At 46.4% G+C, this 106,892-nt stretch overlaps 4 protein-coding genes and 1 non-coding gene across 12 annotated transcripts; 3 read left to right on the top strand and 2 right to left on the bottom strand.

Annotated features, from left to right (window-relative positions):
* Positions 1–292: 292 nt before the first annotated feature.
* On the bottom strand, positions 293–44,165 carry JPH3 (junctophilin 3). 7 transcript variants are annotated; one of them, XR_015750603.1, is made up of 6 exons: positions 34,417–35,445; positions 20,646–21,423; positions 8,396–8,520; positions 5,165–6,072; positions 1,524–1,795; positions 293–775 (listed from the first exon to the last, which is right to left on the bottom strand). XR_015750603.1 is itself a non-coding variant. In XM_087971382.1 (5 exons), the coding sequence occupies exons 1-5, from the start codon at positions 43,360–43,362 to the stop codon at positions 1,715–1,717; spliced, it is 1,938 nt and encodes a 645-aa protein (XP_087827508.1). In that variant the 5' UTR covers positions 43,363–44,165; the 3' UTR covers positions 293–1,714. The 7 variants fall into 7 exon arrangements, 3 of the variants coding, with proteins under 3 accessions (XP_087827508.1, XP_026542074.1, XP_087827507.1); XR_015750602.1 differs by having other exon boundaries at positions 293–778; XR_015750600.1 differs by having other exon boundaries at positions 869–1,795.
* A 673-nt stretch (positions 44,166–44,838) lies between these two features.
* On the top strand, positions 44,839–69,570 carry ZCCHC14 (zinc finger CCHC-type containing 14). The gene is made up of 13 exons (XM_026686290.2): positions 44,839–45,794; positions 49,392–49,518; positions 56,606–56,679; positions 58,502–58,573; positions 58,802–58,911; positions 60,494–60,588; positions 60,679–60,733; positions 61,557–61,842; positions 62,389–62,480; positions 63,191–63,315; positions 63,578–63,721; positions 63,805–65,241; positions 66,540–69,570. The coding sequence occupies exons 1-13, from the start codon at positions 45,216–45,218 to the stop codon at positions 66,593–66,595; spliced, it is 3,252 nt and encodes a 1,083-aa protein (XP_026542075.2). The 5' UTR covers positions 44,839–45,215; the 3' UTR covers positions 66,596–69,570.
* Positions 69,571–70,473: 903 nt separating this feature from the next.
* Positions 70,474–77,738, bottom strand: MAP1LC3B (microtubule associated protein 1 light chain 3 beta). The gene is made up of 4 exons (XM_087971385.1): positions 77,662–77,738; positions 75,950–76,005; positions 72,681–72,787; positions 70,474–71,630 (listed from the first exon to the last, which is right to left on the bottom strand). The coding sequence occupies exons 1-4, from the start codon at positions 77,699–77,701 to the stop codon at positions 71,456–71,458; spliced, it is 378 nt and encodes a 125-aa protein (XP_087827511.1). The 5' UTR covers positions 77,702–77,738; the 3' UTR covers positions 70,474–71,455.
* A 3,930-nt stretch (positions 77,739–81,668) lies between these two features.
* Positions 81,669–81,741, top strand: TRNAM-CAU (transfer RNA methionine (anticodon CAU)). Its single transcript has one exon. It is a non-coding gene; the product is annotated as a tRNA-Met (tRNA).
* Positions 81,742–83,452: 1,711 nt separating this feature from the next.
* FBXO31 (F-box protein 31) lies at positions 83,453–102,467 on the top strand. Of its 2 annotated transcripts, XM_087971386.1 has the most exons (10): positions 83,453–83,871; positions 89,549–89,620; positions 91,268–91,354; positions 92,397–92,473; positions 93,803–93,970; positions 94,976–95,050; positions 95,962–96,071; positions 97,898–98,051; positions 100,360–100,709; positions 102,002–102,467. In XM_087971386.1, exons 1-10 carry the CDS (start codon positions 83,532–83,534, stop codon positions 102,222–102,224), a joined length of 1,656 nt encoding a protein of 551 aa, XP_087827512.1. In that variant the 5' UTR covers positions 83,453–83,531; the 3' UTR covers positions 102,225–102,467. The 2 variants fall into 2 exon arrangements, with proteins under 2 accessions (XP_087827512.1, XP_087827513.1); XM_087971387.1 differs by lacking the exon at positions 91,268–91,354 and having other exon boundaries at positions 83,475–83,871.
* The last annotated feature ends 4,425 nt before the right edge of the window (positions 102,468–106,892 follow it).

Here is a 106,892-nt window from a genome sequence, read left to right on the forward strand (position 1 = left end):
ACCCATTGGATAGGAATGAAGATTTGTCTGGGCTTTTAAGATGCAGTGCACATGAAAAACAGCTAGAACTTTGATTGAGGGTCCCAGCTGTCTTCTTGACCCACCTGACCCACCTGAAGAGAACTCAACCAATATTGTGGCTTTTCCCCCCCCATATGATAGAAATTCAAAGGGCACCGTTGCATCCTTAGTAAGGAAGGTGTATCTTTAGTGAATGAACAAGGCAGAGGAACCCCACCTCACACACACACACCCAAAATAAGAAGGAAAAGAAGAAAGAACAACGCAGGCATCTTATAAAGATGTTTTGAACCATACCAAAATTAAGTGATACATAGAGGAGAGAAAACAAATTATAAAAAGAGCATTACATACTCAGAGGCTGTTGTTGACAATGTTTTCGTTGTTGTTTTCGTTGTTGTTCTCTAGTTTTGGTTTTGGTTTTTTTTTTTTGTTTTCTTTTCCTTTTTTTGTACAGGGATTATGTCGGAAGCTGGAATATACATCCTGCAGACAAAATGCAAAACTATTACATGCTCCGAGGCCAAGCGGGACATCTGGAAATGGCTCATGGCAAGATGGAAGAAGGGATGCCCGTCGTGCCCCGTTCCTCGCGGTGCCACGGTGGCTCTTGGGGGGAGGGGGGGACACATTCAAGCATCGTTCCCCATAGAGTGGGGGGCCGACTCCTTGGCAATCTGGAGGATGCGCTTCCTGGAAAACCTTGGTCATCTTTCACAACAAAAGAAAACCTTTCTGGGTCTATGTTAAACACCTGCTGGAAAGGATGAAAAAACGTGTTGAACGAGATTTAAAAGAAAAAGAAAAGAAAAAGAGATTGTGCACTTTATAGATACAGGTTTTTTACCTGAGCCTCAGCATCCTGCAGGTGACTTTATGCAAAACTTTGGTAAGACGGGTGGCCAATAAAGTTTAGAAATAAATAACATAAATAATTTTCTGTTGTTGCCTGGGGCAACGAATGATTTTAACTCATTGGGTGGAAAAAATATTTTGGAGGAGGAGGAGGAGGAGGGCGAAGGCCTTAAGACTCTTGTGCTGGATATGGCTGTTTAAATGATTCAAGAAATGGTTCTCCACCATCGACATCACCCTTTGAGTGCCACCTGCTCGGGCCGTTCTCTGTTTTGGCCGCTCACACTTTCCCAGCTCAATGCGAACACCGGGATTTTCTCAAAAGACGCCACCGTGCACCTCACCAAGCAATGCCAGGACCGCCACATTTCTCCGAACGTTGCCTTGAATTAAGCGTCTGAAGATGGAGGCAATTCACATGGGACCACTTTCCTGGATCTGGCTAACTCCGCGCGGAGGAACGCTTTTCTCCGTCCTGTCTGGTGCTGGGAGGGGCGGGAATGCTGCTGCTGCTACCATTCTGCCATGCCACACAGCAAAAGGATTGTGCAAGCAAAGAATTTTGGGCTGAAATCCAAAAACGTTACCTAGGAAGGGGACGGGGTGGGGGTGGGGGGGAAAAAGGCAAACTGTGAGTGAGACTCAACCCATGGTGGATCTTCTGTGAAAAGACTGGAAAGTTGTCGCGGGACAGTTCGAAACGACGGCATCGTTCTCCCGTTGGGTCTCTCGCAGCATTATCCCCATTTTCAAACCGCTTGGGGGCGGGTTTTTTGTTGTTGTTTTTAATTAATTAATTATTAACCGGTTGGAGTTTTGCAAACAAGACAGTCTCGGTTTAGATGAAAAAGTTAATAAACAAAATGGCGACTCCAATGTTTAACAAGATCACCATGACGACTAGGATGGGAGCTGAACCCTGAAACAGAGGAAAGAAAAAGAGGGAGAGGATTATAGGCGGACCCCCAGATCATGGTGATCAGATTATTGGGGGGGGGGAGAGGTGGTCAATGTCTGCTGGAATTTCCACATCTCAGGGGGACCCCAGAACCAATGATTCCCAAGTCCCAGGGTTTTTCAACTTTGACTACTTGGTGGTGGACTTCAACTCCCAGACTTCAAGGTTGTGGTCTTCAACTGTGGGCTGGCTGGGGAATTCTGGGAGTTGAAGTCCACATCTTCAAGTGGCCAAGGTTGAAAACACCGTCCAATCCAATGGAAGGGTTTGTTGGGTTCCCTCCTTAGAAGGTCTCTGCCTTTCTTCACCGCCCCCTGCTCAACTATCCCTTAACGTGATCCTTAGAGATTGTCCTGGAGATTGTCCCCCTCAACTTTTTCAGTTGTGACGTAGCCACCCTGTTTCCACTGCGGAAGATGGAACAGAGAAGCTTCATGCATTGCATTAAACCGTGATTGGTTGAAGAAGCCCCGTTGACCCAGAACTTAACATAGACAACTTAAGCCAGGTGCCACAGAGGCCGAGTTGTTATATCATGTTCACCAAAGTCAAATAATCCACATTCAGGGTTTGGGCAGTAGAAGCCAAGAGGCAGGACGAAACGTCTGCGCCTTGCTTTGGTTCAGGAGTTATTTTGCGCCATTTTGCGAGAACGCCCACAAGATACTCTCAAGAGTGCCCAAATTCTCCACCAGAGAGATTCCCTTCCCGAGTTTGGGCGAGCGAAAAGGAGGCTCTGGGAAATCTGCCCCCTCTCCAAATGGGAGGGTTTGGGTTTTACAGCATTGCTCTCTCTCACCATCCAGGAGAAGGAGCAGCTTTGGGTAGCAAAGCACGTAGAACCACGAAATAGCTGCTGCGTCTACCTGCAGAAGCCTTCGAGGAGTTTCCTTACACATATCTGCAGGATTGGTATTTCAAGAGGAAGGGATCTGGCAGAGTGTGTGTGTGTGTGTGAGAGAGAGAGAGAGAGAGAAGAGAAGAGACGTACTCCCCTTTTCCAGCGTAGGAAAACATCCTTGTTGCTGCATAGCAACACACTGCAAGGAAGCTGGCCAACCAGATCAACAGCTCACACGCCTCTTCCCCCGCTCTGCAATACCTGGCTGCCCAAGTTTGGCTTTATCCAGGTAGATGCACATCCCTTTGACCATCTGCCTACCAGCCTTTAAAGAATCCGCCTGTCCCTTCAATCTATACTTGCAGCCTTTCGGTTTAGCATAAATCATCCCTATTTCCTGGTCTCCAAGGCTGGCAAAGGGAGAAGACTTTACACAAACTACAATGGACCTGCTGGAGTTTTCCTTCGCCAACTCCGGAAGTGCTCTAAACATCCGGATCCCACCTGGGAGGCTGGGGCTGAAACCTCCCTCTGCTGCAACACGGGGGCTCGCAAAGGCTCCAGGTGCACCGGCCAGACTGATTGTGAGCAGAACCATGCCAGATTGCACCACGAACTCAGCCGTTGCAAAACAACCCATCAGGATGGAAGCAGGAACAGCCTTTCAGCCAGGTGTAAAAGAGGAGGAGGTGGGAAGTGATGTTTTAGGAGGACGGGTGGGCCACAAGGATGTCCCTGTCCTTGTATAGGGAGTGATGATGCGAAACGCAGTTCTGAAATGGGGGAGCCATACAAGGAGACCACCCCTCATAACTCTCTCCTGTTTCTTGTTCTTCTCTTTCTCTTCTAGGTTCTAAGTTTCCAGACTGGGGAACTTTGAACAAACCAAGGTCAGATTTGAAATTCCCCAGGGCCACCTCCCGAGGGCTAAAAGCCCAACTCACATCGAAGTGGGCACTCTTTCCAAACACTACTAAAAGGACAGGCACTGGGCTAGTGGATTTGGCAGTACGTAAGTGGAATAAATAAATAAGCCACCTGACAAGCTCTGAGGAGTCCAGAGTAAACACAAGGGGTAGTTTATACTTGACACAAACTCAAAGCGAAGTCCGGCAGTCATTCCCCAAAGCTTTCCCTGAAAAGGGGCTCGGAGCTCAGGGCTGGCTCATTGGATAGACCAAATCAAGTTTAGCCTTATTTGACATTCCTATGTATATAGAATATGAGACATAGCCTAGACTTCCAACACATTGCAGCACTTTGCTTGGCCATCCAACTATTGTAGCTGAAAGAACCCCTGGGCACACACAGATCCACGATTTGGCCATTGGCAGAGGAACAAGGGCTACTGGGAGCTCTCATTGCTCCGTAAACCAAGGCAATCCATTCAAAAGCCACTGCTAAGAATACTGCATGGTCCTACCTATTCCAGGGGTCTCCAACCTTGCAACTTTAAGACTTGTGGACTTCAACTCCCAGAATTTCTCAGCCAGCAAATTCTGGGAGTGGAAGTCCACAAGTCTTAAAGTTGCCAAGGTTGGAGACCCCTAACTTATTCTAAGAAAACTGCTTCGTTTATTTATTTTTATTAACAAAATCAAAAAAGGAGGAGGAAGAGGAGGATTCTCAGTTTGCCTACCTTGCACAGTAGGCAAATTCTTTGATTCTTATTTGTAAGAATCATGTCCAACAGCCTTTGTTTTTAAATTAGACACCCCCCCCCCCAATTGGTTGCTACAAATGATGGAAAAAAACAGAGACAAACAAACTAGCCCTGAACAAGGACACCACCGAGGGGAGGGCAAACCTGCTTGCCTCCAATATTCTTTGATGAGAAAGATGATGGGGGATGACTTGAAAGTTATATATTCCACCCCAGACCATCAACAAACCACATTCTACCTTGGTTGCTTGTGGGATGCAAATACAAGCCACCTCACCAGTCTAAGGGCGTCCGCTAAGTTGCTAAGCAGACATCCTGAGGGTGTTTAAGCGGGAAGGGACAGTTTTAAGGCAGCTGATTATTGTCCCCTAATGTGCACATGAAAAGATGAGGCTGCTTTCAGTTTGCCCCTGTGCCCAACCCAAAGGTGGCTGATACCTGTGTTGCCTCCAAAATTCCACACAAGAAGTCTCACTGTGAACCATCGCAGAGGCCATAATAAAGACAGCCAAAACCTCTTATTCTGTGCTCCTTATTTTAGTTAGAGTAGAGAACATCATTTGGTTTGAGTAAAGAATCAGAAGGTAAATTAAAAGTTTAAGATATAAAATTAGTGAGAAAACGAATCAATAATTGCAAGCGTAGCATGCAAGTGGCTGCTCACATACATACAAAGTATGCATGGACACATACTTCGTGTGCATGCAGAGCCCGGCGTCTCTCACGTGGCCTACTCCTCATAGCCAGGGACCTCATCCACCCAAGGGCTTCCGCGTCACTACTTAGGAAGTCTCACAGACAAGCCCATCCAGAGTGCTCCACTTACCGCGCTGGATTTGAGCTCATCTCCATTTTCCTCCTCTGATTCTAGTGCAACGGGTAAGGATTTCTGTGGTGGAGAGCAAGTTAAGTCCCACCTCAACAGCCGGGGTTCACCTTTATCCCCGAACCTCAGGCTCTCTAGTTTCTGCACTGCTGGCTCACCAGAGGATACTGGCCTGAAGTTCTCCTTGTTCTGGGAGGTTGACCTCAGCCTCTGGACACCAAAGCCCCGCTCTTCCCCAGGACGCGGCTCTTCAGCCAGGTTCTTGCTGAGACCCATTTTGCCGTGATGATGCCTTTTTTGGGACTGCATCTCTTGCATGTAAGAGTCCATCCTCATGAGGGGCTTCATCTCCATCTCGTAGTTGCTCAGCTTCTCCTCGTCCAGCTCCGAGAGCTTGTTGCTCCCCGAGCCATGGTGGTGTGGGCGGTGATAAGTCCACGAAACCATGGTTGGAGGGTCTGCCCACCTCTCCCGGGGTTTGTGATTGGCGGTGCCGTGCTTGTGCCCACCACTGCTCCGGCCTCGGTGGTCTTCCACTTGGCCGCTGCGCAAGACCCCACCTCTTATCCCATGAGGCCCGCCCTCCTTGTCTTCGCCCCAGCTGTTAGGCCTCATGAACTCCCTACTGCGTCCCTCCAACAACATCTGGATTTCCCCACCCCTCTCCTCGTCCACGGAGACCTGTCTGGTGAAGTGGGCATTCTTGTTCCGACAGGAAGGACCCAGAGGTGGGGATGAGGAGGGGCTGGCAGGGAAGCTTCGGAGAGGGCTGTCATCAGGCGTGAGGTCCGAAAGCGTGGTTCCTTTCCTGTAGAGTTCTGGGCTTTCCTGCTGCAGGGGAGTCCCTGTAGAAAGGACCTCGATCTCGTCGCTTGAATGCTGGTGCTTTGGCCTCTGACACTCAAGCCCTGGAAGATGGAACAAGGAGCAGAAGGTGAACAAGGAGCAGGAGGTGTCCAGGTCATGGTTGTCCCAAAGGTGCTTTTTCAAGACACAACTGGACTTTCTAGGTTTTCTCCTTTGAAGACGTTTCGCTTCTCATCCAAGCAAAGCGTCTTCAAAGAAAAACCAGAAAGTCCAGTTGCCCCTTGAAAAAGCACCTTTGGACAAGAATCAGAAGATGAGCAACAAGGTCGTCATTCCATAAGGACCCCTTTCCTGTTGTCAGGGCAGGAGGAGGCAGGAGAGCACCTGCCCATGTTCTAGGTCAAGCAGAAATCTTGGTAACTGATGCAAAGAGAGTGTTAGCCTGTTGTACAGACACAACTAAGGGTCTCGAGATAGCTTTGAAACCACCAGTTTAACGGCCTCACTCATTTTCATGAAACGCTTCTCACCAAAAGATTTTCTGAAGATAATATACAATCATCGCTGTATTTCTCCAGGGGAAGGGAGGAATCCAGTCTTAATAGTTGTGCTTTTTTAAAAAAAAAATAGACTCTTCAGTTTAGCTTAAGCCCTCGGTAGCTCCACGCACACTTCCGTGAGCTGTTTTAGGACCAGTAGGAAAATAGTTTGCCACGGCTGTCTTCCGGGATTTGAACATTTGCTTTCTGGCCTGCAGTCACTTCTGAATACCCTCCTGGTTTTCTTTCCAAATATCAACCAGACTCAACCCTGCCTATTTTTTTCCAAAATTACTTAAGGACCTGTAGGGGATACCAGCATTTGCACGGCAATACATTGGTTAGGACCAATCAAAATTTCACAAAAGGATCCGCATGGTTTCTCCAGAACTTTCTCTAGAAAATAAATGAATAAGTAATTAAAGTGACATTTCTGCCACATTCTTCAAATGGTCTTGGCAAATAAATGGGGGAAAATGTCTATTAAAAAGAAAAAGAAAAAGAAATGGAAAAGAAAATGTTGAAGCTGTTAGGCATAGTTGGCACTGGAAAAGTTAGCAGACCGCTAAACTGTGATGAAAACAAGACTCAAAGAAGATGCTTGTACCCATTTTTTTGACTTATTCATCTACAGGTAGGGTAGCATTTGGCACACATTTTCAGTGGAGATCAAAAGAGTTGGGAAATACCTTTTCCAGCTAACAAACTGTATTCAAAGGCATTTTGAGCTATGCTCACTTCACGCGGCGCATCAGACAGCCATCGAAAACAGGCAGAGTTTCAGTCTCGTCAATCACAACCACAGTCTCGACTTTTCTGACCCTTACCTGGTGGTCAAATTCCAGTCCTTTTTTTTTTGTATTTGCAGTTTAAGGAATAAATCCCTTCCATTGGAGAACCAGCCCTGCTTGCAAGTAAAGTCCCAAGGGGGAAGCATTTTCTAGAGGTCGCTTGTTTGGGTAGATTATGTACGTATCTACACTCCGCACCCACAGCTGAGCACAATGCGAAATGACTTGTCAAAGCCTTAATAGCCCAAAGGACAGGGAGATAAAGAACCCTGGCTTAAAACTACTTAAATCTTCCGTTTTTCACTAAGTTAGCACAAGCCTTCAGCTCGGTGCAAAGACTAGCATTGTTTGTTGCGGCAGACGTGTATTAATTAGTGGGTTGCTTAAAGAAGGCGGCTTACATCTTTTCTCCCGTCCTATTTTTGGCCCTGCCCAAGAAGACAGATACACAGGCACGGAGCAAGGCCGGCCTTTATACCAAAAGCCTCTGCAGAACCGTGATCCTGACTCTCCGCAAGGGCTGCTACGACCCGTTTGGATTCGGTCTCTAAACGCTGTTTAATTATGAGAGCTTTGCAGTGACTTGGGCTGCGGTTTCGGATGTGACTTGTTCCACTCCAAAGGAATAAATCTTGCACCGTTATTTCAGGTTCTCTTTTTCATCAGCTTATGTTTTAGTGTTCATGATTCTCAATCTCCCAGAGTCCAGAAAATTAGACTGTACGTAAATGGGCAATTGCTAATGAATCACATCAGATCCACGAGACGCCTTTGTGCTCTGAGCAGTGGTTGGGCTTCAGCCCCACCCACCATGCTGCTCTGATGATTAGCACTGGGGAGACGTACCCCGTTCTTGAAAAAAGGAAAGGAAAGGAAAAGGAAAGGACAGAAAAGAAAAGAAAGGAAAGGAAAAGACAAGACAAGCAACAGGGAATCAAGATGTTCACCATTTCTCCAAATGGAAAAACAAGGAGGAATCCACAAAACAGTGGCTTGCTCCATGCTGTGGGATGATGGCCCTGCCGTGGGGACAAGAGAAAAGGTAACCCTAACCCTGTCCAAGGTTCTGCAGAGGTTCTCCCAGTTGTACTGACCGTTTTCCCGGTGCTGGAAGGAAGGTGAAAAGTCTTTGGCAGTGATCCTAGCAACCCGCGCTTCCTCCTGAGATTTCTGTGCTGCTGTCAAGGCGGCATCGGCCTTCGCCCGCGAATGGGAGGTCCTGTGAGAGACGGAAAGACAAAGGTATGAACGGTTATGGCGTCTGGCTTGGGTCAATGAGCAGGAGGACGCCAACAACTGGAAAGGAAGGCCGTGAGCAGAAAAGAGAACACACAAACTGCTGGAATTTCTTGGCAAAAAATCACAGTGAAGAAATGTACTTAGGCCTGCGTATAGGTAGAGTTACTTTTTCCAGCACACACCTGATCACAATACTTTCCCTGCAAATTTTATCATCAAGAATGTACCTAAATATAGAATCAACAAGAAGACACTTTCCAAATTTCACCCAAAGCACAGAAGAGGAATGGTGGGCTCTGCAGACTAGCATAATTACAGATTTGAAGGAATTGGATCAAAGCCAATCAGGAATCAGGAATTATCATGGGGATGAGGGAGGGGAAAAAAAAGAAACAGACAGGTGACAAGAGCACAGTGCAAATGTCTGAATCACAACAGTTATGAAAACAGTTCAAAATTTAACAAATCAAGGACACTCAAAAGGCTGGACAACATTTGACTTTAAGGCTACGGCTGCTGGATGGAGGAGAGGAGGACAGAGATCTAGCCAGATTTACTCCGTGCACCATCAACTTGCCTGGCTAGTTCAACCCAGAGCCCTAGAGTTCAACGTCTAGCCCCTTTCTTGACCTTCTGGTCAAGTCCCATGGATCAATGCCTGTAACTCAGTTGCAGGGAGGTCTTTACGGGAAAGAAGATCGGTCTAAGAGGTGAAAAAATAAGGTTGCTATCCTTCAACCTGGCATAGACACCTGTTTTTCTACCTGCAGCAGTTTCCATGAGAGCCATGAGAGAACATCCAGGGCTGCAGACTCTCCTTATGCTCTAAAATGCTACTGGCCCAGTCCCACATCAGATCTCGCCCATGTGGGTTTTTTTCCCTGGATGTACAAATCAGTCCCACAGATGAAAATCAGCATCACGTACAATTCATACCAGTTCCATCCTTCCCTTACTACAGCTGAATGATCCTTCCTAAGGCAAATTATATAATGTATGCCTGCAGGCTAAAATTAATTTGTTTTCTCTTGTGATGGATCAGTAGCCATGCGATTCTTTCTCCTTGAGGTAAAGACGCACTGGCACTCGAGCCAAATGATTGGAGGCCATTAGCAAGGGTCTGCTTGATTCTACAGGAAGTCCTCATTGAGCGACTGTTCACTGATATGATGGTGATATAATAACCAGCCGCCGGATATTTGTGGTGGGAAAGGAATAGAGCTGATGATGGGTGGACTGCCCTCACCTAATAATCCTGTTCCTGCTTCATGTAAACGTAGGATCATTTTGCAAAAGGAATACATTAGATCAGTGTTCCTCAACCTTGGCAATTTTAAGATGGGTGGACTTCAACTCCCAGAATTCTCCAGCCAGCGAATTCCAAAGTGGGCCACTGGAATCGATCTTTGCTTTCAATGTCCAAAAGGTGTTTTCCCAAAAGACAACTGGACTGTTTTGTATTTTGCCTTGAAAACGTTTCGCTTCTCATCCAAGAAGCTTCTTCAGTTCAGGATGTAAAATTCCTTCAGCTTTTTGGATGAGAAGCAAAAGGTTTTCAAAGAAAAAGAAAATCAGAACAAAAAAGTCCAGCTGCCTTTTGGAAAAGCACCTTTGGGACAATCATGACCTGGAGGATGGACAATCTCCACAGATGCTTTGCTTGCAATGCAGCTTCAGAGAAAAACCCCCAAGGTGCTTTTTCAAGAGGCAACTGGACTTTCTGGTTTTTCTTTGAAACCAGAATCCGAACCAGGAACGACGGAGAATCTCCATAGACCAGGCGTCCCCAGACTCGGCCTCTTTAAGACTTGTGGACTTCCAACTCCCAGAATTCTGGGAGTAGAAGTCCACTAATCTTAAAGTTGCCAAGTTTGGAGACCTCTGCCATAGACATTCAGAGAAAAAGGCCATCAGGCAGAAGAGCCTTTCACCCACCGGTTGCTCACGGTATCTTTGTGGTCCAACCTTTGGTAGCCCAATCTGGGCAAACTTTCCTCTTTGAAGGGTCTCAGACTGATGGCAGGCGGTTCCCCTAGAGATGGGACAGAAGAGGCCACAGGTGCAGGAACTCCTGCGAGAACCAAATGCACAAAAACCATCTCTTTTTCCTAGAGAGCTCTCTTGGAAACAAAGCCACCGAAGGCAGGAAGGAAGGGAGGAGGAGGAGGAGGAGGAGGAGAGAAGCCCACAGTGGGGGAGGTTTTACCTCCAAATTTAGACTGAGCCACTGTTGACTGTTTAGAGGCACAGAATCTGGATGCTTAGGAGGAGGGATGGGGAGGCAAAGCAGGCTTGAGATCAGAGAGGGAGCCGTGGCGAGGAACAGAAGACAAGAGGAGAGCCCAGGATCCAGGAGTTCTTGTCCAGCTTCAGGGCCATCCTCTCTGGCTCTCTCTGGAAGCCATCCATGGAGAAAGGTAGCTTGATCATCCTGGCCTTTGGTGCAAAAAGACTGGCGGGAGATGAATTATTCATTGCCAATGCAGAGGTTGGCTTCTGCCTGCTGACATAAGGAGCCATCCGTTCAGGAGGAGGAAAAATGCAAGAAGGCTGCCTTGTTTCACTGGGATCCCTGGGGGGGGAGCGGGGGGCAAAGGGAGGAGAAAGCAGCTGTTGGTTCCCACGGCCTTGCTTGGGAAACACCAGAGACCCTTTTTCACACCAATAACCTGTGATTTGGAATTGGTAGTCTCTCCACCCTTAACTCTTGGACCGTACAGTAGGGTCTGGTTCAGAAAGCATCTCAAATCATAGTTCTTTTCACAGCTGATTGCTGAATATGCCACAACTATCTGGATTAACACGATATGAAGCTAGAAAGTAATACATGACCCTTACAAAGAGCTAATTCATGAAGGCTACTACACCATGTATTGTGTCTTTTCTCAACCAACAGTATTTTACCTGGAAGCACATCATATATTCCCTGACCAACAATACTTGGCTGGTTCACGTACAAGACAATGACATGGACCATGATATACAAACCAGGTTGGCTAGGTTTTAAATATCACGTGGAGTCAAAAGTCAACAAGTCATGATCAAGATTAGTGTGCTATGGAACTGCAACCAAGAGTTGAGTTCAGCCATGATTTGTTGACGTTTTGACTATCGTAATATCAGTCAATGCCAAAAGGAAGCAACATTAGAGATACAACATTACTTATGAACCAGGTAAGTGACTCTCACTGGTCACTGTAAATACATGGGCCTATAGACCTCAGAATGCATATCAGGGAAGGGGGAAAAAGAATTGAAATAATATTCCAAAAGTGTAGGCATTGGAACTTCCTGCCCTGCAGGAAGTACTAGCTGCATAATTATGAGGGAGGGGCTTTTGAGAAGTCAGAAGCCGGATATTTCCATCCATGCAGTTCAGTTTCCACCTACTCAAAGACCTCCACTGTCTGGTAAGTCCCGCCCCACCTTTGAAATTCCACCTTTAACTACATTTATGACCTCATCCAATTCTCAGCAGATTGCCATCAGCACCTAATCAATAATTTATTAAACTAGTAATCAAATATCAGGTTTTGGAAGAACACCATTAGCTAGCGCCATTAACTTTCTGTAGACAATTTCCAAATCTCGTATATCATTATCACTGTGCTATTATTCCCTGCTCGCTCCCTGGAACGAGGACCTTAGCTGGATTTCTAATTAGGAAAGGAAAAGCAGCTAATGCAACCTCTGGCATGGCACAAACATCTGCTCTGGCACTCTGAAACCAGACAGGGAAGCCAGTGCCCTGAATTTCAAACAGCCAAGGCTGTTTGGCTTCTTGGTTGACAATTGACTTGTCTTAATTGATGCTGTGGAGGCAGGCTGGAGAGCGTGCAAAGCAGCTCAGATGCCAGGTGGCTTTTTCAGAAAATGATGCTCTCAGACATCCATAGACTTTTCTCTCCCATCTTTACCAGAATCCATCTCCTAGTATACCTGGAACATCAGCTATAGGGATCTACTTATGGAACTCACTGGTACAAGATGGAAGGGTTCTCCTCCAACCTAGGCTAGGCAAATCTATGGAGGATAAAGATAGGAACAGGTGACCTCAGAAATAGCCTCTTTCTCAGTAACAGTTGTTGGGGGATGTGCTGGGTGCCACTGCTTCTCCTGGGCATCTAGTAAGTTACTGTGAAGAACAGAATGGTTCTCAGTGACAGGGACTTTGGCGGGATGGGGTTATCATGTTCCATCATGGAGGCTTCTCACTGCAAGCGTGCTGATGCTGCCATGTTGGCCCAGACTTTTCTGGTCTCTCAGAGCATCTATGCCATTCACAGTAGACTTTCATTAGGACATAACGGGTTCTTCTCAAGATCCCATCAATGGGATTGCAATCTCTCTCTCTCTTTTAAAGTTTAAACCAATGTGTATTTCCTGCTCATTCTTAAAATCAGAATAAATCAAATACATATCTCATCATCCATTTAACGTCAGACCTGTATTGTTAGACACAGTGAAAGAGGGAAATGAAGTTTATGCTTGTTTGATTAGCTTAGACTAGTGTTTCTCAACCTGAACACATTTAAGACGTGCGGACTTCAAAAATTTTAGGAGTTGAAGTTCACACTCCTTGAAAGTTGCCAAGGTTGAGAAACATGGGCTTAGATGATTGTATCTTTGATTGAAGGTGAAATTAAATGTGAATGAAAGAAGACGACCTATGTAACTCAGAGAGAAGGTGTGTTGGCCTATGCTGCAAATTCTTTTGTGACTTTCAGCTCAGGATGAGTCACCTGTATGTGCTCAGCATAAGATGAAGCAACATTCAGGAGACGTGGAGCGATGGGGGAACATCACTCAACCTCCATCTAAAAAGTAACATGGAGTCTTTCTCTCCGTCCCAGTATATGAAAAATATGCGCCCAGGTGCGTTTCCTGTGGGAGCACTTTTAAGCCCAGCATGAAAGCCTTAATAGGGGAATCGGGACGAGTTAAGAAGCAGTCTCCCTAGGTAGCTTTATGCCAAAGTGCACATTGGGTGGTCTCTAGTCACATCCGTTAAGCACAAATGTATGTTCATATCATAGTGACGCTCCTCTGAAGCACATGTTCAGCAGGAGATGTGAGTGGGGTTCAGAACACAAGGAGCTGGTTTGGGGTTATTTCGTGATGACAGCTCTGCCATGCAAAACCTGTGTAACCGAATATGTCTGTATTGGTTATTTACAGATTGCAACTTAATTAACATCTGGAGAGGAACTTGCATTTCCCACCATCTGTCACTTCTAATGAAACACTATCAAGGGCATCAAAGAAATGACTGATTAAGACAAGGCAGGCAGGAAAAATTATACACAGGAAATGTCTGGAGGGACAGGAAATCAAGCCACTGAGGGTGCATCTGCAAGGACAATCTTTTTCATCTGCACTGGCTTTTTACACAATATCAGATGCTAACAAGGAGAAGCTCGTGAATTAAGTCAAGCTGGGTAGATTTCTTCTGGATCTTCTGCTTTCTTTCCCATTGTTACATCCCAAGGTGGAGTGGAGCAACATGTTTTATACAGCTATTGCAGAAAACAGATCTGCAGGGCCAATGTAAATGCTTGGGACCGAGAACAAATGATATGGGAATCCTTAGAAAAATACAGGAATTGCATATGCCACCCCACACTGTGCCAACTTTTATGCAAAAAAACATCCTACTTGGGTTGTATGGTCCAAATTACTTCTAAGATTCCATATACTGTACATTGGAAACTTCTTTCAGTACCAGATCTTTAGCTCCCTAACCCTAGAGCCTTGACCCTAACCCAAGACCACCAACATGCTAAGCCTTACTTCACTTTGGTTCTCTGTGTTATGTGTGGTTGACAAACAATGACTTATAGCTTAGCAAGTCAACTACACCCAGCCAACTGCGGTTTCATTAATAAACTATAGCTAAACAAGGCATAGTCTTGCAAGGGGTGTGGGTGGTCATTCTCTATCAAGACCTTCATGGCACAGGTCTGGATATCTGTGGTCTGCCTCCAAGGATCTCTCCTTATCCAACAATATTTGACAGGTGGGTGATGGAGAAGACTCTGAAATAGGAGGACAGACACCCATCTGCAAAATCATTGCTACCTCTCTTGAAAAGCACCATCATGGCTGTTCTTTATGCCGAATACCTTTCCTCCCCCCATGATGAAGATGATGGTCTGAACCTCTACTTGACTTTATAGACATGTTTTTGTCCTCCTATTTCAGTTTCTTTTCCTAGTGGTAGAAGTAATTTTTGGGACATGGGGCACACACTAACCCTGTCAGATATTGCTGGATGATCTTGGAGACAGATGTCCCATAGACCTGTGCCATGAAGGGATGTATAGATTAGATTAGATTAACAGAGTTGGAAGGGACCTTGTAAGTCATCTAGTCCAACCTCCTGCCCAAGCAGGAGACCCTACACCATTTCTGAAAATTCCCAGTCCAGTCTCTTCTTGAAGCCTCCAGTGATGAAGCTCCCACAACCTCTGAAGGCAACTTCTGTTTCAGTGGTTGATAGTTCTGTCAGGAAATTTCTCCTTATTTCTAGGTTGAATCTTTCCTTGATCATGACCACTAGCCTCTTATAACATTTTAGGAGTCTAGTCTTCATTATCTTTTTTTTCCAACAGGAAATAAATTATGAATTATTGACACCTGCACCTTCTGCTCCTCAGTAACTATTGAATGGCCACAACCTAGCATGAAGTGTGAATTGGGTCATGATTTATTAACCTGAATCACTCATATCCTACGTTACCTTCTATGTTCTAACCGACTAGGCTCCTGCACCTGTAAAGGCAGCGGGTAGCCAATGTTTTCCTTATATGAGCAATTCTGTATTACTGTTTGTTGCATCTGGAGGCCTGCAGTTTGGAGTGTTGGATGATTCTGACATCGGCAGTTTCTGAAATAATTTGATAAAGATTTAGTCATCTCCTGGCTTTTATGCTTTCCAAATGCTCAAATACAGCTTTGGAGTTGCAAAACAGATCATTACAAAAAAAGTTTGAGAGAACATAGAGTGAAAATATGTTTCTAAATCTGAACTTAAATCCATTTTTGCACACCATTCCCCCCCCCCCCCCAAATAACAGATAACAGTAGAAGCAAACTGGGCTGGATCCTCTAATCTGGTGTTTCCTCAACCACAGCAGCTTTAAGATGGGTGGACTTCAAGTCCCAGCTGGTTGGGGAATTCTGCGACATATTCTTGCACCCCTTACAAGAGTAAATAATTATATGCATATAATTATGCATAGACACCATAATTCTGAAACTTCTAAACCTAGGTTTTTGCACCACCTAGAATATCGTCTTGCACCCCTAGTGGGTGCAAGCACTCCTGGTTGGGAACCCTAGAATCTACACCAACACGCACAAGAGCTCACAAACAGGCTGATTTGCCCATCCCTCCAAAGGGTGAAAAAAAACCTTTAAACTTGACCAACTCTTTGGGAACTCTTTGAGTAAGTTGGCTGACTGTGTTTGGAACACACCCAAGAGCTCGGGCGTTGTATCCTCCTCGTCGAATGCATTTCTTGTTGAACCCAGTGGGCTGCCAAGCATCGCATGATGCCACCTTGACAAGCCACAACATTACAAGGGTACTCAAAGGGATTGGCGTTCATTATCTAGCTAAGCTGGGTCTGAGGGCAAAGCCTTTAATTACCTGGATTACCTAAGAATCCCGGGGCCAGCTATCTTTTCCTCCCACTGCAGAGCACGTTCGATGTAACCTAAAGTTGAATTAGACACAACCCGCTTCTAGAAGGCAAACCTCCTTAGGAAGGAGCAAAGCTTATACAGAGGCTCTGTTTCCAGTGATGGTGTCCCTCATTAAGGCAGTTGGTGATCAGAACAAACTCCTTCTGGTTTTTAGACCCTAAAACCAGGTCCAAAAAGTCAACAGCCCAATAGGTCTTTCTGGAAAGCAACTGCCTTTCAGCAACTTCGGAAAAGCCTCCCAAATTCTGTCTTAAAGCAACTTTCCGCAAAGGAATCCCTGAGGTGGATGCACCCCAGAATTTCTGGAAGCCGCCATCCCAACCTATTTGGAAGGTGCCCCCATTTATCATCCTTCCAAAAGGAGGGAGGAGAGGAGAGGAGAGGAGAGAAAAGCAGAAATGCACAGGCTTCTGCCAAGTTGCCTGAAAACAAGCACCTTGACGGGGTGAGCTCTTCTTCTCTTTCAAGTGGCAGGAAAGGCAGTTTACTGTCTCTGGTCTTTGGATAGCAAAAGCTGCGGCAATAGCAGGACAAGGAGGAAGGAGGAAAGAAAAGGAGGAAGGAGAAAAGGATTTACGCAGCCCAAAAGCAGCTCTGGAATCAAAATGCATCTGCACCAGACGGATCTTCACCTGGTTTGACTTGAGCCATCTGCCTTAAGCACTATAGCCGGTCTGGGTTAGCTCTTCCATCTTTCCAAGGTTCCCCCCCCCAAAAAAAATTAATTAATCTCTTTCGGAAATATATCACGGCATTATTAAGAAGTTTGTTAATAGTAGGGTGCACGATGTCCAGCATGATTTAGTTCCTCTCTCTGGGTTTATATGAAATATGCAACCATAAATCAAGCATTTGGATGACTTCGCAGGACACCCTGAGCTAAAAGGGGCTGGTGTGAAGCTCATTGATAGCCCCTATTTTCATATTGTTAGCGTATTTATTTCACCATTTGTATGTATATGCACATAATTTTGGAATTAGATGACAATGATGATGGAGTCAATGCATCTCTACTTATTGTACGGGCATTTGACTACAACTTTCTGAAAATTCCAGAAGAGCAACATGCCCTGCGTTGCAAAAGATTCCAGGTGTTTGCCGTTAAAACATCTGCAGAATGCCAGGTTGGGGGAAATTCCTAGAGTGGCTAGTTGACTCTGGAAGCTCACACTCACAAAACAAATGAAGGCCCCTCTGGATTCAAACCAAGGATAGGATCTGAGCCTGATTCTTGACAGGGGCTGACTCTCCTTCTCCTCGGAGGAAGCCTCTTCCCCCAGGGCCCACCCGGTCTTTCCTCCCTGAAACCCAAGTGGCAGGATTGGCAGCTGAGGGCCCGCCATAAGGGAGGCTGTCTGAGCAGCCTTGTCGTGCCAAGCTGGGCGTGGGGTGGATGAGGGCTGAGACAGCAGGAAAGACGGCCTGGCAGAGAGCGAGGAGGAGGAGGTGAAACAATAGGAGAAGGAAAAGAAGCCATAAGAAAAGGATTGCTGGAGGAGGAAGAGAAGAGGAGGAGCAGGAGGATTGTCCCAGATGTGTGTGTGTGTGTGTGTGTGTTTTGGGGGGGTGTGAAGAACCTCATTTCTCTCTCTTGCACATGGCTGGCCCTTTCCCTTTCCCCGCCTTGACCTCCTTCTCCGGAACAGGAGCGCCTCGCCAAGGATGAATCACCAGAGCCTCTGCCTGCCTCCTTCCTGTCTCGCTACCCCACTGCTCCACTTCTGCTGGTTTCCATCTGGCCTTGTTGTTGAAAAACACCCAGAGAGCGCAGGGACAGAACGTTCTGCGCCAAACGCTCCCTCCTTCGCCCCGCTACCAACCTCTTCAGGGCCGACCCCATACGCTGCACCCCACGCCTCGTTCTGGGGACCGGGAGAGCGAATCCAATCGGCAAAGGCTGCCCAGTCGTCCCCACCCATCAGGTTTTTCTTCCCGATCAGGCGCCGCCACCAAGGATGGGCAAACCCTGCAGCACTATTTTGGTATTCTGTAGCAGCGAACGAACGAGGAGGGGGAGGGGGAGGGAAGGAGAGGAGGAGGGGGAGCTCTGCACGGGAGCAAGCAGAGCAGCTTATTTCACTGGGGTTGGGGGGAAATGGAGCCTTTTCCAACCCACTCCTCTGCTGGGCTAGTATGCATTGAGAAAAGAGCCGCCTGCCCTTCCCGGGGGGGGGGGGTATCGCCTGTCAGGGAACACCTGCCGTCTGGGAAGGTGTCCTTCCGCAGGTGTCCCATCCCCGACCTTCCGGATTGTGGCAGCTTCGGAAAAACAACATTTCTCAGGGTCTGCCGAAAAGCCAAAGCTGCTGTGAGCCTCTTCTTCGCCAGCAATTGCAGGCCTTTGTCTCGCCCTCTTTAGGGTGCCATCGACATTGGTCACCAAACTTGGCATCATTAAGACTTGTGGACTTCAACTCCCAGGATTCCTTCAGGGCTGTCTGAAGAATTCTGGGGGTCGAAGTCCACAAGTCTTAAAGACAGCAAAGGCAGACCGACAGGTGGACCCAGCCTCTTCTGAGGTAACCCAGCCAGAGATGCCCTCTTATCTATGCGCCATTCATACAGTTCTCCGTTGTGTTTGTATCTCCATTCAATTCTCTTGGGGTTGTCTGAATGTCCAGACTGGCACGGGATAATGTCAGAGAGGTCCTTGTGAAGAAGCTGCCAGAAAGAGGGTTAGCAAATGCTAGATGAGCTTCATGTTTCTGAAACGCAACTCATTTGCAATGCTGGGAGATTGACAAACAACACTTTATATGTGCTCATCCCTTCAAGTGTTGGAAGATGGCGACCAAGTCTCCATCCCATTTCAGTGCCTGCCTTAATGGACACTCCCTCCCCCCTCTAAAATAGATCAAGATGGGATACTGTGACTCTTTCTAATCACCTCAATTGAGTCTTGAGCTTCTTCCACACATGCAACCTTAGACAGATATTGCCCAAACCAGAATACGGACTTTATACTTAGTATTGCTCTAGGAGGAAGAAGGTGTATCTACATTTATTCTCTTGTTGAGAGTACTTTTCTCTATTACTGTTAGCTGTAAATGGGTGTCCTTCTCTCTCAATCATTCAGAATGGAAGAACTTCAAATATGCTTCCCGTTAATCCAAGTTCTGTAGTGACCAAGTAAGATTACGTGCTTGCTAGTGGGTGGTGCAAGAGAGAGAGAGAGAGGGAGAGGGAGAGGGAGAGGGAGAGGGAGAGGGAGGGAGGGAGGGAGGGAGGGAGAGAGAGAGAGAGAGAGAGAGAGAGAGAGAGAGCACTTCTTTTCTTACATTACTTATTCACACATCCAAAGGCTTTGACAACTGTCGTGCATGATAATATTGCTATTAATGCCACCACCTGTTAAGTGCTAACAGAAAGAAACTGGGAATATTCAACTGCCCATCTGGAAGCCAGGCATGGCCATTCTGCCTCCTTAAATTAACATCCCTGATTGCATTGCTGAAATGTTGTCGATGGCACAATTTCCCACTGACTTGGGACAAGAAGTTAAATTACTGGTGCTAATTCTGCCGTAGAACCTGCACTCTAAAACACCCTACACACTTTCCCAAAAAACTTAGGATGCAGCGCTGTGTGTCTTTTATATTACTTATCTGCTCCTGGGATTTTCAGGCCCTGAGGGGAGAAGCAGAGCCCCAATTTCTCCAGGCAGGGCAAATGCAAAAGATGGAGCATGGGTGATCTCAATGCAAGGTCCTCTCCTCCATTCTTACAAACCCCAAGCAATCGATTCCTGACCATTACGCTGAGCAAAAGAATTGCCCAAGAAGTAGCTAGCCTGCACACTCCTTGCTCTGTAGAATTTGGTTCATTGCACCATTGAAAAACACCAAGGATAAAACCTGGGTTTTTAGTTGATTGGAATGGATTGAGGCAAAGGATACACCCAGCAGGAAGTTTTAACACAGACAGCGATTGTATCAGGGGGGAAAGAATCCCTCCCAGTAAATTGTTCCCGGACGGTGATGGATTCCGAGCTCTGATTTAGATGATGCCACTCAAGGAACTGCTGCTGTTCCCTTGTTTCTTTTTGTCTCCTAGCTGAGGAGAAGAGATGCTATTACGATATGGCTGCTAGATTCCGTAACTGAGTTCAGGTTGCAGTTGACTGCCACCAGAGGACCAGGAACCTTACAAGGTGCACATTGACCCACTCAGCAAAAAAGCTACATGTAGCCTTCTCCAACTTACTGGAAGCACAACTCCACCGGTTCTCCATCAGCACTATTCACCAGATGTTGCAAACTCAGATTCTCTGGAGGATCTAAAGAGTGGATCCCAAACTCATGCCTTCCAAAAAACTCTAACCGCAAGAACGCATGTCCTCCTCCTCCTCCTCTTTCTCCTTGCTGGTCAACCCCGCCCAGGCCATTGTCAACAGCCTACCTGGAAGCTGCAATCTCCGCCTTCTGCTTGGCGATGGTGGCCGCCCGTTCGGCCGCCTCCACGGCACGGTCCACCTTCTCGCGGATCTTGCTGGCCCTCAAGGGGATGAGGTTCTTCCGTTTGCCACTGACGAGAATGTTCTGCTTATACTTCCCCTCCTCCTTCGTGCCGTCGGGGAAGGTCATGCAGCCGTAGCCGTGACGCTTATTGGTGGCCCACTCCCCTTCGTACTTGAGGCCGTCAGAGCGCTGGCTGATGCCGAAGCCGGACCTCTTGTCGTTCTTCCACTCGCCCACGTAAACCTCCGTGGTGGTGGCATCGATGTCATCCTCGATGACGGAGATCTCGGTCTCGGCTTCGCCCAGGCTGATGGTGGAGTTGATATCGCTGGCGGTGGAGCTGACGGTGCTCATGCCCGCCTCGCTTCGGAAGGAACTCTGCTTGCTCCGCTGGCTGGCTAAAGAGCTCTTGGACTCGGATTTGCGCAACTTGAGGCCGCTCAGCAGGGAACGCCGGAAGAGGCCCTTTTTCTTGCTCTTCAGGATCTCCGCGTCACTGTGGGCCATCAGGACAAATCCCCCCCTTGAGACAGCGGGGCTCCCAGCCACGGCAGGGGACGCATCTGGGTGCAATGCCGTGCCGTTGGTGTGTTCGCTGCGCAAAGAGTTGATCGACGTTCTTAATGGCGACCGGATAACCGCAGCCATGCCGTATGGGACACTCTGCCGAACGCCGTAGCCCTGACGCATCCCTCCGGCCCACTGGCCTTGGTATGTGCCTGCGAGCGAGAGGGGGAAGGAAAGGAAACAGAGTTAGCAGGAGGGTCACAACCAAGCCTTCTCAGCCGCACTGTCTGGCCTGGTGGTGCCGTGGGGCCACGCTTATACTCACCACACAACCTTCGGGACATTCCATTTGAGTTCACAATACTCTTTAAAAGCAGCTTCTTCTTAAAACTAGCACGGATGATGATCCCTAGTTTGAGTAATGAAATGCAAGGATAGCAACTGAGCTTGGAGAGCGCCATGGACCCCTCAGCTGCCTTTCCTAGGGAGAAGGTCTTTGTCCAAACTTCCATTTCTGGAAGGGATTGAGATTCCTTTTGCAGGTTGGGAGTGGGGGAGGGCAACTCAGCAAGCGAAGCCAAAATAATTTGCCACCAGAACGTGGGATGAAGCTTTTGACAGGTGGCTGTGGGTGGGCGAGGCGGCGGCGGGGGGTATTGTGCCAGGGCTCTGTTGCTGAAAACCCACCGCAGAGCAGTTCCTGGCTGGTCCAGCAGGGGTCAGTACTCTGCACCTCCTAGCATCTGCTTACCAACAATCTCTTAGAAGGGCTTCATCCTGTTTACATCCTGTGCGTCTCCAAGGAGCACCTCAGCCCAGCTTACACAGATATTTTTGACAATCTTCCAACAGATTCTGGATCAAGCCATGACTTCTCCCCCCTCCCCCCCATGTGATTTGTCTCATCATCTGTGACTGCAGCCTAGGAGTCTGCTTTTCACCCTGACCTCTCCCTGGGCTGAAGGGTCATGTGAGGGCTTGAATTGAGTGCTGCAAAAGCAGTCGTCCAGCAGCCCAGGAAGGAGGAACCCAAAGGAACACCTGCAAAGTTCTGGAGGGGGACTCGTTCAATCTCTTTGCTCACTGGCCCCTGCTGCTTCATACCCCAACCCATCAGCACAGTTATCCTTGCGGCTGCATTCTCTTCTCTCCCTGAAACCTGAGCTAAGAGTCACCAACACCACCAAAAAGCTCTGATCCAGCTTTTGCTCATCTCACTTGCCCTTCCTCCCTCCCTCCCTTCCTCCTTCCCCCCTTTCCCTGCCTCTCTCCTTCCCTTCCTTCCCTTCCTCCCTCTTCCATCCTTCCTTCCTTCCCTCCCTCTTCCATCCTTCCTTCCTTCCTTCCCTCCCTCTTCCCTCCTTTCCCTTCCTTCCTTCCTCCTTCTCTCCCTTACCCACAATCATCGAAAGGACCGTGACCCATTCTCAACAGAAACCTATTGGACAAACAGAAGGAGTGTGGAATAGAAATCTTTGCCAGCAGGTTCATCTGCATTACGAGGTCAAAACAAAAACGGTGCTGCAGCAGAGTTCAAGAAGCTGCAGGTCCACCCCCAGAAAGAACAGCTTCAAATTAAGTTTACATTTATCATATTTCAACTAGCCATTAGCTATTATTCCCCCTGCAAATAGGTCTAGTTGTGAATAAACTTAAAGGTTCTGCTCTGTCCTTTGGGCACGACAGAAAGACGTACAGATTCAACCATCAAATATCAGATAAAAACAGACAGCTTTTTAAAGGGAGAGACTAAGAGAATAAAAAGTAACGCAGGCTTGATTTTAGGCACAGACCAGGTCAGGCTGCTTTTAGAAAATAAAAATGCAATTCCTCTATTTTTCACACATCTTGGGAGATGCCATGATTTGTTCACTTAGTTATGACAGGGAATGCTCAGACTTTTTTCCTTCATTGTTGCATTTCAGCATTTCTTGTGCTATTCCTTTTTGTGCAGTTTTTAAAATCTGGGATGTGACTATTTTGTGAATGTGCAAAGCATTCATTCCAGCAATGAACAGGCAGTGGTGTGGACAGGCACATTTCTATTGTAACTTGCAGTTACATTTATTTATCAGGGTCGGAACAAGGCAGGTTGTTGGCAAGGGCTCCCCAGTGCATCTGCTCACCTTCATCCAATCAAGCTTTCCAAAGGCGGGAAATCCTAAATTATCTCTTCCTATTCTCTACCAAATAACAAGAGATGAAATAACAACATCTGTTGTGCTTTTATGGACCCCAAAACCTGCGACCTTGTTTGGCCATCTACTTTTCTGGAAGATAAGACCCTGAGACCTGTAGCTCACTTTCTGTAGAAAAAACAACTACAAAGCAGACTTTTGTTTCTGGGTAATGTTGATATAATTTCACTGTAACAGAAAGAAGATCTATGTGCATCCAGTTGAAAAATGTTAATGACACAGTGTCCCTCTTCCCTCCAAGTGGACGTTGAAGAGATAAAAGCTGATTAATGGGTAATTTAGGGATAATCCCCAAATGCTGGTCAGGGAAAGGACAAACCAAGCTGAATCTTAAAACAGGAAACTATCAATAGAAAAGAAGGATCAAGAAGCACCAAGGACTCCACAGGAAACTATCAATTAGCCTTATGAAGGGCCTTTCTCAGGTGGAAATGCATCCTAAGGAAGTCTCCAGAATTGGTTCACTCATCATGGTTGCCTCACCAAGATTTGGACGAATAAGCCACAGTATTCTCATTTAATAAGGGGTCCACAATGGTTAGGTTTACAAGTATGTTAACCCCCCAAACAAGCATTTCTGTGTTGGGCAAATCCATTTGTCAGAGGCACTTGGTTTCCACTCAGGTGGACCTAGGTCGATGTGGAGGAATATGTAGCTTTTCTCAAGATTGTTGACTCAAGTGTCCAACAATTAATTCTCCAGGAAATGGGGAAAATATTGGGCTGACCAACAAAAGGAGCACCAACATGCCATCCCTGAACCAGAGCAAGTGGATCATATAAGAAATCACTGTGTGCCTTTTCCCCAGGAGTTGCCTTTGCCTTTGTTTCTGTTTTGATGGCTGGCATATAAACTGAATAAATAAATAAATAAGAGCCATGGGTGGGTAATTCAAATGGAGCAAGGAAGAGGAGCAACAGATGGGCACCTAATGCAGTCGCTGAGGCATCGCTGAGGCATTGAAGACTAATCAAAAGCTGTGGTCATAAACAGAGTTGAACCCCCAACTGTTGTCCATGGTCACACCATACCCTCGGCCAAAATGTGGCTTGGTGGTGTGTGAGGTTGGATGAGTCCAGCCAGAATGGAATCTCTTCTTGGCCTGAGATCCAGGTTCTTCTCCTGTGACTCAATGGTCCAATACACTACCCTGTAGCCCTTTCTTGGGTCCCCATGTATGAACATAATCATGAATTTTGGCCACCAAATGTCTTGTTTGTCTTCCTACTCTTCCTTTTAGCTGCTTCACTCACCACCTGGCCTGGCATGGAAAGGACAGGGGTGGGGATATCCTTGGCACCTACTCCTTTGAAAGAGGCCAAGGCACTGAACTCTCTTCCCCCAGAGGCTGGCGGGCAGCAGGCGCCAAGGAGACTCACGCCGAAGGCAGAGGTGTTGGCACAGCTCCTCTCTGCTTGGAATAAGTGGGAGAGGATTAAAGAGAGAACCTGAGATGAAAAGGGAAGACATTGTGATAGTAAAGGAATATAGTATTGTATTGTATCTGAAGAACTAGGGAGAATCAATTTCTCTGGGAGCTGAGCAAGCCCTTGTGAACATGAAGAAGAAATGATTGGCACAGGGGAGCTGAGCAAGCCAGCATTCTGGGCCAGGGCGAACCCGGGGTGGGGGGAAGAATGCCAGGAAGAAAATGGCGAGAGACTTTGGCTTGAAATGTGGAGCGTGCAACGGGAAACCACCGCACACCAATCTAGGAGAACTTCCATCTGGATTTCTGGGTGGGAGGGCCGGGAGTCTCCTCCATCGGCCTCCAATGGTGGACGGGGAAGTGGCAGTTGAGAAGCATCATTGCAAACACAGGACACCTTGGCTGAAAAAGGAGAGGGGGGGGGACTTGCTGTAAGCTTTCTAACCATTGAAAAGTAGAAACGGTTAAAATATGCACATGCATGTTCTCCCTCCCTCTCTCTCTCTCTCTCTCTCCCTCCCTCCCTCCCTCTCCCTCCCTCCCTCTCTCCCTCCCTCCCTCTCTCTGTGCATAGCAAGCAGATATGGCAAGAGCCAGGCTTGCTCTCTGTCATAACTCCAATAGCTGTTCTATACCCAAAGCCAGTATCTGTTCTGAGGCACAAAATAGCGTAGCTGACCAGGCGAGGCTGCTCTATTCTCCATCCTGGAGTCGTCACAGTGAGGATTCAGTCTCTACTGAGTATGCTGAGCTCTCCTGAAGCTGAGATATGTGTGTGTGTGTGTATTTTCCCTTAATTATTTTTAAACTTGTTTTTAGTCCCACAAATCTTATTGTTCGTATTTGCTCTTCCCACGCTTAGCTAATATTGTGTGTCAGTGTGAATGTTTGTGTGGTGCCATTTAATTACTACTCAAGGACTGACATTCACTCTCAAGCATTGTTAATGTTGGGACAGATGCACGGAAGGAAGGAAGGAAGGGAGGGAGGGAGGGAGGGAGGGAGGGAGGGAGGGAGAGGTAACTATCTGGGAAGGCCTTTCTGCAACCTTTCTTAATGGCCTTGGAAGCTGGATCAGGGGGAAAACCCTGCTCAATGTAGCCTCTTGCCCTATACTGTTCCTAGAGACGATATTCTTCCAGCATTTTCTTTGTTTGTGAAACAGGTGCAGCTTACTGCTTTGTACCCTCCCGAGAGAACCAAAAGGCTTGTTTTCATCCGTCTCCACAAGGGAGAGTTGGGTAGAATCTCACTAGGTAGAGTCCAAGTTTCAGAACGTAGGATAGGATTTTACGGCCCGGTTGGAGGTGCTTCTGAACTCAGTAATCACAGATTCTATTTTAGTAGCACTAGAAGAATCACCTATTCCCATTTTTTTGCCACAGCCTATGAAGACATGGTCAAATTCATTTGCCAGATAAGAATGTTGAGGCTGAAGACGCTATTCTGCTCATGATTAGCTAGAAAGTTTCTGGCCTGATGGGAGATGGATTTGATAACTGAACGGAACCACCCAGTGCTCTTCATTGTGAAGTTAAGTTGGCCTTTGAATGTGGATTAAGGTTTATTTTCCCTCTTTCTTCCCCCTGAGTCTGTCTGTCTGCCATCTTCCCTTTAGACAAGGTCATCAATTTTTAATTTTATTTCCTGCATGAGGAGACTTGATCTAAAAGATCTGCTTTGAGAAATAGTCTCAAGGTTAAATTGGAAGTTAAGGCTAGGACATTATGAGTTGAAACCTGGGCCTGTGTGGAAGTCTGCTTGGACATCACTGTGCCCATTCTGCCCGGGGATACTGGGAGTTGAAGTCCACACACATTAAGGTCGAGAAACTCAGCTGTACATAAAGGTGAGCAAATACTTGTCCAAACTACAAGCAACTCCCTTCAGTTCCAAGCCAGGAATTGATTTTCTTGAATGGCCATTTATGGAAGGAAGTGAAGGACAGCTGACCAGGCCTTTCATCATCCATCTCCTGATGGAGCTTCAAGGCAAAGAGTGTGGCATCTTTTGCAGATCATGACCTCATGGTACAATCACTAAAAATATGCCATCGTTTGCCCCCCATCCACACCCAGGTGGCCCTGCCTCCAGACTGCTCACAAATTCCTCTTGCTCAATTGAAGCCGAGTCCTCCTGCAGCTTCACAGACAAGCTGCCACAGTGTAACCAAGATTAAGCAACAAGCCATTGTTGAGCACTGGGTGGTCTGGGGAAAAAATGGGCTGGGCTGGAGCAGGGATGGGATTCAAATTTTTTAACAACCAGTTCTGTGCGTGGCTTAGGTGGTAGGCGTGGCTTGGTGGTCATGTGACTGGGTGGACATGGCTTAGTGGTCATGTTATTGGCTGGGTGTGGCCAACTCAATATCACTCACATCGAGGCACGCATCTCCTCACCTGGCCTCTCGTGACTGTGGGGATGCTGCAACAGTCGTAAGTGTGAAAAATGGTCATAAGTCACTTTTTTCAGTGCCATTGTAACTTTGAATGGTGACTCCACACAAGCAAAGTACCAGCAAAGGAGGGGGGAAAAACTCCAGAGAAGTTCCAGAGACAGGAAGTCTAGTCCTGCCAAGAATGTAATAAGGGTTAACGGAGAGGCAGTTTCTGTAAGCAACACCAGAATGTTTCCTTCCTGTCTTCCGTACAGGATTAGGCTGGTAATTTCTTCTAACAACCGGTTCTCCAAACTGCTTAGGATGTTAACAACCGGTTTTAGTGAATAGGTGCGAACTGGTAGAATCCCACCCCTGGGCCGGAGTGCCTTCCAACCCAAGTGATCGTCCTAGGGGTGCTTGCTATGAACCAGTATAATTCTTCCATCCGTACAGGTAGTCCTCGGCTTATGACCGCATAATTGAGCCCAAAATTTCTCTTGCTAAGCGAGCTAGCTGTTAAGTGAGTTTTGCCCCATTTTATGACCTTGCATGCCCCAGCTATTAAGTGAATCACTGCAGTTGTTAAGTTAGTAACTGGGTTGCTAAGGGAACCTGGTTTCCCTGTTGACGCTGCTTGCCGGAAGGTCGCAAAAGGGGATGACATGACCCTGGGACACTGCAACGGTCATAAATATGAGTCAGTGGCTAAGCACCTGAATTTTGATCATGTGACCCTGGGGATGCTGCACCGGTTGTGTGAAAAAAGGTCACAACTCACTTGTTTTTCAGTGCGGTTGTAACTCCAACGGTCGCTAAATGGGCTTGGGCGAGTGGAGGGCTCCCTGTACCCTCCCCTTGACAGGAATGGATCTTCCCTCCGCCACGGCAGCCGTGTGGGCGACCCAGGCAGGCCTCGGCAGGATGATTCAGGAGCAGCTGAGCGAGCGGTATCTATGGCAATACTACAGAAGCAAGTGGCTTGGAGGGCACGAGGCATGGATTCCCAGGAGCTCCGGGGGCCCGAGGGGAACGTCACTGCCACATGGGCCAGCTGTGCCCAAGGACCTCGCAGCCACTCTTGGATGGGGGGGGGGGGGGGGGAGGAGGAAGTTGGGCACCACGCTGCTGGAGCCTAGCCATGTAGAAGCAACCCGGAAACGGAGGAGAACCTTCTTCACGGGGAGGATAATTAACTCACTGGAGGCTTTTAAGAAGAGACTGGGCAGTCACTTGTCTGAAGTGGGATAGGGTCTCCTTCCTGAGCAGGGGGCTGGACTAGAAGACCTCCAGGGCCCCTTCCATCCCTATTCTGATTCTGATTCTTCCATTATTTCTGTAATTCTTTCTGGTAAGAGTAATAAACTTACACGGCAGGTGAGTACAGACAGCCCTCGACTTACCATCACGATTAAGTTTCTGTTACTAAGCGAGACAGTGGTTAAGTGAGTTTTGCCCCATTTTACAACCTTTCTTGCCCCAGCCGCAAAGTGAATCCCTGCAGTTGTTAAGCTAGGAACACAGCTATTAAGCGGATCTGGCTTCCCCGTTGACTTGGCTTGCCGGAAGCTTTGCCAAAGGGGATCGCGTGAGCCCAGGACGCCACAACCATCATAAATACGAGTCAATTGCCAAGCACCTGGATTTTGATCACGGGACTGTGGGGATGCTGCAACCACCGTGTGAAAAATGGTCACAAGCCCCTTTTTTTCAGAGTGCCATTGAAACCTCAAAAGGTCACTAAACGAACTGTTGTAAGCCAAGCACTATCTCCACCTGGGGAAACTCTGATTTCCCCACCAGCTCTGCTTTGTCCAGTGAAACACGCTCGACCCATTCCCAGTTGGGAAACAAACTGGTCCCACTATCTGCTCCACCCTTGAGACCAGGATCAGGATCGGGGCTTCCCATTCGAAGCTGGATCCTCAAGCAGGCAGAATGCTGAAAGCTTCTCAATCCATTGAGCTAATTAATTCTAATATGCTGCCTGTACAAAATACAGGAGAATCTGCCTAATTTTCTCTCGCTCTCCCCCTTTCTCTTTGCTAATCATCAAATTCAGTAATCCTCATCGTAAACTCTCTAATCTTGCCCCATTTCTCAGTTAAACTAAGCTCTTAATCGCTGCAGAAGCCTCGAAATACAGAGAGGCATGGCGAGAGAGACAAATGCTTCCTGCAGAGCAGCCTTTCCCAAAGAGTCCTTGAACTTCCAATATTCTGGGGATTCTGGGAGTTGAAGTCCAGACACCTTAAAGTTGCCAAAGTCGGAAAGCACCAATTTACATTAAAAACTTCCATCGGTTTTATTGTAATGCTGCCCTCCTTAAAAACATAGCTGAGAGATAAGAAGAAGAAAACTGGATGTTGTCTGCAAGAATCTTCCCCAACATGGAGCTATCTCCCCACCAGAAATCCTGGGCTGCAGCATTTGAGCATGATTGGAGGGGAGGGAAAGAGAATTAAATCCAAGGGCAGTCTTCTTATCATTTTAATTAAACTGACTTTAACTTTAATCAAATGTAATTTTTTGGTCAGCCTCGGTCATTGGGACACCATAAGCCATGCCATACCTTCTCCTGAAAGATTCATCTATGGTCTGCAGAACATGGATTCTCCTCCCAAATTCTCACCTTCTGATGCAAAGGAAGGACCCTTGTGGCCTGTGACTTTCAGTGCAGTCATTTATGGGGGCCCATCAAAGATCCCACAAACTGCTCGTTTCACCGCCTACCCCCCAAAAAAAAAGCACTGGAGGAAACCCTTGCAGCTCCTCCACTTCTCTTATGCTTCAGGTTTGTCCCATGCTTGCTGTTCTCTGGACTTTCAGGAGCCAAGGAAGGATGAAACTGACACCATGTGGACTACAAGGGATTAAAGTACACCAGATACACCTCTTGACATAGATTTGCAACTGCGTTCACAGTTGCCATCTGGATGTGCCATAGCTTCGCACGGGATTGAAAAGAGAGCAGCTCCCACATCTTCATGCTGGGCGTTGAGACTATAACTCCCAGGGGATTGGCAGCAAACGTGGATAAAGGCCATGCTGGCTGGGATTCTGGAGAATCATCCTGGCCTTCACCCACCACCCACCATTTCAGAAAGGGAGGTTTTAAGGAGCAGAGAGAGCACAGGTAGTCCTCGACTTGCAACAGTACTTTCAGTGACCATTCAAAGTTACAACGGCACTGAAAAAAGTGACTTTTGATCACTTTTCATACCTAGGACCATTGCAGCATCCCCATGGTCACAAAATCTAAATTTGGGTGTTTGGCAACTCATATTTATGATGATTGTAATACCCTGAGGTCATGTGACTCCCCTTTTAGGACCACCTGAGAAGCAAAGTCAATGGGGAAGTCAGATTAACTTAACATGTGCAGTGATTCACTTAAGAACTGGGGCAAGAAAGGTCATAACATGGAGCAAAACTCACTTAACAACTGCTTTCGCTTAGCCACGGAAATTTTGGGCTCAACTGGGGTTGTAAACCTGTAAGTGCTGTAGGGCAAACAATGCTTAGTTAAGGCACACCCTTTCGGCCTGACTGTGAGTTAGGTGCTCTCCAAGGTCCTGAGACGTGAAAAGCATTTAAGGGAGAAAGAAGGAAATGCTGGATGTAACAAGCCTGTTTTTAAAAGGTCACATTGCTGGACATTCAACTGAAGGTGCTTTGAATATTCTGGGGATCCGGCTCGGTTAATCCGAATCGCTTGCCTCAGCCTGACTCAATTACTACAGCCTTGTGTTATCATTTCCAGGAGTGGGTCCCTTTTGGTATTGTTCTGCCAGCTATGCTTGAACTTCCAAATATAAAGCAGCTAAAATAGAGATTGTGAGGACACATGAACTGCTTGAAGGCTTTTTAAAGCAAAAAAATAAAAATAAAGCAGACTGTAATTCTGAGACCTATAAATGGAGACCTGCTCTCCTTCACTTCCTCTCTTATTGTTTGGGTTGCTCCAGTGATTTGTGTCTTGGAAATGTGAAAAATGACTTTGGGTTGATGTAGACCCACTTTTAAAGGTAGAAATGGTGCTGCCAGAAATGCCTAGAAACAAGGAAGAGGGAGGGAAGGGGGGGGGTGTCACAAAGTCAACTTTTATCTACACACAAGGAAGTGTGTGTAGAAACCATCCTGTTTTCTCCTGAAGAGTCAACGGGATGATGGGATATTATGTACAAACTTCACACAGGATGGGCTTGAGTGAAAATAAATATTATGAGATCCAGGTGTTGGGTGGGTTGTCCTTGGAAAAGAGGAGTGGGGGGGAGGCCTGAGCTGTGTTACATTGATGCCCCTGAAAAAACCTACAGCTGGGACTTCTCTGATGCATTTCAGGGAGAGTCATCCACGTTTTGCTTCTGAAACCCAACTCAAACACAGAGATGAGAGCATCTGTGAATAGGTTGGGTACTGGGGCATATGGCAGCACTGACATAGATAGGGAACTGCTATGTGGGAATTCCAAGACAAACACCTCCTGACTGTGTGCTTTTCCCACGTCCACTGGGAAACAGAGCTGTTTGGAGCATTTATTCCAACAGCAAGTTAAGGGACATGGGCCTTCAGTCCCTCCTGGTTTGACAATGAAGGGAAGGCCTCTGGATGGGGTTTGCCGGTGTGTCAATCTCCTAGACTTTTGAGTTAAGGCACAACAGCTTTTATTTTGATATTACTAAATCCTCAGCACAGGAGGATCTGCTTATTAGACTGAGGTCTGTCTGTAGTTTTTAAAAATGGCATATGGTAGATTATTTTTGACATTTCAGGAAGCAACAAGCTCCCAGCAGATGGGTTGAGGAGCTACAGGAATCTTAATTTCCAGGAGCTGTCTCTGTTTTGAATGGAAGCTGGGGAACCATCCTTTCCCAGGGCAATGCAATTACCCCTCATACCTCTGGAATGCTGTGGCCCAGGGGTAGGAGGTTTGCTAAGTCATGGTCAGGAGGCCTAGAGAAGAAGCTCTGACCAAGAGGAATGGCATGCTCAGTGGGACCTCTCCTGCACTTTTCAACGATTCAAGTGGGTTCTTTTCCCTTGGCACCATCAAGAAAGCAAAGGGACAAAATAGGAGAGATGAGAATTTGAGCGGGACATAAATTTGAGGGCTGTGTGCAGCCCCATTTCCAGGCTGACCACCAGTAGGACCAGGACCACTCCATACCTTCCATGTTCCCCACAAACTAGCTCTCCGTGAGGTCGGATAGAATTTTTCCACATCCCCAGAGTCAATTTTCACCATCAACCTGAGGTTTGTTTCTCTGGTTCTTTCCGTGTCTGAAGCAGGCCGTTGCCTCGTCGAGGTTATGGAGGCTCTGCACATTTATCTCCTCTTTGGTTGAATATATGCATTTTCTCTCTCTCAGGTTTCATTGGGGATTGCAGCACTGCAGTACTTGTACAACCGTGCCTGCATGGCTTCTGCGTAAAGGCATGGGTAGGCCAAGAACACTTCCAGCCCACTTTCCTCAGCCTGGTAGCCCATGGGGAGGAAAGGAATTCCAGTCACTGCACTCCTTCAGGGCAGTTTTTGAGGATTCACTCCAAGATAATAAACACAGATGGAGCTTCCTTCAGCCCTGAGTTCAGAGAAACCTGGGCACTGAGGATGAAGGTTTCTGGGGGAGAGGGGGATGATATAAGCCATGTAAATAAAGCCAAAAAGATGGAGCACTTGGCTTCCCTCCCTTGCTTCATTGCAAGTGCAATTCGCAAAACGAATTCCCAGGCCCAGCCACCTGCCTTTGCAAAAATCAAATAAAGTTTGCTCAGTTCCTGCCTTCCTCCCTTTGCTTCCAATCATCAAATTCTATTTCACAGAAATACATTTTCCCCTTCAGCCTTTCCTTTCCTGAGCTCTTCCCACAGGGCCTTTGAAAAGCGGAGGCTGTATTCTCAGCTGAACACAGCTCCAAAGCAGGCATGTGGAGGGGGGGTGGGGAGGGAGAGAGGGAGCCAGAGAGGAAAAAAGGAAGGGTTGCGTTTATAGAGGCTGCTACGTGACGGTAAGACTCAAGACCTGCTGGCTGCTTTACTCCAGGGATGTGGTAAGTAGGCCTGGGGCCTGCACACTGAAAGGTTAGCAGAGGAAGCAGCCACTTAACCGGGGATGGAGTGATTCAGGCCATTCCAGAGGAAAGCTGCTGGGGGCAAGACCTCAATCTTACATTTCGTCCTCTTCGTTGCTTCTGCTTAGTCAGTCCACATCTCCACCTTCCCTCTGCAATAGCCCCTGAAGCTCCTTCCCAAAGCCAAGAAGCAGCTGCTGTTCCTATCGGCCTCTGGGTGCTCCACATACACCCAGCCAAACATTCGCCACAAGAAGAATCTCCCGTGAATAGCAACCGGTTATCAAATTAACTGTGGAGTGGAGCGCCAGGCTTGGAGGGAAATTAAAAAAAGAGGAAGAATTTGCAATACAGTTTCACCCTGGAGAGAATTGTCTGGCCAAGGCAGGGGTTTTTAAGAGCAAGATTTCAACCCTTCCACCCCATCATATTCTGTAGGGTTAGTTGTCGTGTGAGGAATGGAGGGCCAGACTTTCTTTCAGAAATGGTTGTCTCATGAGGTAGATGCTGAACAGGACGAACAAAACGGCAGGAACCCCGATCTGGTCCAGAAGACCGAATCCACAGAGAGCTTTTTCCTGAGCAAATCTCATCAGTATCGAACAGAAGCCACCTATCCCTTGAAGGAGTTTTATACCAGCCCTTTCCAAGCTGCCCAACTCGCTGCCATACTACTGATTGCAAGTCCTCTCCTCCTTTCCCACAACCCTCCCTGGACCCTGGAGCCTTCAGTACCAGGAAGGGGAACTCTTTGCACAGACGGACACACACACACACACACACACACACACACAAGATCCATTTACTGACCCCCCATCTTGTTTATGCCCAATCAGTCCTGGGCTAGGTGGAGAGACAGAGATTGTCTGAACCAGTCTCCAGCCTGCAAACCCGCCTTGGAAAAAGGGCCTTCCTTTCAGCCAGAAAGATTTAATTCCGTAGCTGGCTGAACGTCAAGGACCGGACTGGGGTTAACACGCAGGGTTGGCCGAAGACGGCTCGCCCTCCTCCTCCTCCTCCTCCTCCTCCTCCTCCTTTTAAAAACATCCCCGTCGGGCAGGTGGGTCTAAAAGGGCGGCGTGCAGCGCTTCAGCCGGCAGGAGAAGGTGGGGAAGTCGCTGCTTACCTCCATCCGAGTAGGTCTCTGTTCCGTAGCCATCCTGCAGTCCGTTGCTCCAGGTGCCTTCGTACTTGGCCCCGTTGCCGGTGCACTCGCGCACCCCGTAGCGTCCCTTAAATCCGTGAGTCCATTCGCCTCGGTACACCCACTTCCCTTTGCTCTCCACGCCGATGCCGTGGCGCTTCCCTTGCGCCCAGGTGCCCTGATAGGTGTTCCCGCTGGGCCAGGTGTAGACGCCCAGCACTTCGAAGCCGTGACTCCAGGAGCCCGCATACTCGCCTTGCCCCTTCGGGCCGGTGCAGATGCCGTGGCCGTGCGCCTTGCCGTCCTCCCAACCTCCACAGTAGGACCCTCCATCGTCAAAATTAAACCTTCCCCCACTGGACATGCATGTAACGCAGTTCGCAAATTCTCAAAAAGGTGGGGCGGGAGGGGGGAGGCGAAAGCCGGGGAAACAAAAAACAACAACAAAAAAACCAAAAACAAACCGCCCCCTTAAACGATGCACCAAACGCCCAGAGCCGCCGAGGGAGCCGGGCTTGGCCGCTGGCACATTCTCTCCAGAGGCGGGAGGGGGGGCGGTTCCGGATCCGTCTCCTCCTGCCTTACTGCCGGGGGGAAGACAGCCCTCCTGGGCCCGCGGAGCAGCAAGGTGGCCGGGGGCCGGGAGGGGCAGAGCGGGCCGGGCCGGGGGCCGCCGACGGGGGTCCTTTCGAGCCGCCCCGGGCAATAGTCAGAGTGGGGAGGGGGCGGCGTGGGCAAAGGCCAACGGCCAACATATAAGGAGGGTGGGGGGGGGGGGAAGCGAGAAAGCAACGCCACAGACCAGACAAAGGGTCTCACAGCCCCCGCGGTGCCTTCCACCTGCTGCTGCAGCCGCCGCCGCCGCCGCCGCCGCCGCTGCTGCTCGGGTGGCCCAGTTGCTCCGCCGTTCCTGGGCAAAGCAGCATTTTGCCCGCGGCGTGTTTGCGGGAGAGCCTCCGGGTCAGCAGCAATGCAGTGTCTGTGACCGTCTCGATCTCACGCACTCTCCCGCCCCCCTCACTCGCACACAGACAAACACACACACACACACCCGCACGCGCTCCGTCCCCCTCGGAGCTCCCCCAGGACTGTTTTCATTCTCTTCCCCGCGCCTCCCCCGGCCGCCCCACCCCGCTGCGACTGGAAGCTCACTCGCTCCGGCTCCGGCGGGCGGGCGGGCGGAGCTCCCCCATGCCGGCCTTCAGAGCTGTCCTTTGGGGAGGGGGCCCTGGCACCAGCCGGGGGGCGGCAGAAGGAAGAGAGGCGGGGGGCGGAAGAGGCGGAAGGCCGGCGGGGGAGAAGGGGGCTCCTTTTCTGGAGCTCCGAGCGGGGAGGGGCAAGGAGCGCCTCGCATCGTTCCGGCCTCCTCCCTCACCCTGGACCCCCGGATTCACTTGGGTCCCCTCGCCCGCTTCTTCTCCCCACTAGATGGACAGCGGCTTATTAAGGGGAAGGGAGCCCAGCATCTCCCCCCCCCACCCCCAGCTCCAGGCATTTAAAGGTACAGCAACTGCACAAGGTAGAGTCCTCCCTCCCATAACACAGATCTCGGCCGCTCTTCCCTTCCCTTGGAGACAGAGGGCTCAAAACCCTCCAAAACAGCCCCATCAGGCCAAAGGGATACAATGCCGGGTGAATCTTTTCTTTAAAAAAAAAAAAATTACTTATTTTTAAGTTTAAAGAACTGGAAAGGGGAGAATCTATCAGCTCGCAGCAGGCTGGCGTTTCTAAGAGGGAAATCCTGTAGATGAATTTTCATGTCTGTGGCTCATCCGGCTTCCTAAGTGACTTTGATTTTAGAGAATGGGAAGCAAGCATGCTTAGGACTGCAGTCTTAACCTAAGTACTGAGGACGGCTTTTCTTTTTTTATTCTTTTTTTGGTCTCCCACCAATTCTGGAAGATGTTTAAGTATTAAGCCTCCACATTATAAAAAAAAGAGAGAAAGAGAAAGCAGCAACCTAGATTTAGTATCAATTAAAACTATAGTCTGGCTATTGCTCCAGCTTTCCACACTGCAGGAGGTTTTAAGACTATGAAAACAACCCACCCTGCAAAATCTGAATATTGTAAAAATTGGTCTACAGCTGAGAAGTCAAAACTGGTTCTCTCCAAGCATCTTGGCGCTACAAGTCTCACTGATCTCTCTCTCTCTCTCTCTCTCTCTCTCTCTCTCTCTCACACACACACACACACACACACACACAACCACCACCAGCAGCAGCAGCAGCAGAAGATCTGGAGATCTGTTTACCCAACAGGATACCCAACCGAAGGGAAGGGTCACCTCTAAGTGATGGGGGTTATCCAGAAAACTGGGTCTACCTTCAGGGTCAAGGCTACCTTTGTTCTCTTCTGGAACAATGTGGGTTAAGGGCAGCACTGCTCTGGAGGAAACCAACCAGCACCTCCAGATATTGCTGGGGAAGATGTCCACTTGGACTTTGGAAGGCCCTCTCTGCTGTAATTTTCATATGGCTTAGAGAGGAACTGAAGCCCAGGTCATCTGAACTGAACTAAGTTTAGAGAGACTCTTTCCTGTCTGTTGATTGATATAACTGCTAAGATAACATCATCTTCTGTAGGGGGAGAGCAGGCAGAGCTGGGGGTGGAATCAAGACAGTGATCAGCTTACGGTTTTTAAGTTCCCACAAATGGTCTAAAACTAAGTCTAAACTCCACTTGAATCCCAGTGACTTTTATCTAGCAACAATTTAGTGCTGACCATGAATTGACTAGATTCTTGTGTACTGGCATGACAATAAACTAGCTTAACTGGAAGTTTAGTTTACTTTATTGTCCTTGCACCTCGTACAACGAAATCAAACACCACCTTCAGTGCACATCATGACCATGAAAATAAACACAAACACACACCCTTCACACTCCACACATTGAACCGAAAACCCGCAACAGCGCACCAACACTGCACTATACAGTAGAATTCAAAGGAGCTACTGCCCTGGGATAGAAGCTGTTTTTCAGCCTATTTGTGCTTGATTTTAATATTCTGTACCGTCTGCCAGGTGGTAATAGTTTAAAAAAAGGGTTCCCAGGATGAGATGGATCTTTGAGAATACTTTGAACTTTCTTAAGGCAGCAGGAGCGATAAAGCTCTTCCAAAGAGGGGAGAGGGTGCTTTCTAGGGTCCACAGCCTTCAGAATGCTCCTCACCTCCTGTTCCTCCACAATGAGGTGGGGGCTACAATTGGCTGGTGGTTGTATTTTAGCTGTCTCCGATGTCTCCACTTCAAAGCGAGCAAAGAAATGATTCAGTTCCTTTGTCAATGAAGCATCCCCTTCAGCAGGGATGACATTGGTCGGTTGATGGTTGGTAATTTGTTGAATCCCTTGCCACACCTGCCTCATGTTATTGCTATAAAAAAATATCCTCAATCTTCCTCTTATAATCAGTCTTGGCCTTCCGAATACCTTTCTTCAGATTAGCTCTGGCAACACTGTATCTTGCCCCATCACCGGACCTAAAGGCCTTGGTCCCGTCATGCAAGAGGCGTTGGATTTCCTTGATCATCCAGGGTTTCTGATTGGGATAGATCCTAATATGTTTATCAATAGTGATAGTTTCAGCACAGTGTTTGATATAGCACAGAACAGTTGCATTGTGCTCCTCTAGGTCAGGGTGATAAAAGATGTCCCAATTTGTGTTCTCAAAACAATCCTGAAGTTGTTGGGAAGCATCTTCTGGCCAAGATTTCACTGTCTTTATTATAGGCAGAGCCCGTCTCCTAAGAGGGATGTATGCTGGTGCTAAAAGCAGTGACATATGGTCTAATTGTCCCAAATGTGACAATTGTATAACCGTATAGCCATGTTTGATGTTGGTATATAAGTTGGAAGGGCAGGTGGTTTTAAGAGCATCTCTGTTTGCTGATGATGGGGTGTACATTTTCTCAGGCTAAGAAAGTCAGCGCACAATGAACTGAAAAGTGAAATTCTGACAGACGTTTGACTCTGAAACCATTTTGCTAAAAGCTTTAGTAAGAGCCCCAAACAGCTTTCTACTTATTCTTGACAACTGCATGCTCTTTACATGCTTTGTGGTGCACAGATAGATAATGTGGAGCCCTCTCACTCAGGCCTGTCATGCAATGGGTGCTGCATGAGATCAAAGCTTTTAATCTTCTTGCTATCTGCATAAGTGCAGCAAATTAGCCAAAGGGGCTTTGCTAGTCACTAGCTGTATCTCAGTACGATCTTGGTAGTGTTTATCCTTCCAATCACTGCAAATCTGATCTTCCTTAGCAAGATAAAATTCCAGCTAGTTTCCAAAGTAAAATCAAGAAATTCAACTGGAGAGAGCTGAGCCTGATCAGAGAAAAGACAAGGGCTGGTAAGCTTTAATCAAGTTCCGGAGAGCTTATCGCTTCCAGGAGAAAAAAGGATGCAAGTCACCCATAGCTCTCAAACCAAGTCCAGATAAAACAAACCGGAGCTGCCAATGCTCCATGCCCTAAAAAGGAATAAACTCATAAAGGGGATTTTCCACAAAAGGAAGCCTGATAGGAACAAAAAAAAACCAATATTCCTTGATAAAAACCATTTGCTCTGGGGCAAACTCTGCTGCTTAGAAAAATCAGCATACTGTTACTGTGGGTTACATGAATTGCCTCATACTGTATACAGAACTTGCCAAATACCAACAGAAGTAATACCATTACTTCTCTCATGGATGCTTCATCATTTGAGATGGTTAACTGCAGGCCCAGCGAGGAGTCAGGAACAATGAAAATAATACATATATTGACTCAGCCTTGCATCCTTCCAAGGTGGGTAAAATGGCGACCCCGATTGTTGGGGGCAAGAGGCTGATTCTGTAAAACTGCTTAGAGAGTGCTGTAAAAGCACTTTGAAGCGGAATATAAGTCTAAGTTCTATTGCTATGTCCAGACAGACTCTTCCCTTATTCTTCCTGCTTTTAAGAGTCACAGCTAAAATAGATGTGTTTCATGCTTGCTACAAGCATGGCGTGAGTCATTCTCACATTGCTGACAGATCACGGGGAGTGTGAGGAAGGAGCAGAGGCAACAGAGGTTGGGTTTCATCCAGATTTATCTTCTTAGCATGAAGAGGAAAAAGTAAAGATTTTCCCATCTTCTTTTATGTCCATAGACATAGGCTTAAACATCTTCTTAGAGCACGGAAGTCCAACTTTGACAACTTTAAGATGTGTGAACTTCAACTCCCAGAATTCTCCATGGCCAGCTGGGGGAATTCTGGGAATCATATCCATATATCTTAAAGTTGCCAAGGTTGAGAAACACTGAACCATTGAAATAAGACTATGAAATCTTTGATATAATACTCTTGTGGGAAGCTGAAATCTGAACTCAGGTATTTTTGAGCTCAAGAATAAAGCTTGAGGTTCTTCACAAAATATATTGTGGTCTGGCCACTGGTTAAGGCCTTGGCTGGGTGCACAGTAAACCCAAGGAGGCTGCCCTCCAACAGAAGCTCAAGCTTCTGGGATGCAGGTAATTATTCCAGATTAAGAGTCTTGCAGGGAAGGAGCCAGGCTCCCCCGCCTGGGAAAAAAGAGCTATTGCAAACCCTTTCAGATTTACCTTCAGGATTTCTGGGCCATGTTTTACCCATCTGCAGAGTAGCCGCTCCCAGATAGGTGGGCAAGTCTATATATTGGGCCCAAGAAAGAAGCAGGTGGGCTATCAGGCATTCCTCCAGGTACCAGACCACTTTCCTGACAGTTTGTAAAACCAGGAAGCCAAAATACACCTGATTGCATTCCTTCACACTACAATTGACCAAACAGAACAGGTACCTTTGAGCAAATAAATATCAGTCTGCAAGTCAGCGCCAACTTACAGATGTCTAGGTTTAAGATCATGGATGGAAAAGGGTTTGTTTTAAACTACTGGCTCTATAGAGCAGTGGACATAAAGTGCTCCTGAAAGTCCTAATGTACAGTTAGCATAGTGAAATAAACATCAACAGTCCATAGTCCCAGGAATCTCTCATACACACACAGAGCTCTGCTTTGCTTTTTAAAGATTATCTTATGCCTGCTTTTAGGCAGTGAACATATCTAATACTCCTTTCTCTTCCTATTTTTTCCACAACCACAACACTGTGAGGTGGGTGGGCTGAGAGAATGAATGACTGACCCAAAGGCACCCAGCTGGCTTTCATGCCCAAGGTGGAACTAGAATTCAATGTCTCCTATTGATTGACCCAAAGTCACGCAGCCAGTTTTCATGCCTAAGAAGGAACTAGAACTTACCATCTCCTGGTTTCTACCCTGGTGCCCTCATCATGAAAACATATGCTCAGTCCCACATGCTGGGGTTACTGCCTTGCTTGTTCTCACCCCTGCTCTAGGCCACAGTTTGGGTGTGATTTGTTTGGTTTGCAGGGGAAAAGCAGAACCTGGTTGGAAAAGGGGACCAAGCTGGCCAGGAAGCCCTTAGAAACGCTTCCAACTGGCTCCCTCCTCTCGATATTCCAGCGATACCAGAGAAAGACGACTCATGTGATGCGCAGAGCGCAGGGAAGCAAGCCAGCACACTCTCTTTAGAAGGGCTGCAACAGCTGCCTTGTTGGCTCCTGAGCACCGGCCAAGAATGCTCCTGAGAATACACACAAATCCTAGGAAGGCATTTATTGCTACTGCTAGTTACAGTTAGCAGAGGTCCTTGTGGGGGAGGAAACCCAGCCTCTTGAACTCAGGACTCTCCTAGGGGGAAGATGACCTGCTGCTTTCAATCTCCCTGAACCAATTGTTGGAATAGTTTTAGCATCCCCATTTCCCTGGCAGCAACCCATTGTGTTAGTCCCAGAGTTATAAATACCTTCTTGGTCTATTGGTGCTATTAGCAATGTGCCCCCACCCCCAAAAAAGACACATGGGGGAAACAAAGAAGGGAATGTGGCATTGCTGGACATAAGGGTGGGAACAACCAGACTGAGTGTTCCTTCTTCCATTTGGTGGCTTGCTGAGACATGCCCTGGTATTTGACAAGATGGTGACCTTACTTATAGTGCTCACCTATAGTAAATGAAGTTTTCACCCATACACAAAATCTGGCTGAAATCTGAAGCCTTCCAGCTCCTGACAAGTGATGGGGGCTAAATCCCAACTTGGAGCTGTCACGTTTATCAGTGGATCTTTTTGAAAGGCTGGTTATGGTTTCTTTTTGAAACCATAACAAGCCGCAACATCTGAGTATCTATTCAAGTCTGTTGCAATCAAAACAAAATTGTGAGTTTGTGCGGCGCATCATCTGATTAGAATATATGTATTATACATAAAACAAATATTGATTCTTTAATTTCCAGCACCAGGTTTGGGAAATAGTTTTTTAAAAAACAACCTCCATAGCACTAAAACACTTCAGGGTAGAACAACACCATTTCATTGCATCATGAAAAAACAAAATACAAGCATCAAAGTTGTTTTTAAGAGTCCTAGATACAGCTCATATTTGTTCCACTAACCGAAAGGAAACAGATTCTTCAAACAAAGTCATGCTATGCAATCACAGTCTTTCTCCCTGGGATTTACCCTCCACGAAACCCACTTACTTTGCAGCCTCCGTTTATCATTGGGAATTGTGCTCGGTTATTTTCAGAAGGCAAGGTTCCAGGTTTTTATAACTGAAATGTTCAGATACTTAATTCACACCTAAGTAATCAGCAATGTCTCATTATTTTTACGCAGTAATCACAGGTTGCCAACCTGAAATAGCAGAGTTTTAAATGAAGATTTGTACAACCGAGTCAGAAAACCGTTTGCAGATGTATGACGGTTTCATTCATCGTATTTTTTTAAAGGCTGCATCTCAATCTCAGCCACGTTCATGCATGTTGATTTTAATGGATATTAGGTCTTTTGCTGTATCTGACAACATTATTATTGTTTGTTTAAGCCTCATTTGCTTCTCTAGCTTTTTCTTCCAAGCATGTAAATATATATTTTTCCTATCACCCTATTCATGGACAAGGAAAGGAAGATTTGTACTGTAGCATAATGTTATCACCGAAATAGCCACTAGAGGACACTCACCATACGTGTATATAGATTTAGATAGCGCCACAACCTTGTTTATTATATTAATGGCATCTCAAATAATAAAATACAAGTGTCTGGCCAAGACTAAACTAAGCCTCTCTTATTCTTATTATCCTGTTTTCCACAGTACTCAAAGGAAGATGGCAAGCAGACATCCCCAGCCAACATCTGATCTGGAATTGCAACTCGCAGATTACCAATCAGCTCTAATCAATTTTTATTACTATTTTTCCTATAAAAGCCCAAAAATGCAAAGCACATGGAAGCAATAGCGTTCTTTGTTTTAATCCACCTACTGAATCGACTTTGGTTCTTTTTAAAGGCCGTTTGTGGAACAAACCCTCAATAGCAGTTTATTCACCACATGGAGATTTAGTGGACAGTGTGAATTTGGTACCAATCTGTGTTAACGGATTTAAAGCATATTTGCCCCTATGCAGTCACCAGGCTGATGGGATTATCTGAAAAGACAAGCGTTCCTGAGAATGGGAGATTCCACGTTACTGTTTAAAAGAAACGGGCCCGTCTTCTTGGTTTATAGAAGAAAACAGTTGCAAAATGTAGCAGGATCAAGCCACATGCCTAAGCACAGGGAAAATTATTCAGCTAAAATAAAGGTTAGATCTCGATTCTTAATCCGTGTTTCTCAACCTTGGCAAATTTAAGGTGTGTGGATTTCATCTCCCAGTCAAGCTGGCTAGGGAATTCTGGGAGTTGAAGTCCCCACATCTTAAATTTGCCAAGATTGAGAAACCCTGCTCTCTCCTATTTGGGTAATTATAGAGAAAAGGAAAGTATTATTTTAAAAGGAAAGCAAGGAATCAAAAATGGGTGAATACCTTGAATATGAAGTCTCGGCTCGCACAGGATAGCTGAATCCTCCATTTAGGTTAAGATTGCCGCTCAGTCCGAATGTTGGTTTGCACAAACCGCTGGATCGTAGCAGGCCTTCCAGATGTTGGTTGCCAGGTGGATTTCTCCAGGGAAGAAATGCAGAATGCTCCAATTCGGAGCAGCCCCTCCTCAAAAGAAAAAGGGGGGGGGCTTCAGGGCTTGGTGGCTGCCCCCACCCCACAACTGCCTCTTCTTTGCAGGATGCCAAGTTCAAAAAACATTGGGGACTTTCTCCTTGGTGGTCGGTCACTGTGGTACCCTTTGGCTTTCTTGGGGGCCTGGGAAGCATTTGTGGCTTCCATTGATTTGTATTTATAGATTGCTTCCATCCTTCATCCTTCATATGGTCAAATATTAAGTGTTGTACCTTATGATGCTTGACTCTTGACCAATGTATCTTTTCTTTTTAATGTATATTGAGAGTATTTGTACCAAGACAAATTCCTTGTGTGTCCAACCACACTTGGCCAATAAAGAATTCTGTTCTATAAAATACATTTCCTGGGATAGATGTAACCCTTTTTTTTCTAGCATCACAACAGCCCTGCCAGGTAGGTCCATCTGGATTGCTGGCTAAAGGAGAGGAGGGGTCTTCAAGGCGATGAAGGCCCTTCCACTCTCGGGCTGTTTACAGGTTTATTTATTTTTATTGGCAGATTAATTTCTATTATTCCTCCTGTCTTCTCTCCACATGGTTGACACACTGTAACTATCTTGGATACAATGTAACATTCTGTTTACGGCTTCACAACGACCCTGCGAGGTAGGCCTGTCTGGACCCAGAGGGTCGCTGGGTGATGAAGGGGGGTCTTCTCCCGCCCTCAGGCCGCTTCACAGGTCCCTCCATGCTGATGACCCGGTTGCTAGGCAACCCCAGCTTTTATCCCCCCCCCTCCTTCCCATCCTTCTTCACTCTCCGGAGCCGTTCCTCTCCCCGTTGCTAGGTTACCCAAGCCCCGCCCCACCCGTCGGCGATTGACCGGTGAGCTCCCGCTCCCCCTCCCCTCCTGTCAGACAGCGCAAGTCAGCACGCGCCCGAAACACGCGCAGGAGCAGCCCTCTCCCGGACACACCTCTTTGGCCTCGCCGGAGCCAATCGCGTGAGGAGAGCGGGGGGAGGGGTTAAGAGCCGTGAATGACAGCGGCGGCCGTCCGGCAGAGTCCCGTTAAGGAGGGTGGTGAGAGGGAGGCCAGCATGAAGGGGCGGGACTCGGAGGAGAAGGCTGCCCAATCGTGACGCGCCCGAGAGGGAGGGGGGGCGTGGGCGAGGCGAACAAGATCCGGCCTCCCGCTCCTCTCTCTGGCCGGCCGGGCCTCTTCACCTTCTCCGCCGGATCGGGATCCCTCCGCCCGCGGAATCCCTCCCACGTATAACGGCGGCGGGGGAAAAGCACCGCCCGGCAGCGTCGCCTCCTGTCGCGGGATTATTTGTCGCGCGCCGGGCGGGCGGGCGGCGGCGGCGGCGGAGGAGGAGAGCGGGGCGTGAGGGTGGGCGCTGCGAGGGCGAGCTGCTGCTTCTTCGGCCGCCTCCTCGCCTTCTTCCCCCTCGGCGGGCAAGGGATGGAGGGAGCCGGGCCGAGGCGGCGGCGGCGGCAAGGAGGAGCCGCCCCCTGAGGAGAGCCGCGAAGCGCGCCAGGAGGCCCGAGAAGGCTTCGGCCCAGCCGCCCCCCCCCCCGCTCCCTGCCTCCCTGAGGGGGCTGCGAGGCCCCGCCCGCCGGGCCCTCCCGGGCAACCCGTGGCGCTGCCCTCCTCCCGCTCCCCCTGCGCCCCGGCCGGCCGGTCTCCCTCGCTCGGTGGGTCGGTGGGTGGGCGGGCGGTGAGGGCCGCGGCGGCGTCGGGCCAGCATGGTGGAGAAGCGCTGCCCGCGGCTGCAACGCGAGAGCGTCTACCGCTGGTTCTCGGAGCTGCCTTCCCCGCAGCGGGTGGAGTTCCTCTGCGGCCTGCTGGACCTCTGCATCCCGCTGGAGCTGCGCTTCCTGGGCGCCTGCCTGGAGGACCTGGCCCGCAAGGACTACCACTCGCTGCGCGACTCCGAGATCAAGGCCAACAACGCGGCCGACCTGGGCGGCCTGACCAACCTGACGGACGAGGTGGTGCGCAGCAAGCTGCTGGTCTCGCTGGCGCTGCTGGGCTCGTCGCACCGCGAGGCGGCCGGCGTGCTCTTCCGCACCCTCACGCACCTCGACTCGGTCATCCACAACTACGGGCTGCAGCTCAACGAGGGCCGCACCGGCGATGAGTTCCTGCTGCTCTTCACCATGGCCTCCAACCACCCGGCCTTCAGCTTCCACCAGAAGCAGGTGCTGCGGCAGGAGCTGACCAAGATCCAGAGCCTGCTGGCCTGCACCGCCAAGGGACCCCCCGCCGCCAACGCCGCCCCGGGCACGGCCGCAGCGGCCGCCACCTGCCCTGGGTGCCACAAGGTGGGTCCCGGTCCCGGTCCCGGGAGGCGGAGTTTGGGGATTAGGCTGCGGTAAAGGGGGATGGAGAGGAGAAGAACCATGGTTTACAGTAGCTGGAGATGATGGAGAGAAGATGGTTTATGGTGGCTGGAGGGGATGGAAAGAAGGCAAACCATGGTTTGGAGGGGATGGAAAGGAAAGATCGCCAGTGTATCCTGGGTTCCACACTGTGCCCTCTTTTGTGTCTACAGTTGTCTCTTTGCCACCACTGTGCCTCTCCCCACGTCCCTTCCCTTCAGTCAAGAGTTGCATCTCCAATCTTTGGAATACAGGTGTCACTAAGCTGTGTATCTTTCCAGCCTGTCGGGCCAGGGATTCCAATGTAAATGTTGGCCCCAGGAGCTGATTTAGGACTCCCCCCCCCCCCAAAGAAAGATGGGGGAGAGGCTTTTGCTTATTTTATAAAAAGCAGCCTGGTCTTGTGAAACAGTAACCAGGAATTGAGACTGGACAAATGTTTTGGCCATCATCAGTGAGAATAGTTTAAAACTATTTCACAACTTGTAATTCGTTGCAACGTGGACCTGCTAAAGTTAATTTCCTTAGTTATTCTTCAGTAGTGTGTGTATATTAAATGATGTCCTTAATGTAAAACTTTCAATACTTTTTTTTTTAATGTTATATGTTTTCGGCTCTCACATATTAGCATTTGGTGTTTCAAAATAATTGGGCTCAGTAAGCAGAGATGAATGCCTTTACATTTGCTGATGCAGAGATGTAATTCAAGAAGGAAGGAACCCATACAGTTGTTTAATTCCTCAGAAGTAGCCTGAGGCAAGCGTTGCTCTTGTTGTGGTCTGAGCGAGTTGGAACAGACCTTGGAGTCATCTAGTCCAAGGGTCTCCAACCTTGGCTACTTTAAGCCTGAAGGGTTTGCTGGCTGGGGAATTCTGGGAGTTGAAGTCCTCCAGGTTTAAAGTAGCCAAGGTTGGAGACCCCTGATCTAGTCCACCCCCCTGCTTAGGCAGGAAACCCTATACCATTTCAGACAAATGGATGTCCAATCTCTTCTTAAAAACCTCCAGTGTTGGAATAAAGAACATTGCAACTAGATCGTGATTAAATTGGGGAGCACTGATCTAGTATGATCTGTGGTATTGTTAATACATTCTATGTCACGTATTTCCTCAAACTGAACCCAGTGTGAGGACATTTTTGTTACCATTTTGTGTTCTAAAGAATAAACCCCAGTGCTTAAACTGTCAAAACTTAATACCCTAGGCATTTTTCATTTCTCAAACAAAAACACAGAATTAAGTATCAATTTACATAAGCAACTGAATCATCCAACAACGCCTCAAATGCTGTTAGATATGACTTGATTGAATACTTGTTTAATGCTATTATTTGTAAGCATCTGCATTTAGCTTCATGTGTTTCTATAACAATCTTATATATGGGGATTAAAAAAGTAAGTCTAATTTATACCTCATGCTTTGCCAAATTCAAGCATTTTGAATAAGAGCTGGGGCTTGCATCGGTAGCCAGGAAATATACTGAGATGAACGTGGGTTTTAAAGGGAATCCCAAAGTGTTGTGTAATATTTTTGAACAAAGAGTACCCTGTAGGTATTGTGTAAAACAATATCTGATGTGTTCACATACCAATTAACTTCTGACTGAACAAATGTGTTCAATGGGACTTTGTGCTACAATGTTTTTAATATTAGTGTTCATTTCTGGTTTTAAAGATCTTTAGGAGAGTCCTCCTGAATCATAATAAACTAAAAAGACGACTGGCAGCTAAAAAGACCAAAGGAGTATCTTTCGACATTGATTTTCCAAGTTGTGTTAACTTTATTAAAGACACACAGAAAGAGATCACCTACCTGTTTAGTGTTTTTTTACGAACTAATTTTAAAGTTTGTCCATATACTCATTGTCAAGAGCTGAATTTAACAGTTTGTGAAAATATCTTTCCTGATAACTTTGACAATTAAAAGTTTGCAATGTTAATAAAAAGAAAAATGCATGTTAGGACTTGAGAAAAAATAGGATAATTCAAAGAAAAGGTTGCATGCAGAACAGGCTTAATTTGGTAATGCTATCACTAACAAATCTGAAACTTGCAACTCTCAAAAGTAAAAAGGGTGAATCAAATCAAGTTTGGGATATTTGGCAAAAGCAGGCTGAGTTGATACATTGATAAGTGTTTTTCCTCACTAATCCTTTGTAGGTTTCTCTCTTTTTCTCTCTCTAGCTTCCTAGGTTTGGTAGTGTTATATCATGGCTAGCTGATACAATGTTGAAATCCACACATCTTAAAAGTTACCAAATTTGTAACTGATTTGTTTAGTTGTAAAACCAGTGTGTAACTCTAAGGTTTATTTACTATTCCGCATACAGGCATTAGTGTACTATATGGAGTTGAAATTAAATGATTGCAGGGTGCATTATTCTGAATAATCCTGGACATGATACGTTTTTGTGCCTAGCATAACAATCCTTACAGCAAATAATCTTGTAGCATAAATTACGTTAACAGCAAATCTCATACTCTCCTTATTTTATTTAATGTTAAAAAAACCTTTGAAGTTCCTACTATTTACCAGATTATAAATTTCAATTTCTGCATGGTTGATGGACACGTACATCATTTAAAATAAAGCTTGTTTTCACTTTCCATTGCAAGTATATTTTGTAGAAAGATAAAAGCTTAGATGGTGTTTTTTTTTTTTTAAAAAAAAAAACCTGTTTAGTGGCAATAGGGTCATGTATGTATTGGAAACAAACAGTTTGCCCTGGGTATTATAGTGTAGAAATAGTGAATGGCCAGATGCAGCTCTGTGCATGTGCTGGGGAATGGGGAGAAACGATGTGCTTTATACTGTATGGAAGGCATTTGATTTTGGCCAGGAGGAGTTGGCAAGAAGGCTTAAATGGTGAACAGCAACCTGGGGCCAATTTTCAAACATAGATTAGGTCACCTAGGATCCTACTTTGGGCGAACTGGCTGTGTTACAGAGTAAGTGGCGTGTAGGGAACCCTTTTTTGCCAGTGGTCTGCTTTTTTAAAAAAACCCATCTACAGGAAGTAAAAAGTGTTTGGAGTATATTAAGTTAAAGAAATGTGTCCTATAAAAAACACTTTTGTTGCATTTCCTGCTGAGAAAATTCACACAATGTATCTGAGCTATTGGCTCAGCAGAAGCCCTTCTTAGATAGCTAAGTAGAACAATAGTTGGTATCTTAAGTGAAGCACTTGGAAGTACTTGGTGCTTTGTGGTCCATGTATTTGCTACAAATCCGTCACCGGAATTACTTGATAAGTGAAGTCTGTGAGACTAGGGCAAGATTTAAGCCTTTTCAAACAAAATGAAATGGGACATTACCTCGGGAGCATTGTCTGAGACACACAGCAGATTCTTTTGCTTTGAGAATTATTTTTAATAGAAAGCAAATTAACATAGGTATAGCAGAAATACGAGCATTCAAGTTCTATAATGAGATTTGGGGGGCTGAAGTTAAGAATGTTGTTTTGGAAATAACTGGACTTTACGGATATTTTTAACTCGAGTTAAGCCAAATTGACGGGTTTGTTTCTTTTTCTCTTGCCTAGGTCACTCCGAGATCTGAGACCCCCATAAACCACGTGGTGGGTAACAGTTTAGAGAATGCACTCCACACATCAGCACATTCCATTGAGGAGTCATTGCCTAAGAGGCCTTCAGGGAAGCACTCCAAAGGTACACCTCAAAGTTTAGCCAAATATTCCTATTTCTGTGGTGGAAAAACAAACAAACAGTCTCACTGCTTAAACATCGCTTATAAACTGATAAAGGAAATTCTTGTTTTTAATATTGCAGAATTATGATAGTAACAGACTAAGGAAGACTAAGGAACAGTTCATTCTCTGTCAGTCATGGTAGCCTTTGAACAGGAAGTTTCTGTTTGATGGATGTTTGTTTCATTCATTTCCCTATTTGCCTTCAGAAGATCATTCTCATGGTCATGTAAGAAACTGCTTTGTTCAAGTAGTGTTAACTGCCAAACTCTACTACCTGCTATAGTTATACCACACTGCAAGAAAGGAAAACGGATAGACTTGTCCCTGTAACTCATGCAATGCAGAGCCCTGTTGGGTTGAATTTTCAGTGCTTAAATGAGATTTCTCTCCTCTGCTGTAGTTCTTTTTTTACGATATTGATTCATCTATTCAGGATTGGCCTGTCCTATTGTGTGGAGATCTGACATTTCATTAAGCAAGCCTTATTACTTGAACTTTAAAAAGGCATTGAGAGGCGTTAGGATTGGATTCAATCTGACATGGCAGTTTACAAATACTCTTTGAAGTCTATACCTCAGAATATTTTGGAACCTCCAGATAATATTGTTTCATATATGCAACTGAATTCAAATAAAAGGATTCATATAGCTGGTAAAACAGTCATTCATAATAGAAAACCAGGCTTGGTTTTACTGTAGAAACAGACAATAAAGTATACTCTTTTTTTCTGTTAGTGAGATATATGGATATAAGGCTCCCTAAATCACATTTTGAAACAAATAATCTGACAGTTTATTACTTATGACCAGGAAGTTTACTGTGTGCTGATGTTCTGAGACTTCTCTGGAACACTGAAGTAACATCCAAAAAATATTGGAAACTATTCAGACATGTTGATCATGTACAAAACACAAAACGCAGTCTTGCTCAAACAACCTAAAGAATTTTCGGTGTTAATGGTTTACTTAAATCTTGCTTCTAGGGTGACATATATAAAATCTAATTCAGTATTTGATAAAGTATGGACATTTCAACTCTTATATTATTTAGTTTCCCTGAAAACAATGCCGCTTAAATGGAAAAGATCACAATTATTTATTCTTAGCTCTTGTACAAACAAGCAGGGATAGAAAGTCATATTTTATTCTCTGTGCAGTATGCCTCTTTAGAACTTTACCAGATGTCTTGACCACTGCATATTTTCCAAAAGCATAGTGTGGGATAAAATACATTAAACCAGATGTTGAAATGAACTCTGCACTCCATAAGCTCTGACAATAGTTTAATGAAATGGCAAATCCATATGGAAGTATCCTTATGACTATCTTGTTGTGTAGAGTTCAAATGGCATTTCCAAGGTGTAACTGTGTTCTTATGAAGAAACTGCAGGCCTTCCAAAATCACAGCCATAAGGAAACCTGAGGTTTTAGCTAAGGCAGCATATATGGTTTTCATTATTTCATATGGTCCATTAAAATTTCATGTGGTCCATTAAAATATTTCACCAGTGTCAACGCTGTGTAGAGAAGAAGCCTCATCTATTTCCCCATTAGCATTTATTCCAAAATATTGAAAACAAAACTTACTGAATTTCACAAGAATAACATACAAGCAGTAATTACAAAATTGATACAGATTAGAACTGCTTATTTATGGTGGGAAAAGGACATTTGTTTCTGCTTTGGAAGTATTGAGATTATTTTATGAATTAGGTCCATATTCCAATGAAGATGTAGATAGTCTATGACTTATGACCACATTTGGGCCCCAAATTTTTGTTGCTAATTTGTTAAAAGAATTTTGTCCCATTTTATGATATTTCTTGTCTCAGTTGTTAATCAGTTGAATCACTGCAGTTAAGTTAGTAACACGGTTGTTAAGGGAATCTGGCTTTCCGATTGGTTTTGCTTGTTGGAAGGTCATAAAAGGTGATCACATGATTGCACTTTTAAATTGTGAACATGAGTGTTGTCATTTCCATTTTTAATAAGATTGGCATTCATTATCACTGTAACTGACTATACAGTAGGAAACACGCTGTAACATTGACAGTTAATATTTTTTAGATTAAGCTATCAACATATTCCAGCAGCTTCTCTCCTCAGGGCAGGCCTTTTGGAGTGAAAGTTATCACAGTGTGTCATTAGTTGAAGAAGGCAGTAAAGAGATTTGTTTAGCTGAATTGGAATTAACTAGCAGCTGTAATCCTATAGCTCCCAACTGGAAAATAGTTTTGATTTTGCAACTGTATCCTGAAACAGTGTTTTGTTTTTTTTCTCAAGAAAAAAGAAAAGCAAGGAAAAAAACAGCTGTTTTTCTCTACAGCCGCTTAGGAAAGACCATTGATTTATTGCATTACCTCATTGCATTGAGCGTATCCATTTCATTAGTGTATCATGCTTGTGCTATTTTTAACAATAAGCTGAAGGGACAGTGCTGATGAAATTACATTATTTTGATACCTAGCTGAAAGAAAAGTGGTATGGTCACAAAGGCTGCTTGCAAAAAGCCCTCTGACTGTTGATTTTCAGGATGTGATTGGATAAGGCTACCAATTAAATAATTCTTGCAAGCTGTTTATTAGCAATGGTTATGTTATATTTTGATGCGGGTGAGTTCCACAAAATACGCATAATCTGTGGAAGGATCAAGCTACTGTGCTCATTGGCCATGACTGCTTTTTCAGGTGAATGGAGAAGGTGCTACCAGTAGAATCCAGTAGCTTTCTTAAAGTAGAGCATCAAAGCTTGATGGGGGACGTGAATTGCCTTGAGACATGGAAGCAGCCAAGGTTTTTGTCTGAAAGAAGTGGTGGCTGATTATTTCAGGCCATTGCTTGCCTACAAACAGCAATATGGACTTTGTTGTAACTGACCTCTAAGAAATATTGGTTGTTTAGTTCTACTTATCAAAGCTCTTTTGAGTATAAATTCTGCCTCCCATCCCCTAATGCATATAATTGGTGGTTTCGGGGGTTGTTGTTGTTAAGATTGGAATTAATGTGTACAGTGTAGAATTGGCTAAAAGAGGAAGAATATTCCGGGGGGGGAGGAGTTTTCAGCAGTAGGTTAAATTCTTAGCAGAGCTGATTTAGGAGTTGAAATCCTTCCTAAGGAAATCCATGTTCATTTGAAATGCATGAAATCCCTGTCTTTTCACGGTTCTAATATTGCGGCACCTACACCATTTGTCTCTGAATGTTGAAAAGATTATCACTCGAGGCACTGTCCTTGTTTCTGCGTAATATTGTGCCGGCCTGTCGTGTGATCTCCCGCATCTTCTTCAAGGATTACCTGTCAATCTTCATTGATCGTCACAGACCAAAGTAACAATGCAGTAATGCCAAAATAAAGAGTTAGCATGCATTACAACTGTGAGCTGTTCAGAGACAGAGGTTTGATGCCCGAGTGAAATAAGAGATTATGACAGGTAACAAAGATGCTAAGTAGGCACTCCTTAGCCTTCCCTAGATTATGAGGAAGTTGCTCTTGACTGCTGGTATTATTCTGCAAACTCCCGTGACGTTGTGAGGAATAATAGGGGTCCAAACCAAGCTTGGGCAATGGAAAGGTGAGGTGACTCTTGCACCTTTTGGAGGGAGATACTTAGCTCAGGGCATATTCAACTCATTCCTTCTTTGCTTCAGCTGACAGAGGAGTTTAGTTGCTCCCAAAAGTGGTACAGGTGCAAGCTGCCCACTTCCACTCTCCTTTGAAGAGGGCTAAAAAAAAATCATATATGTAAAATTCGTAGGAAATGGTCATTGGAGTTTACTGGGGCCCAGTATTCTGTGATGGGTGACTCAGTGCTTAGAGTTGGTGCAACTAATCTGCAGAAGGTTGTCCAGTCACTTGCTCCTACAGCTATTACAACTGTTGCCAAGCTTTTTGGGGGTGGGGTAATGCTTCTTTTCTTTCTGTTACTGTGTGTGGGATGTGTGTGTCTGTAATTATACTACAGTATTGATATTGTCTAGGGCAGGGATGTCAACCATGGGAACTTTAGGACTTGTGGACTTCAACTTCAAGAATTGGCTGGTGAAATCTGGAAGTTGAAGTCTACAAGTCTTAAAATTGCCAAGGTTGAATACCTTGGTCTAGGGCCTTCCGAATCCATATGTATTCATCATGAAACCAATATATACAGTAAATGACTGCTTTGATATGTTCTCTAAGTGTGACCCCCATAGATTGGAATTCTACTGTGGTGAAGATATCGTAGCTAGCTCAAAGTAACTTGATAAGTTATGTCAATCATTATCACAGAAATTCAAGTACTGTATATTGAGATCAAACCATCCTAAGAACAGTATTTGATTGAATGATTGATTTTAAAAAAGAGTGCAGAACATTACCTATTATTGTTTTTATAGTTGATGTAGAAGATGTAAACTTGCAGAATATATCCTATTGTAGACCTAGTTTACAGTGATGTGAATATACACTCATTTTTTTCTCTTGAAGATTGAAAGACATAGTTCTAGGCCAATATATTTTTTGTCAAAAAATATTTGTGATTTTTTATATGTTCACATACATAAAACAGTCTATACAACACAGTTATCTAGAGAACATTCTTAAGAATGTCATTTAACTGAGAGCATAATAAATTGAAGGCCGGCTATTTGTGCAAAAATAATGTTCATCTGAGTTTCGTTTCCTGTCCCAGAGATTATTCATGTTTTTAAAATAGCAGTTATATGTTTTTCTCATAATTCCCAATATACTTAATGGGTATTGTGGTTATCTTAAGATGCTGACTTCGCTACTTGTCTAGTCACTGAATTCATATTTTGTTTTGATTTTAACTTTTTTTAAATATTGAAAGGAAACCAAATATAATAAAAGAAGCCCAAGATCTTTTCATCTTGAACCTGCTTTTGGAAGTACATGAAAAAGTTATTCACAGTCTGAAAATAAAAAGGAATGAAGTTGTGGAATCAGACAGGAAATTAAGTCTATTAGTGCTGTAAATTGGAACCGAATGTTCCATATGTTGTCCACATGAGTGGAGTTTAATGGGTTTCTAATGTGTGCTTCATATCTGTGGCTGCATTTGTAGCAGAAAGGTAGTAACTGGATATGTTGGCGGTGCCATCTTTGTGTAGGTCTCTCTGGCAGTTGTCTCACATGTAGCATCTTCCTGGCATAAGACCAGAGAAAAAGAAGAAAGAAATGGCAAGTGTGAAGAGTTTCTGTTGCTATGATATTTTATTAAAAATTTGTTCTGGCAGATCAAAGCTGGACAAAATATTCCTCCTTTACTGTGGCCATTTTACCATGCTGCTAAATTTCTGTTTCTTACATTTTATGGTGGGATCAATATACAAACTAGGTATAAAACAACTTTAAATATTAGAGAATACTATCCTATTTTCCTATTATAATCTATCCCATAATCCTAAATGTCAATAATGCTGTCTATCCATAAATGTTGGTGTATAATAGATAGCTATTTATGTTTTATAATCTAGTATATGAGAACTCTGAAAGTGTTATTTGCCTGTTCACTAGTTTACCTTGGCTAATAACAATTCTGAGCTATTGAATACTCAAAATTGCCTTGTGTCTAAGTGCTAATAAAACCATATGATTCTTTCAGGGCTAGCAAGTACAAAGTTAGCATGTAATATGGACACACTCCCCTTTTCCTCAATTAAGCAGTTATTTTAAGATATCAGTCAATCAAACAATTCTTCTATATTCTTTTTAAAACTATTCATTCTTTCTTGGCATTCGTGTGTCTGTGATGTGGTTATCTAAATAACAATTGATTTACAGCACTTGCTTACTGAGGGCATGAGCTGTTTTCCTATTAGTTCAATTTCTGATAAAGGTTTAGGTGGAAACTACCTCCTATGAATTAAAAGATGAAAAATAATATTAAGAACATTTAATTATGACACCAATGTAAGCATTAATTCATATGACTTTTCAGTTGATATGACTTTTCTGCAGAAATATAGAATAAATAGGAACTTTAAAGGTTTAAAATATGTTAATTTACCACATAGGGAGAGTTTTGAGACAAGTGAGAAAGAACGTAACGGGAATGTTAGTTAGGAAAAGTGCTTTTAAACGATGTTAGCTTTTCCAAGCGAAATTACTATTCAGTATACACTCATGGGTATTTTTAAGTGTGCTTTTTAGCTGCTGGCATGTTATCCAACAGACGTTAAAAATTCTTGCTCTTGGAGATAATCCGTTAACTCTTGTTTCAAAGATGAACATTTTATGAACATTAAAAACCTTTAAGGCACTGACTATCGTGTGTGCATTGCCTACCTAAAAAAATATTTAGCCTATCAGCTCTGGCAAAAGAGACCTGCTGGGGGTCCCATCTGTTAAGGAATTAAGTTGGCAGCCCCAGGAAGAGAGCCCTGGCCACCTGCCTTGTGGAACAATCTCCCTCCGTCTCTCATTCTCCTGAAGTCCCTCAAGACCTAACTTTTATCATCAGGGCTGGGGCCCTGTGAGATCTTGAGGTGGCCCCCTTGCTAATCTGGTCTGCTGGTTGGGTCTTCTTTCACAAAACAGCAGAAAAGGAGGGCTGGCAGTACAATGAACAGATGTATCGTGTCATGTTTTGCGTGGTATAAGGAGCCATCTTGGTTTTTGAAACTAGAACTCACCATTCCAAGTCAAACACTTGGTGAACCGGTCCCCAAAAGTGCTTCTTCCAAAAGGTACCTGCGCTGTCTAGATTTTTTTTCTTTGAAAACATTTTGCTTGTCACCCAAGAAGCTTTTTTTGTTTTCAAAGGAAAAAACCAAGTTGCCTTTTGGAAAAAATACCTCTGGGACAACCATGACCTGGATGATTGAGAATTTCCATAGCGGTAAACCTGGTTCCATGACTTTGGGTTGCTTGTACTTGATTCCTGTGTGGAATTAAGAAAAAGCATCCAGGCATCGTGGATGGATTTGGCCATTTAGATGTGGGCCAGTTGGAATAACCAGAAGCCTGCAGCCCTCCCTGCTTTTGAAACAAAGAAAATAGGCCTGTGGCCCTTCCATATGTAACCTGTATTTCTTTTTGTTTTAACAGTGAGCGTGGAAAAGGTGGAATTAAAGGGATTGTCACACAAGAAGAATGATAGGATTGCTGAATATTCTTTTGAGGTAAGTATCAAAGATTTACAAGGAAATACAGGTGAGATGAAGGGAACCAGATGTGGAGCATTCAGCATGCTATCTTTAAGGCCTTTGGGGATGCTTTCTTTAAAATAATAGTTTGCCCCCAAAACATATCATATTCAATTTTACATTACCTCTGATTCCAAGATTATGTGTCTCGGGCATTTACCACTTCATGTTGTAGGAAATAGTCTGCTTATATCTTTTTTAAATGAAAGGACTTTAATTATTCATTTACATTCAAGAGGCGCTGAAAAAATACCAAGCATTTGCTCTTAACCCAGTCTAGTTGTGTACATACAAGGAAAAACTTAATGTGTAGCCCTCACGCCATAAGCGGTGATAAAGCAGTGATACAGTCATTGTGCCCTCCTGTTAAATAATATCTCATTAAAGTTGTTGGGTGTCTATCTCGTGCCTTGAGGTTAATCATACAAAATGCAGCGAGAGGAAAAATCGGAAGATTTTGAATATCTAAAACTAAAAATAGTACAGTAGGATAATTCAGCTCCGTTCACAGGATAGGGAAAGCCCCGTAATTCCTGTGATTTTATTTTGATATATTTAGACTGTAAATCTCCATTCCCTGAGAGACTCGCCTGAGGGTATGGCGTGCCCCAACTGGCCTCTCCAGTCTGAGCGCTTAAAGCGAGGAAAGGTGTGCGCTCTGAGCTTTCAGAAGCAGATTTCCGGGGAAGAGTTGCCCCCCCCCCCAACTTCTGTGCAGAACCTCCGTACTTCAGATGGATACATAAATAACATGAATATTATGAAACAGAAACTGGGGGGCTGACGAGGAGGTCAGCATGCCGTTACTTGGGACATTATCCCAACCAGGGAGTTCTGAGTGGATTTTGAGCGCACTTTTCTTCCTTGCAAAATCCAGAAAAACAAGCAGAAAGCCACGTAAATGGAACCACAGTTAAACACATCCAGAAGTGCTATTCTTCCCCCTGCACGCTTTCATGTGTGTGTGTGTGTGTGTGTGTGAGAGAGAGAGAGAGAGAGAGAGAACGAGAACACCAGGGGAAGCAAAAGAAATCAACAAAGCCCCAGGAAGAATCGATGCTGCCTGCCTGTTTCTGTTTCTTAGTTTAAGTCAAGGGCTGGAAAAAGGAAATTCCTGAATTACGTAATGTATTTTGAAACTCTTTCCTCCCATCAGTGCTTTTGGCAGTATCCTCGGGGCTGCAAAAAGGCCTGCATTTTGGTAGTTAATATAGTGGAAACATCCTGCTCATCTCACCCCTGTTTTGTTTTTAAAAAGGGTAGTGGCAGTATTTCCCCACCTGTCCCCAAAGCGTCCAGATACAATGCGTGAAAAACACACTGGGTTTTTCGCCTGTGTCTTGTATTATAAGTAGATGGGAATTCAGTTAATCGCTCCGCTTCTATAGACTTTCAGGATAGTTGGCTCTCAGATAGTTGGTTGAAACCCGCAGGAAGAAAAGGATGCAGATTTAGAGGGTTTGGTACATCCTCCCTTCCATACACACACACACACACACCGCATATGCTGGTGAAATAGTTTAAACCAGGGCTGTCCAACCTTGGCCCCTTGAAGCCTGGCGGACTTCAACTCCCAGAACCCAGCCAGCAAAGCTGGCTGGGGAATTCTGGGAGTTGAAGTCCGCCAGGCTTCAAGGGGCCAAGGTTGGACAGCCCTGGTTTAAATCCACTTTGGGGAAAAGACTGTAACCGTCAGAAATGCAGGCAGAATTGCCCCACTGTACCTAGCGCAGCCCTGTCCATTCTAAAGTGGCTTGATGAAGGCGAAGACCAGAGGGTTTCTTTCTCGCTTCCTTAGGTCTTATGGTCCGATTCCTCAGTGACCGTGGTAACAAAGTCTTCTGCCGAAGTGACCGATTTCATTTCAAAGGTAAAATGATTTTGTACATTTTTTGTTTTTAAGGTACATTTGGAAGCATGTATATACAATGTATCTTCCACAGCTTTAAAAAAAAAAAAAGATTGCTTTTTGCATGCTGTACGTCAGTTTGGTACTGAATATTTTAAGTAATCAATTCACAGGCTGCTGGTTTCTGAGCAGCAGCTGACAGCAATACAGTACAATACCAATAATAACAGCCAACATTTTCTTTCTTAGTTAGGTCAGTTGTGCCCAGAAGAAAATTTGGAGAAATTCATTCCTTTTCTAACTGGTCCAGATTCATTTTACTTAGAAAGAAGCCATATGGACTTGGAATCAGACCTTAGGTATACTTCAAACTTGTTTCTGAAATTTGTCTGCGTGTGGGTGTGTGACTTTCAGTTATTCTTTTATTGTTCAGTTAGTGAATTTAACTATTTCACAAAGTAATATCTCTTATTTAATTGCCATTGCTTCATCCCTTGCTTTGGTTGCAATTACTTAGTCTATTATGAAACCCTGCTTAGATTCTCATATAGCCCAACCACCTTCTGGCTCTCACACCCTGCTTTCATTAGCAGTGCCCAGTTCTGTTATTCTGTACTGCAGAGTCCTCACACAATTCTACTCTGTAGGAATTCATGCGGTCCCTTTGGGGTGTGTGTGAAAGGGTGGGGGGCTGTGTTGGTTCCTTGGTAGTGCATAATTTCAGACCCAGGTCCACCTTCCTAATTAGCGCTGTGCAGGACTGGGTTTAATAGGTCTTCCCTTTGAGAGGCCTACCATTGTTTTAATTGCAGTTGCTTTGGCGAAATGACAAAAATGCATGCACTCTAGGGTTACTTGAGAAGTTTCCCAGATAAAGCTAGCTTTGAAAAGGGAATAAAAGTAAGAAAAACAGCTTGGAGGGACAACTTCAGATGGGAAGAGGGGGAGAAAGGGGGGGGGAGGGAAGTGGGTTATTTCAGGAAACAAGAAGGCTTTGAGATGATGGAACCTGATAAGAGCCAGACAAGTGAGAATCACAGGATCCATCACTGAAGCTTTTATTTATTTATTTAACCTAGCCTGCACTTGTATGTGTAGCTCCCATTTAAAGGGGCCTCTGGCTTTTTTTAGTGGACTTTGAGAAGCTTGCGCTAGATTTGGGAATGGACAGGAAGCTGTTGCAAAGAACTTAAAAAGAGGTATTGTGTGGGTAAAGTAATGAGAAAAATGGATAACTTTGGCAGAAAAAATAAATCTTAAGGGCCAGTTGCATCTAGTAAGCCATATCCCCTTTAAAAATATAATAATAATAATAATAATAATAATAATAATAATAATAATAATAATAATAATAATAATAATAATAATAATAATAGGGTATCAGCAGAAAGCCTGAGTATTGAAACTCCTGTACGGTTGGCGAAAGCAATTAATTAAATTACGTGAGCAATGTTATTTGCTTACAAGAAATATAATGGGCAAGGAGGAGGTTCTAGTCTGACCAGTTATAAGTAGTCCTCAATTTATGACCACAATTGGGGCTGGAACCTCTGTCTCTAAATGATGCTGTTAAGCGAATCACAGATCATTAAGAGATTCCGGCTTCATCTCTTGATACCATGATAGTTCCAAGTGGGAGCACCAGCCAAAGGTCACCTTTTTCAGTGCCCTTATAATGGTCATTGAACAAATGGTCATAAGTGGAAGTCTACCTGTAATTCTAAATTGGTGGTCTTGGCAAGATCGTGACAGTTTCATGAAGATTGTAACAGTTTCATGAATCTGTCCCCAGGTTTTACTTCAGTAACTTCAATACTTCACATATTTGTAATTTTCTAATGAGTTCTGTGCAGAGTTAACTTCACTTTTGACAGCTTTTGCAATCTTAGTTTTGTTTTGCCTGAAATTAGGAAAATGTCATCCTTCACAATAATTTTGCAGGTATTTGGCATCCTTACCATCCCATATCTGGAAAAATGACCACGTCAAGAAATTTTTCAGCACTTCATGTCACTCCCCACAATATCAAAGTTCAAGTGAGTTTAAAGACCAAACGCCACCTCAACCCTCTCCCAAAATATATGTGTATAATAACTCTCTAAATACTGTGATATCCTTGTTTTTAGGTCCCAGCAATTCTTCCCTTTACAAAGTGGGTACGATGCTGGGTGCTTCTGGAAGGTGAGATGAATTTAGGGAGCGGGTAGAATACAGAAAAACGGAAAAGTAGTTCCACTTGCTGTGTATTTAAGGGAAATGGCTTTGGCTAATTCCCAGATGATTTTTTGTGAATTACACACTTTGTATTCATACGAGACCTTCCTACTGCTCACTGTCAACTTATAAAACATGTTCTATACACGTTTTATAGTTGCCAGCAGAAAGAAAGGGTGGGGGGAGTTTCAAAGAGCAGGCAGCAGTGTGGAATCAAAAGTACATTCCATTCATATTTTCCTCAGAGACCGATTAGATGACTGAAGCTTCTGCCCTGCAAAAGTCTAATTGGAGAGCATGATTGATGACTCTTGGCTATGGACGTGTTTCATTGGAGAATATGAATTATGATACACCCAGAGGGGTGGGGGGAAAAGCAGGGTCAGGGTGACAGCGAACTATGTGTCTCAGAGTCAGCTACACCCAGGTCATGCCGACATGTTGACTTCTTGGGAGGTTGGCTCGAGACTCAGGATTTAATTGGGGCCAGAATCCTGACAGACCTGACGCTCACCTTACATCTCTGAGGCATTTTTGTTTTTGCTGGCTTTTATTCCACTTTCCAGCAAAAGCGAGCAATGGGTTCGCTTTAACAACCGCAGCGTTCACTTTATGGCTATTGCAAAAAGGTCATAAAATCAGGTTCGGTCACGTGGCCCGCTTATGACCGTCGTGGCTCATGGCTGTAGTTGTGGGGGCTCAATTACGATCATAACTCGTGGACTATCTGTGGTTCCATTGCTTCTTCGGGGACAATTCCTTCCTACCTGGCTTTCCTCCTCTCTTACAGGCCCGTCTGTGGGGTTGCAGGTGTCCAGGCCGCCCAGAATAGCCTTCAGCATCACCTGCCCCATCCGTCCGCAGCAGCCGTCGCCCTCTCCCACTGCTCTCATTCAGGCGGGGCCGGACCCACGTTAACCTGTAGCCGCGGCCAGATGGAAAACCCTTCCCCTGTTTTGATGGCTCCAAGTCCGCAAAACCCTCAGGCCCAGGAGCAGAATGGGATTTTAGACTGGCTGCGAAAACTGCGCTTGCACAAATACTACCCGGTTTTTAAGCAGCTGACGATGGAGAAGGTATGATGCAGGCCTCACCAGAAGAATAGAGAGTGGGTTTTTTTTTTCTGCTTCTGCTTTTCCCCTTCCCTTTCCTGCCCTTCCTTTCCCAACTCAGTTTAACAATTCACAAATTGTATATCTGGCGAGCAGAATCTTCCGGTACTCTGGGAAAGAGCTGGGCCCCGGTGTAGGCTTTAGTGAGAGGAATATGCCACTTTTAAAATGACTTTCGTAGCACTTCTTTGCAGATGTTTGTAAACATACAACCATCTTATTCTGGTTTAAAAAACGATGCTAGGCTGCCCTCTGGTGGAGTTGAATTATGTCACTTAAACCCAGAGCGCTTCTAACGGGCGTCTTCTAGATCTAGAAGATGTTTAATCCAAGTATGTTGGTGTACCTTTAGCTATAAATTGAATTTAGTGCAAGGCTGAATACTTGAATACTTTCTCTCTCTCTTATTGGAATATATCCCAGTTCATTATGCCTGCTGTAATATCCTCAATTTTGACAAGTGATTTTTATGTGGAGAAAACATGTTGATTACTTGTCTTTCTCCACAAGTTCTTGAGCCTCACCGAAGAAGATCTTAATAAGTTTGAAACACTCACCATGGGAGCAAAGAAGAAACTCAAGACCCAGCTGGAATTGGAAAAGTAAGTATCGGCTGCAGAAACACAAAGCAGTTCCCCCCTTCAGTACTAGATTTGTAACTAGTGCTAAAGAGATTTGGTTTTTTTAAGACATTCCCAACAACTTAGGAATGTACTGTATGTTCTTAAAAAAAATTGGGACATATTTGACCTTGGATTGGGGGGGAGGGGGTTGTTCAATTTCTGTTCCAGAACATTTTGTGGCCACTACAGGTAGTCTTCAACATACAAAGGCAGCGCTGTCACTAAGCAACACAGTTGTAAAGTATTTGTCGATGATGATGCTGGTCGTCCGGCTGCCATCGTCCAGTGAGGACATCATGTGACCGCAACGTCCGACTTTTGCCAGTTTCCCCATTGGCTTAGTGGGAAGCCAGCGGGGAATACTGGCTATCGGGGTCATGTGACTGCAGTGTGGCCCGTAATAGTGAGCCAGGCACCTGGGTTGGGAGTCATGTGACGGCGGGAATGGGGTAATGGCTAGAACTGCCAGGAGCCGTCAGAAGTTCTTTTTGTTCAGGCTCATTGCAACTCTGAACCGCCCTCTGATGGATCTGTGCCTGTACTAGCTCTGAACGATCTCACAGGAAAAGCACCTTTTCCTTGGTGTTGGGAAAGGGGTGACCCATGGATACGTGTCTGGAAAATTGCACTCTGGCTAGAAGACACGACGATCGTATTCAACTGTTTCCTCAACCTTTTCTTAACGGCAGAGAAAAGTCAGAGAAGCGGACCATGAACCCAGCCCCCTCCCCATCCGTCAGCTCTGGGGTGGCCAGAGTTCCTCCCACCACTCACATCAACCCCATACAGAACATTCGTGGGAACCATGCCACAGGTAAAGGAGTCCCCCCTGTGTCAGGTGCGTCTCTCCCATTAATGCTGTCTGGAGCCTTTTCTCAACCTGCCTCTGCCTTTTTTGGGGGGGAGGGCATAAAGCCAGGACCGAGGGATCCCGTTTTCCGGGATCTTGTTTTCTTTTACTCCTTTGCTCAAATCTGTGACTTCCAAGGTTATGCCTCCCTTTAGGAAGCAGTTCGCTTCATTGCAGCCCTCGCCTTCTCGTTTCTGATGAGGGATTTCTGCTTCTCTCCCCCAAGAGCTGCACGTGGACGTGGATCAGGCGGTCTCCACCATGCCCCCCCGTGAAGGCAGTTCCTCGGAGTCCTCCAGCTCGTCCTCCAGCCCCATGGGCATGCAGCCCCGGGAAGAAAGCTCGGACAGCGCCGAGGAGAATGAGAGGCGTAAGGGTGCTCCCTTTCATTCCGTGGCAGCCCCTGGGCCTCCCTCGGTCGGTGTGCTGCAGCTGATCCCGTTTGCCTTGCAGGTGTGGAGATCCACCCGGAGCCCCCGGAGAAGGAGAAGCCGGTCATGATCCTGAATCACTTCGGCTCCAGCTCGGCCCGGCCCACCGCTCAGGTTTTGCCCGTACAGAACGAGGCGGGGTCTAGTCCGACGGCTCACCACCCCTTGCCAGGACAGATGACGGCCGCTCCGATTCGAATATTAAACTCTATGCACAAACCCGAGCGTGGAAATGCCGACCTGAAGCTCCTTTCTTCCCCTATGCACTCGCTTTTACCTTTAGAGGACAGGACAAAGTTCTCAGGCGGGCCCACTCAGAACAGCGTCAAGATGGAGAAGAGCTTTGGAAACGCCCTGGCGGATCGCATTCCGGCGCCTCCGCATCAGCCCCTCCAGGTGCTCTCGGCGGTCCCCGAAAACGGCCCCTCCGCGCCTTCCATTCATTTCGGGCCCCGATCCAAATTGGTCCACGCGCCCACACTGGACCGAATGGTGAAACCGTCCCAGCCCCCGGGCATCCTGGCGGAAACCAGCACCACGGCCCCCGTCACCTCGAGCACGGTCTTCCACATGGCACGCCCCCCCATCAAGCTGCTGGTCTCCTCCTCCGTGCCCACCGATGCCGCCCTGGCGGGGCAGCCGTCCTGCTCCAACAGTATGCAATTCAGCGTCTCCCCAGCAATAATCAGCCCTCGGACGGCTCTGTACACCGCCAACACCAAAGTGGCCTTTTCCGCCATGAGCGGCATGCCGGTGGCCCCCATGCCCAGCAGCACCTTCTGCGCAAACAGCAACCCTGCCGCGTCTTCCAGCAGCCACCTGGCCACCTCCTTCGCCAACGTGGGCAGCCTGCCCAGCTGCCCCCCTCCCAGCTCCAGCCCCACCCTGTCCTCGGCTGCAGAGAACAGCTTCTACGGCGGGGGAGGCTCCACAGGGAACATGCCTGTCCCCAACCCGAGCAACCACCATCACCACCACCACCACCAGCAGCAGCAGCATCAGCAGCAGACGCCCGGCTGCATGGTCTGCAGTTCCTGCGGCTGCAGTGGGAACTGTGGCTCCAGCGGCATGACTGTGAGCTACACGAACTACTTCCAGCACCCCTTTTCAGGGCCGTCCATGTTTACGTTCCCCTTCCTGCCCTTCAGTCCTCTGTGCAGCAACGGCTACGTCAACCCCCAGCAGTACAGCAGCAGCTCGGCCTTCCCCATGGTCCACTCTCCATATGGTGGCGGCCCCACGCCGGACTCCCTCATGAGCGGACAGTCCACCTTTGCGGTGCCCCCCATGCAAAGCTTCATGGCCGGCACCGCAGGGGTGTACCAGGCCCAGGGGATGGTGAACAACAGTGGGAGCTCAGGACACAAGAAGCCCGGGAACCTCTCCTGCTACAACTGTGGAGCCAGTGGCCACCGAGCTCAAGACTGCAAGCAGCCACCGATGGATTTCAATCGACAAGGTGAGGAAGGGGGAAGGGGGCTTGTCCGAGGTGGATCGCCTCCCCCCAAAGGCAGTCGGGGACTGTGGTTCTGGGCACCGGGAGGGACAAAGAACCCTGTTGAAAATGCAAGTGTGGATTTGCCCTCCTTTGCCAGGTTTGACCCTGTCCCCGAATGGCTCTCGTAGAAGCACTGATCTGTGGTTGTGAAGGACACAGCCTGGGGACCGCAGAAGGCCTGGGTGCAAGTGCCCCCCCCCGCACCCTCTGCCTTGTCTGCTTTAGAAAGTCATCCTGAGGACCAGGTCTCCTGAAGTCTGAGAAGGCAGAATGTTTTTTTTTTAAATGGTTTTTTTTTAGCATACAGAATGCTAAATACAGGAGAAGCTGAAGGGGTAAATGCTTATACCGGACCGAGGAAGCTGAGATGGGAAGGCAGCCAGTGTAGCCTCCAAGACAGCAGTAGCCCTTAGACTTCTATACCGCTTCAGGGTGCTTTCCAGCCCCCAACAATCTGGGTCCTTATTTACTGACCCTAGAGCCAACGTTGAGCCGGTCGGGATCGAACCGCTGAACTAATGGCAGTCAGCGGTCAGCAGAAGTAGCCTGCAGTACTGCATTCTAACCACTGTGCCGCCACCACGGCTCTTAAGGATGTCTCGACTTCCTTCAGAAAACGCGGTCTATCACGGGGCTCCCCAACCTTGGCCACTTGAAGCCCGGAGGCGTTGGAAGTTCTCCAGGCTTCAAGGGGCCAAGGTTGGAGACCGCTGGTCTAGAAGACGAAAAAGGACAGGGAGTCCTTCACTTATAACCCATTGATTAGCGGCTGTTTGAAGTTACGGCAACCCTGGGAGAGCAGTCCTCACACGTACGATCCACGTAGCACACCCCCCCACAGGCTCCCATGATCAAAATTGGGACACTTGGCAACCAGCACGTATTTACAGTGGGGGGGGGGGAGGGGCGGCTTCGTCACACGGTCCCCATTTGCGACTTCCCCAGCTGGGCTTCTGTCAAGCAAAGTCAATGGGGGAAGCCGGATTCACTTAACGACCGCTGGTCTCATTGGGTGACCGCAGGGATTCACTCGCCTAAAAGCCGTGAAATTGGGCACAACTCCCTCCCTCGCTTGGCAGTGAAAGTTCTGCTCCCAGTTCTGGTGGGGCGAGTCTGGGACTTCCTCTGTATTGTCGTCGTCCCCCCCACTCCCACCCCCCCCCAAAAATATATCTGAGAATCTTATGAATCTAAACTGGGATTCTTACAACCTGGATTGCAAAACTCTGCTAATCTAACCTTCCTTCTTTTTCCTTCAGGTACATTTCGGTTAAAATACGCTCCCCCGGCTGAGAGTTTAGAGTCCACGGACTGAGCTTAACTTCAGATGCAATATTTTGTGATGGCAAAATGGCCATGAAATAACTAGGGAACTTCAGATTGGGAGTCTATCTGTTGAGCTTATTAATGTTATTTTTTTAATCCAAAGGTGCTCTACTTCAACCCTAGGAAGGAACTGAAACACTAGGAAGGGGGGGCAGGGGGGCTTCCAAGCCCATTTTTCCCCTCCCCCTGAATTGCCAAAACAGATTTTAACGTTGGATCTCCCCGAAGAGAGGCGAGACTGGCCAACTGTCTTTTCTTGTTGTATAGAAACTGCTGCACTTTTGCCGAAGAATGTTGCCATAATTTCACCTTCCATGCTGGAAAATTAAAACTCCTGGGCAGCTACATTAGAATCTGGAGTTGGAGTGAGAGCCAAAGGCCGGTGGTGCAGCTGCTGCCATTCACCTGCCAGACTCTTAACCTCGGAAGCTAGTTAAAACATATCTCCTTCCCCCCCGCCCCTTCCTCTCAAAATAAATCAGGCACTACACTCTGGGATTTTAAAGGGTTGCACTACGGAAGAATGTATAATTCTGTTCTGACTATCTGCACTTCTAGCAAACTGAGGTCAGGGGAAGAGATGTTGGGAACAGGCACCAGCAGGCTACACGGTCGTCTAATAAAGGAAAAAAACTTAACCCTCTTTTTCTTCCCAAAGAACAGAGGTGAATGCTTCGTTCTGGAAACAGTTACACCATGTTGGTCAGCGATTCCTCTTAATGTAGGACTAACTTACCAGTGGTGGGTTAAACTTAAGTCTCCAAGGGTCTAGTGCCAGAGACTCCATGGTATTTTTTTTTTAATTACAATTTAAGGAAGTGTTAACTATTCAGCGGTTTCTGCCATAGGAAATGGTGTTCTGCATCTGTAATAAATTTTAAAATTCAGACTCTTCCAGGAATTTGTTGGGTTTAGAAGGCACAGCGTCAAATACAAATTACAGTAGCATACCGTTTCATTACTTAGGAAAGTTTTATAGTTTTGACTCTTTCATTCAATGTGGGCTATAAAAAAATTCAGCTTTGGTAGCTAAGTAGCAGCCAGTAGTGCTTATCCAAAGGGGTTCAAACAATGTGGATTTTTACCTGTCAGAAGCAACGTTTTTTTAGAATTCATTCTCCCTGCTGCGCTCCTTGCTTCATCATCTGGGCTGCCTCAACTTTGAGTCATGTAGGACAGGATTGGCTGGGTCTCCACATTTTTTAATGTGCTGCTTTGTAGTAGAAAAGAGGCTCCGCTCTGAACAGCAGGAGTGGCCATGTTAAAAACCGCACTCTGCTTTCTGCAAAGCGGTGGTGAATTCCACTCCTGGGCTGGTCTATTGTCTTGGACGCTGGTTGATATTCCAACAGGCCTGCATCTGATATCCGTTATTTCTATGCAATGGAGTATTATTCAGTTTCCATCTCCTCACTTCGGCTTCACCAAAACAGGGTTAGATGGGTGTGAGACAAGACTTGCGTTAGCTGAACTTTATTCACTCCGATAATAACAGAGCTGCTGTTAAAATCAGTGTAACGTGTGCAATTCATTTTGTAGTGCCCTGAATGATTGAGGCTGCTGCTATACATGGTCCCCTGTTAGGAAAATTTAAAAAAAAACTGTATTCAAAGTGGATGGGAACTCAGCAATTTATGTGGCCTTAATGATCTTGCCATGAGTAGAAGCAACCTGTTTTGGTTATTACATCTTTCAGTATGTTTACTCTTAAAGCTGAAAATACTTCTAGTAGTTTGAAATACATGCTAAGAGCCAAATGTCCATTTAAAAAATGGAATCCTACCATCCCACAAGGTTAGCAGAATAAAAACCTTATTGGTTTACTTAAATGGGAAGCCTCTAGAAACTTGTGTTACATCTGTGCAGTTTTAAAAATGTGATTTTCTTTCCCATGGAAAAAGAGAACCGCTTTGATAATTGCAGAGAAAATGCAGTGGAATCCCCAGAAGAAAACCTGACCTGACTTTTGTTGGTTTCCCTCTGAAAGTATTAGGTTTGTCTTGTAGTTCTCCATTCATATTCTCCACTCTTCAGAAGGGGTTGGCAGTTTTTCATATAGGAATAGATGCCCACAGCAGGCCCCTCACAGGCAAGAACAATTAAAACACTTTCTTAGAACATACTGACTGCGTGCCTCCGTTTTGGTTGCAACTTTGCACTGAAGGACTTGAAGGAATGTGACTCAATTCATGTTAACAAAAACAGCACATCATGCAGGATTGCCCCAAATCCTGGCCTGACTATTTTCATGACTGTACTGTAGGATACCTGCCAGGTATGGGGTTTAATTAACGAGAACCTAATGGAGCACTACAAGACTCTGAGCTAGCCTCCGATTAAGAGAGCAGCTTTCTAATTTCTGTTGAAAATGATGCCTTCCATATCGTCCTGAAATCAACCTAGAGGAAAGGCTTTAGCAGAGGCACTTCATTTTAAGGCCAACATGACCCTAAAATGATCAGATTCCTCATGCTAGCTGAAGGTGCTTTTGTTACAGACAAGTAGACATATCTGCACCCTCTTATTAATGGGCTCCACCTGGAAGCAGGAATTAAAGAAGCCAGCAATTCAGAAAGCTACCACGATTCGCACCGCTCTCCGTAAACTGAATTCTAACTGTTAATAGGAAACATTTATGTCCCCAAATGGCAGGTTAACATGTTTTCCAGTTATAACTTTCCGTTTGGAGCAAAAGGGACGCCTTTTGCCCGTTTCGAGCCATTTCTTTTAACTCCTAGTATTACAAAATGTGCACGAAACTTTATATAAATATCAAAAAGTTTTGTAAATATTTAATATTTACCTAATATGATTTTCAACTGTAAATGTCAAGTATTCTGGTATTGGGATTTTTATGTTTTATTATACTTTGTTAAAGGTAAAATTGTACATTTTTAGAATGTTTTTATCCGAGTAAATTTAATGTACTGAAAAATAAATAAAAGACCGCAGTGTCTTTCCAGTTATCCTCATTGATGTGGGTTTTTCCCCGCCCCTTCCCGTTGAGGCTAAAGATGATAGCACTTGGCCACAGACTGGCAGAGGGCATCTTCAGAAGTGGGAATTGTAAGCAAACCTCCCTGGACTTGGGAGTTGCTTTCTGCAGGAGAAGGCAAGGCCGTGCTGCAGCCTGTGCTGTGCCATAACCCAGCGGGTGCCCCCAACCCTTTGGGCACCAGAGAAATATGCCAGGATGTATTTTTTCACAGACTGGGAGAGGGGGAAGAGGATGAGGAGGGCTTAACCTAGATCCCACGCATGCAGCTTTGCTCGCTGGCTCCTCATCTCCAGTTCTCTGGCAATGTTCCTAACAGGCCACGGCCAGGAATTGGGGGCTCTGCCGTAATCCACTCAACAGGCCTGTCCTTCCTTACACGGCCTTGGGAGCCCAATTTTTTCTTGCTGCATTGAAGTCGTGGCTCAGGAATCCCACCTAGCAGCAACGGTGACCCGGGATTCGAGCAGTCCTGGTTCCAAGCAACCGGGCCAGAGGCAGCTGCGCCAATTTCCCAGTGCTGTGTTATATAACAACTGGGTTTCAAGGTTCAAAAAGTCCACAACCACATCCATTCAACTGCCACCCACAACATAACAGAACAGGGCCAGGTTTTGGATGGGCTTCTTTAAAACAACCTTGCAACCAGGGTAAATCCCACTGCAGGCATCTAACATAACATGTAGGTAGGATGCCATATAACACCATCCTACCTGCACATCCATAAAACACAGTAAATTTACATTTCTGAAGAATCCAAAGGGCCACCTGAAATATTTCTGCATAGGACACGACGACAAAAGAAAATTCAGTCAATGTGCAGCAGGTACAAAGTTGTAGCAATCGAATGCACACACACACGCTTGGTCATCTTAAGATACAGTCTAGACTTTAATAAAGTGAAATTTGGTTCAGTGTGAAAATTAAAATGGAAGGAAACCAAGGTTTTCAGTTATGGATGCAACGCAGATTCAATCTTGGTTCCACCTGTCCCAGTTCAAGAACTGGGCGGGTAAAAAGAGGAAGATACATAGGCGTGCACAAAAATACACAATTGTAATGGCTAAAAAGCCTTGCCTGCCCCTGATGGCTTGCATCTGTTACCAGCATTTGAAGGATAAAAGGGCCTCTCTTCAGAGGACGAGATGGGCGGATTCGATTAAAAAAAAGAAAAAAAAAAGATGCAGGACAGAATACAAATGTATTAAGAGTAACATTCTTAACTGTTAAGTACATAACCTAATTTTTAAAATACACACTTCCTAAACTAAAGCTATGCTTGGTATATAGTTAGCAGTCTGGTGTTTTGCTGATATTGTCTAAAGTAGCAATACCAGAGAATTAACCCTTCTCTATATTCTCTCCCAAAACGTGCACTGATTTTCCAAACACAAGAAGCCGAAAGAGGCAGACTTTCCTACCTTTGAGGAAAAGCGGTTTTTAGGAGCTAAAATATAAATTAACAGGATATATCACACAGATGTATTTCAGTTGGCTACTTTAACATTTAGCCCAGTTCCTATGATTTGAGTAACGCCAACATTTATTATTATTATTATTATTATTATTATTATTATTGTCAACATGCATGCTATGGTCTTGCTCCGATTCCAGAGGCTTTTAAAAAGCAAGTAGGCCCGTGCAAACGTATAGCAAGTCTACAAAGCTGGGCTGCTTGTCCGTACTGGCACTCATCTGTTAAATATTTACAAAGGAAAGGACGTTTGAGAACATCCCCGCAAAGCACAACTACTCTGAGCACATCAGTGGCGCGACATCCCTTTCTTTTTCCTGGGCAGGGGAGGGGAGGGTAAAAACTAGGCTAGGCTACAAGGCCAAGGGGGGGCAAAGTGTTTACATGGAGGATTTCATGCCAAACGTTTCCTGAGAGGCGTACACCATGTACAAGAATCCGTCTTCGTCCTTTTCGCTTTCGTACACCTCCGAGATGGACGTGGAGACGCTCACCATGCTGTGTCCGTTCACCAGTAAGAAGAAAGCTTGATTGGAATTCAGCTGCAGCCGCCGTCTGGGAGGGAAAAGGAAGCCGTTCAGGAAAGGGGTGCCACCCACACCAGCGCCCCAGTCGGCCTGGCCTCGGGAACCCCCAAATGGATCCTCCTCTTTATCGCATCCAGAAATGATCCCTCAACTAAGCTGCTCTTCCTGAGCATGTCTCAGCCTCCCCACTCTTGAGCAGACCTCCAGGGACTGGATACCTGCCCCCGCCAGGACAAATCCAGACAGGCTCACCAAGGCCCTTCAGAGATGCTGAATGAGCTGAGAAAATGGAATCCTTCCCCCTCCATCGATGCCCTGCATGGACCCTTTTCCAGGTTCCGCCTCGTTTCCCCAGGTTGGAATAGATCCCTCCCTTCTCCATCCCAACCAGCAGTGGTCCATGGAGGGGTTGTTTAGTTCCTGGTTGTCCCAAAGGGTGCTTTTCCAACAGGCGACTGGACTCTCTTGGTTTTTCCCTTTGAAAACGTTTCACTTCTCATCCAAGAAGCTTCTTCAGTTCTGGTCAGGAATAGGAGGATTTATATTCTTCGCAGTTGTCTGCTTTGAAGGTCGGTGTTAGCTCTCTGGGATTTGTTGAGGCCACTTGGGGGGCTTATCTGTCTCCTCAGAGTCACCTAAATCAGAGTGTAAATAGGTGTGGAACAGTTCTTCAGTTAGAACTGAAGAAGCTTCTTGGATGAGAAGCGAAATGTTTTCAAGGAAAAACAAAGCAAGGAAGCCCTGTTGCCTTTTGGGGAAAAAGCACCTTTGGGACAACAGAAGTTTTCAGGCAGCAAAGCCCAAGAGCCCCTGTCCCTCTGCACTTTCACCCCTGAGCAAGCAGCGGACAGGCCGTGTTTAAGATCTGGGTTTTGCCACAAGCCAGCTGAGCCTTGTGGAATCCTAGCTAAGTTATCCATTACAGTAGCTTGTCTCGGCTTGGCACCCTCCCAATATTGCAGAACAACATTTCTGAAGAGTTCTTAGCCGACAGAGTCCCAATAAAATCGGGTGCCCCCAAAGTAAGGAAGCCTTTTGTTTCTTAGCTATCACAAAAAGTGAATCTGCAGGCAAATACCTGATTATCTTGATAAGCTCACTCATATTGACGTGATCTGGGACCAGAAACTTTGTTTTGTCCAGAACGGGAAGCTGCTTCTCTCCTTTATATCTTTCGATAATTACCTGGAAAAGAGGCCAAGAGTAGAAGCAAATGTTGGAATGCAATAGTCGTGCAACTTTAAACTCATGTTTTATGGCTGGGTTGGCACAAAATGGAACTATGTTTTTCCAATCCGTGCCAATTGGTACTACAGGCACAGGGTTCACATTGTTACTGCAATTCCTACTTGGCAGTATTTAAAACCAACACCTGGAACAACACAAAGGGTGTATTGATATTCGTGGATTTACATAGTTGCCTTTATTTTAATGAAAACTCTGCTCTGCATTATCTCTGCTCTTTGAGGCCACTGAGGAAATTATGCCATTTGTAAATATGGCTCCAGAAGAAAGCTTTTCAACTTGAAAAGTAACTGCATTTGTTTTCTATAGGAACTGATCAGCCAAGCACCGCATCCAAATGTTCATAGTACAATCCTATGCACGCCCACGCAATATAAATTATACATTTGAATGGGATTGGCTCTCAGATAGTCTATGCAGGCAGATCAGTTCAAAAGAGTTCTATAGTTTGCATTTTTAAACAATTTTTTACATGCTCTGAAAAAATCAATCTGAATGCTATTACAGAACAATGCTTGTTCCTTATAGCCCGATATAACCTGGTTCTTTGTTAAGCAGAAGAGGGGATATCTTGACAACTTAAGTTTTTGTCATTGACAAACAGAAAAGTGCCATTGAAAGAGATTATATAAGCCTATTTAAAGCAGTATTGCTGCCATTACTTAAGATAGGCCAGTGTTGATTTGACTAAAGAGATCATATGACAGCTATAAAAATGGAACTGGATGTAACTGCTTGTTCCATTGTTAGTTCTTTTAGGAAACAAAAGGAAACAAAAAGGATTACTTGGGCTTCAAACCTAAAAATCAATGTTCTGTAAAGTAACCGTTTTCACAGTTTCTATACAAAGGACTGTGTGTTTAGAAAGGAAACAGAATTAGATAATTTTCTGCTACATTTGGCACTGGAAAACAAAAGGAAAAATTTAAATAGGCTGGTTTTAATTTTGGCTGCCAGCTGATACCTATCCTGAGTTTTACCAGGCCTTGATTTTTCTTTTCTTGTACGAATTCTCATCTAGTTATTAATTTTTTCCATCCTGTTTGATGTTGCAAACTGCCCTGGATCCTTGCAGATAAGTACTGTATTATAACATATATGAACAAATAAATTGATTGCATAAGTTAACAAAGAAAATGAAAAAAATGCACTGTGATTCTCAATTATTTACCGTTTTATCCGATAGAAATTACTCCCTCATCCAACTCCAGACCCTTTTCGGTTAGCAGGCTGTTCCCAAAGACAGCACATTCTGCTAGGTTACTTTTATGATGGAGAGGTAAGTAAATTTTAAAAATTGCCAAGGCCCATCTCAGCAGCTGCATCCAAATGGCCTTTCAGGAGTCTCTTCCATGCAGTTGACCTGAATTCCTTCCTTGAAATTGCAAACTGATCAGGGGCAAAAGGCTCTCCAGACTGGTCTACACGGAAGACCCCCTTAACTGGGGTGGGTTGGGGGGGAGGGGTAACATGTTGTGCAAGCAGCCTAATCAGCCACTGATCTGTACAATCCAAAGGGCAGGAACAGGGTGGGGGGTAAGCCCCCAGGCTGGACTACAATAGGGATGATGCCAGTCAGACTATTCTGGATTTTGCTTCTTGCTCTGATAGGGGCAGAGAACATGACTGGAAAATGACCGTTTAATATTATCTTTTGCCGTGAGTTTAATATTATCTTTTGCAGTCAGCAGGAGAACTTAAAAAGAGTGGCCACTTCCTGATTCCCCAAACTGCACATTGCCTGCAATGGGATTTACCCAAGAATTGCACAAACATCTGAGCCAGCATATCAGGCAAGCACAGTCACACCCTCTCTGGGCCTGCTATTGGACCAAGGGCATTCTGTCTTGGCAAGGAGGATGGAAACCCCCTCTTCACTTTCCTCTCTTTCAACGTTGCCATTTTAACATGGTTGACTGTGGCCCTTCCATTTAAATGTTCTTAACAAAACCCGTCAGGGGCTCTTTAAAGCAACTGCATCTTTCCCTGGAACAGGCTCGGGAAAAGATGGGTGCAAGTTCCAGAAGGCCTCTGGGAGGTGGCCCACCTCTATGCTAGGAACACAGAAATGTGGGCTGGTTTAACCCAGAAAGAGGCAACCAATTCAGATAATATCCTTAACTCCAATGCTCCCACCACCCCCAAGGTCTGCGCAAGCCCCTCTTGGGACAGGCACCAAAAGGCTGAAGTCAACAAAAGCAGATGGAGTTCCAAGGTCTTTTGAGAAATTCTTGTGGGCAGAACTATTCTTGAGCCCCAGATTCTGTGTCCAAGCACACCGGCAGTTTTTAAGAAGAGATTGGACAAGCCAGTGGTACAGGGCTTTCTGTCTGGGAAGCGGGTTGGACCTCACAGTCCCTTCCAGCTCTGTTGTTCTGTTATTGCCTCTGCCTGACCTGCCCAGCTCTTATCACTATTTCATTATTTCCCACACAAGCTCTCCAAGTTTTGGAAGTCTTCTGTATTTCCTTCCCAACTACTGTAGATGTACAATAGGGAACAGATCTTTGGGAATATTATTATTAAAGGCTACCGGTTTGCAGCATAGGCATCATTTCTTTCCCAGACACTTCAACATCTAATATATGTATTCATTTGGATGGATTTCTTATTATTTTATACCTAATGCTTCTGCTGCTGATTTGCAAAGGTTGCACAGAAGTATACTTGTGGTCCCTTTGTGGCATGCAATCTTGAGTTTTCACTCAAGGTCCACAGAAATATGATCAAGAACGTCTTAATGAATTAGCAAAAAGGAGGTTCAAACTGCATTGGAGAAAGACAGGAACAAATGATTCTTTTGCTCTGGGTCTTCCTCTCTCAAAATAAATCGGAAGCTCATGAATCCAGTTCTCACTGTTATTTCAGTCTATTTCCTTTCTCCAGTCAGTTACACATTAAAAGAAAAGCCAGCTGCAATCAGAAATTGAGCTCTGGAGCAAAACAAATGGTATCCTTCTTTAAAATAAACAATACAGGGCAAAGTATCTTTCACTAATTATGACTACATCAACTGAAATTGTTAACCCCTTAGCCCTCAAATACTACTGGTCCTATTAACCAGATCTCACCATTAGACAGACCACTCTGAGGCCAACTCACCGGTATCTTTGTTGGATGCTGTTCGCGAATAAGTCTGACATCTTCTACTCTTTGTTCTAAAAGGGAAAAAGTAAAGTCATTGCCAAGTTCCATCCCTCAAAAAGAAACTAATGAAGCTTGCTTAAAATCAACTATACACTTGAACAAAGTATAGTACGAACCTCTTCAAAAAAATACAAAAGGTAACCAATGGTTATTTGTACTGCTACGCCCCAGAGGTTCTACGTAAAGTTTTCCTCCCTCCCCCTTGATATGGGCCTATTTGCATTGCTCACTTCCTAAAGGAAAACAAATAGCAAATGTGACCTTTACTTTCATTTTCAGCAGCACAAAAACAAAACAAAGTGCCAGTTCTTCTTCCGCCTTGCCAGAGAAGCAGGAAAACCAGTTTAGACAGAACAAAAACAGAATCAACCACTCAAAACACAATCTTTGTATGCAAAAGAAAGAAAGAGAAAGGAAGAAAAAGAAAGAAAAAAAGAAATTACATTTAAGCCTAGATTATGCCGTTTAACAGCTGAACTTAAAACTCCAGTGGAAACAAACCAATTCACAAGTCTTGCAAGAGCAGATTATTTTCCCCCCCTCCCAATCGTTAAACCCATTTTTCATTTTTGGGGAGGAAGGAAACTCTCAATATTTTCTTCCCCTTTTCTGCTTCTGGTCTGTCAGAAGTCACCTGCCACTGAGTATTGCTGTCACCCAGGCAATTAGTGAAATAATCACCTGTGATTCAACCTTTCCACCACCACAACTAACCAGGTGGTTCAGAGGTGCCCATCAGGTCTTCTTACTGGGCACTTCAAGAAAGGATTCGCATTTGTGGCATGAACACTTGGCCTTGCCCAGGAATCAGAGGGTTCCCTCCAGGACTATTCTCAGACACACACACATACACACTCCAATTGCAGAAGAAGCGGAGAGCAAATAAAGGTCCCAGCAGCCCCTGCCACCCACCCCCTAATCCACATGACCCCACTCATCCTCCTAACCTTGACCGGCACTCGCAACCCAGTGCCCTCCAGGCTCCCAGGGAAGGTGTGCCAGCCAGCCCCGGGCACCAGACCTGTTTACGCCTGGATGCCAAGAAACCTCACAAGCAGGCCGTGCACTGACATGTCCCCCAGCTCCAGGCTTGGTTTAATTGTTGGGGGGGGGTGGTGTTCCCCCATGGAGAGGCATCCCTGGGCACACAGGGTGGGGGTGGGGCAGGCCATTGGGAGGGCTTTTAGCCACCTGCCCCACACCAAGGGGGTTGGGGGTCGGTCTTGGGAGGGGGCTGGAGTCTTCATATGCGGGGGGGCAGAAGGTGCCAGACGCTGGGGGGGGGCTTCCTGGAGAAAAAGGGTCTTCCTTGATCCCAGTGCGGGATCCTTCCTCCCCCCGAGACCCCTTGGTCCTTCCTGGCGCGGGGGAAGAGACACCCCCAGGCCGGGTGCCAAGCAAGAAGGGCGGGGGGGAGGCCTCTCTCCCTCTCTCTCTCCCCTCTCCCCTCCCTCCCGGCCTACTCCGCAGGGCTGTTGTGAACTGGGGTCAAAGGAAAGCGGGACCACAGCTACGCATAAAGCCCCCTCCCCAGTCTTTCCTCCCTCCCTCCCTCCCCCGGTCGTTCTCAGGGAAGACTCCAACTTCCATCGCCCGCAGCCGCCCCAGGCGGGGAGAGGCCTCTGCCGGGCTCCGCGACCCCCCAGCCCGCCTGTCCCCGGGCCCACCGAAGGTGCGTCGCTGCTTGAAGCTCTTCTCCGAGGGCATCGCGGCGGCGGCGGCGGCTGCTCCCCTCGGCGTCTCTGCGGCCTCCTCAGCGGCGCCCGGCCTCCTCCCCTCCTCCTCCTGCTCCTGCCCCCCCGCCTGCCAGGGGTCAGCTGACCTGCCCCGCCCCGCCTCCCGGCCTCTGACGTCACAGGGAGGGAGGCAGGAAGAAGCACAAGCAGTAGGCTGTGGCGCCTCCTGGGCTTCAGTTGCGCCTGCGCAATCGGCCGTTCCCAGCCCCTGCCTCTGGAGGGCAGGCTGGCGAAGAGGCGAAGAGCAGCGCGCTTGCGCAGCTCGGGCGCAAGCTTTTCCCCTCCCGGCCGCCGCGGTTACCATGGCGACTCAGAGGAGGAGGAGGCCCAGCCCTGTTGACATGCCAGATTTTGGGGGATCACAAGCTCCATCGTGCTGAACCGGCTAGGCCTGATGTCTTTCCATCCTCTTCAGCTCCCAGGCTGAAATGTAACTTCCGAGGTCCTAGAGTATAACTCCCATCGCTCTTTTAGTGGCATGCAGTGCCCTTCTAGGCACTCCCCTTTTCTCCCTTCCAAAGGCCTGGACTACAGAGCCCATCATCCTCATCTAGCCTGGAGCTGTGCTGCAGATGCTGGAAGATTCACTTCCCAGGTTCATCTTCTTGACATCTTCTATTTTTTGGTTATTTATGTTGTTCACGTCTGCTTTTTATTTTGCACATCATTCAGAGCTGCTCACTTCTGGCCGCTGAAAGCCCACGTGGGATGCTCTAGCATCCACCGGCCTCCCCACTGGGGATCCCTAGGGCAGCTGCCGTGCTCAACCTCAGCAGGACCTGCACTACGGGCTCTTCATTCCTGGTTACTCAAAAGCCAAGGATTTCCTGTGGTGCATAATGCTCCATCCTTGCAACTGACAGGTTCGTCATCCGCTTCATCATCCACGGGACTTGCAGATCCTCATTGCAAGGAATGGCCCCGGGGGAAACATACCAGGACTGTCCCAAAGAGACTCGAAACCCATCCTTCCAACCCCTTCAGAGCAATGGGATAGCTGCCAAGGGACAGGTTGCTACAGGATGTGAACGTTTCTCGTCCCTCTCACAGCAAAAGAAAACAAGTACACAACCCAACAAATAATGAAAGCCATAAAGCTGCTGTTGTTGGCACAAAGACTTGAAGAATCTTTTGGCCTATTTCCATCGCATCTGAAGAATGGAAAAGAGATGCTGCATAAAATGGACCACTCCTTTGCATCACCTCTTTTAGTGAGGCTGTTTGACCAGGTTTCTACCAAAGGCATATTCACCTGACTGAATGATCATGGGTGTGTGAGTGAGTGTGCAAAATAAGGAAGATGACTTTGACAAACATATGCAAGAACTGGAGCTGGCAATAAATGATGTCATGCATGTGGCATATCATACATGTGAGCTGATTCTAAATTGTTTTGGATGCTTATGTCCAACAAGTGTATTATAGTGCATTACGCCATCACTCACCTCTCTGTCAAATTTAGCTGTTTTTAAACTAGGAAGCCTGGAGAAAATGTTGAGTTAAACCGTGAAATAGCTGGTTTGTTGGAGCTTAGCATCTTTCCTGACCCTATCGGATAATCTTTTATTACATATCAAATGCACTCTATACACTCAATTCCTTTCTCCACCCTCATCATCTATTAAGGCTAAAAGGCACATTTTAGGTGTTTCAAATGGGCTGGTGTGAATTTTAGGAGGAGGATTTGATTGGGAGCTGTCCAGCGTTGGTTATAAGATAGGCAGCTGTAGAAATGTTTTAAATAAATTACCGGTAATTGAAATAACTATTAGAAAGCCTGATTTAAGAAGAATTAAGGTGTGAAGCATTGGAAAATGTGCTTTTAAGGATAGTTAGTATAATATAAGATAGAAGATAACTGAGTTTCCAAAGAGAATATGGAAAACATCTATGAAGTTAGCATTAAATTCCACCAAGTTTCACCATTGAGGGTTGAAAGCTCACAACTCTCCTCATGGCTGAATTTCTTAGCAATGGGAAGAAAAGATTGCAGCATTTTCTGCTTTGCATCCTAAAATCACTTGACTGGTTTGGTGTACTTTTCCTTTGGAGAGGGAGAGGCGAGGAGGAAGCATTTGACTCCCACAAAATTTTGGACCATCCCTGAAGACCAAAGCTTGTAGGTAAACAGCAAGCAAGGTCCTAATTGTGATCTCTCGGGTTTAATTGTGGCTAAACCTGAAACACTCCTGTATTGCAGATGCTATAAGCGATGGCTCTTTCTTCGTAGCAGCAATGTGACAGGCTCTAGTGAATCTTTAATGATGTTCGATTTTTTAAAATGTATTGAGTCAGAGCAATGATGAGTCATTCCCTCAAGGCTCCTTGGCTGCCTGCCTTAGCGGTGACATCATGAGATTCAACCTGTATATTAATAAAGGAGAATATTTGTAGCTCAGGGTTGACATGAAGGGTCTTTGGTGCTCTCTGAACTTGCTTGTTTTCTTGCAGACCTTTCATGGCTCAAACTAGGTAACACCACCAATGTTAGTTAGTGCTAACATCACTAGCCTTGATGATGTTACCTAGCTTGGGTCATGAAACATCTGCAAGAAAACAAGCAAGATTCAACCTGTCAACAAGCCATCCGTTATCTATATGACTCCTCAGAAATAAATCCCACTGAGTTGGTGGAGTTTAATCCCGAAGCAAAAGTGCTCGGGAATTGCATTCTCAGAGAAAATTGGAAAGCGAACCTCACTGAATATGGGCAAAGTCAGAAGAACTTACTCCTAATTAAACATGCATCAGGTTCTATGTTTATGTTCAGTAATTCTGGTCAGGCATTTGACTGCTGCAATTGCTTTCTCGGCTGAAACTTTGTATTGTCCAGGGAGTTCTTGACTTACAACAGCTTAGATTGTTCAAAGTTACAACGGCACCGAAAAAAAAGGGATTTATGGCCGTTTTCCCCACTCATAACCGTTGCAGCATCATTTCCCCACGGTCATGTGATCAAAATTCAGACCCTTGGCAATTGACTCATATTTATGATGGTTGCAGTGCTCCTCTTTGCGACCTCCTGGTGACGAAGTCAATGGGGAAAGCCAGATTCACTTAACAACCATGTTACTAATTGAACAACTGCAGCGATTCATTTAATAATGGGCAAGAAAGGTTGCACAATGGGGCAAAAGTTGCTTAAACAAAGGTTTCACTTAGCAACGGAAATGCTGGGCTCAATTGCGGTTGTAAATCAAGGACTACCCGTCATCTGAAACTCATTGTAATCCATTACAATACTGCTATGTGGTATTATAGTATTGAACCTACAACCCATTATTAAACCTAGCAATACTTCTATGCCACACTAGAGCATTATTAACCATAGGCTGTATTTTAAAATGTGTTTAAAATAACAGGAAAGGTATTTTTGAATACGCATTGAACATATGGATTGTGCAGAATACAAAATATTGGTAAAAATAAGACAGAAATCTCTGGGACGTTAAAAACAAGCACTGAAGGCTGCCTGCACGGAGTCAAAAATAATGCAAATTCGTCTTCTGGTGTAATTAGTATACAGAACAGAATAACAGAGTCGGAAGGGACCTTATAGGTCATCTAGTCCAACCCCCTGCCCAAGCAGGAGACCCTACACCATTTCTGACCGATGGCAGTCCAGTCTCTTCTTGAAAGTTTCCAGTGGTGAAGCTCCCACAACTTCTGAAGGCAACTTCTGCTCCGCTGGTGAAATTAGTGAAAATCAGGGATTTTTTCCCTCTCTTCCAAAGGATTTCATGCAGCCGCGAGTTGCTTTCCAGCGGCCAGTCCTGCCCCACACTCTCCCTCGGAATCCCGGAGGAAAAGGGTCGCATGGAGCAGCGCTGAAGGGCTGGAGGGGAGAGCCGGGACCGTTCCAACCCATGTCCACCCCCCCAACAAGGAATGGACGGGCTTGGCCTCAAGGAGGCTCCGGAGCCAGGCTTTCGACAGGAGCCTCGTTGGCGCAGTAGGCAGCGCGTCAGTCTCATAATCTGAAGGTCGTGAGTTCGAGCCTCACACGGGGCACGCCTGATTTATCTTTTTCCCCTTGCAAAGCCTCACCTCACGCACTGAGGGTGGGAGGGAAAAAGACCGTTTTCCACGAGTTTTTGCGGGACGAGGGCTGCGCCGGGGAGGGACCCGCCTTCTGCCCCGCAAGGGAAACAGCACCGCCCCCCCCCCCACCGTGGATAGGATGGCCCGAGGGGAAGAACCCCACCGGGCTCCCTTCCCAGGAGGCGGGGCTTCCTATAATAGGCGTGGCGGGGAGAAAGCTGGTGGGCGGCGCCGCCGGGCTAAATAGACCGAAGAATCACACGAATAAAGGAGAATCTTTGAAGCTCAGGGTTGTCAGGAGGGGTGGTTTTCTTGCAGACGTTTCGTGACCCAGCTAGGGGACAGCATCAGTGTTAGAAGGGAGCAGGGGAAGAGGAGGAGAAGAAGAAGGAGGAGGAGGAGGAGGACGACTATGGGGTCCTTGGTGCTCTCTGAGCTGGGTGGTTTTCTTACAGACGGTGCATGACCCAATGAACGAGCCTCATAGTGGTAATAAGAAGTGCGGTTTGCTGTCAGTTTATATTCTAGTGGCTTCCCTGGTCACATTTCCCCAATTGAAAATACGGTTAAATAGTTTAGTCAGAAGACATGATGATGAAAATTCTTTAATTTCACAACATACAGACGGATTCAAGCATAGTTTCAACTGGGGAAATGTGACCAGGGAAGCCACTAGACTATAAGCTGACAGCAAACCGCACTCCTTATCACCCATCATCCCCCGCCCACTTGTGGGACTATAACTTTGTCGTTTGTACCCTTACGATTTTTATGGACTGTTTCCTAGTATGATTTGATGGCTTATTGTACCCTGTGACTATCATTAAGTGTTGGACCTGATGATTCTTGACTCTTGACGAATGTCTCTTTTCTTTTATGTACATTGAGAGCATTTGCACCAAAGCCAAATTCCTTGTGTGTCCAATCACACTTGGCCAATAAAAAGAATTCTATTCTATTCTATTCTATTCTATTCTATTCTATTCTATTCTATTCTATTCTATTCTAATTTCTATTCTTCTTATTCTGTGTTCTATTCTATTCCTATTCTATTCTATTCTATTCTAATTCTCTGTTCTATTCTATTCTATACTTATTCTATTCTATTCTATTCTATTCTATTCTATTCTAATTTCTATTCTTCTTCTATTCTTTCTATTCTATTCCTATTCTATTCTAATTCTCTGTTCTATTCTATTCTATTCTATTCTATTCTATACTATACTATACTATACTATACTATACTATACTATACTATACTTATTCTATTCTATTCTATTCTATTCTATTCTATTCTATTCTATTCTATTCTATTCTATTTTTTATTCCAATATTCTATTCTATTCTCCCTTCCCTTCCCTTCCATATTCCATTCCATTCCATTCTCCTTACTGGCGCTGATGATGTTCCCTAGTTGGGTCATGAAATGCCTGCAAAAAAAAAAAAAGACCCCAGCTCAGGGACCACCAACCAACCTCTCCACCCTCCTCCCATTCTCCTCCAGTTCCCGAAGGGGTTCCCTAGTTGGGTCACGAAACGTCTGCAAGAAATTCCCCCCTCCCCAGCACAGAGAGCACCAAGGTCCCGCCCCCCACCTCCGAAGAGGTGGGCTGCGATTGGCCGTCGTGGGCGCGGGAGGTAGGACGCCGGGCGCGGATTGGGCACGCTGCCGTATCCCCGCGTGCGGCGTGCGGCGGGGGGGGGCGCGGCGTGAGCTCCGTCGGCGGCGGCGGCGGCTGAGGCCTGAGCGGGTGGCTGGCATGGCGGTCTGCGCGCGGCTGTGCGGGGTGGGCGCCGCGCGGGGCTGCCGGCGGCGGGGCTCGCAGCGCAAGGGGGCGGCGGGCGACAGCAGCGAGCCTGACACCGACCCCGAGGAGGGCAGCGAGGGCGAGGGCGGCGAGGCGGCGGCGGGCAGGGGCGGCCCGGGCGGGGGGACGTCCGGCCGAGCGCCGCTCTCGCTGCTGGAGCTGCCGCCGGAGCTGCTGGTCCAGATCTTCGGCTCCCTGCCCGGCCCCGACCTGCCCAGCCTGGCGCTCGTCTGCAGCGCCTTCCGACGCATCCTCCGCACAGACACCATCTGGCGCCGGCGCTGCAAGGAAGGTCAGGCGGGGCGGGGGGCTTCCCGGGGTCCCGTCGGGGGCAGGGAGGGAGGGGAAGGGTGGGGACCCCAGGTGGGCTCCTGAGAGAAGGACACCCCCACCGGGAAGGGGCGGCCGAGAGAGGGATTTGCATGGAAGCGTTGCTTGCAGACCTCCCTGGGGAGGTCCCTGTGCTTTATTTTTTTTTATTTATTTATTTATTTATTCTCTCTCTCTCTCTCTCTCTCCACACACCTATCTATCTATCTATCTATCTATCTATCTATCTATCTATCTATCTATCTATCTATCTATCTATCTCTGTACCTATCTATTTCTATCTACCACTATCATGCTTTCTCTTTATCTATCTCTAATATCATCTCTCCCATTATCATCTCTCTCCATTATCTATCTAATCTCTATCTGTCTGTCTGTCTGTCTGTCTGTCTGTCTATCTATCTATCTATCTATCTATCTATCTATCTATCTATCATCTATCTCTATCTTTACCTCTATCTCTTATCTCTATCAAAAAACTAGCATATATGTGTGAGGGAAACCTTTACCTTTTTATCTGTCTGTCTGTCTGTCTGTCTGTCTGTTTATCTATCTATCTATCTATCTATCTATCTATCTATCTATCTATCTATCTATCTATCTATCTATCTATCTATCTAATGTATTTGCCACCCATCCCTCTGCCAGGTGACTCTGCCATGTCCACCTGCCTCCACACTTTGTTTTTTTTGGCTTTTGAAACTTTTTCCAGGCCAGCCCTGGGGCCTAGAAGATCCTGTTCCATAGAAGGGAACTTAGGAGCCTCAGTGATATTTGCAAAGAAGGCGGGTGGGCAGCCTCCCAATCCCAGGAAGGAGGTCGCAAAAGTACAGAAAATGCAGCAGATGAGTTTCAGTGAGAGGCAGACCTAGAATTGTTCAGTAAAGTCCCTTTCACAACCCTTAAGGTTGCTTTGGATCAATGCTAGGAAGTAAACTGAGAAGTCTTTGCTTTCAGCCAGTTAGTAACTGGTAGGAATAGCTCTGTGGTTATAAGCCAGGGGCCAAAAATAATCAGACCTCTGACCTAAACTTTAAAATAACTCCATACTTATTGGTGGTGCCCAGTTCGCACAGTATCTTGAACCTAATTATTGATTGAACCCGTTTTATAGATTCGCCTAGTTGAATCGGAAACAGTCATATTCTTCTGCAGTGTGCTAAGCCCCTACCCACCCACCCACCACACAACAATTAATCCTGCTAGTGGTTAACCATGATCCTTCTTCTTATTGTTCCTCATTTTGGTAGCCCAAACTTAGCCCCTTCTGAAGATTAATTGCGTTTTTCAAGAACTGTAGTGGTGTAAATCTACACAAGCTACACAACAACAAGTCTACAGTGAAATGTGCATGTGTTAAAACGGTTCATCCTCCAGATAGCTTGTAGAATTGTGCCCTGCCTAGTAGTCGGGCTTAGGTTTAAGAGGAGGCGTGAATATTAACCATAGGTGTGATTCTCCCACCGCCAAAGCGTAGATCCCAAGCCAGGTTTGGAGGGGGGGGAGCCCGTTCCTTTCGCGGCCCCTGTCCTGTGGATCACCAGCCAGATTGTGCTCTCTGTTGCCCGTGGGTTTTGTGTGTGTGTGTGTGTTTTCTTTTCAGCACTGCAGTCAGATGGTTGCCCTTCGGCCCCCTTGATGCAGCCTGTCCCTTTCCCCTGCGTCTGCTGCCTGCAATGAAGTCATGCCTTTGGACTTGCCACAGAGAGAGAGGGGGAGGTTGGGGCGGGGGGCAGTCGCCTGGGCACAGCTGTGTCTGCCCAAGGCAGAGCTTGGCAAGGCGTTCAGGATGCCTGCGCCAGCTCCCTCTTCCTTGCGGGGCGGGGAGGAGAGAACTCCGTCTCGGGGTATGGAAGATGATAGCACTGACTCATCCTCCTGGGCCGGAGGAGGCCCACAATTGTCTCAATGAGCCTCCGGTGGCTTTAACCTTTCCTGCCTGAGACGATTTGGGCCGAGTCCATGATGGTTATTACCAGGAAAAGAAGATCAGATACTATATATGGTCTTGGTCTACTCAAGGCTTTTGAACAGGGGTCTCCCACCTTGGCAACTTTTAAGACTGGTGGACTTCAACGGCCAGAATTCTGGGAATTGAAGTCCACAAAGCCTTAAAGTCACCAAGGTGGGAGACCGCTGCTGTAGAAGACTTCTTTAGCAGATCTGGAGTCCCTTCTTTCTGCAGCTAGATCTAATTGTCTAGACAGGCAGTCCAACGTTGTTTTTGAAACGTAGCTTCTTGAATGGCCAGGAATTCACTTGTCTCATCCAGGAGCCTCCAACCTTGGCGACTTTAAGGCTTGTGGACTTCCCAACTCCCAGAATTCTCCAGCCAGCCTGTTGGAATCCACTAGTCTTGAAGCTGCCAAGGTTGGACGGCTCCTGGTCTAGTCCTTTTTGGCAGATTGGTTGTCTGAAGTTCTGGTGGGTCAGTTTGTCCTCTCTTGCTCCCTCTTTGTGAAATGTAAAATAAATGTATGGTCCTTGTTGTTCATTGTTTCTCCATTTCTAGAGAAAACACTATTTACCTTTCCTCCAGAACAGGGGTCTCCAACCTTGTCCGCTTTTAAGACCTGCGGACTTCAACTCCCAGAGTTTCTCAGCCAGCTTTGCTGGCTGAGGAACTCTGGGAGTTGAAGTCCGCAGGTCTTAAAAGCGAACAAGGTTGGAGACCCCTGCTCCAGAAGACAAAGGGACAACATTCTTCCATCTCTCCCTCTCCCCCCTGCCTCCCACCTCTCTCTTCCTCCCTCCCTCTTTCTCTCTTCTCAGAATAAAACTATAAGATTATTTAAAGTGAGAAATAGCCATTGGTCAAAAGTCAACCTCTGCATGTCATGGTTGAACGGTGATTTAAACTTTTACCAGCCCTGTTCTAACCCTGTTCCTAACTTTTTAACCACACTGGCTGGCTCTCTTTTTAAAGCACACCTCTTTTCAATCTTGCCTTCTTATAATGAGGTACATTTCCCCCCTGTACAGTAATATATCTCTTTGGGAAACCAATCCATTTTATTATAGACCCTGGCTATGGGACAGCTCCTGCTTCTCTAAAACAGAAATCTGCTGGAGAAAATAACAGGCAACATACCATAACATGCCAAAGAGTTATGTAATTTTCTTTCTGACCTCCTGTTTTGGGTTCCTATCTTATTTGATATAGCAGGTTTCCGCTTCGTGGCCCGCAAGGTGCGACAGCTTGATAAGGTAGCCTGTCCTATCCCGAGACCCAATGGGTGCTTCTCTTTTTTCCTTTCCTGGAGTGCATTTTGAGGGCGAGATAGCACAAAAATCAGAAGGGGTAGCACCTTTTCCGACTGACATTTTGTTAAATGGCAAAAGTTCTCCTGAGCTGCAGCTCTCCTCATCAGACACATGAAATCGCTAAACTGGGGGCAGATTTAGATTCGGATGAAGTGGGGAGAAGAGAAATCAAGATAGGTTGGTTATGCAGATACAGGGAACGTAGGAGACAGATCACTAGTTTAGGCTCCGAGAGAGGGACTGGTAGAAAGTCAACCAGGCAGCTTCTCTGCTTCAGGGATTTGGATTTGGAATTTGGCTCTCTCCTAGTCCAGCACTTTAACTACTGGCTCTCCATTTGTGTGTGGGGGGTGGCTGTGTATTTAAGGGCAGCAGCTCGGGATGCTGAAATGACCCTGAGCACATTTAACTCTGTAGAAACATTGCAAGAAAACAATTAACTCTGAAGTCTTATCAAAGAGCTTTCTGCTTCAGCATGATGGGATTCATCCAACACATGTTGGCTCCTAGTCCCGGTGGATCCATTTTGGCATCCGGCTCCAGATCTCTGGGTTTGTTTGCTATGATCTCTGTGCCGTAGTCAACCCCAATGGAGTTTGCCTTTAGTCTTATGAAGCTCCAGAATAAATAGCTTTTCTCTCTCTCATATGACTTTGTGAGCACAGAGGTTGCAATTCAGTGTTGTACGGGGCTATAAATAGATGTCCATGACTGCTCCACGGACTGACTTAGCAAATTATCCCCCTGCTTTTATTCTGATTAACTCTCTTATCATCCCTCAGCTCTTGTTTGCTTTCTTTTCAAATGGTTAGCCAGCCTGTTCGTTGCCTTTAGAAACCGTTGGGAAGCAATCGGTCTTTCTACCAATCTGAATATTAGCTTAAGTTCATCCCAGGGAACCAGCAACAGACCAACGGCTAATGTGCAGAATCATGTTGCCTTTAGAAAGTTGGGGGAGGAGGGGGGGGCATAGTAAGGAAAACAACCAATATTGTGTCAGGCTACAACCCAGCAATCTGTATTTTCCTTTGTGCAAGGACATCGCCACAGGCTTGGATACCCCCCCTCCCCCCAAGAAATATTATCGGGATATGATCTCAGACCATGCGCAGAGTACAAGGCTTTATTTCATTTCCCCCAACTCAAGCTTCATTTAGGCTGTCAAGAGTTAATTTCCTTTAATTGCCCCTCACCCAGGGGCTGCCCCACTGGCTCTGTTTGGAGTTAAATGCTGAACAAGCAAGCTTCTTTCAGTGGGATTGTCATAGGGTGCCGGGGAGTCCTTTTGTGGCAGGGTGGACATGTCATTTCTTCCCATTAGCAAAGCACTGACTGCCAGATGCATACAGATTTATACTTTTATTGACAAGGAACATGGCGGCGAGGGGGCGGGGGGCTGCACAACTATGGGTCCCCTTCCCCAGCACTTATTTACTGCCTGGGGTTTTTTACCTCTACATGTCTCTATCTTTACTCTTAACAGCTCTATCCTCCTCCTCCTCTTCTCCCCCTTCCCTCCCTCCTTCCATGTTCAGGTTGAATTGTTTGCTGCCCGTTCCACTTCCTGCAAAAGTGACAGCAAGATAAGCTATTCCAATTCATGCTAGTAAAAATCAATAGAGAATTTCCAGAGCTATAGTCCATAAATCTTGGGATAGTTCTCCTTATGAATGTTCATCTTTTGTTGCTGGGACCTGAGGTTCGACCTACCTAGATTGAGGCCTGTGAGGAAAAGGCCCAAAGTGATATAGTTCCATCTGCATTCACTTTTAGAACACCCTAAATAATTAATCCCTCTGGTGATTTGCAGCCGAGAGAGATTTTTAATCTCCTCCTCCACTTTCATCTTTCTCTTCCTTGCATTATATCAGATGTACCAGAAGGTGTTTTTTTCTTGTAACATCCATTACCATAACAGCTTGTCAAGTATTCCGAATGTTTCCTGGTTGTTACGATGGACTCCTAGGACATTACAAGCTTTTGAAATTGGCAGGCTGAGTAAACCTTCACATTGTAGGAGGTGTTCTTCTTTACTGCCAGGTGCTTCCAAGGGATGTACCTTCCCTGTTGGCTTCTGGCACCTTTTGCCTGGGCAAATACATAAACGTGAGATTGGCTTGTCAGTATGGGAGTGGAGATTAAAGTGGCCTCAACTTGAAAAATAAACTGAAATGGCACACAGGAGGTACAGAGTGGGAGCGCTGAGAACAGCAGTTGTGTGGGAGGTTGTATCGGTGTGACCGGTCCAAGGTTAAAACTTACATGGGTTTTAAGTGGAGGTCAGAAGGAACATGGGCTTGCTCTGGACAGCAGATGGCATTGCATTAGAGCACATCTTAATCCTTGGTGACACATGTCCCTCCGTTGAATTTTAGAATATGGCGTCTGTGAGAATCTGCGGAAGCTGGAAATCACCGGCGTATCTTGTCGAGATGTGTATGCCAAGCGTAAGTCCTAAGCTTCTAGAGGTTTTTTTAAAAAGTTTATTTTATTGTCATTGCACCTCGTACAACAAAATTAAATGCCATCTTCAGTGTACATTATACATAAAAAATAAAACACAAACGCACATACTTCACACTCTATGCAATTGAATTGAAAATCCCTGATATTGCATTAATATTGCGCTATACAGTAGAATTCAACAGAGTTATTGCTCTGGGATAGAAGCTGTTTTTCATCCTAGTTGTCCTTCTTTGTATTATTATCCTGTACCGTCTGCCAGATGATAATAGTTCAAAAAAAAGGCGGTTCCCAGGATGAGATGGATCTTTGAGAATGTTTTGAACTTTCTTAAGGCAGCGGGAGCTATAAAGCTCTTCCAAAGAGGGGAGAGGGCAACCCATGTTCCTCTGGGCAATGACGTTCACCCTCTGGAGTGCTGTCCTATCTGCCCGCGTGCAATTGGCAAACCTTACACAGGTGCAGTGTATGCCTCCAAAAATAAATTTGCATTATACCTTAAACGGGGATGACTGAAGTCGGCCTGTCCACAGTCTCCCACTTGGCTTATCAGGGAAGACAGGTGAGCCTGACTTTCTTCCCAGGGAGGTCTGGATTTTAGATAGCCCTGAGTCACCTCCTCATCCCTGAACGGAAAGCAACCGGCCTTTGGCCCAGCTAAAGAGTGTTTATGCCGAACAGGCTGATGGCTTTTCTTCCCCAAGTACTTTTCCCATCCTCGTGACTCACTCCAGCCTTGGGGAGACATGTACCTGTGGAAGGGCCCCTAAATATTATCCCCCACTCACCCATTCCTTTGGAGTTGATATTTCTCAGTTGACTTTTATTTGAAAGTTGTATACTTGTCTTAGACCAGAAGGTCTCCAAACTTGGCAACTTGAAGACTTGTGGATTTCAACTCCCAGAATTCTCCAGCCAGCTTTCTTCTAGTTCAGAGGTCCCCAAACTTGGCAACTTTAAGACTTGACGCAAGTCTTAAAATTGCCAAGTTTGGGGACCTCTGAATTAGACAAAGGAGACCCAGGTAGTCCTTGACTTATGACCACAATTGAGTCCAAAATTTCTGTTGCTAAGTGAGACTGTTGTGAATCTGGCTGCCCTGAATTGATTTTGCTGTCAGGAGGTCATAAAAGGGGATCACATGACCCAGGGACACTGCAACCGTCGTAAGCATGAGACAGTTGCCGAGTGTCTGATATTTGATCATGGGACCATGGGAATGTTGCAACGGTCATAAGTGTAAGAAACGGCACCGTTTTGTAACTTTGAAACATCCCTAAATGAACTGTTTCGAATCCAGGACTATTTGTATACATGCACAGCCCTAAACCAGTATTCCTTTAATGATGGCTTGTTGAATAAGCCACAGTGGTCTGATTGACTCGTAAAACTACACCGTAACTCGCCCTTCAGATCAAACCCAACCATACTTCAGCTTAGCTCATTCAGTGCTTTGCCTATCGCCATCAACGTAGCTGAACTCCCCTGAAGGAGGCAGAGCCTTCTAAATTGTGTAGGCCAGAATGGTTGCAGAGGATTTGAGGAAAGAAATTCCCCAGCAGGATCTTAACTTTGAAGTAACCATGGTTGACAGGCGGCATTTTCACGGTCCCCTGCTGTAATCCGCTCAGGTATAAACCCGCGAGTGAAGTCGGGGCGTTTTATGAAAATCCTTCCTGACTACGAGCACATGGAATACAGGGATGTTTACACCTGCCGTATGTACCTCCCCCTGACCAATGGTTTCTGTGCCGTGGACGCATGGCGTGTGCTTGCCTAACCGTGTCATTAGCAAAAGTTAATCATTAAAACCCCGGGGTTTATTCAGGGACCGAGGGCATCGGAGGCCCTGCTGTGGATTCCAGCAGTGGGGGTGGAGACGCAATTCTCAAAGCGTTGCTCTAGCACAGGGGTTGCCAACCTTTTGGACCTCAGGGACCACTCATCATTTTAAATCCCGGGACCAGAGATCCTGGGAAAATCCACCCCAAAAGTCTGCAGGAAAATACCCCACCCTGTTTTCCTACCTATCAATCATTCTTTATTTGGGACCGCAGGATACCGTCTCCAGCTTTGTTCTCGGGGGTGGAGGGGGGGGAGAGAGAGACTTTTGGCTTCATGCAAGGAAAACAGCAGAAGTCTTTCTTTCTCTCCCCCAAACTCCACCAGAAATGAGTCTTTGCCAATGCAGCCTCTTGGAGCAGGAAGCCTTGCAGGGTCCCAAAGACTCATTTCGGGCAGAGTTTGGGGGAGAGAAAGAAAGACTTTTGCTGCTTTCCTTGCGTGCAACCAAAAGAAGAAGAAGAAAGAAGCGGAAAGAAGCAGCCCGGTGGCCAGGACAGGCACGTGGGGCAAGATCCCCCCATCTGTCCTTTCCCCCCTCCCCTCACTACCTCGTGTTGTTCGCAATGCAAGCGACACAAGCCTTGTGCTCCCATGCAGCCTGGATTAATTGCTTTGGGGTGACATTTCCCTGCAGACGACCAAAATTTTCTCGTGGACCCCCAGTGGTCCCCAGCCCACTGGTTGGCGACCACTGCTGTAGAACAGGTTTCCCCAACCTTGGCCCCTCTAAGGCATCTGGACTTTTAACTCCTAGAATTCCCCAGCCAGCTATCTTGAAATCTGAGCACGGGAGGGTCTGTTACGGAGAAAGTAAGACAGTAAATTACTGCCCCTCACAAGCTTTGTGCTTAGTTTGGCTACCAAGGAATTCCTTTTGCTTCATAATCTGATTTCTTGTTCCCTTTTTTTTCTTAGTGCTTCACCAGTACCGGCACATCCTAGGTCTCTGGCAACCAGACATCGGACCCTACGGGGGTCTTCTAAATGTGGTGGTAAGTCCAGAAGCCTGAGGCATACGGAGCCACTGTGCTGTGTGAACTCTGGTTTTTCTGCCTCTGTTTTTCTCTGGGTATAAGATTATTTGGGTTTTTCTTGCCCTGGAAGGAATTTATGGTTTGGCCAAGGCCTAAGCATGTTGTGTCTGAAGTAGGACGTCCTCCAGTCAATCGGAATAGAGCTGGAAGGGACCTTGCGGGGAGGGTCCTCTAGTCCACCCCCCCGCTCATGTGACGTCCTCCAGTCAATCAGAATAGAGCTGGAAGGGACCTTGCGGGGAGGGTCCTCTAGTCCACCCCCCACCCCCGCTCAAGCTGGAGACCCTGTAGCACAGGGGTGTCCAACCTTGGCAACTTTAAGACTTGTGGACTTCAACTCCCAGAATTCCTCAGCCAGCTTTGCTGGCTGAGGAATTCTGGGAGTTGAAGTCCACAAGTCTTAAAGTTGCCAAGGTTGGACACCCCTGCTGTAGCATGAGAGAGGGCTGTAAAGCACTATAAAGTGGTATATAAGTCTAAGTGCCATTGCTATTTCAGACAGATGGTTGTCCAGCCTTTTCTTAAAAGGGGTTCACCCTGCAGTGATGAAAGGCGATTTTCCTGCATGGCTCTTCCTTCCCCGTCTTTCATTTCTGCTACGGTACCAACTTTGGGAGCCTTCCACTTCGTGAATTCGAGGCTCGCGGGAGGCATTTTCTTGGCAGCACAAACGCTCTCTGGAGTTTAAAAGCTTGGGAGGGGTTATTTGGGGTGGGGGATGAGCTGGGAAGGAGTCTCATTTTGCAGGGAGAACCGAGTAGAGGAAAGCTATTAAAAACGGAGAAAGTGCACTGAGCGGAGCTGAGCAGGAAGGCAGGGATCCAGCTAAAGCGGTGGCTGGGCTTGGATATAGGCCTTGGGGCAAAGCTACCATCCCAATTTGGGGTGGGGGAGGAGGCTGAAGGCAATCCGTGGCAAGCCTTTCCCTATTGTCAGCCTTCCCAGGTAGACCAGAGAGGGATCAGACCAGGTAAGGCTACATCAGGGGTCTCCAAACTTGGCAACTTTGGACTTGTGGATTTCAACTCCCAGAATTGAAGTCTACAAGTCTTAAAGTGGCCAAGTTTGGGGGCCCTTGGGCTACATTAACAGGATCTTGAGAGTTTGAAAGTACGAATCTCCCACCGTTTGCTTGATAGCCTTGAGAACGGAAGGAGGCCTCCTTCTCTCGGCCTCTTATGCAGCTGCAGGCCGTGACCTCTTCGGCCTAATCGTTCTTCGAGGCAGCCTCCCTTCACCCCACAAGGTCTTTCTCACACACCACTATGCCTCTTCTCACCTTGGCAGGTTGATGGCCTGTTCATCATTGGCTGGATGTACTTGACCCCCCATGACCCTCACGTGGACGGCCCCATGCGCTTCAAGCCCCTCTTCAGGGTCCACCTCATGGAGAGGCGGAGCGCCACAGTCGAATGCATGTACGGGCACAAGGGACCCCACAGTGGGCATATCCAGGTGAGGCCCTCCCTCTTCTCCCTCTTCCACGGAAGGAAGGGTTGCAGATATTTACTCAAAGTAAAACCGCACCAAACTCGATTGCAGAAAGTACGACTTCAGCAACCGAGTGGTCAGTGCCTGGGATGCACTACCTGACTCTGTTGTTACATCCTCTAACCCCCCACTCTTTTAACCTCAAGCTATCCACTATGGACCTCACCCCTTTTCTAAAAGGCCTGTAAGGGGCGTGCATAAGCGTACCATCGTGCCTACTATCCCTCTCCTATTGTCCCCATTTATTTGTACCTATTTCCTGTATTCTTTACTCATGTTTATACTTATACCTATCACCTTGTAAGCGATTGACAAATCAAATCAATAAATAAATACTAACAGAATCGGGAGGGACCTTGTAGGTCATCTAGTCCAACCCCCCACCCAAGCAGGAGACCCTACTGTCAACTCCTAAAATATTTCTAGGGTCTTTTTAGAGTTGCCAACAGAAAGGGAGGGGGGAGCAGTGTGGCAGCTTGCAAACTTGGCAGGTGCATTCCACAAATGTTTTCAAATATAGCAACAAGGTGACTGAAGTTTCTGCTGTGCCAAATTCTTACTGGAGAGCATGACTGATGACTCTTGGCTATGGAGGTGTCCCATTGGAGAATATGAATTACGATACACCCAGGGGGTGAGGAAAAACCAGGGTCAAAGGTGACAGTGTATTATGTGCCTCAGAGTCGGCTCCACCCAGGCAGTGCCGGACATTTTAACTCCCAATAAATCCTTTTGAAGTTTTGGAAGTTTGGCTCAAGACTCGTGATTTAAATGGGGGTAACTGCCGGAATCCGGACACCTACACCATTTCTGACAGGTGGCCGTAAAACTGCACTGCCCCCCCCCCGGACTTCTATTCAGAGGCCCCAGATGCTTAGTCCAGGCAGGGCTTCATTTCCCTAGATTGGGCTTCGGCCTTCTGACTTCCAACCCCCCTCTCCTTTTATTCCTCCCTCCCCAAACGGACAGATTGTGAAGAAGGATGAGTTTTCGACCAAGTGCAACCAGACGGATCACCACCGAATGTCAGGAGGGAGACAAGAGGTAAGCTTGGTCTCGGCACACCCCCTCACCCAAAATAAAGCCTCCTCATTTGGCATCCTCCAAATAATGGTGGCTTTTATTCATCCAACCTCCGGCCAGGGCTGTCTTAACAGCATCATGGGCCCCGGGCAAAGCAGTGGACTGGGGCCCCTACAACAACTATGTACAGGAATAAGAATGTAAATGGTTGATAAAATGAAACATACATTTATTTTATTGGCACTTTAGTTTTCTTTCTTATCACTGTACCTCGTACAACAAAATCAAACGGCATCTTGACCATGAAAATAAACACAAAGACACATCCTTCACACTCCGCACATTGAACTGAAACCCCGCAATACCGCACCAACACTTCACTATACAGTAGAATTCGATAGAGTTACTGCCCTGGGATTGAAGCTGTTTTTCAGCTTATTTGTCCTGGTTTTTATTATTATCCTGTACCGTCTGCCAGATGGTAATAGTTCAAAAAAAAAAAGGGTGCCCAGGAAGAGATGGATCTTGGAGAATGTTTTGAACTTCCAACAAAATTGGTGTTGAAACATTAAAACCGTGTTGGGCAGCCACAACTAAGCAACGTGATCAACATTTGAACAATAGGCGAGGCTTGAAAAACACAATAAGTCTCAGTGTGCCAGAATTCTGGGAGTTGAAGTCCGCCAGGCTTCAAGTTGCCAAGGTTGGAGAGCCCTGATTTATACGATACCAGGTGCACTGAAGGGTTAACATACACAGGTTAGTATGGGTCTCCTATGCTCGTGGGGCCCCCAGGCAAATGCCCATCAGGCCCCAAGACAGCCCTGCCTCCGACTGGTTTCCTGAACCACCTAGTGGGAGGTGCGAACAGGATCACAAGGGTTTATACCCCACCTGTGGGTCTCACCTTTCCCTCCTGGCTGTTTCTGCAGGAGTTCCGGACGTGGCTACGAGAAGAATGGGGTCGGACACTGGAGGACATTTTCCACGAACACATGCAGGAGCTCATCTTGATGAAGTTCATCTACACGAGCCAATACGAGTAGGTAGAAAGGGGGCGATCTGGTTTCTTCCCTCAATCACAGCCAAGGGACAGATTCAGGATGCTGACTTAAGAGTAGCAATACCCTTAGACTTACATGCCCTTCACAGGGCTTCACAGCCCCCTCTAAGCAGTTTACAGAGTCAGCCTATTTGCCCCCAACAATCTGGGTCCTCATTTTACCCACCTGGGAAGGATGGGAGGCTGAGTCAACCTGGAGCCGGTCAGGATTGAACTCTTGGCAGTGGGCAGAATTATCCTGCAGTACTGCATTCTAAGCACTGTGCACCATGGATGGATGGATGGATGGATGGATGGATGGATGGATGGATGGAAGGAAGGAAGGAAGGAAGGAAGGAAGGAAGGAAGGAAGGAAGGAAGGAAGGAAGGGGGAGAGAGAGAGAGGGAGGCAGGGAGGGAGCGAGGAAGGAAAGAAGGAAGGAAGGAGAAAAGAGCAATATAGTGCTTAGACTTATATACCGCTTCACGGTGCTTTCCAGCCCTCTCTAAGCAGTTCACAGAGTCAGCCTATTTGCCCCCAACAATCTGGTTCCTCCTTTTACCCACCTGGGAAGGACGGGAGGCTGAGTCAACCTGGAGCCGGTCAGGATTGAACTCTTGGCAGTGGGCAGAATTATCCTGCAGTACTGCATTCTAAGCACTGTGCACCATGGATGGATGGATGGATGGATGGATGGATGGATGGATGGATGGAAGGAAGGAAGGAAGGAAGGAAGGAAGGAAGGAAGGAAGGGGGAGAGAGAGAGAGGGAGGCAGGGAGGGAGCGAGGAAGGAAAGAAGGAAGGAAGGAGAAAAGAGCAATATAGTGCTTAGACTTATATACCGCTTCACGGTGCTTTCCAGCCCTCTCTAAGCAGTTCACAGAGTCAGCCTATTTGCCCCCAACAATCTGGTTCCTCGTTTTACTGACCTTGGAAGGACGGAAGGTTGAGTAAACCTTGAGCCTGATGAGAGTTGAGCTGCCAAATTGCAGCCAGCAGGCAGTCAGCAGAAGTAGCCTGCAGTACTGCACTCTCACCACCTCAGCAATAAATTGTGCTGGCAAGTTTAGTCTATTGCACAAGCAGTCTTGTGTCCCAAGGAGAATTCCCTCTCCTCTCCCTTCCCTCTCTCTTCCTCCTAAGCTAGTTCCCCCCCACCTTCACGTCCCCTAGAAATCCTGGACTGCAACTCCCATACTTCCCTCTCCTGTGCCTACCTGGGACACATCAGGTGTGGGAGAATCAAGGATTCAGCCTTTCTGGTTTTCAGGGAATTTAAGCACAGCAGAAGAGAATTTTCCCATCCTATTTTAGTCATCAGTTTCCTTTTGAGTATTAAACAGCAGCCTGCCTAAAAATCAGAAACTGCCGCTGGAGCAACCCACCATCCTATGAATAAGCTGGCTTTGAAACAGCATCCCCTAATGTTGGCTTTCCAATTAGCCAGGATTGAAAGAGGGGAGGGGGGAAGGGGGAGGTTCTGACAGCAAGGAAAATGGAGAGAAGGCAAAACACACAGGACTAAAGGAAAACTCCACAGGAGGGACCAAGGAAATTATATCTATCCCATTTCAGTCCTCCAGGGATTCCCTTAGGCCTGGCCTTAGTCTGTCTGACTAAAGGGCTAGAAACTTTAATTTGGGACACCTTTGTTTTAAATGAGAAAAGTTCACACCACAATATGAGATTTAGAATCACTGAATGAGATGGGCAGCGCCTAAGTTTTGATAAACCAAAATAAAAAAGGTGAATTGATAAGGGAACGCGAATTGTTCCCACCAGTCCTCTCATCCTGGTCATCCTGGGCTGCTTTTTCTGTTCCAGCAACTGCTTAACCTACCGCCGCATTTACCTCCCTCCGCGCAGTCCGGAGTACCTGATCCAGCCGGGCCTTTTCAAAGGGACCTACGGGAGCCACGGCCTCGAGATCGTCATGCTCAGCTTCCATGGGAAAAAGGCCAAGGGAACCAAAATCACAGTGAGCACGGAGGGTCTGGAATCATAGGTGGTTGCTGTGGTAACCCAAAGGGGCGTGGCACAAAGGCAACCCAGTCAGATAATCCGTAGGAGTCCCTTTATTAGCTCCAACTTTGCCCCCAATGTCCTGGTTACCTTCTGGGCTGGAGAAAAACTCTCCCAGGAACAAGATTCAAGTCCAAAACATGGTCAACAAAAACTGTAACTATGAGTCCAATCAAGGCAAAATCAGGTAATTGATTTGGCAGGGCAGGAGCAAGAATTCCAGATGTGAAGGCACGGCAATAACTCAACACGGTTGGGAAGATGCCAGGAACACAGATAATCCAAATCAACAATAAGATAAATTCACATTTGTTCCCGGCAGCTGCCACTCTCAGCATGTATCTCTTTTAAACTCTCATTCCCAGCTGCAGCTAATGAAGGGAATCAGGGCCCTTTCCTCCCCCATAAGCCACGCAACTCATGTTGCTCTCTTCTCCGTTCCTCTCTGCGTGCCCTAGGATGAAGAGGGGATGGGCCTGGGTTTTCCTCTGAACCCCCTCTCCCTTGTTCTCCCTCTCCCCTGCTTGGCCCAGCCGGACTTTGCCCTTCCTCAGTTTCCTCCGCAGCCAACAGAGCTGCACTCCCACTCCTTATCAGCTGTTCGTCTTCCTCCTTGGATTCAGACTCCACAGGGGCAGGACAGCTGCTCGTGCCATGTGTTTTTATTATTTTTAGTAATGCTTCCATCCTGCTTTCTGGAAACACTGCCAAGACTACATACCTCTCATCTGACGTAGCAGTATCAACACAAAAACTACAAATCAGCTGAAGATTTCAAACTGCAACTACGAAATCCCACCTGGCGACTTGGAGGTGTTGAAGTTGAGTCAGGAAGACAGAGGCAGCTTCCCAGAGTTCTCTCTCCCAGCCTCCGGCCAGAAGGGTTGGGCCTCCAGGTCTCTTCCTTCAGGAATCCTGCTGGCAGAGCAGAAGGAAGGTCCACTCCTGAGCAGCCAGGAGATGACAGCCTGCCTAAGATCCACAGATTTCCAGCCTTCAAGGCAGACCAGACGAAGGAACCAAAGTCATGCGGGCTAATATTGCTTTTCTTATATAAGATTTTAGTGATTTTCCTCTCCCGATGGTCATAAAGCAAACGCAATAGCCGTAAAGCGAACACAGCAGCTGTTAAGCAGACCAGTGGTTTGCTACAAGGGCACAGTTTTGACAAAAAAAAACCAAAACAGAAATATGTGTTGGTTTCCAGCAAAACCATCCTAAAATGCAGGCACATGTATATTGCAAAGGGCCATGTTGCCCTGTGCTTGAAGTTGGCCACATAAGGAGAAGACGTGTCTGTTGGAACTTTGAGTCCAGGTCACAAGTCTCCTTTTCCAGATTAGCTGTAACTTCAAATGGTCCCTAAGTGACCAGTCGTAAATAAAATAAAATCGTAAATAAAATTGAGATAAGAGGGCTGGGGAGAAGCAGAAGGTGGCTTGGAGGAAGGTACCTGACGGGAGCTTCTAGGAGAATGGCAAGGTTAGAGGTGGACAAAGTCGTGCCTGGCCACTATTTTATATTATTGTTATTGTTTATTATTATTATTATTATTATTTAATCTTTAGTGAGATTCACAGCCTTTGGGGCTGGTTAGCAGCTCAACAGCTCGAGTCCTAACCAAGGACCTATAGGAACTGTTCAGGTAGCGTCAGAGGATATAAGCTATTCCAAGTGGGGTGGTTTTTTGTAGAATCAGAGTATTCAAGCCTGATAAATTCAGAATTTCCAAATAGCGAGGTAGCCCTTTAGGTATTGCTCCAAGGGCTACCTCGCTATTTGGAAATTCTGAATTTATCAGACTTGAATATCATGATTCTACAAAAAAACATTTTTTAATATTAACATTATTATTAACATTATTATTAACATCATTATTATCATCATTATTAACATTATTATTAACATCATTATTAACATTATTATTATTATTATTATTATATTTGTTTACAACTATAAATACAAAACACAGTGCAGCTCTTTTTGGCATTACTTTGCCATACGTGCCAAAGGTGTAGACAAACCCATTCACATTTCTATTATTGGTCCAATATTTACCTTTTGCTTCCAATCCTCCTAAGCTGTTTCTGTTCCGACCTTCCCCCGCTTTTTTGGAGCCACAGATAAAACTTGCTCCAAGCATTGTAACATTCTGAGACCCCCCTTTATTTTTCAATTCTAAAGTTGGTCTGTCAGATTCTGCGCATACCTGGCCGCTTCTGGGGATGCGAAGCTTTCCCCTGCTCCTCTCTCCCCTCCTCCAGGGCGACCCCAACATCCCAGCCGGCCAGCAGACGGTGGAGATTGACCTGGCCCATCCCATCCAGCTGCCTGACATTGAGCACCTGAGCAACTTCAGCGAGCTCTCCCGGATCGTGCTGGAGGTGCGCGAACAGGTGCGGAGGGAGCAGCAGCTGCAGGAAGGAGGCTCGCCGGAGGAGACGGGGACAGAAGCCAAGGAGCAGGAGCAGCAAGAGGAGCAGGATGGGGCTGGATCGGAGGCAGCGGGAGAAGGAGCAGCCGCCTCTGGCTCCCCCCCTGCTCCCTGCCCCTTTGTCCTGCCCGGCGGGATCGCCTCCCGAAACGAGGATTATCCCCGCACCTGCAGAGCATGGTAATGTTGAAGGTTGCGGGGAGAGGATTCCCATGGATAATGTGGATATTCAGGGAGAGTCCCTTCAATTCCGGCCCCTGCCAAGAACTCGTAATCTGTGAATCTCTCTCTCTCTCTCTCTCTCTCTCTCTCTCTCTCTCTCTCTCTCTCTGTCTATTTATCTTCTATCCATCATCTGTCAATCTCTCTTTTCTATCATCTATCCATTGTCTGTCTATCATCTTCTATCCATCTGTCTTTCTAATTTCTCTCTTCTATCCATCATCTATCTCTTTCTCTTCTATCTTCTATCCATTCTCCCTCTCTTCTCTCTTCTATCCATTGTCTGTCTGTCTATCTATCATCTATCTATCTATCTATCTATCTATCTATCTATCTATCTATCTATCTAATCATCTTCTATCCATCTGTCTTTCTAATTTCTCTCTCTATCTTCTATCCATCATCTCTGTCTCTATCTTCTATTCATTCTGTCTCTCTCTTCTATCTTCTATCCATTGACTGTTTCTCTGTCTATCCATCATCTTTCTATCTATCTAATATCTCTATCATCTCTCTCTCTCTGTCTCTCTCTCTCTCTCTATCTCTATCTATCTATCTATCTATCTATCTATCTATCTATCTATCTATTCTACCAGTTGACATTTTGGTTTTCTGTGTCAAAATGGGAGGGAAAGCTTCAAAACCCCACTTTGCAGAACCAACCAGGACTGCATGTTATTTTGATTCAGTAATGCAAGGGAGGAATGGCTTAAAGGTGGGTCAAAGTTGCCCGTCTCTGCTTTTCCCCCATCGTGGCAACTTTCAGCCTTGTGGACTTCAACTCCCAGGAGTCCCCAGCCAAGGTTGGGAAACACTTTTCATCGTGGCAAGTGAGGCTCTGTGGCCCTGTCGGTGGGCTGAGCAATGATCACGGGGGCTCCAGAAAGCCAGTTGGCATCAAAGCGAGGCCTGGATTAATTTTTCTTGGAGACGTCTAGAGAGATTCCCAACCATCCAGGTCTTGTCCCAAAAGCGCTTCTCAAAAGGGACTTTCTTGTGCCCCTCCCCCCCGAAAATGTTTCTCTTCTCCTCCAAGAAGCTCCTTCAGTTCAGTTCAGAAGCTTCTTGGGTGAAAAGTAAAATGTTTTCAAAGGACAAAAAAAAGACTCCAAGAAAACCCATTTACCTTTTGGAAAAAGCAGCTTGGGGCTTTTCTTGGAAATCTCTCTCGTTTTCTTCTATCTGAATGGAATGTGGGAAGTGGGCTTTCGTGGGGAACGCTGACCGTATTTTCCTTCCACTGCTGGCAGCTTCTACGGGACCGGCCTCATCGCCGGCCACGGCTTCACCAGCCCTGAACGAACCCCGGGCGTTTTCGTCTTGTTTGACGACGACCGTTTCGGCTTCATCTGGCTAGAGCTGCAGTCATTCAGCCTCTACAGTCGGATCAAAGTCGCCTTCCAGAACGCCGAAGCGCCGTCGCGGGAAGCTTTCAACGAGATGCTGAAGAACATTCAGTTACTGTCCTCATGATGGCGGCCATCCGGGAACCCGAGGAAGGAAGGAAGGAAGGAAGGAAGGCGGGCCCCCCCTTCTCCCATCGTGGGGGTCTGGGCACCCGACCCTCAGCGGGAGGGGGCTGTGGTGTCCTTCTCCACCCGGCCTTTTTATCAACTTGTCTCCTCCTCTTCCTCCCCCTTTGTGCGCTAACGTTCTTTTCCCAATACGTGATGTATAGTTTGTAATATAGCTTTATTATATTGGGAGGGCAGCTTGCAGGCTCGTGTTTTCATTTCCTCCCAACCTTAACCTCAAGGCCAGAGTTGGTGCAAACACACTGTCAGGGCCAACAAATCCACCCCCATTCAAAGCAAAAGTCTCTAGCTGCATCTCAGAAAAAAAACAAATTGGTTTATTAGAAATGGCCATGTTGGTGCGTGGCTGGGTGCGCAGCCGATACTTAATCACATCATACATTTCCCCCTTGACCCTGGCCTTCCCCCCACCCCCTGGATGTGACTTCTCCAATGGGACACATCAGTCTCCAAGAGTCATCCATCATGCTCTCCAATAACCTTCTCATGCTCCGACAACTTTGGGCTACCGAGGTGATTATCTAGGCATTTAAGGAATGCCTTGTTTTCCCCCGCTCCCTTTTTTCTGGCAGCTAAAAAAACCAAAGGAATATCTTTTTAGTTGACACACAGACAGACAGACAGACAGACAGACACACACACACACACCCCTAGCCTCGCAAATAGTCTCAAAGCAGGCTTGTGAGAATACAAAACCAGCCAAGAAAACCACTGGCCGTTCCCTACCCCCATCCTCTTGCCCGCCCCCAGAGCAAGCAAGCAAGTTTGGTCTTTTTTCTCAGAAAGCGCTCCTCTGACTTTAAAAGCCCTTTTGGTCTAGTATGGAGCTCGCTCATTGGTCTTTAAGATTCAGAAAATATTAAGGCCCGGCTGCTCCAGGAAGTTTTTCTTAAAAGGGAACCATAAATAGAATTGTCTTTGCTTGGTGGTTATTTTACATGGTGGAGTGATTAGCATTAAGAAGAATACTGAGGTCCCTTAAGCAACACCAGGGATAAAATCTACCCGTCTTCCAAAATTACCCAGCCCCCTGAGCCTCTGAGAGAACGTAATGCTCTCCAGTCCTGATCATTCCCAAGTGTTTCCCCTTAAAAAGAGCTCCTTCTCGAAGCTTGTTTGCAGCATGTGTCTCGGTGCAAATGCTCCCAGTGCACATAAAAAGAAAAGAGACATTCGTCAAGAGTCATCAGGTGCAACACTTAAGTCAGAAGATACAATAAGCAATCAAGTTTTGGGAGTTGTAGCCCCATAATCATCATGATAGAAAGCAGTGCCCTATTTTCCTTTCCCCTCTTAGTTGGGACGTCGTGTCCTGCTGGTAATGCTGTTTGGTTATCATGGATCCTTCCCTGCCAGCTGTCCTGGATTATCCCCAACGTCAGCCGCTGCTTCGTAGACCCATAAATCTGTCTTCCTGTTCGTTCCCCCCCTCCCCTTGGCTGCTAAGGCAGCCCCCCTCCCCACCCCCGCTTGATTATAATATTAAGCTTCCTCTGCAGGATAACAAATAACAGCTCCTCTCTCTTAACAGCCAGTTGCCTTGCCTGGCAGATGAATATCTCTTGTCCTAAGCAGGATAGAAATCTTCTGGTCGGCTATAAATTCAGTCCAATCACAAGCAAAGGCTGGGGGGAGGATCAGCCAGCCAGGAGCCCCTGGAGAAAGGGCCAGAAAGGGCTGGAGAGGCAGCCTGAGAGGAAGAGAAAAGAGGGCTGGAATTTGAGGACAAAGTGAGGGTTGGTGCTTTTACCAGAAAACTGAAGAGACAGGTAGGCAACCTCTGATACAGGAGGACCCCCGAGGGCTGGTTTAGCTTGGGGAGGGGTCAAGGGTCCTTCAGTTAACTCTCAAATAGGAGCCTGATTGACAAGGGGGACAGAGTCCGAATCACTGGAAGGCCCACGGATCTTCTGCCCTAGAAGCCTCCAACCTTGGCCACTTTAAGACTTGTGGACTTTCGACTTCCAATTCTGGGAGTTGAAGTCCACAAGTCTTCAAGTGGCCAAGGTTGGAGACCCCGTTCCACGCCACCAGGACGAGGGTCTCGGTTGCCGTCTCTTTCCTAAATGCAGCGTGCTGGGAAGGCGGCTAATAACAGGCTGAGAGATGCAGGAGGAGGGGTGAGCCACTTCCTGCACTTTGGCCAAAACTGGAATTTGGCTTTTCTCACGGTTTCAGGTTCTGTTTCCTCTCTCATACTGCTGGCTCCACAAACTGGTCAAGCAGGAAAGTGTGGCACACACACACACACACACACACACACGCCTCCAGAGCCCACAGTGACCGCCAGGAAAACCCAACAATGGCGATTCTCTTGCAGAATTCCTGCTATGGGTCAGGAAGGTTTTTTTCCTCCCCTCCTTCCATCCCAGAGTGGGCGAGGAGGCAGCCACTTTGCTCTCGTGTCTCCCTTGTAAATTCCCAGGTGGCTTTTTTTGCACCAGGGACCCCCAGCCGGGGCCATGCTGTGGAGGCTGGCCGGGGCCAGACGTGCTATACGGCTCTCACGGCCAGCGGCTGTCATTCAAGCTCCCCCAATTACCTCTCAAATCTTGGGCTGGCATTTGGAGGCCCAAAGGGGTCTTTCTCCAGTCCTGTTTTTCAGAGTCCCAAGTCACTTAATCAAACCTAAGGCCCACCTTTTTTTATTTGCAGGTAATTTAAAGCCAGCTCCTCAAACTCCCCTTGGGAAATCAACCCTCCAGAATGCTGGTCCCTTGGAAGAGTCAGCCTCTAGTGCTGTGCATAATAAATGCATGGATCAAAGAAAGCTCTATGGTTTCTCCCAAAGCAGATTTTTTGCCTTTCCTCATTGGGGTGGAAGCTATGTCTCCCCCACCCCCCACTACTCAATTTTGCAAAAAAAACAAAACACTGCCTGGAGAACGAAGGCTGCTCTGGCCTTCACTGGTCTGATTGGGGTTCCCTTTCTGGGTTAGTTTGCAAAATAAAAAGGGTGTTTTTCTTAAATTTCAGGAGTGGGTTCATTATGTACAAAAGAGAGTAGGTGGGGGGGAATGAGGCAGGTATTTAGGCTGCAAGGCTACTTTCGTTCTTGATGGGCCCACTTTCTGTGTGCACTCCTCCCCCAAGAGCATGCCTTAAGCATGTCATTTTTTTCGAGGAAGCTGTTCCCAAATCAGGAAGCATTTCCTGCCAAGTGCAACTGTTGGCCATGAATGCTGGTTGGGGCGTCTTTCCCCTGGCTCTGGCCTGCTGGGATGCCCCAAATCAAGGGGGGCATCTGTGGCCCACCTTGTATGATCCAGTTTAACCTTGTTGGATGTGATACAGAATAGCCTGCTCGCTTGGCAAGAGGTAAACAGGAAGGCCAGTAGTCCCTTACCTTCTCTCCATTCCCTTCCTCCTTTCCTTTTATCTCCTTCCCTTCTTCCCTTTTCTCTTCCTTTCCTTCCTTTTTTTCAAAAATAAATTTTATTCAATTTTCAAAATTTAAAAACAAAACTTTTTACATCATTATACCAACATCAGTACATCTTTTACATTTCTTTATCATGTATGTATGTATGTATGTATGTATGTATGTATGTATGGTATTCAGCTTTGTTCGGGTATTTTCCCACGTCATTATAGTTGTGCTTTTAAAGTTGTAGCAATGTTTCGGCAGAATCTCATCTGCCATCATCAGGCTTCTGTATTGTGTTCATCTGGCATGAAGCCGAAAGCACCAGCCTGAGGATGGCGAGTGGGACCTGGCCGAAACGTCGCCAAGATACTCTTAATCTTACACGGGAAAAGACCCGAACACACCTAGACCTACATACCTGTACCCGTGAAAATCTACATATATATATTTACATTTACATTTATATTTATTTATTTGTTGGATGGACACAATACAGAAGCCTGATGATGGCAGATAAGATACTGCCGAAACGTTACAACTTTAAAAGCACAACTACAATGACGTGGGAAAATACCCGAACCAAGCTGAATACATACATACATACATACATACATACATACATACATACATACATACATACATAATATATATACATACATACATACATACATATATAATATATATACATACATACATACATACATATACATACACTTCACATTTCCATTACCATTACAAAATTTCTTTCATTATGCAATTTTATCTTAATATATAAATATAAATAGATATGAATATAGAGGTATTTACATAGTTTCTTATTTTTTACCTAATTGCCATTTTAATCTTCCCTTCCTTTTACCTCCCTCCCTCATATGCCTGTCCGAAGTGGCCAGGGGCTGCCCAGTGCTTTTCCCCTCTTCCCAGCTGCTGCCCTGGAGGCGAGAGCTCCGGTTTTACAACTTGCTTCCCCGGTTTTCAGACCACGATCACAACAACACTAAAAACAGGCTGCGAATTTGCAACTTGCGTCCTCGGTCTGACACTCCTCCTGCTGCTTTACACGAACAAGACGTTGCTCAACCTGGACGACTTTGAAGAAGAGACCTGGACTTCACCTCCCAGTGTGTTGCTTGAATCCCCCCACCCACCCCCGCAAATGTTCTGGCGTTTGTACAAGACCAGCAGCAGGCAGGATCAAAACGACCCTCCCCTTCCCACATCCCCAGCATCGATTTAAAA

Source organism: Notechis scutatus, chromosome 9 (assembly GCF_049901735.1).
Source record: "Notechis scutatus isolate UNSWTSFEM ecotype Mainland chromosome 9, rNotScu1.2, whole genome shotgun sequence".
Lineage (NCBI taxonomy): Eukaryota > Metazoa > Chordata > Lepidosauria > Squamata > Elapidae > Notechis > Notechis scutatus.

Coding starts and splice junctions, on each gene's coding strand:
- JPH3 (XM_026686289.2), bottom strand. CDS start 34,798: ATGTCCAGTGGGGGAAGGTTTAATTTTGACGATGGAGGGTCCTACTGT. Junction 21,424..34,416: donor AGAGACCTACTCGGATGGAG/GTAAGCAGCGAC, acceptor TCTCGCTCGCAG/GCACATACCAAGGCCAGTGG. Junction 6,073..8,395: donor CTTCCAGCACCGGGAAAACG/GTCAGTACAACT, acceptor TCCATCTTCCAG/GGCTTGAGTGTCAGAGGCCA.
- ZCCHC14 (XM_026686290.2), top strand. CDS start 45,216: ATGGTGGAGAAGCGCTGCCCGCGGCTGCAACGCGAGAGCGTCTACCGC. Junction 60,589..60,678: donor CCCACAATATCAAAGTTCAA/GTGAGTTTAAAG, acceptor CCTTGTTTTTAG/GTCCCAGCAATTCTTCCCTT. Junction 61,843..62,388: donor AGCAGCTGACGATGGAGAAG/GTATGATGCAGG, acceptor TTTCTCCACAAG/TTCTTGAGCCTCACCGAAGA.
- MAP1LC3B (XM_087971385.1), bottom strand. CDS start 77,701: ATGCCCTCGGAGAAGAGCTTCAAGCAGCGACGCACCTTCG. Junction 76,006..77,661: donor CAAGCAGCGACGCACCTTCG/GTGGGCCCGGGG, acceptor TTTCCCTTTTAG/AACAAAGAGTAGAAGATGTC. Junction 72,788..75,949: donor AGCATCCAACAAAGATACCG/GTGAGTTGGCCT, acceptor CCTCTTTTCCAG/GTAATTATCGAAAGATATAA.
- FBXO31 (XM_087971386.1), top strand. CDS start 83,532: ATGGCGGTCTGCGCGCGGCTGTGCGGGGTGGGCGCCGCGCGGGGCTGC. Junction 96,072..97,897: donor ATCTACACGAGCCAATACGA/GTAGGTAGAAAG, acceptor TTTCTGTTCCAG/CAACTGCTTAACCTACCGCC. Junction 100,710..102,001: donor CCCCGCACCTGCAGAGCATG/GTAATGTTGAAG, acceptor CACTGCTGGCAG/CTTCTACGGGACCGGCCTCA.